The sequence below is a fragment of the Bos indicus genome, chromosome X (assembly GCF_029378745.1).
Source record: "Bos indicus isolate NIAB-ARS_2022 breed Sahiwal x Tharparkar chromosome X, NIAB-ARS_B.indTharparkar_mat_pri_1.0, whole genome shotgun sequence".
Lineage (NCBI taxonomy): Eukaryota > Metazoa > Chordata > Mammalia > Artiodactyla > Bovidae > Bos > Bos indicus.
Window position 1 is genome coordinate 101,641,892 of NC_091789.1, and position 144,179 is coordinate 101,786,070.

The 144,179-nt window shown below is 38.6% G+C and overlaps 1 protein-coding gene and 2 pseudogenes across 1 annotated transcript; 1 reads left to right on the top strand and 2 right to left on the bottom strand.

Moving 5' to 3' along the window:
• The first annotated feature begins 3,848 nt into the window (after positions 1 to 3,848).
• On the top strand, positions 3,849 to 61,278 carry NBDY (negative regulator of P-body association). Its single transcript, XM_070784314.1, has 3 exons — positions 3,849 to 4,205; positions 6,060 to 6,196; positions 61,038 to 61,278. The coding sequence occupies exon 1, from the start codon at positions 3,970 to 3,972 to the stop codon at positions 4,174 to 4,176; it is 207 nt and encodes a 68-aa protein (XP_070640415.1). The 5' UTR covers positions 3,849 to 3,969; the 3' UTR covers positions 4,177 to 4,205; positions 6,060 to 6,196; positions 61,038 to 61,278.
• Positions 61,279 to 112,052: 50,774 nt separating this feature from the next.
• LOC139181553 (ubiquitin-conjugating enzyme E2 D3 pseudogene) lies at positions 112,053 to 112,493 on the bottom strand (annotated as a pseudogene).
• A 24,512-nt stretch (positions 112,494 to 137,005) lies between these two features.
• On the bottom strand, positions 137,006 to 142,264 carry LOC139181554 (dnaJ homolog subfamily C member 10 pseudogene; annotated as a pseudogene).
• Positions 142,265 to 144,179: the final 1,915 nt, after the last annotated feature.

Below are 144,179 nucleotides of genomic sequence, written 5' to 3' on the forward strand. Positions count from 1 at the left end.
GTCAGCAGCTCTAAATTGAGACTGTTTTCACTTCAAGTCAAATCTTTACCATAAAGCAAATCCATGTGGATTTGATACAATTTTTAATTTCAGTCATTTTACTAAAATAGGCACATGTTTCTCTTAATTTACTGAGAGACAACTTAATTTCCACTTTAACTCTTGAAGTCTTTAATCTTTCAAGATAAAAGATTGTGAAAATGGTATGGTTTTTCCAGTAGTCATGTATGGATGTGAGAGTTGGACTATAAAGCAAGCTGAGCACTGAAGAATTGATGCTTTTGAACCCTGGTGGAGAAAACTCTTGAGAGTCCCTTGGACAGCAAGGAGATCAAGCCAGTCAATCCTAAAGGAAATCAGTCCTGAATATTCATTGGAAGGACTGATGCTGAAGCTGAAACTCCAATACTTTGGCCACCTGTTACGAAGAAGTGACTCTTTGGAAAAGACCCTGATGCTGGGAAAGATTGAAGGCAGAAGGAGAAGCGGACAATAGAGGATAAGGTGGTTTGATGGCATCACTGACTCGATGGACATGAGTTTGAGCAAGCTCGGGGAGTTGGGGATGGACAGGGAAGCCTGGCATGCTGCAGTCCATGGGATCACAGAGAGTCAGACACGACTGAGCAAGTCAACTGAACTACTTCATTTATTTTAGGAAATAGTAAAATAGTGATATATATATATATATATATATATATATATATATATGCATAGTGATATATATATGCATATGATATATATATATGCATATGATATATATATATATGCATAGTGATATATATATATATATGCATGCATGCTCAATCACTTCATTCATATTTGAATCTGTGTGACTCCATGGACTGTACTCTGCCAGGTTCCTCTGTCCATCGGACTCTCCAGGCAAGAATACTGGAGAACCTGTCTGCCAATGGAGGAGACCTAGGATACTCCAATTCAATCCCTGGGTCAGAAAGATCCCCTAGAGGAAGGCATGGTTACCTACTCCAGTATTCTTGCCTACAGAATCCCATGGACAGAGGAGCCTGGTAGGGTACAGTCCATGGGGTCACAAAGAGTTGGACATGACTGAAATATACACACACACTCTAGGGTTTGAATTGTACAACTAGGTAGAAGGTTTAACATTCACTGAAGTGAAGACTAGGAAAGGAGCAAGTTTGGAGGATTAGGGATAGACCAACTGTTCTAAAAAAGTATTATCCGACCACCACCCCCCTTCCTTGCCACTCTTCCACCCTGCCCAGGGTATATTTGAGAGTACCTGGAGACATTTTTGGCTATCAAACCAGGAGGCAGTTGGGGCAGGGTTGCGGGACATGCTACTGGCCCGGATTGGCATACTGCTAAACATCCTACAATGCACAGGACAGGGTCTCACCACGAAGAATGATCTGGCCTCAAATGTCAATAGTGCCAAGACCAAGAAACCTTGGGTTGGAATCCTCTCTTCTGAATTTGTCCATTATTTCTCAGCCTTTACAACAGGCTTCTCCTCTTCTGACCCTAATTACTCAATAGTCTGTCTTTAGCAGCCCACTTCTCTTTTCTCTACACTTTCTCTTTGGAATATCACCCATAACTTCAACTACCACATCTATGTTACTGACTCCCACAATTTTGTCTAGTCCCAACCGTTCTTCTAGCTCTACAGCATTGTTTCTTTTACATTTTTTCATTAACTTACTGCTACATCTCTTGTCTTTATAAGTAGCATCTGATAGAAAACCACAGGGTCATTTATTTCCCAAACTGAGTATCTAGTTTGTGCAAAGGGCAACACTAGTACTCAGAGTAAGGTAGTGATGGTAATGAGAGGTAATCATGGTAATTGCTTTAAATGCATTATCCTTGTAAAGCAATTATCCATCATTTAGAAAAAAAAATTAATGCATTATCCCTGATTCAGTTCAGTTCAGTTCAGTCACTCAGTCATGTCCGATTCTTTGCGACTTCAAGAACTGCAGCACGCCAGGCCTCCCTGTCAATCACTGACTCCCAGAGTCCACCCAAACCCATGTCCATCGAGTCGGTGATGCCATCCAACCATCTCATCTTCTGTTGTCCCTTTCTCCTGCCCTCAATCTTTCTCAGCATCAGGGTCTTTTCCAATGAGTCAACGCTTCACATAAGGTGGCCAAAGTATTGGAGTTTCAGCTTCAACATCAGTCCTTCCAATGAACATCCAGTACTGATCTCCTTTAGGATGGACTGGTTGGATCTCCTTGCAGTCCAAGGGACTCTCAAGAGTCTTCTCCAACACCACAGTTCAAAAGCATCAATTCTTCGGTGCTCAGCTTTCTTCACAGTCCAACTCTCACATCCATACATGACTACTGGAAAAACCATAGCCTTGACTAGACGGACCTTTGTTGGCAAAGTAATGTCTCTGCTTTTTAATATGCTATCTAGGTTGGCCATAACTTTCCTTCCAAGGAGTAAGCGTCTTTTAATTTCATGGCTGCAATCACCATCTGCAGTGATTTTGGAGCCCAGAAAAATCCCTGATTATGACAATAGTTTTACAAGGAAAAAATTGTCATCTCCTGGGAAGGAAAGGTGCAAGTGTTTAATTAACTACTTAAATATAAGAGTGTTTGTAAATAGCAGAGTATTTTAAAAGTCAGTTCTATTTTGACATTATGGATTGCATTCTCTCCATTAAAAAACACTGGGAACAGAGCTGGAAAAGTGTGTCCATAGTCACAGGGAGGTGGATATGAATGATGAAGGCCTAAGAAGTTCTGCCTGTCTGTTTAGTTGCATCTGACTCTTTGTGAACCCATGGACTGTAGACCCCAGGCTCCTCTGACCACGGGATTCTCCAGGCAAGAATACTGGAGAGGATAGCCAATCTCTTCTCCTGGAGATCTTCCCAACCCAGGGATCAAACCAGTGTCCCCTGCATTGCAGGCAGATTCTTTATCATATGCGCCACCAGGGAAGCCCTAAGACATTCTGCTGCTGCTGCTGCTAAGTCGCTTCAGTCGTGTCCGACTCTGTGCGACCCCATAGATGGCAGCCCAGCAGGCTCCCCCGTCCCTGGGATTCTCCAGGGAAGAACACTGGAGTGGGTTGCCATTTCCTTCTCCAATTCATGAAAATGAAAAGTGAAAGTGAAGTCCCTCAGTCGTGTCTGACCCTTATTCTAAGCCGCAGTGTACCTGCTTCGGTTACTTACCTACCATATATCACAGAATATAATACACCAGCCATAGTGGAATGAATCATTATTTTCCTTAACTGTAGAGAAGGAAAAAAATGACAATGAAAGTATGACATACTGTCAATTGTCAGAGATTTCGTAGATGTTGACATATTTTAAAAAAGATAAGCCTTCAGAGATTTGTAATTTGTTAAAATATGAAGAAAAAACGTGATCTTAGATTCTATGACATACGGTGAATTTGTTTTCCACATTCAATTTCCATGGTCGGTGCCTGTGTGCTATCTGCACTTCAGCCAAGTAAGACGTTTGTATATCGCTTTCTAAAGGGTCGTAGGTAGTTTTATGACTCTGTTGTGCTTCTACAACTAGAACGTAAAGCTCTTAGCTTTTCAATCACCTCTTTGTTCTCCACACAAACACTCCCGCCCCGACACGCAGCGCCTTTCCACAATCTATGCAGATGCTTCCATTTAAGAGTAAACCTGAATTTGTTCTAATCTTAGAATTGCATAGATAGTATAAGACTATCTACAGATTTAGTTACACTGGGGGCGGGGGAGACATTCTATTAAATAAACGCTTCTTTAAGACCCATCCTCGCAGAAACGTTAAAATAGGGTGGGGTAGGGAGCGAGGGCGGAGGCAGAGAGGGGATATACGTCTCAGGATACAGGAAATACGGAAAAAGCGAAACCCAGAGGAAGCTCTGTGCCTGGAAGGGACCCGCCGCCATCTCAGGTCTCTTGGCCTCGCCAGGGCCCACTGGAGAGAGCTGACACCCAGGTCCTATAATCCTTATGGGGGACCAACCTTGTACCTCCGGGAGATCCACGCTCCCACCTGGAAACACGCGGGAAACGAAGCCTCCAAAAAAGCGCTGCCTCCTAGCTCCACGTTGGGATTATCCTGAAGGAACGGCTAACGGAGGTAACACCACTCTCCCTTCCACACCTCCTCCAGCATCACCGGGCCTGAAGTCGCATCCACCTCCTCCGGAGAAGTAGTACAATATACTTCTTCCACTCTAAACCAGGTCAGATTCTTTCTCATTTGGGACAACCAGGCTCTCTCAAACTTAATTATGCATTTCCGCAGATCTCCTTCTCCCTTTCCCTATTCTTTTCACGATTTCAAAATGTAAAAAAAAAAAAAAAAAATGTAGGCATTAAATAGCTCTTTCACAAAATATGTGGGGGTGAGTTTATAGATATTTAATAACGTTAAGTAATTATTTTTAAATATATATTTTCAGTAGACGTATCTGTTGATTTGCTTTAAAGTCAGTTGGGCCCAGGTGAGGGGTACAAATGTTAATGACTTGATAATTGTTAAAGCTGAGTGATATATACATGGGGATTCATTAAACTATTCTTGCTACTTTGGTGTATATTTGAAGCTTTTCCGTTCAAAAAATGCCTGATTCAAGATCAATAACATCATTGTATTTAAGGCCTAATTCCTATAGCCATAGCTTTGTGCTAACAGAGTATTTTAAAGCGAACCTTCAGAGTTGTATAACAGGAGAATTTAATGATTTAAAAAATATAGTATGGTAAATCAAACCCAAGTACCATAATATTTGCTTGCTCAAGGTATTCAGGAAGCTTGGGGGACGGACCTTGAGCCATCAAAGAGGAAGGGGTAACTTTGGGTGGGCCTTAAAGGATGAGTGACATCTGCCTTGTGGAAGGGGCGGGAATGCTTTACTGGCCTAGCTTTCCCAGAACAAAAGCCCCAAGCAGGTTTGTGCTAGGAAAAGCTTGTCTATAATTCTGAATGTATGAGAAAAACTAGGAGGTGAGATAGTGTTGCAGGGGTTGAATATTTATGGTAAGGAGTATGCAGTTTAATCCAGAAGCAGTGGAAACCATTGAAGATTTTCAAGGAAATGATATATTTTAGGAGTCCAGTTTTTCTATCAGGAAAACAATCAATTTAGATGAGCTTACAGAATGTAAAAACTAAGGTCTGACTCAAAACTCATAGATTCTTGTACTCCAAATAAGACATGGCATACTTTCTTCATTTACGCAATAAACCTTTAAGGAACTGTTGCAATGGACTAAGCATTATGCTGGGAACTGTAGGGGTTAGATAACTAAAGCACATAGGAAAGTGAAGTGAAGCCACCCAGTCGTGTCCGACTCTTTGCGACCCCATGGACTGTAGCCTACCAGTCTCCTCTGTCCAGGGGATTTTCCAGGCAAAAATACTGGAGTGAGTTGCCATTCCCTTCTTCAGGAGATCTCCCCGACCCAGGGGTTGAACCCGGGTCTCCCACACTGTAGGCAGACGCTTTACCATCTGAGCCACCAGGGAAGTCACGTAGGAGGGAAACAGATATTGAATGAATAGGTCAATGATTGATGGGATTACAGTGGCAATTTAAGGAAGTTCTGGACTTGGGGCTTGGTGGTAGTGCATAGTAAAAGAATGAGCTCTTTTGTGCTTGAAAGCTTCACTCTCAGTCATTCCTTACTGCCTGATTTCCCTCAACTTTACCTCTCTGTTCAAAGGGGTAGAGTTGGGGTAAAGGGGAACCATAGGAATAGGAGTGCTTAAACAGAAAACAAAGGCGGTTGTATAGGGCAAAAAATGCAAGAAATATATAATTTCCTCCAGTGATTCAAATCATTGAAATTATAATAACAAACATTTACTGAACATCTTATATGCCAGACACTGTTCTACAAAACTTCCCAGCGCCTATGCTCTTAATTGCTGTGCAATAGATCCCTTCTAATTCTGTCTGTATAACTTTTTCAGGAATACATAACTGAAATAGCTGAAACGGGGGTATGGTAGAACATAAGAACTTGAGGAGGTCATGGGAAAGAGAGGAACAGTAAAAGAAGAAATGATTTAACCTTATTTTATTATTTTTCAGTCTATGAGGGATTGCAGTATGACTCCATTTCCTTGGTGTATTCATAAAATAGTTCACTCAGTGAAGACAATGAAGATTACTGACATTGCCACCCTGCTTTTTCTGATGTCCTGCACCAGGAAGTTGTGATTTTTAAGGTAATCTCTTTACTAAAAACTTATTAAAGAAGGAAGAGGAATAAGAGTTGATTATAACACATTAAAATAGTTAGCCAAACAAAGGGCTAGCACCAATGATAAATTGAAACCATTTTCTGCATTATATGAAACCATATATACCATATAATAATAATGCTATCTATAAGCTGTCTTGTTATATTCACTCCTAATTACCTTATAGTTTCTGGTATCGTGGTGAAATGAATCTTTTAAACCACATTTTCAGATTATTGTTGGTAAATGGGAATGTGATTGATATTGTAACATACTGATTTTATATGCTGTGAACTTTCTGATTTATATTTGTTCTAATATTTGTAGATTCTTTGTATTGTCTGTTAATTAAGTATATTGTAAATGATGGAAATTTCTTCCTTTCCAATATTTATTTTTTAATTAGTCTTACTGTGTTAGCTAGGATCTTTGGTATAATGAAATATAGTAGCAGTGATAGAGGATTCTTTTGCTCCTGAATTTACAAGGGAATTTTCATAAATGTTTCACCATTTTTAGTATTTTCTTTGTCAGGTTATGTAAGTTCCTTTATATTCTTCGTTTGCTAAGAGCTTTTATTATGGATGAGTATGGAGCTTCTCCAAATACTGATCACATGGAGTTTTTTCCTCCATTAACATGACACTGAGACCATGTGATAAATTACAGTATTCAATTTTCTAATATATTTCTTGCTTCTGGTTTCATCAGGCCTTACCACTGAACATTGTCTCTTATTTTAATAATTTTTCCTTTTATTTTCTTTTTGTTTGCTCTTTTTCTAATTTATTTGGACCATTAGCTCAGTAATTTTAAATCTTCTTTCCTAAAATAATTTATAACCATAAGTTTTCTACTATGTACTACTTTAGAAGAATTTCATAGGTTTTTATATGGAGTATTTTTATTATTATTCAATTATTATTTTATAATTGCTCTTAAGATTTATTTTTTGACTCATGAGTTATTCGGGTATTTTAAATTTACAAACATGGATTTTTTTTTAGAAATCATACTGTGAAATCATTAATCCAATTACAGTTAAACATTTTATTTTCTATTTTAAAATATTTAATGTTTTTTATTCTTGTAACAAAAAGCAAAATTATACACTGGCTCCTCATCTCAATAGATTTCAGCAATATAAAACTTTCATTAAATACATAAGAAAACTGTGCTTATGCTGTTCAATGATGGAGTTATTGCTGATATTTATACTTGTGGTTTTAAATCTTTTATTTTGATCTAATTCTACACCTAAAGAAAAATCGTGAGAATATTACAAAGAACTCCCATACACTGTTTATCCAGGTTCACCAATGACCATTTTGCCATGTTGGCTTTATAATTCTCTATTTCTGTTTCTTCCTCTCATTCCCCTTTTCTCTTTCCCTTTACTGTTGTCTACCTCTCCCGCCCCTTAGCCTGTCTTCTACCTCCTCCTCTTCCTGTTTCCTTCTCTCTCTTTGAGCTGTTTAAGAGTAACTTGAAGACTCCAAGTGCTTTTACTTGTAAATACTTCAGTGTATATTTTCTCAGAATAATACCTTTTTCTTATATAACCTCAGTTGCTGCTGCTGCTGCTAAGTCACTTCAGTCGTGTCCGACTCTGTGCGACCCCATAGATGGCAGCCCACCAGGCTCCCCCGTTCCTGGGATTGTCCAGGCAAGAATACTGGAGTGGGTTGCCATTTCCTCCTCCAATGCATGAAAGTGAAAAGAGAAAGTGAAGTCGCTCAGTTGTGTATGACTTGTATCGACCCCATGGACTGCAGCCTATCAGGCTCCTCTGTCCATGGGATTTTCCAGGCAAGAGTACTGGAGTGGGGTGCCATTGCCTTCTCCCACATAACCTCAGTACCTGTTTCAAAATAGAAGTTGGACCTTCTTCCAATTTTTGTTTCATAAGCCTTTATTGTCAAGATTATCCACTCATATTCATTGAAAAAGGGATGACTTTGGGAGAATATATATTTTAAATGGACAATGTAAGCTCTATTACAGTTCTTTTTCTCCTAGCTTTATTGAAATATATTTGACATATAACAGTGTAAGTTTAAAGTGTACAGTACAGTGTGATGATTTGCTAAATGTATATATTACAAAATGATTACCCACAATAATATTAGGTAAGACATCAGTCATATAATTAATATTTTTTTGTGTGATGAGAACTTGTAAGATCTACTGTCCTAGCAACTTTTAAGTATACAATACAGAATTGTTAACTATACTCACTATACTATAGTATTAACTATACTATCACTGTAGTTATGTAACTATATATTGATAGTGTAACTATAGTGTTATAGTATAATGTACATCATGCTGTAGATTAGTGCCTCAGAATTTATTCCTGTTACAACTGAAAGTTTATATCCTTTGACCACCTTTATACATTTCTCCTACCTTCCCTTCCCTGGAAACCACCAATTTACTTTCTGTTTCTATGAGTTCAGTTTTTTTTTAGATTCCATGTATAATTAAGAGCATTCAGTATTTATCTTTTTCTGTCTGACTTAACCTCACTTAGCCTGATATCCTCAAGGTTTATCCACTGTGTCATAAGTCCCTTCTTTTTATAGCTGAGTAGTTCCAGTGTAATGTGTGTGTGTGTATCACATTTTCTTTGTCCATTAATCTGTCAGTGACACTTAGATTGTTTCCACATCTTGCTTATTGTAAAGAATGATGCAGTAAAATTGGGATTGCAAGTATCTTGTGATTGTGATTTCATTTCCTCAGAAGTGGAATTGCTGGATTATATGCTAGTTCTATTTTTAATTCTTTGAAGAACCTCCATACTGCTTTCCATAGTAGATATTTCACTTCACATTCCCATCAAGGAATATGCAAGGGTTCACTTCTCTCTATATCATCACAGGCATTTTTTATCTCCTGTCTTTGTTAATAGCCATTCTAAAAAGTGTGAGGTATTTCATTGTGGCTTTGATTTCCTTTTCCTTGATGATTAATGATGTTTAGTACCTTTTCATGTACCTGTTGGCAATCTGTATGTCTTTGGGAAAATATCTATTTAGGTCTTTTGCACCTTTTTGAATTAGATTATTTGTTTTTCTGATTTTGAGTTGTATGAGTCCCTTATATATTTTGGATATTAATTTTTTATCAGATATGTGTTTTAAAATGTTTTTTCCCCATTCCAAATATTGTTTTTTCATATTGATCATTTCTTTTGCTGTGCAGAAGCTTTTTTGTTTGATGTAGTACCATTTGTTTATTTTTTGCTTTTGTTGCTTATGTTTTGGGTGTAATATCCATAAAAACATTGCAAAGACAAATGTCAAGAAGCTTTTTCCCTGTTTGCTTCTAGGAATTTTAAGTCTTTAATCTATTTTGAATTAATCTTTGCCAGTGGTGTAAGATTGGGCTCCAGTTTTATTCTTTTTCATGTGAATATTCAGTTTTCTCAGCATTATTTATGAAATAGACTATCTTTTCTCCATTAAGTACTCTTGAATCCCTTGTCAAACATTAGTTGACTGTATATACAATGTTTTATTCTGGGCTCTCAATTCTGTTCCAAGGTCTATGTGTCTGTTTTTACGTCAGCACCATGCTCTTTTGATTAGTATAGCTTTGTAGTATATCATAAATTAGTGTTCCAATATTATTATCTAGACCATATTGCACTTTGACCAGTTTGTTCCAATAATGTGTTTTATAGCTATTTTGGGCTTCCCTGGTGGCTCAGATGGTAAAGCATCTGCCTGCAATGCGGGAGACTCGGGTTCGATTCCTGGGTTGGGAAGATCCCCTGGAGAAGGAAATAGCAATTAATTCCAGCAATCTTGCCTGGAAAGTCCCATGGACGGAGGAGCCTGATAGGCTACAGTACATGGGGTCACAAAGAATTGGACACGACTGAGTGATTCCACTTTCCACTTTATAGCTATTTTATTTTCTTGATCAAAGTTTCAATCGAGGATGATGTGCTGCATTTAGTTTCCATGTTTCTTCAGTTTTCTTTAACCTGGAACAGTTCAACCTTTCTTTGTCTCTGATGACAATGACAGTTTAAAGATTTCTGGACAATTGTAGACAGTTGTTTTATAGGTTGTTCCTAAACTTAAATCTGTGTGCCCATTCCTCATTATTGTATTTAGATTATGGAATTTGGCAGGAATGTCAGAGAAGTAATGTATTATTCTCAGGGCAGCATATAAGTGGCACATAATGCTGATTTGACCCCTTAGAAGAAATGTTAACCTCGATTACTTGGTTAAGATGATGTTTACTAGATTAATCCACTCTAAGTTTCCATTTTCTGCTTTATACTTAATAAATTTGCTTGGGGTACTTTGAAACTGTGTAGGTATCCTATTTCTCCTCAAACTAAAATCCGCTGGCTTTAATATCCATTGATAATTCTTGACTGAATCAGTTATTACCCTGTTGCTGCTGCTGCTAAGTCCCTTCAGTCGTGTCCGACTCTGTGCGACCCCATAGATGACAGCCCACCTGGCTCCTCTGTCCCTGGGATTCTCCAGGCAAGAATACTGGAGTGGGTTGCCATTTCCTTCTCTAGTGCATGAAAGTGAAAAGTGAAAGTGAAGTCGCTCAGTCGTGTCCAACTCTTTGTGACCCAATGGACTGCAGCCTACCAGGGTCCTCTGCCCATGGGATTTTCCAAGCAAGAGTATTGGAGTGGGTTGCCATTGCCTTCTCTGAGTTATTACCCTAATGGCTGCAAAATGGTCATTTTCTTTCTTTCTGGCTGCACTGGGTCTTTGTTGCTTTTGAATGAGCTTTCTCTAGTTGCCATGAGCGGTGGCTACTCTTCATTGCAGCGCCTGGGCTTCTCACTGCCATGGCTTCTCTTGTTGCAGAGCATAGGCTCTAGGCTCACGGGCTTCAGTAGTTGTGGCACACAGGCTCAGTAGTTGTAGCTCTTGGGCCCTAGAGCTCATGGGCTTCAGTAGTTGAAGCACATGGGCTCAGTAGTTGAAGCTTGTGGGCTTTAGAGCGTGGGCTCAGTGGTTGTGCTGCACGGGCTTACTTGCTTTGCGGCATGTGGAATCTTCCTGGGCTAGGAATCTAACCTGTGTCCCCTGCATTGGCAGGTGGATTCTTACCCACTGGGGCATCGGGGAGATCCTGAAATGATCATTTTCAAATGTCATCTTCTCACTACATTTATTACTTTGTATTCTGCTTCAAGGAAGAGGTTTTTTCCTCCTCCTTTTATTTATTTATTTGCTTATTTTGGTTTTGACACATAGATTTTTATTTTATTTCATGAGTATGCTATTGCTATCATTATTTATTTTAATGCTCAAATTGTCCCAGTGGCAACCTATTCAAGCTGGATTCTCTGTCCATTTGACATATTCCCATGATTTTTTGATACATTCTTGACTTCAGCCATTTCCTTACTTTTTTAACCTTTATGCTTGTTTTGTATTCCCTGCTTCATTGCTAATTTCTCTATGCATCTCTGGTACATTTTGTGGGAGATGGTATTTGGAAACCAAGATGTGGGTACATGGATATATTTTGAAAAAAACTTTAAACATTTTAAAGATTACTTTCCAGTTACAGTTATTACAAAATATTGGCTATATTTGCCATGTTGTATGATACATCCTTGAGCCAATCTTATACCCAATAATTTGTACCTCCCCCTTCTCCCTATTGGTAACCACTAGTTTGTTCTCTATATTTGTGAGTCTATTCTTTTTTTTTGTTACGTCTGTGTGCTAAGTCACTCAGTCACTCAGTTGTTCCAGCTCTTTGCAAACCTATGGACTGTAGCCCACCAAGTTCCACTGTCCATGGGATTTTCCAGGCAAGAATACTGGAGAGGGTTGCCATGCCCTCCTCCAGAGGATCTTCCTGACCTAGGGATTGAACCTGCTTCTCCTGCATTGGCAGGTGGATTCTTTGCTACTAGTGCCACTTGAGAAGCCCCTTTTTTGTTATATTCACTAGTTTTTTTTTTTTTTATTCTACATATAAGCGATACCATACAGTATTTGTTTTTCTCTGTCTGACTTATTTCACTTAGCATAATACCCTCAATGTCCATTCGTGTTGCAGTAGATGGCAAAATTTTAGTCTTTTTTATGGCCGAGAAGTAGTCCATTGTGGGCTTCCCTGGTGGCTGAGTAAAGAATCTGCCTGCCAATGCAGGAGATATTGGTTTGATCCCTGGCTTGTGAAGATCCCCTGAAGAAGGAAATGGCAACCCACTCCAGTATTCTTGCCTGGGAAATCTGGACAGAGAAGCTTGGTGGGCTACAGTCCATGGGGTTGCAAAAGAGTGGAACAGGACTTAGAGTCTAAACAACAGCAACAATGGTAGTTCTATTTTTAGTTTTTTGAGAAACTTTCAGACTGTTTTCCACAGTGTCTGTGCCAATTTCTGTTCCCACCAACAGTGTACAAGGGTCCCTTTTCTTCACATTTTCTCCAACATTTTTTATTTTTTGTTTCTTTTTGATAATAGCCCTTCTGGCAGGTATGAGGTGATATCTTATTGTGGTTTTGATTTCCATTTCCCTGATGGTTAGCAATGCTGAACATGTTTTCCTGTGCCTGTTGGCCATCTGCATTTCCTCTTTGGAAAAATGTCTGTCTTACTCTTCCTATTTTTTAGTTGGGCTGTTTTTATGATGTTAAATTGTATAAGCTGTTTATATATGTTGGATATTAATCCCTTATTGGTCATATCATTTGCAAATATTTTCTCCTATTCAGTAGCTTGTCTTTTCATTTTATTGATGGTATCCTTGGCTGTTCAAAAACTTTTAAATTTGATTAGGTCCTATTTGTTCATGTTTGCTTTTGTTTCCTTTAAGAGACAGATTAAAAAAAAAAAATGTTGCACAATTTATGTCAGAGTGTTTTGCCTGAGTCTTTCTCTAGGAGTTTTGTAGTATCCAGTCTTATATTTAGGTCTTTAATCCATTTTGAGTTTATTTTTGTATATGGTATTAGAGGATGTTGTGATTTGATTCTTTTACATGTAGCTGTCCAGATTTCCCAGCACCATTTATTGAAGAGACTGTCTTTTCTCCACTGTGTATTCTTGCCTCCTTTGTCATTGATTAATGACTGTGACTGTGTGGGTTTGTTTTGGGGTTTTCTGTCTTGTTCCATTCATCTATACATATGTTTTTGTGTTACACATAGTTTTGATTACTGTAGCTTTGTAATGTAATCTGAAGTCAAGGAGCATGTTCTTCTCTGTTCTTCTTTCTCAGGATCATTTTGGCTATTTGGGACCTTTTGTGTTTCCATACAGATTTTAAGGTTTTTTTGTTCTAGTTTTGTGGAAAATGCCATTGATATTTTGACAGGGAAATGCATTGAATCTGTAGACTGCCTTGGGTAGTATAATCATTTTAATAATACTTATTTTTTCAATCCAAGAGCATAGTATATCTTTCCATCTATTTGTCTTCAGTTTCATCAGTGTCATAGTTTTCAGAGTACAGGTCTTTCACCTCCATAGGTGGGTTTATTCTAGGTATTTTATTCTTTTTGATGCAATAGTGAATGTGATTGTTTCCTTAATTTCTGATAGTTCATTATTAGCGTATAGAAATGCAACAGATTTCTATATATTTATTTTGTATCCTGCAACTTTACTGACAATTGATGAGCTCTAGTAGTTTACTGGTGGCATCTTCAGGATTTTCTACATATAGTATCATGTTATCTGCAAACAGGGATAGCTTTATTTCTTCCTTTAGAGCACATGGATATTTTTTAGCTTAGCATTTTGTTACTCTTTTCCATTTAATTGCACTTAATACAGACAACATGGTTTACATGATACTGATTATTTAGTATATGTTGAGATATGCTTCATGTTTTAAAGAGCAAGATCAATTTGTGATGCACGTGTGCTTGAAAATATTTTGTATATTCCAATTGTTTCATATAGTATTCTGTAAATGTCTGTTAAACTTATTGATTGTATTGTGTGTCTTCTATATCACTATTAATTCTGTTTATTACATCTATCAATTATTGAAACCAATTTAAAATCTTCCACTGTAGTTGTATAAATTCTTGTAGTTTGTATATATTCAAGGATTTATTATTATGTGCATACAAATCTAAAATAGATATACCTTTTTATCATTTTTAGTGACTCACTTGAATTTAAAGTCTATTTTGTCTGATAGACTTCTTTTTGGGTGATATTTCTTTTTTCCATTCTTTTACTTAATTCTTTTTTTTCCCTTTCTTTTATTTTTCAGCAAATGTTCTGCCAAAAAATTGAATACACTGGTTTATTTCTGAATTTACCGTCAGGATTTATAATTAGAATTAAGGATAAGCTTTATAGCTTCAAACATTGTTTTCTTCACAATTTTTAAAAAATTTTATAAAATTCCAACTCTTCAGGAATGCCAAAAGACATCATTCATGTAGATACATCATTTGTTTTTCTACATATGTTTTTCTTTCTCTTTTTGTGTGTGTATATATATATATACACACACACACATACATACACATACACACAATATACACTTTTTTGCTAAACCATTTGGAAGTAACTTGCAGATATCATGACACTTAAGCCTTAAACACATCAAAGAGTATCTCTTAATAACAAGGCATAGCATTCAGAAAAATTCAACTTTGATACAATTATATAGTATACCATTGATGTCAAAGTTCCCCAACTGTCATAACAATGTCCTTTATATCTTTTTATTTGTTTTGATCCAGGATCCAGTCAAAAATCATGCACTGTATTTAGCTGTCACGCCCCTTTAGTCTTTTAAAATCTAGAATAGCACCTTCTCATTCTTTTCTTTCTGGAGAAGGAAATGGCAACCCACTCCAGTATTCTTGCCTGGACAAGCCCATGGACAGAGGAGCTTGGTGGGCTACAGTCCATGGGGTTTCAAAGAGTCAGACACAACTGAACGACTAAGACAGACAATTTTTTTTCTTTATATTTTTCATACCATTGGCAGTTTTGACAAGTCCAGGCAGTTGTCCTGCATTCATCCCACAATATGAATGTGTCTGCTTTACCAAGATTAATTTGAACATTTTTAGTAAGAAGACTACATAGGTGATGCTGTGTCCTTGCTATTGCATCACATCAGGAGACACAAAATGCCATTTGGTCCCATTCATTATTGATGATGCTAAGTTAGTTGATTTTGTTCAAACCACACACCCTACTTTCCTTAAGCAACCATAAACTATCTTCTACACCAGTATTCTATAGATTAGTAAACATAAATACCAATGATTTCTAAAAACATGTGCTTTCTCAAAGAGAATATCTCAGGGTGGCATCAAACTCTGTTTAGTAATTGATAACTCAGTATCTTATTTTATTTGGGAATGACCTAGCTATTCAATAAACTGCCATCGCTTAATTTAGAACAACTCTAAATATCAAATAAATTTTCAAATACCTAGAGATTATATTTGAAAAAAAATTTTATTGGAGTACAGTTGATTTAAAATATTGTATTAGTTATTGGAGTTGGTGATGGACAGGGTGGCCTGGCGTGCTACAGTTCATGGGGTCGCAAAGAGTCGGACATGACTGAGCGACTGAACTGAACTGATTAGTTTATGTATACCAAGGTGAATGAGTTACATATATCCTCTCTTTTATAGATTTTTTTCCATTTAGATCATTACAGAATACCCTGTGCTATACAGTACATGTTTGCTGGTTATTTGTTTTATATATGGAGAAGGCAATGACACCCCACTCCAGTACTCTTGCTTGGAAAATCCCATGGACGGAGAAGTCTGGTAGACTGCAGTCCATGGGGTCGCTAAGAGTCAGACACGACTGAGCGACTTCCCTTTCACTTTTCACTTTCATGCACTGGAGAAGGAAATGGCAATCCACTCCAGTGTTCTTGCCTGGAGAATCTCAGGGATGGGGGAGCCTGGTGGGCTGCCGTCTATGGGGTCGCACAGAGTCGGACACGACTGAAGTGACTTAGTAGTAGTAGTAGTATATCAAATGATTCATAAAGCACAGATATTAATAGAGTTTCCTGAGGAACCTCAAACACCAAGAAACATGAAGAAATCTAACAAATATTTTATCCCTGTTATGAGCCTAAAAATAAAACTGTCCCAGTTTTAAATGGGTATGCATAAAAATTCTAAAATGGTGATGATTAGGGAATACCAGACCACCTTACTTGCCTCCTGAGAAACCTGTATGTGTGTATGTGTTGATCCCAATCTCCCAATTTAACCCTCCCCCCATAGATTACACAAATAAGCAATATCCTATGATATCTTTCTATGTCTGACTTACTCTAGGTTCATCCATGTTGCTACAGATTACATATTTACAAAACAGAAATAGAGTCTCATGTGTAGAAAACACACAGTTTGTTGTGATCCACATAGTCAAAGGCTTTAGCATAGTCAATAAAGAAGAAGCAGATATTTTTCAGGAACTCTCTTGCTTTTTCCATGAGTGAGTATTATTCCATTGTACATATGTACCACATCTTTATCCATTCCACTGTTAATGGACATTTAGGTTGCTTCCACATCTTGGCTATTGTAAATAGTGCTACAGTGAACACTGGATAGCATGTATCATTTTGAATTATGGTTTTCTCTAGATATATGCCTAGAAGTAGGATAACTGGATCATATGATAGTTCTGTTTTTAGTTTTGTAAGGAAATTTCATACTGATATCCATACTGGCAGTACCTATTTACATTCCCACCAACAGTGTAGGAGAGTTCCATTTTTTCCACACCCTTGAAACCGTGCACCTCAGACTGGGACTTGAACCCATGTGCTGGGACTTGAACCTGCCCAACAAATTCTGTTAAGGCAGCCGAATTGAGGAAAAGCATCAGATAAGATCAGCCTCTTACCTAACTACCCAGCACAGACCACACAGTCTCCTACAATGGAGCAACCTTGGTATCTGGATGAACTGAAGTTCAGGGTCTTTTTTTTCTCAGTGCAGAACAAATTCAGCAAGAGGCAAAGTGATAGGCATGAAGTAGGTTTATTAATACAGAAGGTTTGGGAGAGATGCAAGCTGACAGATGAGCATCCTCTGTCCTGAGGATTGTGTGGGCTGCAATTTTATAATCAAAGGAAAGTGGGGAAGAGAAAGACTGCCTTTGAGTAGACCTGAGAATAATATCACTAGCTTCTCTGTTGTAACAGGCAGAAGAGTGTCTGACCCTGTGAGATCAAACAGTTCACTAACTCAGTCATGTCTGAGTCTGTAACTATGTGGACTGCAGCACACCATTCTTCCCTGTCCATCACCAAATCTTGGAGCTTGCTCAAACTCATGTCCATCAAGTTAATGATGCCATCCAACCATCTCATCCTCTGTCATCCCCTTCTCCTGCATTCAGTTTTTCACAACAGCAGGGTCTTTCCTAATGGGTTAGTTCTTCACATCAGGTGGCCAAAGTATTGGAGGTTCAGCTTTAGCATCAGTCCTTGCAATGAATATTCAGGACTGATTTCCTTTAGGACTGACTGGTTGGATCTCCTTGCAGTCGAAGGGACTCCCAAGACTCTTCTCCAAAACCAAAGCATCAATTCTTCAGCGCTTAGCTTTCTTTATGGTCCAAATCTCACATCCATACATGACTACTGGAAGAACCATAGCTTTGACTATACAGACCTTTGTTGGTAAAGTAATGTATCTGTTTTTTACTATGCTGCCTAGGTTTGTCATAGCTTTTCAACCAGGGAGCAAGCGTCTTTAAATTTCATGGATGCAGTCACCATCTGCAGTGATTTTGGAGCACAAGAAAATAAATTTTGTCACTGTTTTCATTGTTTACCCATCTATTTGCCATGAAGTAATGGCACTGGATGGCATTATCTTAGTTTTTTGAATGTTGAATTTTATGCCAGCTTTTTCACTCTCCTCTTTCACCTTCATCAAGAGGCTCTTAAGTTCCTCTTCACTTTCTGCCATAAGGGTAGTGTCATCTGCATATCTGAGGTAATTGCTATTTCTCCTGGTAATCTTGATTCCAGCTTGTGCTTCATCCAGTCTAGCATTTCTTATGATGTACTCTGCATATAAATTAAATCAGCAAGGTGACAATAATTCATAGCCTTGACATATTCCTTTCTCAATTTGGAACCAGTCTGTTGTTCCATATCCAGTTCTAACTGTTGCTTCTTGACCCACATACAGGTTTCTCAGGAGGCAAGTAAGGTGGTCTGGTATTCCCATCTTTTGAAGAATTTTCCACAGTTTGTTGTGATCCACATAGTCAAAGGCTTTAGCATAGTCAATAAAGAAGAAGTAGACGTTTTTCAGAAACTGTTGTTTTTTCGATGATTCAGTGGGTGTTGGCAATTTGATCTCTGGTTTCTCTGCATTTTCCAAATCCAGCTTGAACATCTAGAAGTTCTTGGTTCACATACTGTTAAAGGCTAGCTTGGGGAATTTTGAGCACTACTTTACTAGCATGCATGGTGAGTGGGATTGTGCAGTAGTTTGAACATTCTTTGGCATTGCCTTTCTTTGGGATTTGAATGAAAGCTGACCTTTTCCACTCCTGTGGCCACTGCTGAGTTTTTAATATCTCCTAGTATGTTGAGTGCAGCACTTTAACAGCATCATCTTTTAGGATTTGAAATAGCTCAGCTGGAATTCCATAACCTCCACTAGCTTTGTTCATAGTGATGCTTCCTGAGGCTCACTTGACTTCACAATCCAGGATGTCTGGCTCTAGGTGAGTGATCACGCCATCGTGGTTATCTGGGTCATGACGATCTATTTTGTGTACTTCTTCTGTGTATTCTTGCCACCTCTTCTTAATATCTTCTGCTTCTGTTAGGTCCATATCATTTCTGTTCTTTATTGTACCCATCTTTGCATGAAATGTTCCCTTGGTATCTCTAATTTTCCTGAAGAGAACTCTTGTCTTTCCCATTCTATTCTTTTCCTCTATTTCTTTGCACTGATAACTTAGGAAGACTTTCTTATCTCTTCTTGCTATTCTTTGCAACTCTGCATTCAGATGGATATATCAAACTAGGATTATCTTAATGCTGATTCAAATCAGAAGAAGGAGGTCAACATTTTTCTGTCACCTGATGGACTGGGGCATATTTCATAATTTTATTTATGGTTTTATACACAACAAAGCCTGCTTCATTCCATGACATTCCAATAGCTTTCCTGATCCATCATTAACTTACAGTGGTCTTCCAAAGTTTCCTAGGTTTCCCTCTCTATCTATAATCCCCTACTGGGACCTGTATAACTATCTGGTTCTTGTTACTGAGTCCACACTCATTGTGCTCACTGCACAACAGGCCAGTGAATCCTAGAGATGAGGTGTTGAGGCCAGGATTATGACTTTATTTGGAAAGCCAGCTGACCAAGAAGATGGCAGACTAATGTCTCAAATTAAGCATCTTTTTGGGGTCTGGATGCCAGCTTCATTTATAGAGTCAGAAAGAGAAAGAGAGAGAAAAGCAATGAGGAACTAAAGTCAAAAGGCAGAATAGAGAAGGAGAGGCAGTGAGAAGTGAAGTAAAAAGGGTCTTCAGTCTTGCAAAACATCTCCAAGAGCAGCCTCTGGAAAAAATGTGTTCAGTTCAGTTCACTTGCTCAGTTGTGTCCCACTCTTTGTGACCACATGGCCTGCAACATGCCAGGTTTTCCTGTCCATCACCAACTCCCAGAGCTTGCTCAGACTCCTGTCCATCAAATCGGTGATGCCATCCAACCATCTCATCCTCTGTTATCCCCTTCTCCTGCCTTCAATCTTTCCCAGCATGAGGGTCTTTGTCAATGAGTCAGTTCTTCGTATCAGGTGGTCAAAGTTTTGGAGTTCCAGCTTCAGTATCAGGATGTGTTAACGGTCGGCAGGGTCTGATTATCTCTCTATGAGCTGAACAAAGGCACATTAATTTACATTCAGGCAGTGGTACACTCAATATGCTAGCAAATTTTCAAAATTCACCATTGGCCACAGGACTTGAAAAGGTCAGTTTTAATTCCAATCCTAAAGAAAGACAATGTGAAAGAATGTTCAAACTACCATACAATTGCACTCATTTCATATGGTAGCAAGATGGTGCTCAAAATCCTTCAAACTATTCTTTGATAGTATGTGAACCAAGAAATTCCAGATGTACCAGCTGAATTCAGAAAGAGCAGAGAAACTAGAGATCAAATTGCCACCATCCACTGGATTATAGAAAAAGCAAGGGAATTCCAGAAAAACATCTACTTCATTGACTATGCTAAAGCCTTTGACTGTGTGGATCACAACAAACTGTGGAAAGTTCTTAAAGAAATGGAAATACCAGACCACCTTACCTGTCCCTTGAGAAACCTGTATGTGGATCCAGAAGCAGCAGTTAGAACAAGGCATGGAACAGTGGACTGCTTCAAAATTGAGAAAGAAGTACATTGAGGCTATATATCGTTACCCTGTTCATTTAACTTATATGCAGATTTTGTCATGTGAAATGCTGGGCTGGATTAATCACAAGCTGGAATCAAGTTTGCTGGGAGAAATATCAACATCAGATATGGAGATGATACCACTCTAATGGCAGAAAGTGAAGAGAAACTAAAGAGCCTCTTGAAGGTGAATGAGGAGAGTGAAAATGCTGGCTTGAAACTCAACATTCAAAAAAACAAAGTTCATGGCATCTGATCCCATGACTTCATGGCAAATAGATGAGGGGAAAGTGCACACAGTGAGATTTTATTTTCTTGGGTTCTGAAACCATTGTGGACAGGGACTGCAGCCAAAAAATTAAAAGACACTTAACTTCTTGGAAGAAAAGCTGTGACAAACCTAGACAGCATATTAAAAAGCAGAGATATTACTATGCCATCAAAGGTCCATATAGTCGTAGCTATGCTTTTTCCAGTAATCATGTATGGATGTGAGAGTTGGACCATAAAGAAGGCTGTGTGCTGAAGAATTGATGTGTTCTAATTGTGGTTCTAAAGGAGACTCTTGAGAGTCCCTTGGACTGCAAGGAGATCAAACCAGTCAATCCTAAAGGAAATCAGTCCTGAATATTCATTGGAAGGACTGTTGCTGAACAAGTTCCAGTACTTTGGCCATCTGATGGGAAGAGCCAACTCATTGGAAAAGACCCTGATGTTGGGAAAGATAAAGCACATGAGGAAAAAGGGGCCACAGAGAATGAGATGGTTGGATGGCATCACCCTCTCAGTGGACCTGAATTTGAGCAAACTCTGGGAGATAGTGAAGGACAGGGAAGCCTGCCATGCTGCAGTCCATGGAGTCACAAAGAGTCAAACATGAGTTAGCGACTGAACAACAACAGTTATGTATGATTGTAATAACAAAAGCAAGTCAAAGAAATATTTCCATTATGGAGTCAGAATTGGATTCTTTGCAACAATTCTGCACTTTAAAAGCCCATTCCACAATCTTGTGGAAAAAAGGGGTGACAACCATTTTGCTTCATCAGATGGATCTTTCTGAGAATGTCTGCCATTAGTGCCAATGTTTCACATGTTAAGATTTGTCTTCCTTTTGTTCCTCTTCAGTAAATGTCTACTTTACACTTGTCGACTTTAGAAATACTGATCTTCAAATCCAGGAGGCAGCATTTCAAATTAAAGGTATGTAGTACTTTTCTAAATATAGGAAGATGCAAGAGTCAGGGATCATTAAAATTATTTCCTTTATATGTACCTCAGCTATCTGGGGGCTTCCTTGGTGGCTCAATCTGTAAGGAATCCGCCTGCAATGCAGGAGACCTGGGTTTGATCCCTGGGTTTGGAAGATCCCCTGGAGAAGGGAATGGATACCCACTCTAGTATTCTTGCCTGGAGAATTCCACAGACAGAGGAGCCTAGCAGGCTGCAGTCCATGGGGTCACAAAGAGTTGGCCAGACTGAAGGACTAAGGACAGCACAGCACAACTGCCTGGGGGTCTGTAATCCTGTATTCTCAAAGTTTCCTCAGAGTTCACCATAGGAAGAGGCAGCAGTGTGATGACTGCTAGATGGCAGGTATTCTCCTTCCTCGGGTTTCACTGGCTCATGTTGAAGGGCTGCAATTCCCGATTCAATTCCTCAGGTCTTCCCTTCTTGGTCATGAATTTGACCAATGTTTGGAAGACATTTCATGATCAACTTTTGTCCCACAGCACTGGGAGACTTATCCTAGTTCAGGCAAAATGCTTGATATGCCCCTCCAGGTGTTACGTTTTGGACTAGGCCCCATCAATAATTAAAAATTGGATTTTGTCTAACTATAATCCAGGAGACATTTTCCACTGTTGCTTCTTTCCATACCTAGAATCACACTATTACAGTCATTTTATTTTATATATGTGATTTTCTCAAAATATTTAGCCACACAAATATTTTTGGAGGTCTGATTATACATTGGTTACTACAAGAGACAACAGTCTTATAAATTAGAGAGGACATAAGTAGTGCAGCTAGTAACATTGACAATGACATAGTGCAGCACAAAGCACTATTTGAAAACAAAAAAATTAAACAATGATTTGTATAACTAGTTGTAATCCAGTTGTAGTAATTGAGTGACCAAAGGAGCTATAACTGATTTAATGACCTATTTGCAGTTCCATTGTACTGGCCATGTACATTTATGCTTGGCTTAATCTTTTGAGACAAGCATATGTTACTGGCAGGATCAACCAGGTAGAGAGAAAAAGAATAAATGTTCCAATTCTCACAAAAGGCAAAATCTACCAAATTACTACAAGTCATAATTAAATGAAGAAGAACATTTTTCTTACACCTAGAAAACACAAACCGATAGTCCTTTTAGATAGAAACCATAAAAATTACAACCATATTTACCCATTTACTCATTCTTGTGTAACTTTTTGTTAAGGGCTTTATGAAGTCATCAGGTGTTCTAGTAGAATTCTTCAATTTTCAGTTCAGCATTGTGTGTGGAAAGTTAGACACTTATATTTCTCCAAAAGTCCTTTTTAATTGTTAAGAGGAGGCATTTTTGCAATGGCATTAGAGTGAAACCGTAACTGTCATCAAAAAGACTTAAGAAAGCACATTTAAATCTAATTACAATGCAATTGATAAAGCAACCCAGTTGCTGCTGTGACATATGACAGTTTCAGAAAATAACTAGAATTATGACTGATAATATTCCACCTGGACATATCAGACTCTTAGGAACTCTATATAATCTCTAGAATATTTGTACTATTTATCATATAATGCAACTTAAAATTTATTACTCACTTGACAATACTCTATTAACATACCAAGTGAACCTAATTAGTTTAATATCTCCCTTTGGGGTGCCTCAGGGGCTCTTTGAAGCACCCCAAAGTTAGCTAGAGGTCAAAGGAACTTTATTATATAATTTAATTTGTGAAGCCCTATCAAAGGAACACCAAAAATTTTTTTAAATACATCAGGACCATAGGTCACTGTGAAACTTAGCCAAAGTGACTATACAAAATTTCAAAGGCAAATACATTCTTTAAAAGGTAAACTTAAATATCAAACGCAGTTTAGCATGTTAAGAAAACTTGTCTGTTTTAACAGAGAAAAAAGCCAAATTTACATTTTGCACCTGCTTATTTTAAGTTTCATTTACTCAGTTAAACTTGTTTGAAACTTTGTCAGTCCTGATTGATCATGTACATAACCCTTTTTGGGGTCCATTTTCCATAAACCTCTCATTACTTTATTTGTTTTAACAAATTTTACCTTTTAAGTTGTAGAATATCTGGAGAGATCCTAAAACATGTATTTATAAAAGTTCACTTAAAGCTCATATCTCATTTGTATTTTCTTAAAATTTATCTAAAAAGCTGTTGTTTCATTTACACTTCTTTATCTAAATGTTTGTTTACATTGAATTGGGTCACCACCCAGTTGTGGGTGCCTCACTTAGCTTCCTGATGTATTACAAAGAGCATGTACTGCGGCTCAAGGTCTAGTGGAAACAGACTAGTCTACCATGTTGGACCTGTTTGCTTATAATCAGCCTTGTAATGTCCTAGGGTTATGTCACTCTTTCAAAGGTTGTTCCCTGCCCTCTTCCCTCCTGTTTCATTTCCCCTCTCAGAGATTTTACTCCCATATTCTTATGGAAAGCAGAGAGGGGATGGTCTTATTTTCTGTAACTGCTTCAAGTCTGAGTAGTGGCATGGACTGCTGGTCAGGGAATAAAAGTCTTTGGATACCTGATATAGGGGCCTCAGGGGCAGGACAGCTTCTTGCTTTAATCCATATGGATTAGAATTCTTGAATAGCCATCATTTTGATGTGGAACTATTTTAAGTGCTTCCATAGACTTCCTGTGAATTTCCTTGATAAAAAAGCCCATTTTGTAACAGCATCAGAATGCAGATGTATCTATAAATGACAAAAGACTTAAAAGTCATAGTTAAACATCTGGTTAATTGGTAAAGTAAGTTGGATCACACTTATTCCTTAAGCAAAGTAACCAGAGATCTCAAAGGCAAATACAAAGCACTTAAAGGCAAAGAAACTCATATAATGTGTTATCAAAAATGGCATTCCAAGAATACTTTTTTCTCTGAACAGAAAGAAAAAGCCAAATCCAAGTCTTAGCTTACTCCCAACATGGTTCATTTACTCAACTAAATTCAATCTAGTCTTAGGAAATCCTGATCATGCATAGCTCTTTTCAGTATTTTTTTTTAATTCCTCACACCTTCTTCTACTGACAACACATATCTTGATATCCCTACAGTTTTTTCCCCCCACATTGAGGTACTTTACTTGCTGACAAATTTTTGACAGATATAATACCTTATTTAGCTTATGTTAAGCGTAGGCACAATGAAAGTCTTATGCTTAATATTATAGTTAATTTGATGATGACTCAGGACATGTCTATATCATTAAAATTAGATCAACAAACTTAAACATTGATACCAGCTACCAATTTAATATTAAATATTTACCAGTTCACATGAGCCTGAAAGTCATTTTTAAATTTCTCTTATATTTAGAGTTGATTGGTTTGTCAGTGTTTATTACTTTTATTTAAGCCAATTAAATAGAGCTCTTTTTACAAATCAACTGCAGCAATGTTATCCAAAAACAAAGATATATGTAATGCACATTGAGGCCTCAGTTCTTCAAGGTTTCTGTCCTGAATCAGATATAGCAATGTAAAACCCAGTTTACAGAAGAGGTTGGATTAAAATTGGCTTTCTCACAGGTGGAACAAATCAAGCTCATTTGGCTAGATGGCTAAATATTAATATTTGCATAAAAAGGAATTTCTAATTACCTTGGACGAGACAACTTCTGAATTACTTTACCCTCTCTAAAGAAAGGCATTGCAAGAGAATGTTCAAATTACCATACAATTGCACTTATTTCATATGCTATCAAGATTATGCTCAAAGTCCTTCAAGCTTGGCTTCAGCAGTACATGAACTGAGAACTGCCAGATGTACAAGCTGGATTTAGAAAAGTCAGAGAAACCAGAGATCAAATTGCCAGCAATAACTGGATCATAGAAAAAGGCAAGGGAATTCCAAAAAAGTATCTACTTCTGCTTCATTGACTATGCTAAAACCTTTGTGTGGTTCACAACAAATAGTGGAATATTCTTAAAGAGATGGAAATACCTGACCACATTTCCTGCATCCTGAGAAACCTGTATGCAGGATAAGAAGCAACAGTTGGAACTCAACATGGAACAATGGACTGGTTCTAAATTGGGAAAGGAGTACATCAAGGCTATACATTGTCACCCTGTTTGTTTAACTTATATGCAGAGCACATCATACGAAATGCTGGGCTGGATGGCTCACAAGCTGGAATCAAGATTGCCAGGAGAACTATCAACAGCCTCAGATATGCAGATGATACCACTTTATTGACAGACAATGAAGAGGAATTAAAGAGCCTCTTGATGAAGGTGAAAGAGGAGAGTGAAAAAGCTGGCTTAAAATTCAACATTCAAAAAAAGAAGATCATGGCATCTGGTCCCATCACTTCACAGCAAATAAATGGGGAATAAGTATCAGATTTCATTTTCTTGGGCTCCCAAATCACTGTAGATGGCGACTTAAGCCATGAAATTAAAAGACTCTTGCTCCTTGGAAGAAAAGCTATGACAAACCTGAACAGTATATTAGAAAGAAGAGACATCAATTTGCCGGCAAAGGTCTGTATAGTCGAAGCTATCATTTTACCAATAGTCATGTATGGATGTGAGAGTTGGACCTTAAAGAAGGCTGAGTGCTGAAGAAGACTCTTGAGAGAGTCTCTTGGACAGTAAGGAGATCAAACCAGTCAATCCTAAAGGAAGTCAACCTTGAATATTCATTGGAAAGACTGATACTAAAGCTGAAGCTCCAGTACTTTGGCCACCTGCTGAGAAGAGCCAACTCATTGGACTCTGATGTTGGGAAACATTGAAGGCAGGAGGAGAAGGGTGCCATAGAGGACAAGATGTTTGAATGGCATCACTGACTCAGTGGACATAAGTTTGATCAAACTCAGGGAGATAGTGAAGGACAGGGAAGCCTGACATGCTGCAGTTCATGGGCTTGCAGAGTAGGACAGGACTTAGGGACTGAACAACAATAACTCTAAAATTTACATTAAAAAACAAAAAGCAGAGATAATGGTTTTTGAGAAGACCAGAGAAGGCATTTGCTTCTCAGTGATACAGGCAATTTCTTCCTAGGATGATTTTGTTTCCCCCTTTTAAAAATATTTACATGACTCTTAAGATGAACAGGCAAGATTTTGGAAGTGGTAAAAGGACTTTTTGGAGCCTCCCTTCTGGTGCTATAAAGACTACATTGTAAAACAAGTTTTGTTTTTTTCCCTTTTTATTTTTTTGAAAGAATTGAGTGGCTACCTCAGGAAAGTTTCACCCCTCCTTCTCTCTCATAGGGGAGAAGGCCTCCTGGGATGGCCGAGTGACAACACTCAGGCTTCTGCAAAATTAATCTCGACTGAGAGGGAAAGAGGTGAAGGCAGCAGGGAAGACAGGCTGAGGAATCTGCCTTGTAATCCTACTGGGAACTTGTCTGTCAGGGGAGTGGGCTCAGTGTTTTGCTTGAACCAATATGTATCTGAGTTTCACAGAAGTTGTCTTGTTGGGGACAGATACTCTAATACTGTAGTCCATTTCATGATTCCTTTATCCTGTCACTGGAGTCTGCAAGTGGCAGGCACCCTAATGGCTTTTCTGTGCCTGACTTGTGCCCACATGATATTAATTGGCCTGGTCTTCAGCTTAAGGGAGGGAGAGGAAAGGAGAGCCCTCACCCGCTTAGGTGGCAGCTACTGGGGCACAGTGACCTTTGGGCCTTCAGAACACACCAGAGAGGAACCCTGGCCAGAGTTCCTCAATTGCTTCCATAGCCACTTACCTGTTTGCAGAGGGTTCGAGGAGAAAGAAGCAAGAAGATGTAGAAGAAGCCTTAGAGGAAAGAGTACCAGATGTCTATGTATTACCAAAGTACCAGAATAAACCAAAACCTAGCCAACCAGAAAGTCACATTAGACCTGTGACCTTTGTCCAAATGCTCCGAGTTTTCCCTCTCAGGGGGAGCTCCCTAAACTGGAGCTGATGCTCCCCACTGTCAAAGTTACCTGGGGCTGCTGTAGTGGAACTAGAATCAGATGCCTCAAGTCCAAGGGAGCCCTAGGGCCTCTTCATTTTCAGGGAGTTCCTTTCCTTTGTACTTCTATCTGAGAGACTATAATTGTGAGCCATTCTGGGGCCATTGCTCTTCTGACCTTAGTATATCTAATATATGCCCTAAAGAGCTTTCCTTAGGAATAGATTAAATATTTCCCATTTTTATAAGTTTGATAACGCCAAAACACAAAAGACATGTGCAAATTCCAAGAAAGACAGCACAAACAAATTCCAGCATTGATGCACAGATGAACCGGTTCCAAAATCAGGTGGATAAATTTACCCTATGAAACAAATGAACTAATTCCAATGAGGGTAGGCTTGTCTTACAAGAAGTAATTCCCCAATGAACTGGTTCAATGTAGAGTCCAACAACACTTCCGCTTTCCAACAGGGTACCCCAACCAAATTGGCTTTTCCCATAAAGGAAAAGCCCAAATTGAAGGGGGGAATATGTTCCTGGTGTGTACAGCAGAGCAACTTCACCTCCAAAATTGAGATCACTGACTCATAACACAAAAGGGCAGACAAACAAGCAAATTGACTGAATGGGCCATCAAATTGAGTAGATTTACCCTTGAACAAAATCAAGTCTGTTGACTTGTAGAAGTTTGTTGGTTCCTTGTCTCAACTCCCAAGTGCTGGGGTAGCTGGTGCCGCTTCAGGGAATCTTGAAGAATAGATCCTCAGGACAAATGGTCCTAGAAGCTGCTTAGGGCCTTGTCTAAATATTCCCTGATCGGGGCCAGCTAGCCATGAGCAGTAAGGCTCCTGTGCTGGCTCACCAAATTTGTTTCCGTGTCCAAGCTTACTGTACTTGTTGCATAACAGGGCGATAAATCAAAGAGAGGTATTGAAGCAAGGAATATGACTTTATTCGGAAAGTCTTCTGACCAAAAAGACGGCAGACTAATGTCTCAAAGTAACCATTTTGTTGGTGTCTGGATCCAGGTTCTTTTATAGAGTCAGAGAGAAGCAATGAGGAACTAAAGTTAAAAGGCAGAATAAAGAGGGAGGGGAAGTGAGGAAGTAAAGTAAAAAGGATCTTCAGTCTTATAAAACATCTGCAGGAAGGGTCAGCTTTTGGAAGGGATGTGTTAATCTCTTCTATTCACAAGTGAGCAGGGTCTGATTGTCTTTCTATGAGCTGAACAAAGGCACATTAGTTTATAGTCAGGCAGAGGAACAGGGTCCTTTGAAGCAGGCCATTATGTATGACTGTAATAACAAAAGCAAGTGAAAGAAGCAGTTCCAGCATGGAGTCAGTATTGGCTTCTTTGCAACATTCTATCCCTATCACCCCGGAGAGATTATTTTTAAGTAGATATTCCTAAAGCATAATTACTTCTAAAAAGTTCACCTAAAAGCTCTTACTTCACTTGCATTTAATTCACTTATAAAAATTTCATCATGCCAAGTTATTTTTCTTGCTGTCAGAACAGATACAGAAAGGTCTCATTTGAGCTCTAGTAAACGTAGGTACAACATTTTATTTTTTAATTAGAGGAAAATTGATTTTACAATGTTGTGTTGATTTCTGCCATACAACAACGAAAATCAGCCATAATTACACATATATCTCCTCCCTCTTGAGCCCCACTTCCCCTGCCCATCCCACCCCTCTAGGTCATCACAGAGTGCCAGGCTGAGTTATCTGTTATATAGCAACTTCTAACCATCTCTTTTATATGTGATAGTATATAAAGACATTTATATTAATCAAACTAAAAAGTGCATACTAGATATTAATATAATACTGAATATTTTTTAGATCACATGAACATGAAATTTACTCTCGCTAGTTTCCTTCATATTTATGAGTATTTATATACAAATCAAGGTCACCTATCTAGGTTAAATAATTTTTTACTGGCATTTATGAAAAATACACTGAAGACATTTATTTGTCCTCGACAAGTTCCAAATTACCTACCCTTTTTCAAAATTTGTATTTTAAAAAGATGGCAGAGATAAGGGTTCCTCTAGAAAAACAGGTAGAATATTTTCATTTCAAAAGCATGAGAGGAGAAAAGCAAGTTCTTCCTTGATGATTTTGTCCCTCTTTTGTTCAATACTTACAAGCTTCTGAAGACAAATAAGGAAGGTTTTGGGAATGGTAAAAGAATTGATGGGCTTTGGATTATTTTTGGAGCCACCCATTTGGTCTTCTTTTCCATTCTCAGATCTCTGTTTCCATACCATGGTTTGGACCATTACCATTTTTCTCCTAAATGACAATAATAGTTTTCTAACTGACCTCCAGCCTGTTCCACTACCGCCTGTTGAGCTGTGGCACAGCCTCTAGAATAAATACCTAACCATATTTTTCCCTACTCAAAATCCTTTAATGACTTCCTGTTTTATATAATAAAATATTAGCATGATCTAAGATTCTCTCAAAAGCCTCTTAATTTAGCCTTGCTTGTTGCTTTTAATTCCTACACTCCATCCTGGACTTCTCCAACCCTCTTCTTGTATATTATATTCCACTAGGCTGTCCTTGAACATATTTTGTTATTTCATTCCAATCTTTTGTACATTTGGCTCTCTCCAATACCTTTAGACCCGTGTCTACCTCATGGTCTTTGTTCTTCAAGCTCTGCTCAGTTGTGCTAGTCTCAGGGAAATATTTCCTTATTTCCTGTCCTCTGCATCTAGAGGTGACTAATTCCTCTTTGCTACTTCTCTGCGTGGTATACATATCATACATACACTTGGTAGGTGCACATTGATTTCAATCAAATTCTCAGTGTAGTATCTTGTCATCTGGTTGATTAGGAGTGTAAAAGAAAAATAAAGTACACAACAAGAATCCATAGGTTCGTTGTATTTGTTTTACTTATTAATTGAGATATAACTCACAGTGAAGTACTATATTTTAAGTATGTAGTTCAATGAATATGTGTATATATATACATGCTTGTATAAATATCACCACTTAAAACAAAATATAGAACATTTCCAATAACTCTGAAGGCCCATTTCTGCCTGTTCCAAGTCAATACCCTTGAGAAGTAACCATTATTGTGACTTCTATCACCATTGGTTAGTTTTGCCTGTTTTTGAAATTTGCATAAATGGAATCACAGACTATGTGCTCTTTTGTCTGACAGGTTTTTATGTGAAGCCTTATAAAAACCATAATGGTGCCTATGAGGGCACAATATACTGAAATAGTTCATGAGGGTAATGCTCAAAGAGGGAAACAAATACTTTAACAACTCTTAAATAAGTAGAATCAAAAAGTCTAAGAACATTTGGATGGGTATCCTCACACTGAAATAAAATAATCTGGCACATGGCTTCCCAGGTGGTGCTAGTGGTGAAGAACCCACCTGCCAATGCAGGAAACATAAGAAATGCAGGTTCTATCCCTGGGTCGGGAAGATCCCCTGGAGGAGGGCATGGCAACCCACTCCAGTATGCTTGCCTGGAGAATCCCATAGACAGAGGAGGCTGGTGGGCTATAGTCTGTAGGGTTGCAAAGAACCAGACATGACTGAAGTGACTTATCACAGCACAGCACATATATTGTCTATGATAATGCAAAATTAAATATAAAAAACTTTTGAAGAAACTGTAGAAGAGTTCTTCACATTTTTCTGGGGTAGAGAAGATATTAATTTTAAGTTAACTCAGTTCTATTTTTTTATTTCTATTTTTCCTTTACACAAATGTAAAAAGCTGATAAATCTAAAGATTATAAAATTGGTTTATTGTAAAAGCAATTCAAGAATACCTAGTTAAAATCTTATTCCAATGCCACCCAATACAACCAAGAAGCAGTTAAACACTTTTACATTAGAAACAAGGACAAAAACCAAGAAAGACTACATCAAAGCTGTAATTCAAACTCAGAAAGAGAAAGGCTTAGGTCTCCTTCAGGTCAATACAATGGGTACAATTAGGTCAAAGCACCATTTTCTTTAGACACCACGGTGCTGCTACAACATTGAGGTGTAACTGATTCTATTTAATCAATACTGACTGAGAACTTACTGTGTGTTGGGCACACAGCTCACTAAACCGTGCATCTGCCTTGAAGATCATACAGTCTAGTGCTGGAGAAAAAATCATCTTGTAAGGGAGAAGATAAAGATAGGAAGCACAAAGGAGGGATCATAAGCTCTAAGAGAAGGGTTCTTGGAAGGGATAATGTTTGGATTAAACTTACTTTATAATTGGGGGACACGCAGGTGAAGAAAGTTGACAAATTATTTCATTTTCATCCGTAATGAATTTGAGATACCTGTGGGATATTCAAGTGTGCATGTTCATTAGAATGTCAGCATTATAGGCAAGGAATGCATATTTGGATGTTACCAGCATGTGATGGAAGTTGTCAGCATATATATGGGAGCTGCAGTCATGAGGAATGTGTATTGTGAGAAGAAAGCAAGAATTGAATTCTGAAAAACACCAATGATGAAATGACTGACAGAAGAAGATCCTGCAAAGGAATTGAATAGGCAAAGAAGTAAGGAAGGAAAGCAGGAAATGAAGTGTCTTGAAACCTGAGAGAAGACATTACCCCAAGAAAAAAGAAATAATCAACAATGTCAAAGAGTTTTGTCATTTTGCTTAGTCACTCAGTTGTGTTTGACTCTTTTCAACCCTGTGGACTGTAGCCTGTCAAGCTCCTCTGTCCATGGGGATTCTCCAGGCCAGAATACTGGAATGGGTTGCCATGCCCTCCTCCAGGGAATCTTCCAAACCCAGGGATTGAACCCAGGTCTCCCACATTGCAGGTGTGTTCTTTACCATCTGAGCCACCAGGGAAGCCCAAGAATACTGGAGTGGGTAGCCTGTGCCTTCTCCAGGGAATTTTCCTGACAGGAACTGAACAGATATCTCCTGCATTGCAAGTGGATTCTTTACCATCTGAGCTATCAGGGAAGCCCACTTAAAAGTGTCCATTGATGTTGGGGAAGAAAGGAGACAACAATCACTGAATTTGTCAAAAGATGTTTGTGACTTTATCAAGAGCAGATTCACTGAGGAGACAGAGAAAAGATTGTAATAAGTAGAGGAATTTGTGGAGGGAATGTGAGGAAGTGGTCAAAGAGAGAACTGACAGTGCTTTCAAGAATCTGAGCTATGATACGTAGGAAGAAAGAGAAAAAGTTATAACTGAAGGGGACTATAAGGTAAAGGGTCGTTTTTTTAAGAAGGAAAAGATGAGCATATTTAAATGTTTATGGGAAATATCAAATAGAAAGGGAGCTAGGAGAAAGTGGCTATAATTAATAGTCTGACAGAAGTGAGATCATATGAGATCAAGAGTGGAGATAGGAAAGTATGCTGTAAGAAAGGAGAGAATTGAAGGGAGGAATAGACAGTAATAGTTGGAGACAAATACTCTATTCTCAATAATTAATAACACATGTAAACAGAAGACCAATAAGGAAATGGCAGACTTACACACCACTATAAACAAGTAGACCTAACAGACAAGTATATCACAGTCCTTGCAACAATAGCAGTGTACATATTTCTCTCAAGTGCCAGGAACATTCTCTAGGATCGGCCATGTGTTACTTCACAAATTTAAATCATACAGTGTATCTTCACCCATGACAATGTAATAAAACTAGAAATCAATAACACGGAAACTTATGTAGAGAGAGAGAGAGAAATAGATTGATTATACACCATGATGCAAAGGCAATCCCAAAGAAAAGGGATTCCCAAAGAAAGGCAGTGCCAAAGCATGTTCAAACTACAACACAATTGCACTCATTTCACATGCTAGCAAAGTAATGCTCAAAATTCTCCAAGCTAGGCTTCAATAGCACCTGAACCAAGAACTTCCAGATATTCAAGCTGGATTTAGAAAGGACAGAGGAACCAGAGATCAAATTGCCAATATCTGTAGGATCATAGAGAAAGCAAGAAAATTCCAGAAAAAACATTTACTTCTTCTTCACTGACTACGTTAAAGCCTTTGACTGTGTGGAACACAATAAACTGGAAAATTTTTCAAGAGATGGTCACCTTACCTTCCTCCTGAGAAACTTGTATGCAGGTCAAGAAGCAACAGTTAGAACTGGACATGGAACACCAGACTGGTTCCAAATTGGGAAAGAATTTAACTTATATGCAGAATACATCATAAGAAATGCCAGGCTGGATGAAGCACAAGCTGGAATCAAGATTGCCAGGAGAAATATCAATAACCTCAGATATGCAGATGACACCACCCTTATGGCAGAAAGCAAAGAGGAACTGAAGAGCCTCTTGATGAAAATGAAAGAGGCTAGTGAAAAAGCTGGCTAAAGACTCAACATTTAGAAAACTAATATCATGGCATCCAGTTCCATCACTTCATGGCAAATAGAAGGGGAAAAAATTGAAACAATGACAAGCTTTATTTTCTTCCAAAATCACTGCAGATTGTGACTGCAGCCATGAAATTAAGACACTTGCTCCTTGGAAGAAAATCTATGACCAACCTAGACAGCATATTAAAAGGCAGAGACATTATTTTGCCAACAAAGGTCCATTTAGTCATGTGTGGATGTGAGAGTTGGACCATAAAGAAGGTTGAGCACTGAAGAATTGCTGTTTTTGAACTGTGGTATTGAAGACTCTTGAGAGTCCCTTGGACAGGAAGGAGATCAAACCAGTCAATCATAAAGGAAAGCAATCTTGAATATTCATTAAAAGGACTGATGCTGAAGCTAAAGCTCCAGTACTTTGGACACCTGATGCGAAGAGTTGACTCATTAGAAAAGACCCCGATGCTGGGAAAGATTGAAGGCAGGAGGTGAAGGGGATGACAAAGGATGACCTGTTTGGATGGCATCACCTACTCAATGGACATGAGTTTGAGCAAGCTCTGAGAGATGGTGAAGGACAGGGAAGCCTGGTGTGCTGTAGTCCACAGGCAAACAAAGAGTTGGACATGGCTGAGTGACTGAACAACAATATACTATGATGAGGTGAGATTTACCTCAGAAATAAAGAAGGGTGGTTCATTATAAGAAAATCAATCATTGTAACACATCACACTAACAAAATGAAGAAAGGAAACAATAATCACAATTGATGCAGAAAAAGCATTTGACAAAGTCCAATACTATTTCGCAATTGGAAAAAAAAGTCAGAAAACTAGGAATAGCAAGAACTTCGTCAATGTAATAAAAGGCATCTATGAACCCCAGGTGACTCAGTGGTAAAGAATCTGCCTGACAATGCAGGTGACATGTGTTTGATCCCTGGGTCAAGAAGATTCCTGGAAGAAAATGACAATCCACTTCAGTATTCTTGCCTGGAGAATCTCATGAACAGAGGAGCCTGGGGGCTACAGTCTGTAGGGTTGCAAAGAGTTGGAAATGACTGAGAGACTGAGCATGCACACACATATGAACAACAAACCGCTAACATCATTCTTAATAATAAGTGAGTAAAAACATTACTCTTTAGATCAAGAAGACAAGGATGCTGCCTTTCACCACCGCGGTTCAACATTACACTGGATGTTTTAACCAAAGCAATTGTGAAGAAAAAAGAAATAATAGGAATCCAAATTGGAAAGAAAGAAGTAAGACGGTCTCCATTTGCAGATCACATAATCCTATATAAAATCCCACAGGATTCTCACACCAAAAAAAAAAAAAAAAAAACCCTGCTAGAGCTAATAATTCAGTAAAGTTGCAGGATACAAAATCAGCACACAATGTTCAGCTAAGTTTCTATACACCAGCAATGAACAATCCAAAAGGAAAATCTAGAAAACAGCCCTCTTTACAATAGTATCTCCCCAAAATAAATACATAGAATAGATTTAACCAAGTAGGTCAAAGACCTGTACACTCAAAGCTACAAAATGTTGACGAAAGAAATTAAAGAAGACAAATGGAAAAACATTCCATGTTCATGGATTGGAAGCCTTGATATTGTTAAGATATCCATACTACTGAAAGTGATATACAGATTCAATCCAGTCTCTATCCAAATTTGAATGGCATCTTTTTTTTTTGCAGAAATAGAAAAAATGCATTCTAAAATTTGTATGGACACTTAAAGGAATCCCAAACAGCTTGAACAGTTTTGGAAAAGAACAAAGTCGTAGGACTCACACTTCTTGATTTTAAAACTACAGTAATCAAAACAGTGTAGTACTGGCATAAAGATAGACAAATAGACTTGAGAGTCCAGAAACAAACCTATATGGATCAGATGAACTTCAACAAGGGTGCCAAGACCATTTAGTGGAGTAAGCACAGTCTGTTCAACAAATGATGTTGGAAAAACTGGGTATCCATGTACAGATGAATATAAGAAATTCAACTCAAAATGAAATAATGACCTAACTACAAGAGCTAAAACATAAAATTTTTAGAAGCAAATATAAATCTTCTTTACCTTGGATTTGGTAATGTTTGAATAGGACACTGAAAGCAATAACAATAAAAGAACAAAAATAGATGGATTTATCAAAATTGAGAACTTTTATTCAGCAAAGGTCTATAATAAAGAGAAGACAGCCTACAGAATGGCAGAAAATATTTGCAAATTATATATCTGGTAAGGGCCTATATCCAGAATATGAAAAAAAAAATTGCAACTCAACAACAGAGCAGTGAACAGTACAATTTTAAGAAAAATGGAGAAACTTGAATTAGACATTTCTCTAAAGAAGATATACAAATGGTCAATAAGACTTTAAAACGTGCTGAACATCATTAGTCATAAAGGAAATACAAATCTAGACCATAACTTTACAAACCCACTAGGATGGCTATAATTGGGGGGAAATAAAGGAAATAAGTGTTGGGGAGGACATAGAGAAATTGAAATACTGATAAAATTACTAATAGAAAAGTGAAATGATGCAGGTGCTATGCAAAAAGTTTTCCTGTTTCTCTAAAAGTTAACATAGAATTGCTTCAACCCAGAAATTCCATTCCTAGATATAAACCCAAAAGGGCTGAAATAGATACTGAAACAAATTCTTTCACATTAATGTTCAGAGCAGCACTATTAACAATAGCTAAAAGGTGAAAACAACTCGAAGAAACGAATTGATAAAGAAATTGTGGTATATACAATAAAATCAAATATTATAGTTTGTGGTCAGTTGCTTCAGTCATGTCTGACTCTTTGAGACCCTATGGACTGTAGCCCACCAGGCTCCTCTGTCCATGGGATTTTCTTGCAAAACTGGAGTGGGTTGCCATGTCTTTCTCCAGGGTATCTTCCTGACCCAGGGATCGAACCCACGTCTCCTGCATCTGCAGGTGGATTCTTTACCACTGAGCCACTGGGGAAGACCCAAATATAATATTCAGCCATGAAAAGGAATGGTGTTCTTATACATGCTACAACATGGATGAACCTCAAAAACGTAAGTGAAAGGATGTAGACAGAAAAGGTCACTTACTGTATGATTCACTGATATGAGATGTCCAGAATGGGTAAATTTGTAGATGTGGAATGTAACTAGGGGTGGGTGGTGAGTAGGGAAGTGGCAAACTGCTTAATGGATAGGGAATTTCCTTTTCCTGCTAAAATGTAGGGATGGGGAGGGAAGTGGGAGGGGGGTTCAGGATGGGGAACACATGTACACCCATGGCTGATTCATGTCAATGTGTGGCAAAACCACTACAATATTGTAAAGTAATTAGCCTCCAATTTAAATAAATAAATTAAAAAATAAAAATAAATTTAAAAAAGAAATTAGATACAGGTGGAGGTTACACAACATTGTGAATGTGATAGATGCCACTGTTCACTTCAGAAGTAGTTACTTTCATGATACATGAATTTCACCACAATTGAATAAAGAAGAAATGAAATAGTAACTATTTGGAAAAGAAAACTGTTCAGTAAGACGGATATATAAATCAGAAGTCAAAAAGGGAAAAAAAAGTAACATTTAACAAACTAAATTATGAGAAGACTTACTCTATGAAACACCTAAGAAAAGATAAGCAAGTAGGAAAGAGATAAAGTCATGTCAAAGCCAGTAGGATCCAGGGCTCCTAGATCTGTCTTTCCCATTGTGGGGAGGGCGTCCCCTTAGGCTTCTGAAAGTTACTTAGGATTTTACTTCTCCCAAGAGCAGGCGTGAAGAAAAAAACGGGTTGGAGGCAAAGAAGGGGGAAAGACCTGCAGGACGTCCAGCCTCCTGACCAGTGGTCATTCTGTCCTTTTCTCCCGTCCTTCACGGGGTTGTCTGTGTTGGTCTGATAGTGGTTTTGCCTTGGAAGGGGAGGAGGATCAAGGCCTGATGGGATGATGGAGGCAGGGTCCAGCCCTCGGTTGGCATTTGGGGAGCCATGCTGCCATTAAGTGGAGCTTGTCTCTGTCAAAGCCAGTCATCTGGGCTCAAGTGATGGAGACAGCCATGGATTGGGAAGAAACTGGCCCTGTGGGGGTTGAGGGGGGTGGGGATGGGTGTTGTGTCATCCTGAGGGTGCACATGGGCAACGGGCTCCCGGCTGTCCCTTCATCTGTGCGCTCCATGGGAGACTGGACCGTGGTTCCGCAGTTGTGGAAGGCCCTCAGATACCTCAGGGGCAGCCCGAGATGGCTGTCACTGGGAGTGCCAAGTGTAACTGGCCCCAGTCCCAGAACCTCAAAGCCCCTCAGCTCCCAGTGAGGAAAGAGGCCGCCTGACCCCCAATGTGGTCCCAGGCAGGGCACCCCGGCACTCCCCAGCAGGGACACCACAGGAAAAATTGCAGAATCTCTCTGGGTCCAGCCCAAAATGACAGACAGGGGAAGCTCCGCCCCCTGAGCTGGTCGTTCCCTGTGCTATCGGCAGGGTCCAAGGCTCCTAGAGCTCTTGTCTTTCCCGTGGTGGGGCAGGGGTCACTTTAGGCTTCTGAACTTGGGGTGGGGGTGGGGTGGGGAAGGAGAACCTTCAGCTTGGGCAGAGCTCAGAAGGCCCAGCACAGCCTTGCTGATCCCTGGAGGCCTGGCAGAAGACAGGTGTCTGCTGCATGGACTTTTGAGATACACGTTCCGCTGGGTGGCACTGTGGCTCCAGAAATGGCAGTCGCCCCTTTCCTAGGCCCCAGCAAGCCTTCCTCTCCTTCCTTTAGCTGCCAGACAGAGTATGGGATGGGGGTGGAGATGAGGAAACGCTCAGGTCACCTTTCTCCTCCTCCTCTTCTTGCTTCTCCTGCCACCCCCCTTCCTCCTCACTCCCCCCATCATCACCATCATCATGAGCAGCAGCGGGAGCAATATCCCAATACCCTCATCACCACTGATAGTCCAGCTCACACAGCACCCAGCTCCATTTCAGCTGGGCTCCTCATAACCTTGGCCACTTAGGGATAACCTGCAGGTGTAGCTAGGCTGTTCTTGACTGCCTTCACGTGAACACCAACAACCCTGCAGAGATCCCACCAGTAGGCTTGCAGTTTCTTCTTTGTATCTTCGGGCTCCTCCCAGCCTCTCTCGCTTGTCTGCACTGTGCTCTTCTAGGCAGCAACCCCTGTTCTCCCGAGGATCTGGTGGGACAGAGGCAAGCAGGTCCCAGGGAGGTCCAGAAGTTTTTTACCCCTTCTGTAATAAGGGGGAATCTTTCCAGGAGTCTCGAGGGTCTGGAAGAGGCCACCAGGCTGCCTCCCAGCGTGGTACCTCTGAGCACTCATTCTGTGCCCATGGGTGGGACTTTGGGGGATGGCATGTATCACACAGGTGGAATCTTTGGGAATGCCCCACTTGGCCTCGCCTACATTTGTCCACAGGTTTGCCATCTGGGTCTTTTCTGCCCACGGGCCTTGGTAGCCAGGCTCTTGCAGGCTTCAGTTCTGCACCAGGAACCCGTCCGCATGTCACCTTCAATCTTTCTAGGTGCCCTCCCTCTGCTAGCAGTCCTATTAATTTTTATCCTCTGGGGAGTAGGTGGAGTTTAGGGGGAAGGGAGAGAGGAGGCGGGCTTGGGGATTGAAGGGGTCAGGTGGCAAGAAGGGAGTTTGGTGGCTTGGTTTGCCATGTAGGTCTCTTAGCTTCGAAACCTAACCCCTGACAGTAGCCTAGTATTCACCCTGGAAGCTCACCCCCACCCCAGGGGAATTATGGATCCCCCTTAAACAGACACACACACACACACACACACACACAAGCGGGCATGGCAATCATGACAAGGGAATCAGGGCCTTTATCCAGAGAGTTTTGGGATGTGGGCAAAGAAGGAAAACACACAACCTGAAAGCTGACAGTTTCCTTTCATTTGGGGACCTTCCTGAGGGGTACAGCCACAGGGCCACATCTGCTCTGATAGCTCTGAGGAAAGGTTTCCCCAGAGGTAAGGGAGGAAGGAGCCAGCCTATTTTAGGAGTTTTTGTTGAAAAAAAGAGAGGAAAAAATTAAAACGTGGGGAACACTGAAAGGTTACTGCTAGTCCACTGCCCACCCCCCCCATTCCACCCCTCCCCCCATCCCAGGCCAGCAAAAGCCAGTAAACATACATACATACATATATACACAGAAAACAGCCAGACATCTCATTCTCTGTGTGGAAAGGTTTCAGAGTTTGGGCCCACTGAAATCATTCCTAGATTCACATCTGAACTATCCAGGCCCCGTATCTTGCTCTTCCCCATCCTGAATCCCTCTCAGGGTGACACCTTTCGGGGCAGCTGCAGTGGCTGAGGGCAGGGCCACAGTCTTTGTTCATGGAAAAGGCCAGGGACATTGTTTTGGTCCGCAGGTGCAAGGGAAAGCAAGTGGTCACCATGGCCTGAGTGTTTAAGGATGTCGTGCCCATGCCACCCAGTGCCTCGTGAGAGACCAGTGTGGAAGGTGAACCCGAGTCTCTTTTGTAAGTTCCTCAATGGTTCCTTTCTTTGCTCCTTTAAAGTCTTCCTAGATGTGTAACCCGAACAGGAGGGAGCTCCAAAGGAAAGCAAATCCACGTCCCAGGGATTTCCCACACTCAGTATCTTAAGGACTCTTAGAACTGAGGAGCAAATCCACGTCCCAGGAATTTCCCACACTCGGAAGTATCTTAAGGACTCTTAGAACTGAGTGGCAGTTTCAGACATTCTTCTACTTATGCCAAGCTGTCCCAGAAAGTAGGCCAACATTCGAAATTGGTGAGAGAAACCAAACACATAGCAAACAACCCACTAAAACCAAAGTCACCACCTTCCTATCAGGTAGGACCTGAGGTGGATCTTTCCCAGGCATTAAACATCAGGACTTGTGGAACACTTACTTGGGGAAGATGCAGGGAGGAAGGAAGGAGGGCAGGGATTGGGACCAGCAAGTGGTGGAATCCCTACTCTCTGAATCACTTCACACCTTCCCCTGCCTTTGCCCGGGCTTACTGTCCTGAACTGGGGCACACACCCACACAAAGGTTGCATTCCTGAAAACATGCCTGTGCAGGCCCCACCACACCCCCAACCCCCGTGCTGGCACCCATTCCACCAAGTCTCGGCAGACCCGATGGTTGCCTTTCCTTCCTTGTTCCCTGTCCTTCCTCCTTGCCCCTTTTCTGTTTGTCTTTCCACTTCCCAGTTGGGCACTAGGGCATCACAGAACAGGCCTCTCTCTGGATGGGGTTCAGCCCCTTGCCTGCATGGCTGAGGCTCTGCCCTGGCTGATGACTCTTTGGCTGATGGCTCTTCTCTTAGGAGGCCACGGTTGGTTCCACCAGCCTACTTGGGACACAGTGCACTGGAGACCCCCTTTACACTTCACCTCCACTGTGGTTCTTTCTTGTGCTTTCAGTTTGCTCTCCACTTTCAGCTCCTTCCTTTCAGTTCTTCCCTGTGTCCTGAAGGCAGGGTTGGGCGGGTGTCTGAGAGCATCAACGCTGCCAACACTTTTACTTTTCCTGTGGGAGTGAGGGGAATTCCCTCACAACCATCCTTTAATTGCCATCAGAGATTATTACCTCATCCCTCTCATGTGTGCCCTTCACCTCCCACTTTTAACCTACAGTTCCTGGAGTCCTCCCTAGCTTTGCTGAGCCCCGCATGCACGCCCCGGGCTCTTTAGCCCTGACATGCTCAAGGCATCCAAACTTGGCCGCGCCTCTCCTTTTGCCTTCTGGAGGCCCACCAGGCCTCCTGCCCGGTTGGTTGGTTGGTTTGTCCGTTGGTCAGTCTGGAGCCCTGGAAGGCACTCAGGAGGGACCACTCCTGACAAGGGGCTGCCTGGCAGCGTATCCTTTGGGCTCCAGGCAGCTTGTGTTTCCCTGTCATTCCTTGTGTATGTTGTGTGAGAGACACAATGAAGCGCCCTTGCACAGGGCCCAGGGGCAGACAGTGTTGGAGGTTGGAGCTTGGAGGTGGCATGACCACAGTGGTAGTGAATTACTGCTTCCCACTCTGCCTTTCAGTTTCTTTTAGCTGGCCTAGTGTCCTCAGTGTCCTTGCTCTTCTGCTGTTTGGTTAAGGGGGAGGTACAGGTGTAGGAGAAAGCAGTAAGTAGTGTGGTTCAGTTTCCACTCTTCCCCTGCATCATTGACATCTCCCTTCTCTAGTGGTGGAGATCCCTGCCATCCTCCAGAAAAACCCCAAGAACTAAACATAAATAAAACTGAAGGTGTTCCATGAATTACTTGGCAATGAAACAGCAAGAGAAGCTCAAGGCTTGCAAAAATATCTCTTGACTTTGCATTCCTTACAGCTGTCATGCTTATGGGAGCTCTTAAAGTCCAGAGGTGAGCCAGTAGGAGCCTCCTCAAGTCGTGCCCTGCTCCCTTTAGGTTCCCAAGACCAAGGGCATGAAGGGAACAATACACATTTCACTGTATACTTACAGGCTGTTGCCTCTATATCCAGGAGCCTGGCTAAGCTGGTTTTTAAAATCATTTTCAATTTTTTACTTGTCATTGACCTATTCAGTTTTTCTGTTTTCCTGTTTCAGTCTTGGTAGGGTGTACATTTCTAAGTATTCATTTCTTCTGGATTGTGTATTTCATTTCCATATATTTGCTTCCAGTAATCTTTTATGATTTTATTTATGTGGTTTCCATTGTAACTTCATTTTTTAACTTTCTACTTTTATTTATTTGAACCCTTTTTTTTCTTGAGGAGTCTGACCAGAGGTTTATTATTATTATTATATCTTCAGAGAACCAGCTTTTAGTTTATTTTATCTTTTGTATTATTTTCTTCATATATGCTCTGATATTTATGATTTCTTTCCACTAACTTTGTTTTTTGGTTGTTCTTTTTCTAGTTGCATTAGGTTTAAAGTTAGGATATTTATTGTGGATATTTTTGCATAAATGCTAATTATTTTTCACTATTGTATCAGCTGTTACTTTCCTTTTTGGCAAAATAGCCAACTGATTTTCATAAAAATTACAGAGAACTTCACCTTGAAATTCATTTGGAACACTCTATCATCCATTCCCAGCATTAATTAATATCCTATAAATAATCCCTTCTCCATAAAGCCATTGAAAGAAGTTTACAGTGTTGAAATCCTCATTATCCCTTGCACTTGCTAAGGTAACACTCATTTTACAGTTGATAAAACCTAAGAGCTGAGTCTTGAACTTTGTTTGCAACCTTTATGGAGATAACAACATAGTTATTCCTATGATCTATAATCCTCATACATTACTAAAGTTCATTCCTATTGGAAATAAATTCTTTACCATAATTTTCCAGCTAATGGAAGTGTGTACTCAATAGCTTTTTGCTTTACTTGGGAGCAGAATCAATTTTCTGGACAGTAATGCTTCAGGGTTATACTGAGTGTCCTTATTCCTCACACAACCTGTTGGCTGTTCTGGAAGACATAAAGTTCCATAGAGGCTTTATTTTGTTTTAATATACAGATAATATGCTTCTTTGCTCTCTTTCTCATGCCTCCTCACAGAAAGACAGCATCCACTTGCTAAAGCTTTTAACCTTAAAATGTCATAATGCTGCGAAAGCAAAACTGTAGGTTTCCCAAATCCATGTTTGAGAAAGCTATCTTGAATGCTGCCTCTGAGGCTTGAATTCCTCAGAAAGGGTTTCTGATGTTAGAAAAAGAGTTTCAGCTAGATTTAGATAGACTTTATGTTGCCCTAATTTTTTGAAAACCTCATACAATGCACAAACACCAAGGTTTTCTCTGGTTAGTTGTTGCTGATACTGGATTGCAGTTTCTCTCTTATGGCCAAATGTCCAAATTTTTACTCAGCTGTAACAATTTGGACCCAGTTTTATAGAACTAGATCATGAAGCTTTCAAGGCCTTAAGGTAGAATTTGATGGACCCACCTAAACTTGGGCATCCCAATTATCATATTCTTTTTTTTTTCCTTTCTCTATTTGAAAAGATAGGGGATGCCCTTGGGGTACTCACCTATAAACAGAGGGTTCACCATAGATCCACAGGTTATTATAGCCAGCATCTGGATCCTGTGGCAAAGGTATACCCCATTTGTGTTAGAGTAATTACAGTCACTGCTTTTTTTGGTGAACACCAATGAGAAAATTGTGAATTCTTCTTTAACCTTTTTTGTACCTCTTGCAACAGAAGTGCTCCTGAAATCTAATCCGACTCAACCTTTTCTCAAGTAGCTGCTTCACTTCCTTTGAAGTAATTTTGTTTCCTGCCCTTCACCTAAACGTTTTACATTGTGAGAACATTAACCCAAATATACTTCTCCCCTGCATCACCAACGTGTTCCTTTACAACTGTTTGATTCTTGGATCAGGAAGATCCCCTGGAGAAGGGCACAGCAATCCACTCCAGTATCTTGCCTGGAGAATCCCATGAACAGAGGGTCCTGGCAGGCTACTGTCCATAGGGTCACACAGAGTCAGACATGACTCAAGCAGACTTAGCATGCACGTATGTCTTTTGACGTAAAATAATTATGGATATTATGTACTTATTGCCATTTAACTACATGTTTTTCCAGTTGTTTTTTGTAGTTCTTCCTTTTTCTTTATTTTGTAGTTCATTGATTTTCTTTAGTGGTATGCTTGTATTCCTTTCTCATTTGTTTTTGTGTATGTATCATAGATTTTTGATGTGTGCCTACCATGGGATTCATATATGTTGATCTATTACTATATCTACTTGTTTTAAACAGGTAGTGTTTGAACTTCAAGCAAGTACTAAAGGACCTAAATTTATTAATATTACTACCTTCCACTATACTTTATGTTTTTGATGTTACATTTTACATCTTTATGTTTGTCCCTTTACTGATTATTACAGTTATATTTGATTTTGCATTTTATTTTTACTTTTAATTTTCATACTGGCTGATTTAAGAGGTGGAATCTCAGTCTTTGCTATATATTTGCCTTTAGTAGTGGGATTTTTCATTTTGTCTAGGTACTTCTTGTTAAAGCCTTTTATTTTCTACTTAGATAATACATGTTAACATTCTTGTAAGGTGGGTTTAGTATAGAAGAAGTCTTATTTATTTCTTCTCAGAGAAGTTCTTTATCTCTTTTTCAGTTCTAAATCATAATCTTGCTGGGTAGATAATCCTAGGTTGCAGTTTTTTTTTCATTTTAGCACTTTAAGTATTTCATGCCACTCCTTTCCACCATGTAAAGTTTGTGCAGAAAAATCACCTGATAGCCTTATGAGGGGTTCCCTTGTATATAAATCTATTTTTTTCTCTTGCTACCTTTATAATTTTTCTTCTTTTTTTTCCTTTTTACAAACTTTTATTTTATGTTGAAGCATAGTTGATTAACAATGTTGTGTTTCAGTTGGATAGCAAAGTGATTCAGTTATATATAAACATGCAGTTATTATTTTTCATTTTCCCCCATTTAGGTTATTACAGAATATTCAGCAGCATTCCTTGTGCTATACAGTAGGTGCTTGTTGGTTATCTATTTTATATATAGTAGTGTGTACATGTCAATCCCAAATGCCCAATCTATCCCTGCCCTGCACCCTCTCCCCCTGGTAACTATAATGTTGTTCTCTAAGTCTGTGAGTGTGTTTCTGTTTCATAAATAAGTTCATTTGTATCATTTTTTTAAGATTCTACATGTAAGCAATAATACTAATATATATTTGTCTTTTTCAGGCTGACTTACTTTATTTAGTATGATAATCTCCAGGTCTTGTTTCTTAAAATGGCATTATTTTGTGCTTTTTAATGGCTAAGTAGTATCCCCTTGTATATGTGTATTACATCTTCTTTATCCATACGTCTGCTGGTAGACATTTAGGTTGTTTCCATATCGGGGCTGCAAAGAACATTGTGTGGATGTATCCTTCCGAACCATGTTTTTCTCTGGGTATATGCCTGAGAGTGCAATTGCAATAGTATGTGTTGGCTCTGTTTTTAGTTTTTTGAGGAACTTCCATATTATTCTCTACTGTGGCTGAACCAGTTTATATCCCCTCCAGCAGCAAAAGAAGGTTCCCTTTTGACCACACCCTCTCCAGCATTTATTGATGTAGACTTTTTAATGATGGTCATTCTGATTGTTGTGAGGTGATATGTCATTGTAGTTTTTTTTTTTTTTAATTTATTGATTTTTAATTGGGGCATAATTGCTGTACAATATGGTGTAGTTTACTGCCATACATCAACATGTTTCAGTCATAGGCCTACATATGTCCCCTTCCTCTTGAACCTCCCACTCACCTCCCACCCTATACCACCCATCTAGTTTGTCACAGAGCACCAGGTTTGAGCTCCCTGGGTCATACAGCAAATTACCACTGGCTATCTATTTTACATATAGTAAAGTATATGTTTCAATGCTACTCTTTATTTGTCCTACCCTCTCCTTCCTCCTTTCTGTCCAAAAATCTGTTCTCTAAGTCTGTGTCTCCATTCCTGCCATGGAAATATGTTCGTGAGTACCATATTTCTAGACTCCACATATATGTGTTAATATACAATATTTCTTTTTCACTTTCTGACTTACTTCACTCTGTATAATAAGCTCTATGTCATCCACTTCATTAAAACTGACTGGCCCTGAATGCCAGTGTCTTTGAGTTTCTGTTTAATTCTTTACTTCCTATTATATTTTGCTTTCTTTATCAAGAAGCTTGGTTTTCAATGGCAGTCCCTGAGGGTACCCAGTGTTTTTAACTCTAGAGACAGGGATGAGCATCTGAAATGCCTATGAGATTGTGTATGGATGTGCCACTAATGCTTATGACTGGATGGTAAGAATGTCATTCATTCCTTTTTTTAAGTAACCATGTAATTTATCATTTTTTGCCAAACTTGTATTGCTTTTAACAATAAAGTTTAACAGTAAAAAAAAAAAAAAAAACTGACTCAAATGCATTCTTTTATGACTGCGTAATACTCCATTGTATATGTATGTACCACAGCCTCTTTGTCCATTCATTTGTCAGTAGACATCTAAGTTGCTTCCATGTCCTAGCTATTGTAAATAGTGCTTTGATGAACATTGAGGTACATGTGTCTTTTTCAATTATGGTTTCCTCAGTGTATATTTCCGGTACTGGGACTGTTGGTTCATATGGTAGTTTTATTCTCAGTTTTATTGGTGTAAAGTGATACCTCATTGTAGTTTTGATTTGCATTTCTTTAATAATATCTTTTCATGCATTTATTAGCCCTTTGTATGTCTTCTTTGGATAAATGTCTGCTTATCTGCTTAGGGATTTTGCCTACTTTTTTATTGGGTTGTTTGTTATCCTGGTATTGAGATGCATGAGCTGCTTGTATGTTTTGGAGATTAATCCTTTGTCAGTTCTTTCATTTGCTATTCTCGTATTCTGAGGGTTGTGTTTCTACCTTGTTCATAGTTTCTTTTGCTGTGCAAAAGCTTTTAAGTTTAATTAGGTCCCATTTGTTTATCTTTATTTTTATTTCCATTACTCTAGAAGGTGGGTCATAAAGAATCTTGGCATGATTTATGTCAAGGAATGTATGGCCTATGTTTTCTTCTAAGAGCTTCATAGTTTCTGGCCTTATATTTGTGTATGGTGTAATATTAGGAAGTTCTAGTTTCATTCTTTTACATGTAGCTGTCCAGTTTTCCCAGCACCACTTACTGAAGAGGCTGTCTTTTCTCAATTGTATGATCTTGCCTCCTTTGTCAAAGATAAGGTGCCCATAAGTGCGTGTTTATCTCTGGGTTTTCTATCTTGTTCCATTGGTGTATATTTCTGTTTTTGTGCCAGTACCATACTGTCTTGATGACTTTAGCTTTGTAGTATAGTCTGAAGTCAGGAGAGTTGATTCTTTCAGCTCTGTTTTTCTTTCTCAAGACTGCTGTGGCATTGTTGTTGTTGTTCATTTGCTCAGTCTTGTCTGACTTTTTGTGACCCCATGAACTGCAGGATGCCTTACTTCATTTGGGGTCTTGTGTTTTTCCATACAAATTGTGAAAAAAAAAAATTGTTGTAGTTCTATTTTGGAAGTCCTAGCCATAGCAATCAGAGAAGAAAAAGAATAAGAGGAAGCCAGATTGGAAAAGAAGTAAAACTCTCACTGTGTGCAGATGACATAATACTATACATGCTGCTGCTGTTGCTAAGTCGCTTTAGTCATGTCCGTCTCTGTGCCACCCCATAGGCGGCAGCCCACCAGCCCCCTCCCCCCACCCCCCCATCCCTGGGATTATCCAGGCAAGAATACTAGAGTGGGTTGCCATTTCTTTCTGCAATGCATGAAAACAAAAAGTGAAAGTGAAGTTGCTCAGTCGTGTCCGACTCTTAGCGACCCCATGGACTGCAGGCCACTAGGCTCCTCCATCCATGGGATTTTCCAGGCAAGAGTACTGGAGTGGGGTGCCATTACCTTCTCCACATAGAAAATCCTAAAGATGAAGGAAACCAAAAAATTACTAGATCTAACCAGTGAATGTAGTAAAATCACTAGATACAAAATTAATGCACAGAAATCCCTTGTTTCCTATACACTAACAATGAAAAATCAGAAAGAGAAATTAGGGAAACAATCTAATTCACCATTTCTACAAAAGAATAAAATACCTAGGAATAAACCTACCTAAAGACCTGTATGCAGAAAACTATAAGATACTGATGAAAGAAATAGAAGACAACACTAACAGATGGAAAGATACACCATGTTCTTGGATCAAAAGAATCAATATTGTAAAAATGACTATACTACCCAAAGCAATCTACAGATACAATGCAAACCCTATCAAACTATAAATGGTATTTTTCTCATTGTAGTTTTGGTTTGCATTTCTCTAACTGTTAGTGATGTTAAGCATTTTTTCTGTGCTTCTTGGCCATCTATATGTGTTCTTTGCAGAAATATCTATTTAGGTCATCTGCTCTTTTTTTTTTTAAACTGAGTTGTCTGTGTATCAGATTTATTGAGCCCCATGAGCTCTTTGTAAATTTTAGAGAATAATCCCTGTTAGTTGCTTCATTTGCAAATATTTCTTCCATTCTTTGGTTTTCCTTTTCAGTTTGTTAATGATTTCCCTATCTGCAAAAGTTCCTGAGTTTAATGAGGTCCAAATTGTTTCTTTTCATTTTTCTATTTCTTTTTCTAGGAGGCGGGTTCACCAAGATATTACTGCAGTTTATGTTAAAGAGTGTTTTGCTTGGGTTTGCTTCTAAGAGTTTTATAATATTCCACCCAACCTTTAGGTCTTTATTTCATTTTGAGTTTATTAGGGTGTTAGTGAGTGTTCTAATTTTATTCTTTTACATGTAGCTGTACAGTTTTTCCAGCACTTATTGAAGAGATTGTCTTTTCTGCATTGTATATTCTTAACCTCCTTTGTCATGGATTAATTGGCCATAGATGTGTGATTTTATTTTCAGCTTTCTGTTTGTTCCATTAATCTATTTTTCTGTTTCTATGTCAGTACCAAACTCTTTTGATAGCTGTAGCTTTGTAGTAGAGTCTGAAGTTGGGGAGCCTGATTTCCTCCAGCTCTGATTTTCATTCTTAAGATTACTTTGGCTCTGCAGAGTCTTTCATATCTCCATACAAATTTTGATGTTTTTATTCCAGTTCTGTGAAAAATGCCATTGATAATTTGATAGGGATTATAATGATTCTGTAAATTGTTTTGGGTAGTATAATTATTTTGACAATATTGTTTTTTCTGATTCAGGAGCATGGTATATCTTTTCATTTGCTTGTGTCATCTTTAGTTTCTTTCATTGGGGTCTTATAGTTTTCAGAGTACTGGCCTTTGCCTCATTAGATTGGTTTAATCCTAGACATTTTACTGTTTTTGATGTGATGGTAAATGTGGTTGTTTCTTTTATTTCTCTGTCTGATCTTTCCTTGTTAGTGTATAGAAAAGCAACAGACTTGTCTGTATTAATTTTAAATCCTGCAGCTTTACTCAGTTCACTGGTGAACTCCACTAGTTTTCTGGTGCCAACTTTTGGGATTTTCTATGCATAGTTTAAAGCCTTCAACAAACAGTGACAGTATTACTTCTGATTTTCCAATTTGCAATGCTTTTATTTCTTCTTTTTCTCTGATTCCCTTGGCAGGGACTTCCAAAACTGTTGAATAAAACTGATGTGGGTGGTCATTCTTGTCTTGTTCCTCATCTTGGAGGAAATGCTTTCAGCTTTTCACCATTGAATATAATGCTAGCTGTAGGTTTGTCATATATGGCCTTTATTATGTTGAGGTAGGTTTCCTCTATGTCCACTTTATAGAGAGTTTATCATAACTGGGTGTTGAATTTTGTCAAAAGGTTTTTCTCTATCTATTTGCATGATCATATGGTTTTTGCTTTTCAGTTTATTCATACAGTATATCACACTGGTTGATTTGAAAATATTGAAAAATCTTTGTATCCCTGAGGAAAATTCCACTTCATCATGGTGTCTGATTAAAGTCATATTTTCAATATCAGTACTTGTGATTGGTCTGTTCATATTTTCTAGTTCTTCTTGGTTCCATCTTGGGAGACTGTACCATTCTAAGAATCTGTCCATTTTTTTCCTGGTTGTCCATTTTATTGACTTACAGTTACTTATAGTATCTCTTATGATCCTTTGTATTTCTGTGATGTCCATCGTAGTTTCTCCTTTTTCATTTCTAATGTTACTGATTTGAGGCCTCTCCCTCTTTTCTCAGTAAATCTGGCTATAGGTTTATCAGTTTTGTTTATCTTTTCAGAGTCAGATTGTAGTTTCATTGAAATTTTCTATTGTTTTCTCCATCTCTATTTCTTTGATCTCTTCTCTAATCTTTATGATTTCTTTCCTTTTACTATTTTGGGGTTTTGTTTTTTTTCTCTTCCCCTAGTATCTTTAGGCATAAGGTTAGGTTGTTTATTTGAGATTTTTCTTGTTTCCTAAAGTAAGGTTGTATTTCTATAAACTTCCCTGTTAGAACTGCTTTGCCACATCCCATAGGTTTTGGATCATTGTGCTTTCATTTTCTTTTGTCTCTGTGTATTTTAAAAAATTTCCTTTGATTTCTTCAGTGATCCATTGGTTGTTTAGTTGTATATTGCTTCCCCTCCACGTAATTGTAGTTTTTACAGTTTCTTTTTCCTTGCAGTTGATTTCTAATCTCAATAATTCTGTGATCAGAAAAAGATTCTTGATAAGATTTCAATTTTCCCACTGAGTCTAAAAGACTTTTCTTTACATCTGTGTCTCCTTTGCTGCCCTGTAAGTAGGATCATCGGTACCACCTTTCTAGATTTCATATATATGTGTTAATATATGGTTTTTGTCTTTCTCTTTCTGATGTATTTCACTCTGTATAATAGGCTCTATGTTCATCCACGTCATTAGAATTAACTCAAATGAATTTCATTGTAGAGCTAAGTAATATTCCATTGTATATATGTACCACAGCTTCCTTATCTATTCACCTGCCAATGGACATCTAGGTTGCTTGCATGTCCTAGCTTTTGTAAATAGTGCTGGAATGAACATTGGGGCACATATGTCTTTTTCAATTCTGGTTTCCTCAGGGTATATGCCCAGTAGTGGGATTGCTGGGTCATATGGTAGTTTTATTCCTAATTTTTTAAGGAATCTCCATACTGTTCTCCATAGTGATTTTATCAGTTTATATTGCCACCAACAGTGTAAAAGTGTTCCCTTTTCTCCACACCCTCTCCATCATTTATTATTTGTAGACTTTTTGATTATGGCCATTCTGACCAGTGTGAGATGATTCCTCATTGTGGTTTCGATTTGCAGTTCTCTAATAATGAGTGATGTTGAGCATCCTTTCATGTGTTTATTAGCCATTTGTGTGTATTCTTTGGAGAAATGTCTGTTTAGGTCTTCTGCTCACCTTTTGCTTGGGTTGTTCATTTTTCTGGTATTGAGCTGCATGAGCTGCTTGTATATTTTGGAGATTAATTCTTTGTCAGTTGTTTCATTTGCTATTATTGTCTGCTATTCTGAGGGCTGCCTTTTCACTTTGCTTATAGTTTCCTTCTTTGTGCAAAAGCTCAGTGGTAGAAGGAGAGTGTGGGATGATTTGAGAGAATAGCATTGAAACATAGACATTACAATATGTAAAATATATGACCAGTGTGAGTTTGATGTGTGAAGCAGGGCACCCTAAGCTGGTGCTCTGTGACAACCTGGAAGGATAGGGTTGGAAGGGAGGTGGAGGCGGTTCAGGATGGCAGAGACACATGTATACCTATGGCTAATTCATACTGATATATGGCAAAACCATCACACTATTTTAATTATCATATATAAAATAAATAAATAAATATTTTTAAATGATTTCAACTCTCTTAAATTTACCAATGCTTGATTTGTGTCCCAAGATGTGATCTATCCAGGAGAATGTTCTGTGTACAATTGAGAAGAAAGTGTATCCCTCTGCTTTTAGATGCAATATCCTATAAATATCAATTAAGTACATCTGATCTAATATGTTATTTGAAGCCTGTGTTTTCTTGTTGATCTTCTGTGTGACTGATCTTCCATTGATGAAAGTGGGATGTTAAAGACAAAAGTGCCACTATTATTATGTTACTGTTGACTTCTTATTTAATGACTGTTAGCTTTTACCTCATACATAGGGATTCTATGTTGGGTGCATGCATGCATGCTCAGTTACTTCAGTCATGTCTGATTCTTTGTGATCCTATGGACTGTAGGCTGCCAGGCTCTTCTGTCCATGGGATTCTCCAGGTAAGAATACTGGAGTGGGTTGCCATGCCTTTCTCCAGGGGATCTCTCCCACCCACGTATCAAATCCAGGTCTCCTGCATCTTCTACATTGCAGGTGGATTCTTTATGTTGAGCCACTGGGAAAGTCCATGTTGGGTGCATATATGTTTTCAATTTACAATCTTCTTGAATTGACCCCTTGATTTTTATGTAGTTTCCTTCTTTGTCTCTTACAAGTTTATTTTAAGGTTTATTTTGTCTTATGACAGCATATATATGGGTCTTGTTTTTGTATCTATTCAGACAGTCTGTGTATTTTGATGAACATTTAATCTATTTACATTTAAGGTATTTATTGATAGGTATGTTTCTACCACCTTTTTTAAATATATATGTTTGCATTGCCATTTTGTTAGGTTTGTTAATTTTTTTCAATTTATTTTGTAAGTCTTTTTCTTCCCTTCCTCTTTTGTTCTCTTCTGTTTTGATTTGATGATTAAACTTGGTTTTGTGTTTAGACTGTTAGAGTGTTTGTTTTCTTTTTCGTATTTATATCTAGTGTGGATTTTCAGTTTGGGTTACCAAAAGTATTAATATAGCAGTCGATATATAAACAGGATTGTTTTAAATTATTGGTCTTTAATTTATTTTTTAATTAAGGATAATTGCTTTACAATACTGTGTTGGTTTCTAACATACAACAATGAAAATGAGACTTAACTATATATATATAACTTCTGCAATGCAGAAGATGCAGAAGACCCAGATTTGATCCCTGAGTGGGGGAGATCCCCTGTAGAAAGGCATGGCAACCCACTCCAATATTCTTACCTGGAGAATCCCAGGGATGGGGGAGCCTGGTGGGCTGCTGTCTATGGGGTCGCACAGAGTCAGACACAACTGAAGCTACTTAGCAGCAGCAGCTTCCCATTAACTATCTATTTTACACACGGTATTGCATATGTGTCAATGCTACTTTCTCAATTTGTCCTGTTCTTTCCCTCCCCCATTGTGTCCACAAGTCTGTTTGCTACATCTGTGTCTCGATTCCTTCCATGCAGATAGGTTCATCAGTACTGTTTTCTAGATTCTACATGTATGCTTTACTATATGATATTTGTTTGTTTGTTTTTTTCTTTCTGACTTCCTTCATTCTGTGTAACAGGCTATATGTTCACCCATCTCAGTTCAACTGATTCACATTTATTCCTTTTTATGGCTGAGTGATATTCCACTGTATATATGTACCACAACTTCTTTATCCATTCATCTGTCAATTTACATCTGTGTTACTTTCATGTCTTGGCTATTGTAAATAGTGCTGCAATAAACACTACAGCACATATGTCTGTTTGAATTGTGGTTTTCTCAGGGTATATGTGGAGAAGAAAATGGCAACCCACTCCAGTACTCTTGCCTGGAAAATCCCATGGATGGAGGAGCCTGGTAGGCTGCAGTCCATGGGGTCGTTAAGAGTCAGACACGACTGAGCGACTTCACTTTCACTTTTCACTTTTCATGCATAGGAGAAGGAAATGGCAACCCACTCCAGTGTTCTTGCCTGGAGAATCCCTGGGACAGGGGAGCCTGATGAGCTGCCATCTATGGGGTCGCACAGAGTCAGACACGACTGAAGTGACTTAGCAGCAGCAGCAGCAGCAGGGTATATGCCTGGTAGTGGGATTTCTGAGTCATATGATACTTTTCTAAGGAACTCACATACTTTTTTCCATTGTGGCTGTATCAGTTTATATATATTCTTACCAACATTGCAAGAGTGTTCCCTTTTCTCCACATCCTCTCCAGCATTAATTATTTGTAGATTTTTTTTGATGATATTCTTTCTGTGTGTTTTAATTTTAAATACATTTCCAGTATCCTGCATTTGTACTCTCCTCACAATTGCTTGTTTTTATATCATATTTTTGTGTAGTTCATTTCCTACCTTTATTCTTGTCTTTATCCATCAACTTTTTTATTTGTAATGGTCTTGCTTTTTGTAGTGGACTTTTCTTTTCTACTTACAGAATTTCCTTTAGCATTTGTTGCAAACATAGTCTGGTGTTGCTGAATTCTCTTAACTTTTTCTTGTCTATAAACTTTGAGTTCTCTGTTGCATCTTAATATGAGCCTTGCTAGGTAGAGTATTCTTGGTTTGTAGGTTCTTCCTTTCATCACTTTAAATATGCCATGCCATTCCCTTTGACCTGCAAAGTTCCTACTGGGAAATCAGCTGATTACCTTATGGAGTTCCCTGACATGGTATTTGTTGCTTTTCCTTTGTTGCTTTTAATATCTTCTTTGTTTTTAATTTTTGTCAGTTTGATTAAAATGTAACTCTCTGTTCCTCCTTCAGTTTATCCTGCCTGAGGTTCTCTGTGCTTCTTGTACCTGGGTAACTGTTTCCTTTCCCATGTGGGGAAAGTTTTCAGCTATTATCTCTCCAAGTATTTTTTTCAAGTCATTTCTCTCTCTGTTCTCTTTCTGGGATCCCTATAATGCAAATGTTTATACATTTAATGTTGTCCTAGAGGTCTCTTAGACTGTCGTTATCTTTTTCTCATTCTTTATTCTGTTCCACAGCAGTTGTTTCCACCATTCTATCTTCCAGCTCACTGTTTTTCTGTTATTCTCCCTCAGTTCCTCTGATATTGATTCTTTCTAGTGTATTTTTAATTTAACTATTGTATTGTTCATCTCTTTGTTTGTTTTTTATTTATTTTTATTGAAGGATAATTGCTTTACAGAATTTTCTGTCAAACCTCAACACGAATCAGCCATAGGTATACATATATCCCCTCCCTTTGAAACTCCCTCCCATCTCCCTCCCCATCCCACCCCTCTAGGTTGATAAAGAGCCCCTGTTTGAGTTTCCTGAGCCATACAGGAAATTCCTGTTGGCTATCTGTATTACATATGGTAATGTAAGTTTCCATGTTACTCTTTCCATACATCTCACCCTCTCCTCCCCTCTCCCCATGTCCATAAATCTATTCTCTATGTCTGTTTCTCCACTGTTGCCCTGTAAATAAATTATTCAGTACCATTTTTCTAGATTCCGTATATATGTGTTAGAATACGGTATTTATCTTTCTCTTTCTGACTCACTTCACTATGTATAATAGGTTCCAGGTTCATCCACCTCATGAGAACTGACTCAAATGCATTCCTTTTTATGGCTGAGTAATATTCCATTGTGTATATATACCACAACTTCTTTATCCATCATCTGTTGATGGACATCTAGGTTGTTTCCATGTTCTAGCTATTGTAAATAGTACTGCAGTGAACAGTGGGATACATGTGTCTATTTCAATTTTGTTTTCCTCAGGGTATATGCCTAGGAGTGGAATTGCTGGATCATATGGTGGTTTTATTCCTAGTTTTTTAAGGAATCTCCATGCCATCTTCCATAGTGGTTGTATCAATTTACATTCCAACCAACAGTACAAGAGTGTTCACTTTTCTCCACACCCTTTCCAGCATTTACTGTTTGTAGACTTTTTGATGAGGGCCATTCTAACCGGTGTGAGGTGATATCTAATTGTAGTTTTGATTTGCATTTCTCTAATAATGAGCAATGTTGAACATCTCTTCATGTGTTTGTTAGCCATCTGTATGTCTTCTTTGGAGAGATGTCTGTTTAGGTCTTTTTCCCACTTTTTGATTGGGTTGTTTATTTTTCTGGTATTGAGTTGTATGAGCTGCTTGTATATTTTGGAAATTAACCCTTTGTTAGTTGTTTCATTTGCTATTATTTTCTCCCGTTCTGAGGGTTGTCTTTTCACTTTGCTCATAGTTTCCTTTGTTTGCTTTTAGTCCTTCTGCATCTTTGTTAAACATTTTTTGCATCTTCATAATCTGTACCTCCATTCTTTTCCTGAGATTTTGGATTATCTTCACTATCATTACTCTGGATTATATTTCAGCATATTGCCTATTTCCACTTCATTTTGTTGTTCTTCTGGGGTTTTATCTTGTTCCTTCATTTGGGATATATTCCTCGTTCATCTCTTTTTGTCTAACTTTCTGTGATTGCAGTTTCTTTTCTGCAAGCTGTTGGACTGTTGGATGAGGCTATCTAAGGGCCTTTTGCAGGCTTCTTGGTGAGAGGATCTGGTTCCTTCCTGCTGGTGGTTGGAGCTGGGTCCTGTCTCTCTGGTTGGCAGAGCTCTGCTCAAGAAGGCTTTACCCAGCCTGTAAGCTGATATGTGGGACTCTGTTCCCTCCCTGTTGGTTGTTTGGCCTGGAACATCCCAGCACTGAAGCTTACAGGCTGTTAAGTGAGGCTAAGTCTTGAGTAGAAAATGGTGTTCTGCAGGAAGGCTTGTACCAATGAGTACTTTCCCGAACTGTTGTCTACCAGTGTCTTTGTCCCTGCAGTGAGCCACAGCCACCCCCAGCTCCACAGCAGACCCTCCGATACTAACAGGTAGGTGTGATCTAGTCTCTTATGAGGTCACTGATTTTTGCCCATGTGTCCTGATGCTCACAGGGTCTTGTTTTCCCCCTCCAATAGTGCGGTTTTTCTTTCTTCCTGTCCCGTGGAATTCCTGTGATCACCCTCACTGTCCATCAAAGCCAGATTCTCTGGGGTCTCCTTCTCTTGTTGACCCAACCCCAGGCTGGGAATCCTGATGTGTGGCTCAGGACTTTCACTCTGTCTCATTGCCACTTCTGTGTTGTGTTTGGATACTGGGTACCAATTTTTGGTAGATTCCTGTGTTTTTTTATCGATTGTTCTTTAGCAATTAGTTGTGATTTTCATGTTTTAATGAGAAGGTGTTGCTTATGTCCTTCTACTCTGTCATTTTGTCAGCCATCTGTATAGCCTTTATCAAGGTCACTGCAGCAGTACATATGAGGCTTGTCTTGGGCACTACATGATGAACAGACCACACTGGCTGCCAGAATTTTATAATGTATATAAAGGTTTTAATTGGGTTCACTCCTGTATATAGGTCATCCAGATAGTCCCCAAAACATATTATGCTCACAAGACCATATCCTTGAAGGAGCTTCTAGTGGAGGGATGACACGTGGATGCATATTCCAGGGGTAGAGAGAAAGAAGGGGCCTCCAGCAAGATCTTCCAACAGTTTCATTCACCCCATGACCTATAATTATTTATCTTTGACTTTAGCCATTTTGATTATGACTGTGTCTTGCTGTGGGTCTGTTTGGGTTCAATCTTTGTTTTCCTGTACCTGAATATTTTTCCTTTTCCAGGTTTTGGAAATTTTCTGCTATAATTTTATTAAATGTATTTTTACCCCCTTATCTATCTCTTCTCTTTCTGGAACCCCTATAATGTGAGTGTTTGTATGCTTGATGTTATCCCCAAAATCTCTTAATCAGTTTCCATTTTTAAAAATTTAGTTTTCTTTTTCCTGTTGTGCTGCTGATTTACATTCTATCTTTCAGATAGAATGCATTCTTCTGTATGCATTCTTCTGTATCACCTAGTTTGCTGTTCACTCCTTCTAGTGTGTTTTTTATTTACTTTATTTTTACTTCTTTAAAAAATGATTTTATTTATTTATTTTTGTTTGTGCTAGGTCTTCATTGCTTCATAGGCTTTTCTCTAGTTGTGGTGAGTGGGGGCTACTCTTGTTATGTTGCAGTGGCTTCTCATTTTCATGGCCTCTCTTGTTACAGAGTATGGGCTCTAGGGTGCATGGGCTTCAGTAGTTGCAGCATGTGGGCTCAACAGTTGTGGCTCTGGTTGCTAGAGTACAAGCTCAGTGGTTGTGGCATGCAGGCTCAGTCGTCCTGCAGCATGTGGGATCCTCCCAGACCAGGGATCAAACCCATGTCTTCTTCATTGGCAGGCGGATACTTTACCACTGAGTCACTAGGGAAACCTTATTCTTTACTTCTGCCCTATTTTATATATATATATATATATATTTTTTTTCTGCTTCCTTGTTAAAATTTTCATTGTGCTCATCTATTCTCTTACATAATTTAGTTAGCATTGTTATTACTAATGCTTTGAATTCTTTATCTAATAAATTGTTCATTTCTGTTTTATTGGTTCCTTTTTTTCTTTTTCAAATGAGAAAAATTCCTCTGTCTTCTCAATTTGCTTATTCTTCTCTGTCTCTGTGAAATTAAGTAAAACAATTATCTTGAAGGGATGTCCTTATGTGTGAGTCTATGTGTGCCTAGTGACTTTCGTGATAGAGCTAGATTTGATGTGAGCATAAGTCACATCTTTTCTCAGGGTGTAATAGCATCTATCATCGTGGTAGAAGATGGGGCTGAAGAGTCAGGGGCTAAGGCAGAAAGCAGATGTGAAGAGGGGCTTTCCCTCTGTTCAGTGACTGTCACCACCCTATTGGGGGTTGGGTCAGATCTCAGGTTGCTGGAACAGAAGCCCTGAGGGTTGAGTCTGAAGTACCTCAGTTCCCTTGAAGTGTGTATTCTTCTGCTTTCCAGCACAGTCTCCCTTAGCCCCAGAGAAAAGCAGTGCTGGGGCAAGAGGTAATGGTGTGGGTACTGAACAAGGGTCAGGGCATAGAGTATGGTATGGCAGTCTGGCCACTTTCAGCAATCTGGTCTTCCTGTGATGTGCTGCCTGTGTTATCAACCACAATGGCTGCCCAGTCCCTGCTCAGACACGCTTAGTGTCTGAGTCACTGTGACATCTTATAGCTGAGCTCTTTCTTCATTTCTGACTGCTTTTGCTTTAGTGGGGAGCTTGAGTGTGAGGCAAATGGGGCTACAGTGTTTGCTTGATTCAGGCTGGGGCATACACCAGATTGGTCACAGGGAATGAGTCAACGACCTGTGTGGTTTCAATTCAACCTTTCCTGCTTCCTTTCCCTCCTTCAATGGAGCAAGCAAGCATTCAAGTGCTCATCACAAAGAGAGTCAAGGCTTCCCACAGCACTCTTGAGCCTCCAGTCAGCCAAGGGGGCGCTTCCATTTGTCAGACTCCAGGGGTGGGTCATCTAATATGTTGCTCAAACTACTCACTCTCCAGTGAATGTCTATGCCTGTATAGTCTCCCTTTTCCTCTGAATCTTCTCCCAGAGGCACAAGTCCTAATCTGATCATTTCTTTTCCCTTCCTACCCAATTCTTCATGTATCTTTCTTTCTTACAACCTTGATTGTTCAGGAGTCTTTCTGCTGGTCTTCAGTTAGTTTTCACTGAGCATTTTTTTCCACTTGTAGATGTATTTTTGATATGTTCATGGGGGGAGGGCCACATCCTCCTACTCCACCATCTTGATTTGAGTCCTTAAAACACTTTTATATATAACACAGAATACAAATAACTTGATAGAAAAATGTTCAAGGAACAGACAGTTCTTAGAAGGCAAAATATTAATGACCAATAATGATAATTAATTAACTTCCTTATTAATCATTGAAGTATAATTCAAGATATCATTTTTAGCACATCACATTTGCAACAATCAAAAATCTATGTAATCTGTTTTAGGGAGGATGTGGTGATATATACACTGGTTATGAGAGTGTGTATTTTTATATTAGCAGCATTAAAACTTTAAAGTGTGTACTCTTTGACACATAATTTGCTTATGGAATCTATGGGAAAATTCTTACATATAGACAAATATGCTTTTTTATTATAAAGAAAAATTTCAAAGATAGAAATTCCTTTTGAGAGAGGAATGACTATTCTGTCATGCAGTATAATATTGTGAGCTGTTGAAATATGTAGATAGATCTATTTTGATAAAGAAAAATCATTAATATCTTATTAAGTGGTTAAAGTGAATTAAAACAATTTGCAGAATGAACTAATTTATATTCAAACTGTCTAAATTTTATATTACTGTAAGTACTATCTGTATGAACATTTAAATGCATAGAAAAGGATTTAGAAAGAACTGATACCTGTGATTTCTTTTAGAAATAGAACTGAAGAAAAGTAGAAGTTTGGTGACAAGGATAATTTTGTTTAGGTTGTTTAAATTATATACTGTTCAATTATAAACATGTATTATTTCTGTAAATAAGTACAGATTTTCTGGAGAATAAAATACACCAGGTATAAATAATATGCCTATTATCAGCATCTTATGACTTTGATTTAATGTTTATGAAGAAATACACTAATAATTTTGCTTCCCTTATAATCTGCCTAGAAGGAAATGTGGGGTGTTACCTTCTCAAGAGACATATCTAATCTGTATAATTATTGCATTTCTCAATATAAATGAATAAATTGTCCTCTTTTATATCTTTCAGTCTTATGATATAATCATCAAAATTTCACCTCCTGTATTTGGATGGATTCTGGGACATGACCAGTAGATCTCTAAATTTGAAGACCCCAGCCTGGATTGTGGTGACCTCACCAAAGCAAATAATGCCTGTGAGGTGGTCCTGCAGCAGCCAGTCAATGCTCTCTTTTGGTGACACTCAGTCTTTGCTGTATAACTTTGAATTCTTATAAATCCATTAAGTTTCCAATAAAGTTTTTCTCTCATTTGCTGTTAGTTCTATATGACTATGATCTAGTAAATTGTCAATTTTCAGTAAAGGTTTCATAGTAATTCCAAGCATCAGTAAAATTGGTATCAAAGTATGACCTTCTTCCTAAGAATTACCATTCACTGATTCTTTATAGTGTGAAAATACCAGAAGAATGAGGGGGGAGGATTGAGGGGAAATATGAAAAATAATTAAATTCCCAGCACATTCTCTTTACTATCAACTTTTCTATGGTATCTTATCTATTCTATGGCATTCCTTATTCTTCTACATCTTAACTGCTTTCTTGGTCAAGATGGCTGCTATGCTTTTCATTTGCTATTTTCTAATTTACTTCTAAAACACTCAGTATTAAACAAATAGGTTATCTTAATTAAAAACATTAATAAAAAATTATGATAAAAAATAAAAGGAAAACGGGAAAATTTCAGTCAGCAATTTTAGTATTTTCACATTGTTCATGTATTTTTCATAAATCATAGGAAAAATTAAAGTTAAATTTTGGAGATCTTTATGTACATTAATATAAAAATGATGCAATAATTAAAACAACCTATTATTTATGTAGAAATATGTACACAAGTCAATATAACAGGATATAAACCCCAGAAATGGACACATAGAAGACTTTAAAGGTAGTATGTCAAGTAAGTGAGGAATGGCTGAATCATTCATTAAATTGTATAAAGAATATCTGGCTGATCATATGAGGAAAAAACAGATTAGATCTTCCCCCTCATACCACGAATTTAAATTAAATACATCAAATCACAAAAATATTAGAAAAAACTTTGGTGAATATTTATATTATTGTACAATGAGCATACCCCATGCATAATAATTTAGTTTTTCAAAAGATGGTGTTTAACTATTTATGATGTAATAAATGCTACAAACTATGGAAATATGAGGGTGAGTAAGATAGTAGTCAGTATAACTTGCAGTTTAACAGGAAAGGCAGTTAATTAAACAAATTTATAAAGCAAGTCTGGATCTACATACTGAAGCTGCCTTCAGTGATCTCTCTTCATCTTTCAGTTCAGCATTCCTTTGCTTACTTCATTTTCAGCCTTTTTCTTCATATTGAGAAAGATGGTACCTCAGTACCTTCAGAATTATATTACATTAAGCTCACACACTCAGAAGGAGAAGCAATCTCTTTTCCAAGTTCCCATATTAATAGCTCCAAAAGTACTCAGTTTGACCTTGCTTGGATCACATATGAATTTATGGACAAATCACTATCCACTAGAATGGGTGCTCTGATTGGCCAGTTTAAAGATTATATTCTTACCTCTATGGAGAGGAAGGTAGGGTTCCTGATTGACATTCTCACCAGAGTCATACTGAATCAGGAAATGGCAATTCCCAAAAGGAAGAGACACAAGACAGATTAAAAAGTAGTATATATATATATATATATCCACTAAGCAAGAAAATATTTCCTACTTGACAAATTAAAAAACAATTTAGCTAAACTATAAAGTAGATGGAGTGGTGAGAGATCAGACAGGAGTGATAGGTAGAGGTGATCACAAGGATTTATGTAAATTGTTTTACAGAATTTAGACTTTATACCTATGGGTTTTTTTAATTGCAATAAAATATACATAATATAAAATTTATCATTTATTCATTTAAATTAACTCTTTTAATTAAAAAATGTTTTTGACCATGCCATGTGGCATGTGGGATCTTAGTTCTCCAACCAGGGATTTAATCTGTGCTCCCCACAGTGGAAGCATGGAATCTCAACCACTGGACCACCAAGGAAGTCCCTAACCATTTTTTTAAATTGGAGGATAATTGCTTTACAATAATGTGGTCTTTGCCATACATCAACACGAATCAGCCATTGTACATTTATACATGGTTAATATGCAATTGTAACCACCATCCATTCTCAAGAATTTTTCATTTTCCCAAACTGAAATTCTGTATTCATAAAACAGTAACTCTCCATTCTTCCCTCCCACCAGTTCCTAGAAACCACCATTTTATTTTTTGTTTCTATGAATTAAACTACTCTATGTACCTCATATCAGTGGAATTATACAATATTTGTATATAGCTTATTTCAGTTTGTATAATCTCTTCAAGTTTCATCCATGTTGTAGCAATGTATCAGAATGCCTTCCCTTTTTTAAATTGTGGTAAAATACGCACAACATAAAATTATAATTTCTAACTGTACAGCTTAGTAGTGTTGAATATACTCATATCATACAATCTATCTCAAATCCCTTTTCATCTTGCAAAGTGAAAATTCTATGCACATTACATAATAATTCATTTACCTCTATACCAAGCCACTGGCAGACAACATTTCACTTTCTGTTTCTATGAGACTGACTACTATAGATACCTCATATAAGTATAATAATACAGCATATGTATTTTTGTTATGTGATTGGCTTATTTCATTTAGCATAATATCCTCAATTCATGTTGCACCATGTGACAAGACTTCCTTCTTTTAAAGATTTTTTTTTTTGTAAACACTTTATTTTTTTAGAACAGTTTTAGGCTCACAGAAAAATTAAGTGTAAAGTATAGAGTTCCCATGCATTCCCACCCCAATAGGTGCATAAACTCCCCCATCATCACCCACTACAGTGGTGTATTTGTCACAAATGATGAACCTAAATTGACCCATTGTAATACAAAGTTTACTCTAGGATTCTCTCCTAGTGTTTTACATTAAGTTTTTCATTCTGTGGGTTTGGACAAAGGTATAATAATATGTGTACATCATTATAGTAGTGCACATCGTATTTACACCACACTAAAAATCGCCTGTGCTCCACTGATTCATGCCTCCTCTCCCTACCACCAAATCCAGACAACCACTTGTCTTTTTACTAACTCCATAGATTTGCTTTTTCCTGAGTGTTATGTCCCTGGAATCATACAATATGTACTCCATTCAGTTTGGCCTTTTTCACTTAGTAATATGCATTTAAGTTTCTTTCATGTCTTCATGGCATGATAGCTCATTTATTTTTATTGCTGAATAATATTCAATTGTTTCGATGTACCACAGTTTATAAATCCATTCACTTATTGAAAGACTTCTTGGGTGCTTCCAAGTTCTGGCAATTATGAATAAAGCTCCCATAAACATCCTTGTGCAGATTTTTGTTTGGACATAAGTTTTCAATTCTTTGGTTAAATATCAAGAATGCAATTGCTGAACTGTAGGAAAAGAATTGGATTAGCTTTGTAAGAAATCACAAACTGCTGACCAAAGTGGTGGTACAGTTTTGCATTCCAACAAGGAATGAATTAGTGTTCCTATTGCTCTTCATATCCTAGCCAGCATTAGCTACTTTCAGTGTTCTGTGTTTTGGTCATGCTAATAGGTATGTAGTGGTATCTTACTGTTGCTTAAACTTATATTTCCCTGATGACATATGATGTGGGGCACTTTTTCATATGCTTCTTTGTCATGTGTATATCGTCATTGATGCTATGTTTGATAAAATTTTTGGCTTATTTTTTAATCATGTTTTTTGCTGCCTTATTTGTGAGTTTTAATTATTTGTATTGTTGAGTAACATTCCTTAAGCACATGTGTTTTTTTCTTGTGGAGAGCTCTAAATTTCTTGTATTTAAAGTAACATTGGTTTATAACATTGTGTAAGTTTCAAGTATACAATATTATATTTCAACTTCTTTATACTATAGCCTGATCACCACTAAAAGTTTAGTTTTCATCTATCATCATATAGTTGACCACCTTACCAATTTCATCTTCCCCCAGCCCCCTCCCCCAGTGGTAACTATTAATATGTTCTCTGTATCTATATGTATAATTTTGTTCATTCAGGAGCAGACCAATCAACCTGTGCTCAAGCTGCAGCTCAGCCAATCAGATCATGTGTCTCTGAGGGTGTTGGTGTGGCCATTTTCCCTAAGGTAGGAGATTTACAACACAATAGAGTCGAGTTCCCAATTGAAGGCCTGTTTTAGAAGGACAATCTCTCAGCCTGGGGAAGGGGGGTAGTCTAGGGGCCATGTCCCATGCCTGGCAGTTCCAGTAATTCTCAACTGGAAAAACGCCTGGGAAGGTCAGAATCAAAGCAAGTTTATTAGTCCTCATCCACCTCTGCCATCCCAACCTCCACCTATTGATTCAAGGGCAAATATATTCTTTTCTTATTTTGTTAACTCTTTGGGAATAGGAACTCCTTTAAAACATCCAAGGAAAGCATGGACCTTACCCCTTGAAAAACACCATTCTGCTTTGCATTCACAAGGATGTCTCCTGATCCTTCTCCCCCTTCGAGGCCCAAATGTCACCCAGGTTCTGATTCCCTAATGAAAGGGTTGCAAGTGGCCCCCATCCAAGCACTGCTGCATTTTAAGTTTTATTCACTGTGCAGGCATGATGAAAGAACTTGTAAGAAAAGAGAACCTCAGGGCCTGCCAAAATGCTGGGGAAAGAGTGGAGCAATCAGGGAAGGCAACTGGGTTCTGAACAGTCTTTGTGAGGAAAGGCACATTTAAAAGACTAGTGCTTCAGGATATCTCATTCTTTAATGTGACAAATAGTCGAGCTCTCCCTTTTCAAGGCTTGGGCTCTGCTGAATCCACTCTTTTACAGTCCAGGCTCAAAACCATCTCCAAGAAAAAAAAATGCAAAAAGGCAAAATGGTTGTCTCAGGAGGCCTTACAAATAGCTGAGAAAAGAAGAGAAGTGAAAGTGAAATGTGAAAGTCGCTCAGTCATGTCTGACTCTTTACAAAACCACGGACTGTCCATGGAATTCTCCAGGCCAGAATACTTTAGTAGGTAGCCTTTCCTTTCTCCAAGGGCTCTTCCCATCCCAGGGATCAAACCCATGTCTGCTGCATTGCAGGTGGATTCTTTACCAGGTGAGCCACAAGGGAAGCCCATCTGAATGCAGACAAGATATGTCTTGGTTTACCTAGAGACTTCCTTTGTGTTGAGCTATCCCGAGGCAGTACCATTGTAAATGACTGTGTGGAATATCTTTGGGCACAAACCTGTTGTGCTTTTCAGAATGATTTTTGCTTTCATTTTGTTTTTGTAAAATAAAGTTCCTTACGGGGTCTTATTGGGAAAGACCCAGTGATTATTTTTGAAGTACCTGGTTTACAGGGTACTTTTAACCTAGGCCTGCTTTTAACTTCCTCTATTGTCCTAAGACTTTTATGGGGCTCAGTTCAGTTCAGTTCACTTGCTCAGTCGTGTCCGACTCTTTGCGACCCCATGAATCGCAGCACGCCAGGCCTCCCTGTCCACCACCAACTCCCGGATCTCACTCCGACTCACATCCATTGAGTCAGTGATGCCATCCAGCCATCTCATCCTCTGTCATCCCCTTCTCCTCCTGCCCCCAATCCCTCCCAGCATCAGAGTCTTTTCCAATGAGTCAACTCTTCACATGAGGTGGCCAAAGTACTGGAGTTTCAGCTTTAGCATCATTCCTTCCAAAGAATTCCCAGGGCTGATCTCCTTCAGAATGGACTGCTTGGATCTCCTTGCACTCCAAGGGAATCTCAAGAATCTTCTCCAACACCACAGTTCAAAAGCATCAATTCTTCAGCGCTCAGCTTTCTTCACAGTCCAACTCTCACATCCATACATGACTACTGGAAAAAACATAGCCTTGACTAGACGGTCCTTTGTTGACAAAGTAATGTCTCTGCTTTTCAATATGCTATCTAGGTTGGTCATAACTTTTCTTTCAAGGAGTAAGCGTCTTAATTTCATGGCTGCAATCACCATCTGCAGTGATTTTGGAGCCCCCAAAAATAAAGTCTGACACTGTTTCCACTGTTTCCCCATTTATTTCCCATGAAGTGATGGGACCAGATGCCATGATCTTCGTTTTCTGAATGTTGAGTTTTAAGCCAACTTATTGACTCTCCACTTTCACTTTCATCAAGAGGCTTTTTAGTTCCTCTGCACTTTCTGCCATAAGGGTGGTGTCATCTGCCTATCTGAGGTTATTGATATTTCTCCCGGCAATCTTGATTCCAGCTTGTGCTTCTTCCAGTCCAGCGTTTCTCATGATGTACTCTGCATATAAGTTAAATAAGCAGGGTAACAATATACAGCCTTGATGTACTCCTTTTCCTATTTGGAACTAGTCTGTTCCATGTCCAGTTCTAACTGTTGCTTCCTGACCTGCAAAGAGGTTTCTCAAGAGGCAGGTCAGGTGGTCTGGTATTCCCATCTCTTTCAGAATTTTCCACAGTTTATTTTGATCCACACAGTCAAAGGCTTTGGCATAGTCAATAAAGCAGAAATAGATGTTTTTCTGGAACTCTCCTGCTTTTTCCATGATCCAGCGGATGTTGGCAATTTGATCTCTGGTTCCTCTGCCTTTTCTAAAACCAGCTTGAACATCTGGAAGTTCACAGTTCACGTATTGCTGAAGCCTGGCTTGGAGAATTTTGAGCATTACTTTACTAGCATGTGAGATGTGTGTAATTGTGCGGTAGTTTGAGCATTCTTTGGCATTGCCTTTCTTTGGGATTGGAATGAAAACTGACCTTTTCCAGTCCTGTGGCCACTGCTGAGTTCTCCAAATTTGCTGGCATATTGAGTTCAGCACTTTCACAGCATCATCCTTCAGGATTTGAAATAGCTCATCTGGAATTCCATCACCTCCACTAGCTTTGTTTGTAGTGATGCTCTCTAAGGCCCACTTGACTTCACATTCCAGGATGTCTGGCTCTAGGTGAGTAATCACACCATTGTGATTATCTTGATTGTGAAGATCTTTTTTGTACAGTTCTTCTGTGTATTCTTGCCACCTCTTCTTAATATCTTTTGTTTCTGTTAGGTCCATACCATTTCTGTCCTTTATCGAGCCCATCTTTGCATGAAATGTTCCCTTGGTATGTCTAATTTTCTTGAAGAGATCTCTAGTCTTTCCCATTCTGTTGTTTTCCTCTATTTCTTTGCATTGTAATTTGCATTTTTTGGTCTTAAATCCATTGTCTTGCCTGCTCTTGTGATTGAAATGTAATGAAGGAGTTAAAGCACATTCTTTCACATTTGTCCAATTGTGAAAAAGCTTTATTGATATGGACTCTAATAATAGATGATGTGGCAAACAGAGAAAAGAGAAAATTCCATGTTTGAATTCATTTTCTAGGTGAGAGTGTGGCTTAAGAGGACTCTTACCTTCAGGACACTCATAAAATGGCACCCCTACTCTTGAATGAAGACTACTTTCTCAGCCTGACCTCTAATGCTGTTGATGACCCGCTTTCCAGCTTCATTATTTACTACTCCTGAACCATTTACTATCATTTCCGGCTTCTTATGCTACAGTCCATTTCCCTCAGAATTCCAAGTTTTCTCATTGTTTATATTTTGACAGTGTATTTCCTTGTTGCTTTCTCTTCATTTTCCTGTCTCATTCTGAACCGGTAGATAAAATGTCAGCTTGTTACTTAGATACAGACAAAAGTGTTATTACTAACTGGGTACATGGAAATTAAGGCATTAAGCATACACAAACAAGGACCCTTGGTGAGAACTGCTGCTGCTGCTGCTAAATCACTTCAGTTGTGTCCGACTCTGTGCGACCCCATAGATGGCAGCCCACCAGGCTCCCCCATCCCTGGGATTCTCCAGGCAAGAACACTGGAGTGGGCTGCCATTTCCTTCTCCAGTGCATGAAAGTGAAAAGTGAAGGTGAAGTCACTCAGTCGTGTCCGACTCTTAGTGACCCCATGGACTGTAGCCTACCAGGCTCCTCCGTCCATGGAATTCTCCAGGCAAGAATACTGGAGTGGATTGCCATTTCCTTCTCCATTGGTGAAAACAGAACAACAGAATTCCAGAGCTGTTTGGGCCTTTGGAATTATTTTGTTCAAATCCTTATTGTACTGAATACTAAACCATTCTAGAGAGACAAAAGGATTTAGAGCATTGTACTATCCTTTAAGGAAAAAAAAAAAAAAAAACTGAAAGTTTGTCTCACAGTCATGTCTGACTCTTTGCAATCCTATGGACTGTAGCCTGCCCAGTTCCTCTGTCCATGGAATTCTCCAGGCAGTAGTGACGTAGTGCATTGCCATTTCCTTCTCCATTGGTGAAAACAGAACAATAGAATTCCAGAGCTGTTTGGGCCTTTGCAATTATTTTGTTCAAATCCTTCTTGTACTGAATACTAAACCAGTCTAGAGAGACAAAAGGATTTAGAGCACATTGTACTATCCTTTAAGGAAAAAAAAAAACAAAACAAAACTGCAAGTTTGTCTCACAGTCATGTCTGACTCTTTGCAATCCCATGGACTGTAGCCTGCCCAGTTCCTCTGTCCATGGAATTCTCCAGGCAGTAGTGATGTAGTGCGTTGCCATTTCCTTCTCCAGAGAATCTTCTCAACCCAGGGATTGAACCCAGGTCTCCTGTACTGCAAGCAGATTCTTTATCAACTGAGGCAGGCCTTAAATGAATATTTCTTGATTCCTGGATCTAGGTTCTACTGCTGCTACTTTCCTTCTCCCTCATTTTTTATTTCAAAAGGAAATAAAATATTAGAGATGTATTGTAGCCCTTATTATGTCCTTTACACATTTTTTTCCCTTTGACCCTGAACTGAAGTCAGCGTATGCCCTTTCTTCTAATGTTTCTAATTTTACTACATATGTATCCCAAAAATGTATATAATAGTACTTTTTCTGATACAATAATGATTCCCATCATTAATTCATCCAGGATACCACTTTCATGATTTTTCCATACTCATACTACTTATACTGCATTTTTTTCTTTAGAAGATGCATTTAACTTTCAAATTATTTCCCAGAATAATGTACCATCTAGTGACATATGGACAACTGCTCTGATATCTTTGAGATACCTTATGCCTTAGATCATCTACAATCATCTAAAAGTCTACCATTGGTACTGCAGTTTAGAAACCATTACACTACACTTCACATGGGATAAATGTGTGTTAATACAGTGATGTTTATCTCTGATTAATAGGGTTTTTATATTTCATTGTTTTGACAAGGAAATTTTCTACCTGTAACTTCATCTTTAACATGACACTCTTTTGACCTGCTGACAAAGATTCTCTCCTTGACCAAACTCCACTCAGGCTCTTTTGATCTCTCTTCTCAACTAGACTTTGACTTTTGGGCTTCCATATTTATCTCTGTATTATCACTTTTAGCATGAATCTTGCTAAGTAAGTTTCGCCAGAATTCCCAGTCTCAATATCTAAGTGGGTTCCTCTTCCCACACATCTCCCACATGATATCTGATCACCCTGGCCTGCCTTCAAACAAGAATCCTGTTCGGTCAGTTTAGCCAGAATCCTCTCCTTACCTCTGATGTTTCCTCTTAGTGATTTTACATCCACTGACAACTCCCCTTCCATCATCACCACCACCATGTTCCTTGGCTTAAATTTCACATTTTTCCTTGCTGTATTCAGAGTTAAGTCTGGTCTCCCTCCTCCACTGCAAGACACCATTACAATGATCCCTATAATTACCACAATAGTCCTCCATCGAATGAAGTTTTTCTTACCATCTATAACAAGGGCCATGAATAATTTTTTCTTTAACAGCTATGGTGCCCAAACCCAGATGGGATCAGATTTATCATTGGATCCCCAGATTCTCACTCAGGACTCTAGGTGAGTATGTTTGCAGCCTTTGGCTTCACTTCTGACTGACTGGTCAGGTGTCCATTGGTCAATCTGACTCCTAAACCATTGCTCTGGACAAATATTTGTTGAAGTTGGTAAGGACAGATTTTGATTCTTAACATTCTGAGTAATACTCTAAAAGTTGAGGTAGAAGTCCCAGACAGAGGTTGCATTTAAGTACTAGGATCTCTATAATAAATGGGTTAGAATCCCAGGCTTCTTTGTTTGAAAGATACCTGCTGGGCTAAAAGTCTTTCTTTCTGGCTCTCTTCTTAACTGGAGGATTATTCCCTCATTCACTGGACTTGAAGTTCTTCTGGCTCCTTTTTTAAAAATTAACTTATTTTAATTAGAAGCCATATATTGACATGAATCAGCAATGGGTGTACATGTGTCCCCCCATCCCGAACACCCCTCTCACCTCCCTCCCCACCCCATCCCTCTGGGTTGTCCCGGAGAACCAGTTTTGAGTGCCCTGCTTTCTGTATCAAATTTGTACTGGTCATCTGTTTTACATACGGTAATATACATGTTTTGATGCTATTCTCTCACATCATCCCAACCTTGCCCTCTCCCACATAGTCCAAAAGTTTGTTCTTTACATCACTGTCTCTTTTGCTGTCTTCCATATAGGGTCATCTTTACCATCTTTCTACATTCCACGTATATGCATTAATATACTGCATTGTTGTTTCTTTTTCTGACTTACTTCACTCTATATAATAAGCTCCAGTTTCATCCACCTCATTAGAACTGGTTCAAATGCTTTCATTTTTATAGCTGAGTAATATTCCATTGTGTATACGTACCACAATTTCCTTATCCATTCATCTGCCGATGGACATCTAAGTTGCTTCCATGTCCTAGCTATTGTAAACACTGCTGCAATAAATACTGGAGCACATGTGTCTCTTTCAATTCTGGTTTCCTCAGTGGGATTGCTGGATCGTATGGCAGTTCTATTTCCAGTTTTTTAAGGATTCTCTACACTGTTCTCCATAGTGGCTGTACTAGTTTGCATTCCCACCAACAGTGTAAGAGGGTTCCCTTTTCTCCACACCCTCTCCAGCATTTATTGCTTGTAGACTTTTGGATCGCAGCCATTCTGAGTGGTGTGAAATGGTACCTCATTGTGGTTTTGATTTACATTTCTCTGATAATGAGTAATGTTGAGCATCTGTCCATGTGTTTGTTAGTCATCTGTATATCTTCTTTGGAGAAATGTCTAGTTCTTTGGCCCATTTTTTGATTGGATCATTTATTTTTCTGATACTGAGCTGCAAGAGTTGCTTGTATAGTTTGGAGATTAATTCTTTGTCAGTGTTTCATTTGCTATTATTTTCTCCCATTCTTACAACTGTCTTTTCACCTTGCTTATAGTTTCCTTTGTTGTGCAAAAGCTTTTAAGTTTAATCACGTCCCATTTATTTATTTTTTGTTTTTATTTCCATTACTCTGGGAGGTGAGTCAAAGAGGATCTTGCTGTGATTTATGTCAGAGAGTGTTCTGCTTGTTTTCCTCGAAGAGTTTTATAGATTCTGGTCTTACATTTAGATCTTTAATCCATTTTGAGTTTATTTTTGTTTATGGTGTTATACATTGTTAGTTTCATTGTTTTACCTTTGCCCCCTTGAGTCTGGCTCCTTGTTTTGATTAGGGTTCTTTCCCTGACTCCTGGACTGGAAGGCTTTCCCCTAATCTCCTTTCTTCAATTTCAATTCTCTCCCTCCTTCCTGGGTTGGATTTTATTCCTGACTCTTTGTGAAAACATTCTATTCTCTTGTTGATACTGCTTTGCCAATGGGAACTTCCCAATTAATTGAAACCCCTTTCTTGAGTATCTGCTCACTATATGTTCTGCCAACTCTGTCCACCTCTTTCTTGCTGGCATGATTTTGCTGATGATAATTTGGAAGTTTTTTACCTCCTTGGGAATTTTGAAATCTCCCCCAGATTTCTCTTCTAAGATCTCTCTCTTCCTGTTACATCTGCTCCTCCGCCTTTCTCTTACCACCTTCAATCTCCCCTCCAATTCCATTGAATCCTTTGACATGTTTGCCTTCAAAGTCCTCCCCTCTTCATCTCTCTTATCCATACATCCCTGACAGACTTTTCCCTTCTCACTTCAGCTCCTTACAATCACTTTTGCCCTGTACTCTTCATTGGGTACCATCTAAGCATTCATGTATCCCTGCTGGCAACCATCTGAGGCTTCTGAAAAGAGCAAAAAGGGTTAACTGCAAATAGAACTGGAAGTTTCCTTCACTCATGAGCTTTGGAGATATCTAGGCACCTGGCATGTGTTTATCCTTTCAATCTCTTAAAATTTAGTCCACATCCTCTATATTGTTATCCTCCATGGCAAAAGAAAATGATGAAATCTACTCCACAGTTTTTGATAAAAGTGTAATTTTTTGTTATTTTTCTTAAAGCAATTCAAATAAAAACAAAAGGTTGATATAAACTAGTGGATTTTTGTCACTATATTTTGCTGACTGATCACTAAAATTTCATAATTAAAGCTACAAGGTATCAGCATGGATCAGTGTGTACGTTTTTACATATGTCCGTAATGTATTTGTTATATTTTTCTGTCTCTGGATGGTTCAGTTCAGTTCAGTTCAGTTGTTCAGTCATGTCCGGCTCTTTGTGACCCCGTGAATCGCAGCACGCCAGGCTACCCTGTCCATCACCAACTCCCGGAATTCAGTCAGACTCACGTCCATCGAGTCAGTGATGCCATCAAGCCATCTCATCCTCTGTTGTCCCCTTCTTCTCCTGCCCCTAATCCTTCCCAGCATCAAGGTCTTTTCCAATGAGTCAACTCTTCGCATGAGGTGGCCAAAGTATTGGAGTTTCAGCTTCAGCATCAGTCCTTCCAAAGTACACCCAGGACTGATCTCCTTTAGGATGGACTGGTTGGATCTCCTTGCAGGCCAAGGGACTCTCAAGAGTCTTCTCCAACACCACAGTTCAAAAGCATCAATTCTTCAGCGCTCAGCCTTCTTCACTGTCCAACTCTCACATCCATATGTGACCACTGGAAAAACCATAGGCTTGACTAGATGGACCTTTGTTGACAAAGCAGTATCTCTGCTTTTGAATATGCAGTTTAGGTTGGTCAAAACTTTCCTTCCAAGGAGCAAACGTCTTTTAATTTCATGGCTGCAATCACCATCTGCAGTAATTTTAGAGCCCCCAAAAATAAAGTCTGACACTGTTTCCACTGTTTCCCCGTCTATTTCCCATGAAGTGATGGGACCAGTTGTAGTTTGAAAATAATATCTGTTTCAATTTGTTTACCAATAATAAGAACTTATATAAATTATCTTTTCCTAAAACTCTCAGAAATATAAAAATAATCCCAGTATTTTAAAAATTATTTCACATCTGAGGTAATTTATCACCCATGTATAACCTACTCTATGTGTAAAAGATTAAAATATTATAAATATAACCTAAGAACCAAATGTACAATAAAAATTAATTGCTCAATGTCTATGAAGCACAGAAGAAAAAAATAAGGTGGACAATTCATATGTTTAAATTTTTGAATTCTTTTGTTGTGTAAAACTTTTATTACTCACCTGATTTACCACCAAGAAAAGTAACTAAAGATGATGACAATCTTTAATATCTCATGAAATTTTCATGATCAATTCAGGCATAATTCTTTAAAATAAAGTATAAATATGTAAGTGATATAAAAGTTTATAAATGAAATTTTTAGAAATAATTATGTTTTATAATATCTATACTGTAAAATAGTTCAAATTTATTTTTGTAACTTGAAACTTTAAAAATATGCTAAATTATGAGATCAGGCCTGGGTGTTCATTGGAAGGACTGGTGCTGAAACTCCAATACTTTGGCCACCTCATGCGAAGAGTTTACTCATTGGAAAAGACCCTGATGTTGGGAGGGATTGGACGCAGGAGGAGAAGGGGATGACAGAGGATGAGATGGCTGGATGGCATCACCAACTCGATGGACATGAGTTTGAGTAAACTCCAGGAGTTGGTGATGGACGCGGGGGCCTGGCGTGCTGCGATTCATGGGGTCGCAAAGAGTGGGACACAACTGAGCGACTGAACTGAAATTGGTGTAGCCAGTATGGAAAATAGTATGATTTCCTCAAAAACCTAAAAAGAACTACAATAAGATCCAGTAATTTCACTTATGGGTATATGTTCAAAGAAAACAAAAATATCAATTTGAAAAGATACATGCATAGCATTATTTACAATAGCCAAAATATGGAAACAACCTAGGTATCCATCGACAGATGAATGGATAAAGAAGATGTGGTACATATATACAATAGAATTCTGCTCAGCTATAAAAAGAATGAAATTTTGATATTCGTAACAACATGGATGAACTTGGAAGGTATTATATTTAGTGAAATAAGTCAGAGAAAGGCAAATAGTATATGCTATTTCTCACATGTGGAATCTAAAATATTAAACAAATGGATGAATATAACGAAACAGAAACAAACTCACAGATATACAGAAGAAACTAGTGGTTACCAGTTGGGAGATGGAAGCAGAGACGGGTCAGTTAAGGGTAGTAAAATAATAGGTACAAACTACTATACATAAAATAAAGAAGCTATTGATACAATGATACATTGTTCAGCACAGTAAATTTAGCCGGTATTTTATAATAACTTTAAATGTTGTATAATCTATAAAGATATTTTGTGCACCTGAAGCTAATATACTACCAACCATTTCCATATAAGATAAAATATTGATATATTAATTGTTTCAATGCTATCCTCTCATATCATCTCACCTTCTCCTTCCCACACTGTGTCCAAAATGCCTGTGTTTCCTTTACTGCCCTGCAAGTACCACTGTCAGTATTATCTTCCTAGATTTCATATATATGCATCAATATACAATATTTGTTTTTCTCTTTCTGACTTACTTCCCTCTCTATAAAAACTCTAGTTCATCCTCCTCATTAGAACTGACTCAAATGCATCCCTTTTTATAACGGAGTGATAGTCCATTGTGTATATGTACCACAACTTCCTTATCCATTCATCTGTTGATGGACATCTAAATTGCTTCCATGTCCTAGATATTGTAAATAACACTGCACTGAACATTCGGGTACATGTGTCTTTTTCAATTTTGATCTCCTCAGAATGTATGGCCAGTGGTGGGATTGCTGGGGTGTATGGTATCTTTAACCCTAGTTCTTTTAAGGAATCTCTATAGTATTCTCCATAATGGCTCTATCAGTTTGTATTCCCACCAACAGTTAAGAGGGTTCCCTTTTCTCAACTCTCTCTCCAGCAATTATTGTTTGCACACTTTTTGATGATGGCAGTTCTGACGGGTGTGAGAGGGTACTTCACTGTAGTTTTTATTTGCATTTCCCTAATAATGAGTGATGTTGAGCATCTTTTCATATGTTTACTAGCCATCTGCATGTCTTCTTTGGAGAAATGTCTCTTTAGATCTTCTGCCCACTTTTTTATTGGGTTGTTTGTTTTTCTGGTATTGAGCTGCATCTGCTGCTTGTATATGTTAGTGATTAATCCTTTGTCAGTTGTTTTATTTGCCATTAATTTCTCCCATTCTCACAGGGGTCTTTTCACCTTGTTTATAGCTTCCTTCACTGTGCAAAAGCTTTTAAGTTTAATTAGGTACTATTTATTTATTTTTATCTTTATTTCCATTATTCTAGGAGGTGAATCATAGAGGATCTTGCTGTGGTTTATGTCACAGAGTGTTCTACCTATGTTTTCCTCTAAGAGATTTAGTTTCTGATCTTACATTTAGATCTTTAATGCATTTTGAGTGAGTGTTTGTGTATGGTGTTAGGAAGTGGCATAATTTCATTATTTCACACAGAGGTGACCAGTTTTCCCAGCACCACTCGTTGAAGAGACTGTCCTTTATCCATTGTATATTTTTGGCTCCTTTGTTAAAGTGTCCATGGGTATGTGTATTCATCTCTGCACTTTCTATTTTGTTCCAGTGATCTGTATTTCTGTCTTTGTGCCAGTACCATACTGTCTTGATGACTACAGTTTTGTAGTATAATCTGAAGTCAAGAAGGTTGATTCCTCTAGTTCTATTCTTCTTTGTCAAGGTTGCTTTGACTATTTGAGGTCTTTTGTGTTTCAATTCAAGTTGTCAAATTATTTTTCCTCGTTCTGTGAAAAACACTATTTGTAGTTGGATAGGGATTCCACTGAATCTAGATTGCTTTGGGTAGTATGGTCATTTTCACTATATTGATTCTTCTGGTCTAAGAACATGGTTTATCTCTCCATCTGTTTGTGTCAACTTTGATTTCTTTCACCAGTGTCTTATAGTTTTCTGCATACAGGTCTTTTACCTCTTTAGGTAAATTTACTTTGAAGTATTTTATTCTTTTTGTTCCAGTGGTGAATAGGATTGTTTCTTTAATTTCTGTTTCTGATATTTCATTGTTAGTGTATAGGAATGCAAGAGAGTTCTGTGTATTCATTTTATATCCTGAAAATTTACTGTATTCATTGATTAGCTCTAATAATTTATCTGCAAACAGTGAGAGTTTTCTTTCTTTTCCAATCTAGATTCCTTTTATTTCTTTTCCTTCTCTTATCACTGTGGCTAGGACTTCCAAAACTAGTTTATTCCTAGTTATTTAAGAAATCTTCATACTGTTCTCCATAGTGGATGTATCAATTTATTGTCCCGGTAACAGTGCAGCAGGGTTTCCTCTTCTCCATATCTGTTCCAGCATTTGTTTGTAGATTTTTTGATGATGGCCATTCTGACCATTGTCAGGTGATACCACATTGTAGGTTTGATTTTTTTTTCCCAATAATGAGCAATGTGAACATTTTTTCATGTGTTTATTAGGCATCAGCATGTCTTCTTTGGAGAAATATCTGTTTAGGTCTTCTGACCATTTTTTTACTGGGTTGTTTGTTTTTCTGGTGTTGAACTGTATGTGCTGCTTGCAGATTAATCCTTTGTCAATTGTTTCAATGGCAATAATTTTCTCCCATTCTAAGGGTTGTTTTTTCACCTTTTTTATAGATGTCTTTGCTGTGCAAAAGCTTTGAAGTTTAATTAGGTCTGATCTGTTTGTTTTTCTTCTTATTTTCATTACTTTAGAATGTGGGTCATAGAGAATCTTACTCTGATTTATGTCAAGGAGTGTATGGCCTATGTCTTTCTCTGAGAGCTTTATAGTTTCTGGCCTTACATTGAAGTCTTTAAATCATTTTGAGTTTATTTTTGTATGGTGTTAGGAAGTGTTCTAATTTCATTATTTTACATATAGCTGTGCAGTTTTCCCATCACTACTTATTGAAGAGACTGTCTTGTCTCCATTGTGTAATCTTGCCTCCTTTGTCAAAAATAAGGTGCCCATAGGTGTGTGGGTTTATCTCTGGTTTTTCTACCTTGTTCTATTGGTATATTTTTCTGTTTTTATAAGAGTACCATACTGTCTTGATGACTATAGCTTTCTAGTATAATCTGAAGTTACAAACATTGATTCATCCACCTCCATTTTTTGTTCTCAAGATTGCTGTGGGTATTTGGAATCTTTTGTGTTTCAATGCAAACTGTGAAATTATTTGCTCTAGTTCTGTGAAAATACCATTGGTAGTTTGATAAAGATAACATTTAATCAGTAGATTGCTTTGGGTAGCATAGTTATTTTCACTATGTTGATTCTTCCAATCAAAGAGCATGGTTTATCTCTGCATCTGTTTGTACCATCTTTTATTTCTTCTTTTTTCTTAATTTTATTTTTTAATTTATTGATTTTAATTAGAAGCTAATTACTTTACAGTATTGTAATGATTTTTGCAATACATTGACATGAACCAGCCATTGGTGTACATGTGTTCCCCATCCTGAACTTCCCTCCCACCTCCCTCCCTATCCTACCCCTCAGGGTCATCCCAGTACACCAGCCCTGAGCACCCTGTCTCATGCATCGAATCTGGACTGGCGATCTATTTCACATATGGTAATATACATGTTTCAATGCTATTCTCTCAAATCATCCCACAGTCACCTTCTCCCACAGACTGCAACAATCTGTTCTATTCAGCTGTGTCTCTTTTACTTTCCCACATCAGGGTTATTGTTACCATTTTCCTAAATTCCATATATATGCATTAATATTACTGTATTGGTGTTTTTCTTTCTGACTTACTTCACTCTGTATAATAGGCCCCAGTTTCATCCACCTCATTAGAACTGATTCAAATGCATTCTTTTTAATAGCTGAGTAATATTCCATAGTGTATATATACCACAGCTTTCTTATCCATTTGTCTGCCAATGGACATCTAGGTTGCTTCCATGACCTGGCTATTGTAAACAGTGCTGCAGTGAACATTGGGGTACACGTGTCTCTTTCAATTCTGATTTCCTCGGTGTGTATGCCCAGCAGTGGGATTGCTGGGTCGTGTGGCAGTTCTATTTCCAGGTTTTGAAGGAATCTCTACACTGTTCTCCATAGTGGCTGTACTAGTTTGCATTCCTACCAACAGTGTAAGAGACTTCCCTTTTCTCTGCACCCTCTCCAGCATGTACTGTTTGTAGACTTTTGGATCGCAGCCATTCTGACTGGCGTGAGATGGTACCTCATTGTGGTTTTGAATTGCATTTCTCTGATAATGAGTGATGTTGAGCATCTTTTCATGTGTTTGTTAGCCATCTGTATGTCATCTTTGGAGAACTGTCTGTTTAGTTCTTTGGCCCACTTTTTGATTGGGTCATATATTTTTATGGATATGAGCTACAGGAGCTGTTTGTATATTTTTGAGATTAATTCTTTGTCAGTTGCTTCATTTGCTATTATTTTCTCCCATTCTGAAGGCTGTCTTTTCACCTTGCTTATAGTTTCCTTCGATGTACAAAAGCTTTTAAGTTTAATTAGGTCCCATTTGTTTATTCTTGCTTTTATTTCCATTACTCTGGGAGGTGGGTCATAGAGGATCCTGCTGTGATGTATGTCGGAGAGTGTTTTGCCTATGTTCTCCTCTTGGAGTTTTATAGTTTCTGGTCTTAAATTTAGATCTTTAATCTATTTTGAGTTTATTTTTGTGTATGGTGTTAGAAAGTGTTCTAGTTTCATTCCTTTACAAGTGGTTGTCCAGTTTTCCAAGCACCACTTGTTAAAGAGATTGTCTTTTCTCCATTGTATATTCTTGCCTCCTTTGTCAAATATAAGGTGTCCATAGGTGTGTGGATTTATCTCTTGGATTTCTGTTTTGTTCCATTGGTCTATATTTCCGTCTTTGTGCCAGTACCATACTGTCTTGATGACTGTAAATTTGTAGTTTAGCCTGAAGTCAGACAGGTTGATTCCTCTGGTTCCATTCTTCTTTCTCAAGATTGCTTTGGCTATTCAAGGTTCTTTGTATTTCCATACAAATTGTGAAATTGTTTGTTCTAGCTCTGTGAAGAATACTGTTGGTAGCTTGATAGGGATTGCATTGAATCTATAGATTGCCTTAGGTAGTATAGTCATTTTCACTATATTGATTCTTATGAACATGGTATATTTCTCCATCTATTTGTGCCCTCTTTGATTTCTTTCATCAGTGTTTTATAGTTTTCTATATATAGGTCTTTTGTTTCTCTAGGTAGATATATTCCTAAGTATTTTATTCCTTTTTGTTGCCGTGGTGAATGGAATTGTTTCCTTAATTTCTCTTTCTGTTTTCTCATTGTTGGTATATAGGAAGGCAAGGGATTTCTGCGTGTTAATTTTATATCCTGCAACTTTACTATATTCATTGATTAGCTCTAGTAATTTTCTGGTGGTGTCTCTAGGGTTTTCTGTGTAGAGGATCATGTCATCTGCAAACAGTGAGAGTTTTACTTCTTTTCCAATCTGGATTCCATTTATTTCTTTTTCTGCTCTGATTGCTGTGGCTAAAACTTCCAAAACTATGTTGAATAGTAGTGGTGAGAGTGGGCACCCTTGTCTTGTCCCAGACATTGGGGGAAATGCTTTCAATTTTTCACAATTAAGGATAATGTTTGCTGTGGATTTATCATATATGGCTTTTATTATGTTGAGGTATGTTCCTTCTAATCTGCTTTCTGGAGGGTTTTTATCATAAATGGATGTTGAATTTTGTCAAGGGCTTTTTCTGCATCTATTGAGATAATCGTGTTTTTTAATCTTTTAATTTGTTATGTGGTGTTTCATATTGATTGATTTGTGAATGTTGAAGAATCCTTGCATCCCTGGGATAAAGCCCACTTGGTCATGATGTATGATCTTTTTAATATGTTGTTGGATTCTGTTTGCTAGGATTTTTTTTTAAGGATTTTTGCATCTATGTTCATCAGTGATATTGGCTTGTAGTTTTCTTGTTTTTGTCACATCATTTTCTGGTTTTGGTATTAGTGTGATGGTGGTCTCATGGAATGAATTTGGCAGTTTACCTTCCTCTGCAATATTCTGGAAGAGTTTGAGTAGGATAGGTGTTAACTCTTCTCTAAATTTTTGGTAGAATTCAGCTCTGAAGCCGTCTGATCCTGGATTTTGTTTGTTGGAAGATTTCTGATTACAGTTTCAATTTCCGTGTTTGTGGTGGGTCTGTTAAGATTTTCTGTTTCTTCCAGGTTCAGTTTTGGAATGTTATCCATAATTCCAAGATATTTTATTATTTTTTGATTCAATAGTAAATGGGATTGTTTCCTTAATTTCTCACTTTCTAATGTTTCACTGTTAGTGTGTAGGAATGCAAGTTATTTCTTTGTTTTAATTTTATATTCTGCACCATTAATTTTTTGGTGTCATCTTTAAGGTTTTCTATGTATGCTATCATGTCACTTGCAAATAGTGAGAATTTTACTTCTTCTTTTCCAATCTGGATTCCTTTTTTTTTTTCTTTTCCTTCTCTGCTTTCTGTGGCTAAGACATCCCAAACTATGTTGAATAATAGAGATAAGAATGCGAAGCTTTGTCTTGTTCCTGAATGAAGAGGAGATGCTTTTAGTTTCACCCTTGAGACTAATGTTTGCTGTGTGTTTGTCATATGTGGCCTTTATGATGTTGAAGTATATTCCTTCTATACCTACTTTCTGGAGAGTTTTTTTTTTTTTTTTTTTTAATCATAAATGGCTATTGAATTTTGTCAAAAGCTTTCTCTGCATCTATTGAGATGATCATGTGGCTTTCAGTTTTCAATTTGTTACTATAATTTATCACATTGAATTGGATATATTGAAGAATCCTTGCATCTTTGTTTTTTTTTTTTTCTAATTTTATTTTATTTTTAAACTTTACATAATTGTATTAGTTTTGCCAAATATCAAAATGAATCCGCCACAGGTATACATGTGTTCCCCATCCCGAACCCTCCTCCCTCCTCCCTCCCCATACCATCCCTCTGGGCCATCCCAGTGCACCAGCCCCAAGCATCCAGCATCGTGCATCGAACCTGGACTGGCAACTCGTTTCCTACATGATATTTTACATGTTTCATTGCCATTCTCCCAAATCTTCCCACCCTCTCCCTCTCCCACGAGTCCATAAGACTGTTCTATACATCAGTGTCTCTTTTGCTGTCTCGTATACCGGGTTATTGTTACCATCTTTCTAAATACCATATATATGCGTTAGTATACTGTATTTATGTTTTTCCTTCTGGCTTACTTCACTCTGTATAATAGGCTACAGTTTCATCCACCTCATTAGAAGTGATTCAAATGTATTCTTTTTAATGGCTGAGTAATACTCCATTGTGTATATGTACCACAGCTTTCTTATCCATTCATCTGCTGATGGACATCTAGGTTGCTTCCATGTCTTGGCTATTATAAACAGTGCTGCGATGAACATTGGGGTACACGTGTCTCTTTCCCTTCTGGTTTCCTCAGTGTGTATGCCCAGCAGTGGGATTGCTGGGTCATAAGGCAGTTCTATTTCCAGTTTTTTAAGGAATCTCCACACTGTTCTCCATAGTGGCTGTACTAGTTTGCATTCCCACCAACAGTGTAAGAGGGTTCCCTTTTCTCCACACCCTTTCCAGCATTTATTATTTGTAGACTTTTGGATCGCAGCCATTCTGACTGGTGGGAAATGGTACCTCATAGTGGTTTTGATTTGCATTTCTCTGATAATGAGTGATGTTGAACATCTTTTCATGTGTTTGTTAGCCATCTGTATGTTTTCTTTGGAGAAATGTCTATTTAGTTCTTTGGCCCATTTTTTGATTGGGTCGTTTATTTTTCTGGAGTTGAGCTGTAGGAGTTGCTTGTATATTTTTGAGATTAGTTGTTTGTCGGTTGCTTCATTTGCTATTATTTTCTCCCATTCTGAAGGCTGTCTTTTCACCTTGCTAATAGTTTCCTTTGATGTGCAGAAGCTTTTAAGGTTAATTAGGTCCCATTTGTTTATTTTTGCTTTTATTTCCAATATTCTGGGAGGTGGGTCATAGAGGATCCTGCTGTGATGTATGTCGGAGAGTGTTTTGCCTATGTTCTCCTCTAGGAGTTTTATATAGCCCACTTGATCATAATGTGTGATACATTCAGTGTATTACTGAATTCTGTTTGGTAGAATTTTGTTAAGGATTTTTGCATCTATGTTATTCAGTGATATTGACTTGCAATTTTCTTTTTTTGTGGCATCTTTGGGTTTGGTATCAGAGTGATGGTGGCCTTATAGAACGAATTTGGGAATTTTCCTTCCTCCAAATTTTCTGAAAGAGTTTAAGCATGGTTGGCATTAATTCTTTTCTAAACTTTTGGTAGATTTGCCTGTGAAGTTATCTGGCCCTGGGCTTTTGCTTCTTGGAAGATTTTTTTTATTACAGTTTGGATTTCCATGCCTGTGATTTGTCCATTCATATTTCTATTTCTTCCTGGTTCAGTTTTGGAAGGTTATACTTTAAAGAGTTTGTCCTTTTTTCGAAGTTGTCCATTTTACTGGCATATATTTGCTCATAGTATTCTCCTATGATCCTTTGTGTTTCTGCATTATCTGTTGTAACTTCTCCATTTTCATTTATAATTTTTGTGTCTTCTTCCTTTTTTTTCTTGATGAGTCTGGCTAATCATTTGTCCATTTTGATTATCTTCTCAAAGAATGATCTTTTAGTTTTATTGATCTTTGCTATATTTTCCTTCTTTTTCATTTATTTTTACTCAGATCTTTGTTAATTCTTTCTTTCCACTAGCTTTGGCATTCTTTTCCTCTTTTTCTAGTTCCTAAGTGTAATGCTAGTTGTTTATTTGATGTCTTTCTTGTTTCTTGAGGCAGGCTTGTATTGCTATAAACTTCCCTCTTAGCACTGCTTTTACATCCTATAGGCTTTGAATTGTGTTTTCATTGTCATTTATTTCTAAGCCACATTTTAATTTTCTTTTTGATTTCTTCAGTCATCTATTGATTATTCAGAAGTGTATTGTTTAGCTACTACGTGTTTGTGTGTGTGTGTGTGTGTTTCCCTGTAGTTGGTATCTAATCTTACTGTGTTTTGATTAGGAAAGATGCTTGAAATGATTTCATTTTTTAAAAAAATTACCACAGCTTGATTTTTGGCCCAAGATATGATCTATTCTAGACAATGTTCTATGTGCACTTGTGAAAAATGTGGAATTTACTGTCTTGGGGTGAAATGCCCTATAGATATCAATTAGGTCCAACTGGTCCATTGTATCATTTCAAGCTTGTGTTTCTCCACAAATTTTCTGTCTGGATGATCTGTCCATTGGTGTGTGTGGGGGTGTTAATGTCCCCCACTATTACTGTGTTACTGTCGATTTCCCCTTTAATATTTGTTAACATTTGCCTTATGTATTGAGTTGCTCTTATGTTGCCTGCATATATATTATAATTGTTACATCTTCTTCTTGGATTAAGCATTTGATCATTTTTAAAAATAAATTTACTTATTTTAATTGGAGGCTGATTACGTTACAATATTGTAGTGGTTTTGCCATACATTGACATGAATTCACCACGGGTATACACGTGTTCCCCATCCTGAACCCGCCTCCCACCTCCCTCCCCATCCCATCCCTCTTGGTCATCCCAGTACACCAGCCCTGAGCACCCGGTATCATGCCTCGAACCTGGACTGGCAATCCATTTCACATATGATAATATACATGTTTCAATGCCATTCTCCCAAATCATCCCACCCTTGCCCTCTCCCACAGAATCCAAAAGACTGTTCTATACTTCTGTGTCTCTTTTGCAGTCTCGCATATAGGATTATTGTTACCATCTTTCTAAATTCCATATATATGCATTAGTATACTGTATTGGTGTTTTTCTTTCTGGCTTACTTCACTCTGTATAATAGGCTCCAGTTTCATCCACCTCATTAGAACTGATTCAAATGTATTCTTTTTAATGGCTGAGTAATATTCCATTGTGTATATGTACCACAGCTTTCTTATCCATTCATCTGCTTATGGACTTCTAGGTTGCTTCCATGTCCTGGCTATTGTAAACAGTGGTGCGATGAACACTGGGATACACGTGTCTCTTTCAATTCTGGTTTCCTCAGTGTGTATGCCCAGCAGTGGGATTGCTGGGTCATAAGGCAGTTCTATTTCGTTTTTTAAGGAATCTCCACACTGTTCTCCATAGTAGCTGTACTAGTTTGCATTCCCACCAACAGTGTAAGAGGGTTCCTTTTTCTCCACACCCTCTCCAGCATTTATTGTTTGTAGATTTGGGATAGCAGCCATTCTGACTGGTGTGAAATGGTACCTCATAGTGGTTTTGAATTGCATTTCTCTGATAATGAGTGATGTTGAGCATCTTTTCATGTGTTTGTTAGCCATCTGTATGTCTTCTTTGGAGAAATGTCTGTTTAGTTCTTTGGCCCACTTTTTGATTGGGTCGTTTAGTTTTCTGGAATTGAGCTGAAGGAGTTGCTTGTATATTTTGTGATTAATTTTTTGTCAGTTGCTTTGTTTGCTATTATTTTCTCCCATTCTGAAAGCTGTCTATTAACCTTGCTTATAGTTTCCTTCGTTATGCAAAAGCTTTTAAGTTTTATTAGGTCCCATTTGTTTATTTTTGCTTTTATTTCCAATATTCTGGGAAGTGGGTCATAGAGGATCTTGTTGTGATTTATGTCGGAGAGTGTTTTACCTGTGTTTTCCTCTAGGAGTTTTACAGTTTCTGGTCTTATGTTTAGACCTTTAATCCATTTTGAGTTTATTTTTGTGTATGGTGCAGAAAGCGTTCTAGTTTTATTTTTTTACAAGTGGTTGACCAGTTTTCCCAGAACCACTTGTTAAAGAGATTGTCTTTTTGTCCATTGTATATTCTTGCCTCCTTTGTCAAAGATAACGTGTCCATAGGTGTGTGTATTTATCTCTGGGCTTTCTATTTGGTTCCACTGGTCTATATTTCTGTCATTGTGCAGACAATGGGATTGAATTGAATCTATAGATTACTTTGGGTAGTATACTCAATTTCACTATATTGATTATTCCAATCCTTGAACATGGTATATTAGGTCCAACTGGTCTACTATATCATTTAAAGTTTGTGTTTCCTTGTTAATTTTCTGTTTAGCTCATCTATCCATAGATGTGAGTTGGGTATTAAAGTCTCCCAGTATTATTGTGTCATTGTTAATTTCCCCTTTCATACTTGTTAGCCTTTGCCCTACATATTGCGGTGCTCCTATGTTGGGTACGTATATATTTATGATTGTTATATCTTGTCCTTGGATTGATCCTTTGATCATTATGAAGTGTCCTTCTTTGTCTCTTTTCACAGCCTTTATTTTAAAGTCTATTTTCTTTGATATGCGTATTGCTACTCCTGCTTTCTTTTGGTCTCTATTTGCATGGAATATCTTTTTCCATCCCTTCATTTTCAGTCTGTATGTTTCCCTTGTTTTGAGGTGAGTCTCTTGTAGACAACATATATAGGGGTCTTGTTTTTGTATCCATTCAGCCAGTCTTTGTCTTTTGGCTGGGGCATTCAGCCCATTTAACTTTAATGTAATTATTGACAAGTATGATCCCATTGCCATTTACTTTGTTGTTTTGAGTTTGAGTTTATACGCCCTTTCTGTGTTTCCTCTCTAGAGAAGATCCTTTAGCATTTGTTGAAGAACTGGTTTGGCGGTGCTGAATTCTCTCAGCTTTTGCTTGTCTGTAAAGCTTTTCATTTCTCTTTCATATTTGAATGAGATCCTTCTGGGTACAGTAATCTGGGCTGTAGGTTATTTTCTGTCATCACTCTAAGTATGTCCTGCCATTTCCTTCTGGCCTGAAGAATGTCTATTGAAAGATCAGCTATTATTATGGGAATACCCTTGTGTGTTATTTGTTGTTTTTCCTTATTGCTTTTAATATTCTTTGTGTTTGATCTTTGTTAATTTGATTAATATGTGTCTTGGGGTGTTTCACCTTGGGTGTATCCTGTTTGGGACTCTCTGTGTTTCTTGGACTTAGGTGACTATTTCCTTCCCCATTTTAGGGAAGTTTTCAACTATTATCTGCTCAAGTATTTTCTCTTGGTCTTTCTTTTTGTCTTCTTTTGGGACTCCTATGATTCGAATGTTGTGGTGTTTCAGTGTCCCAGAGGTCTCTGAGGTTGTCCTCATTTCTTTTAATTCTTTTTTCTTTTTTTTTTCTGCTTCATTTTTTCTACCATTCTATCTTCCACCTCACTTATCCTATCTTCTGTCTCCGTTATTCTACTGTTGGCTCCCTCCAGAGTGTTTTTTTTTTTTTTTTTAATCTCATTTATTGTATTATTCATTATATATTGACTCTTTTTTATTTCTTTATTTTACTTTAAATTTATTCATTTTAATTGGAGGCTAATTACTTTACAATATTGTATTGGTTTTGTCATACATCAACATAAATCCACCACGGGTGTACACATGTTCCCCATCCTGAACCCCCCTCCCACCTCCCTCGGATGTATAGAACAGTCTTTTTTATTTTTTTCTAGGTCCTTTTTAAACATTTCTTGAATCTTCTCCATCCTTGTCTCCATGTTATTTATCTGTAACTCCATTTTGTTTTCAAGATTTTGGATCATTTTCACTATCATTTTTTTTTAATTCTTTTTCAGGTAGATTCCCTATCTCTTCCTCTTGTGTTTGTTTTGGTGGGGATATATCCCTTTCCTTTACCTGCTGGGTATTTCTCTGCCTTTTGATCTTGTTTATATTGCTGTGTTTGGGGTGGCCTTTCCATATTCTGGCAGTTTGTGGTTCATCTTTACTGTGGAGGTTCCTTGCTGTGGATGGGGTTGGACGTGTGGCTTGTCAAGGTTTCCTGGTTAGGGAAGCTTGTGTTATTGTTCTGGTGGGTGGGTTGGATTTCTTCTCTCTGGAGTGCAATGAAGTGTCCAGTAATGAATTTTGAGATGTCAATGGGTTTGTTGTGACTTTGGGCAGCCTATATATTGAAGCTCAGGGCTATGTTTCTGTGTTGCTGGACATTATGCATGGTATGTCTTGCTCTGGAACTTGTTTCTTCTTGGGTGGTTCTTGGTTTCAGTGTAAGTATGGAGGCTTTTGGATGCTGCTGCTACTGCTAAGTCACTTCAGTCGTGTCTGACTCTGTGCAACCCCATAGACAGCAGCCCACCAGGCTTCTCCATCCCTGGTATTCTCCAGGCAAGAGCACGGGAGTGGGTTGCCATTTCCTTCTCCAATGCATGAAAGTGAAAAGTGAAAGTGAAGTTGCTCAGTTGTGTCCGACTCTTAGTGATCCCATGGACTGCAGCCTACCAGGCTCCTCTGTCCACCGCATTTTCCAGGCTTTTGGATGAGCTCTTATCAATTAATGCTCCATGGAGTCAGGAGTTCTCTGGTGTTCTCAGGTTTTGGACTTAAGCCTCCTGCCTCTGGTTTTACGTCTTATTCTTACACTAGCCTCAAGACTTCTCCATCTGTACATCACCAATGAAAAAACATCTAGGTTAATGAAGAAAAGTTTCTCCACAGTGAGGGACACCCAGAGAGGTTCACAGTTACATGGAGAAGAGAAGAGGGAGGAGACAGATAGTGGTGACCAAAAAGAGAATAAGGGGAATCAAAAGGGGAGAGAGCAAGCTAGCCAGTAATCAATTCCCTATGTTCTCTCCACAGTCTGGACCCCTCAGAGATGTTCACGGAGTTACACAGAGAAGAGAAGAGGGAGGAAGGAGACAGAGGTGACCAGGAGGATAAAAGGGGGAATCAAAAGGAGAGAGACAGATCCAGCCATTAATCAGTTCTCTAAGTGTTCTCCATAGCCTGGAACACACAAAGAGATTCTCAGAGTTGGGTAGAGAAGAGAAGGGGAGGGAGGAGATAGAGGTGACCTGGTGGAGAAAAAGGAGAGTCAAAAGGGGAAGAGAGCAATCAAGCTAGTAATCACACTCCCAAGTAAAAATGGGTACTGAAGATTGGGTCCTTAAAGGTACAAAATTGATAACAAATATCAAAAAGCAAAGATTAAAAACCTAGAGTAGATGTTAGACTCTTGAAAATACAATATTAAAAAAATCACAAATATTATATATATATATATATACACACACACACACACACATATATATGAAGTTTGCTTTAAAAATAGGGTATTTTTTTGCAAGATAATCACAATGGTGTGATCCCTGACCTAGAGCCAGACATCCTGGAATGTGAAGTCAAGTGGGCCTTAGAAAGCATCACTACGAACAAAGCTAATGGAGGTGATGGAATTCCAGTTGAGCTATTTCAAATCCTGAAAGATGATGCTGTGAAAGTGCTGCACTCAATATGCCAGCAAATTTGGAAAACTCAGCAGTGGCCACAGGACTGGAAAAGGTCAGTTTTCATTCCAATCCCAAAGAAAGGCAATGCCAAAGAATGCTCAAACTACTGCACTATTACACTCATCTCACATGCTAGTAAAGTAATGCTCAAAATTCTCCAAGCCAGGCTTCAGCAATATGTGAACCGTGAACTTCCTGATGTTCAAGCTGGTTTTAGAAAAGGCAGAAGAACCAGAGATCAAATTGCCAACATACGCTGGATCATAGAAAAAGCAAGAGAGTTCCAGAAAAACATCTATTTCTGCTTTATTGACTATGCCAAAGCCTTTAACTGTGTGGATCACAATAAACTGTGGAAAATTCTTCAAGAGATGGGAATACCAGACCACCTGATCTGCCTCTTGAGAAATTTGTAAGCAGGTCAGGAAGCAACAGTTAGAACTGGACATGGAACAACAGACTGGTTCCAAATAGGAAAAGAAGTTTGTCAAGGTTGTATATTGTCACCCTGTTTATTTAACTTCTATGCAGAGTACATCATGAGAAACGCTGGACTGGAAGAAACACAAGCTGGAATCAAGATTGCCGGGAGAAATATCAATAACCTCAGATATGCAGATGACGCCACCCTTATGGAAGAAAGTGAAGAGGAACTCAAAAGCCTCTTGATGAAAGTGAAAGTGGAGAGTGAAAATGTTGGCTTAAAGCTCAACATTCAGAAAACAAAGACCATGGCATCCAGTCCCACCACTTCATGGGAAATAGATGGGGAAACAGTGGAAACAGTGTCAGACTTTATTTTTCTGGGCTCCAAAATCACTGCAGATGGTGATTGCAGCCATGAAATTAAAAGACGCTTACTCCTTGGAAGCAAAGTTATGACCAACCTAGATAGCATATTCAAAAGCAGAGACATTACTTTGCCAACAAAGGTTCATCTAGTTAAGGCTATGGTTTTTCCTGTGGTCATGTATGGATGTGAGAGTTGGAATGAGAAGAAGGCTGAGTGCCAAAGAATTGATGCTTTTGAACTGTGGTGTTGGAGAAGACTCTTGAGAGTCCCTTGGACTGCAAGGAGATGCAACCAGTCCATTCTGAAGGAGATCAGCCCTGGGGTTTCTTTGGAAGGAATGATGCTAAAGCTGAAACTCCAGTACTTTGGCCACCTCATTCGAAGAGTTGACTCATTGGAAAAGACTCTGATGCTGGGAGGGATTGGGAGCAGGAGTAGAGGGGGATGACAGAGGATGAGATGGCTGGATGGCATCACTGACTCGATGGACGTGAGTCTGAGTGAACTCCGGGAGTTGGTGATGGACAGGGAGGCCTGGCGTGCTGTGATTCATGGGATTGCAAAGAGTCGGACATGACTGAGCGACTGATCTGATCTGATTTGATCTCAATAAATTATAAAAATGAATATTAAAGGAATAATAGAGGAGTTAAAAATAAACAAAAATAAATTTAAAAAATGATAATAGTAAAAATATATCTAGGAATTTCTCTGGAGCTCTTGTTGACAGTGTGGGTTCAGTTCAGTTTCATAGTTCCTTGATGTGGCTTATACTTCTCAAGATCTATAGGCCCCTTCCAGTGTAGTTGGTGCTAATTACAGGGTTTTAATCTGTTGCACCTCTCAATTCCAAAGTGGTTCCCTCTGTTTATTTTAGCTTCTTCTGTTTGCTGGTCTCTTCAGTGTCTCATTTCTGCCCTGACACAAGGGGGCGATGGTGGTCATTTATTTAAGCTCACTTTTTCAGTCGTGCTTTGGGGAGGGAGGAACACTGCAAACAAATATCACTGGTGTGTTTGGGGAGTGGTCACAGTGGTTCAGCCGCACTGGGGTTGCCCCTGATCACGGCGTGTGTGCTTTTGTAGTCTACACTCCTCAGGCTCTAGGTTGCTCTGCCAGAAACTGTCTGAGGCAGGCCCTGGGTTGCCTGCACTTCCCAGGTCTAAGCCACTCAGGTTCAGGTTCTTGGGTACTCTACAAAGGTACAGACTCGATTGGGCCTGTGTTTTGTGTCCTTCCCAGGTCCAAGCAGCTCAGGTGACCAGGTGCTTCATGAGCACAGTGACCCCCAGGTGGGCGGTGCATCTGATTGCCTCCCCTGTCCCAGCTGCTCAGTTTTCTGGGTGTACAACCAGCATGCCTTCTCAAGTGTCCCGTGTGTCTCTTCTGGGGAGCTCATCTCTGGCTGCAACCCTCCTGGTGGATGTCAACTGTGCAGAATGCCAGGAAGTCTTGGTTAGCAACAAAGCCTGCTTACAGTTTGGTAGAGGATGCCTCTCTGGGGCCGCAATTGCCCCCTTCCAGCTCTTGCTGCCCCCACCTGCCAGTCTCCAGCAGGAGATGGGCTGGTGTGCAGCCTGCTAGCTCTCCTCTGGTATTCTCTCAGTCCTTTGTTCAGTAGCAGGCCTGGCAATGTCTTAGGTTAGGGCTTTTCATGGGATAGTTCTCTCTCTCTCTCTTTCTCTCTCTCTCTTTCTGGCTATCCCACAGTTTTGGTTGCTATCTCCGGTTAGTTCCCTCAGATTGCCCTCAGGGCATTCAGGCCTGGTCCTTAACCTAAGCAATGCAGCCAGCGCCTCCCTGTTCAGCCCCCACTTGCTGGTTGGGGCTTGAGCTCTGGGAGTTGCTGTTTGGCACGTAATCTATGGGTTCTAATTATTTATTTTTCCTCCTGGTTATGTCACCCTCTGAGATTCCAAGACTCCCCACAGATCCACTGGTGAGAGGGTCTCCTGGTGTTTTGGGAACTTCTCTTTTAAGACTCCCTGCCCATGATGGATCTCCATCCCTAACTCTTTTGTCTCTGTTTTTATCTTTTATATTTTGTCCTACGTCCTTTCGAAGACAATGCGCTGCCTTTCTGGGTGCCTGATGTCCTCTGCCTGCATTCAGAAGTTGTTTTGTGGAATTTGTTCAGTGTTCAAATGTTCTTTCAATGAATTTGTTGGGGAGAAAGTGGTCTCCCATCCTATTCCTCTGCCATCTTAGGACTGCCCCCCTCCTTTGATCATTATGTAGTGTCCTTCTTTATCTCTTGTAATGGTCTTTATTTTAAAATCTGTAATTTCTTCTATGTATATTGCTACTCCGACTTTATTTTGATTTACATTTGCATGGAATATCTTTGTAGAGCCTTGCACTTTCAGTCTGCAAGTGTCTCTCTTTCTGAGGAGAGTCTCTTGTAAACAGCATATATTGGGTCTTATTTCTGTGCATCTATTTAGTCAATCTGTGTATTTTGGTTGGAGAACTTAACCCATTTATGTTTAAGGTAATTATTGATATATATGATCCTATTTAAATTTATTTTATTGATTTGAGTTTGTTTTTGTAGACTATTTCCTTCTCTTGTGTTTCTTTTCTAGACAATTTCCTTTAGTATTTGCTGTAAATATGGTTTGGTGGTACTGAATTCTCTTAATTTTTGCTTATCTTTAAAGTTTTTGATATCTCCTTTGAATTTGAATGAGATACTTGCTGGATAGAATAATCTTGCTTGTAAGTTTTTCCTTTCATCACTTTAAGTATATTTTGCCCCTCCTTTCTGGTCTGCAGATTTTCTGTTCAAAGATCAGCTTTAGCCTTATGGGGATCTCCTTGTATATCATTTGTTGCTTTTCCCTTGCTGCTTTTAATATTTGTTCTTTGTGTTTAATTTTTGTTAGTTTGATTAATATGTGTCTTGGAATGTTTCTCCTGGATATTTCCTGAATGGGACACTCTGGGCTTCTCATATTTGGGTGGCTATTTCCTTTTCTATGTTCGGGAAAATCTTAACTACAAACTCCACAAATACTTTCTCATATCCTTTCTTTTTCTCTTCTTCTTCTGGTACCCCTATACTTGGAATGTTGGTGCACTTAATATTGTCCAAGAGGTCTCTGAGACTGTCATCATTTCTTTGTATTCTCTTTATTTTCCTCTGATCTGCTTCAGTTATTTCCAACTTCCAGCTCACTTATTCATTTTCCTCCCTCAGTTACCCTATTATTAGTTCCTTTGTGGGAATTTTTAATTTCAGTTATTGTGTTGTTCATTGGTATCGTCTATTCTTTACTTCCACATCCTTGTTAAACATTTCATGTATTTTCTTTTTTAATTAAATTATTTTTATTGAAGGATAATTACTTTACAGAATTTTGCTGTTTTCTGTCAAACCTCAACATGAATCAGCCATAGGTATACATACATCCCCCCTTTGAAACTCCCTCCCATATCTCTCCCCATCCCTCCCCCTCTAGGTTGATACAGAGCCTGTGTTTGAGTTTCCTGAGCCATACAGCAAATTCCCGTTGCCTATCTCTTTAACATATGGTAATGTAAGTTTCTATGCTACTCTTACCATACATCTCACCCTCTCCTCCCCTCTCCTCATGTCCATAAGTCTGTTCTCTATGTCTGTTGCCCTGTAAATAAATTCTTCAGTACAGTTTTTCTAGATTCCGTATATATGTTAGAATACAGTACTTATCTTTCACTTTCTGACTCACTTCACTATGTATAATAGGTTCCAGGTTCATCTACCTCATTAGAACTGACTCAAATGCTTTCTTTTTTATGGCTGAGTAATATTCCATTGTGTATATATACCACAACTTCTTTATCCATTCATCTGTCAATGGACATCTAGGTTGTTTCCATGTTCTAGCTATTGTAAATAGCGCTGCAATGAACAATGGGATACATGTGTCTCTTTCAATTTTGGTTTCCTCAGGGTGTATGCCTAGAAGTGGGATTGCTGGGTCATATGGTGGTTTTATTCCTAGTTTTTTAAGGAATCTCCATGCCATCTTCCATAGTGGCTGTATCAGTTTACATTCCCACCAAAAGTGCAAGAGTGTTCCCTTTTCCCCCACACCCTCTCCAGCATTTACTGTTTGTAAACTTTTTGATGAGGGCCATTCTGACCTGGGTGAGGTGATGTCTTATTGTAGTTTTGATTTGCATCTTTCTAATAATGAGTGATATTGAGCATTGTTTCATGTATTTGTTAGCCATCTGTATGTCTTCTTTGGAGAAATGTCTATTTAGGTCTTTTTCCCACTTTTTGATTGGGTTGTTTGTTTTTCTGATATTGAGTTGTGTGAGCTGCTTGTATATTTTGGAAATTAATCCTTTGTTAATTGTTTCATTTGCTATTTTCTCCCATTCTGAGTGTTGCCTTTTCACCTTGCTTATAATTTCCTTTGCTGTGCAAAAACTTTTAAGCTTAATCAGATCCCACTTGTTTATTTTTGTTTTTATTTCCATTACTCTAGAAGGTGGGTCATAGAGGATCTTGCTTTGATTTTTGTCAGAGAGTGTTCTTCCTATGTTTTCCTCTAAGAATTTTATAGTTTCTGGTCTTACATTTAGGTTCTTAATCCATTTTGAGTTTATTTTTATGCATGTTGTTAGGAAGTGTTCTAATTTCATTCTTTTACGTGTAGCTGTCCAGTTTTCCCAACACCATTTATTGAAGAGGATTTCTTTGCCCCATTGTATATCCTTGCCTTCTTTGTCAAAAATAAGGTACCCATAGGTGCATGGGTTTATTTCTGGGCTTTCTATCTTGTTCCATTGGTCTATATTTCTGTTTTTGTGTCAGTACCATACTGTCTTGATGACTGTAGCTTTGTAGTATAACCTGAAATCAGGAAGATTGATTCCTCTAGCTCCATTCTTCTTTCTCAAGACTGCTTTGGCTATTTGGGGTCTCTTGTGTTTCCATATGAATTGTGACATTTTTTATTTTAGTTCTGTGAAAAATGCCATTGGTAATTTGATAGGGATCACATTAAATCTGTAGATTGCATTTGATAGTATAGTCGTTTTCACAATATTGATTTTTCCTACCCAGGAACATGGAATATCTCTCCATTTGTTTATACCATCTTTGATTTCTTTTATGAGTGTCTTATAACTTTCTGTGTACAGTTCTTTCATCTCCTTAGATAAGTTTATTCCTAGATATTAAATTATTTTTGTTGCAATGGTGAATGTGATTGATTCCTTAATTGCTCTTTCTGATTTTTTGTTGTTCATATATAGAAATGCAAGGGTTTTCTGTGTATTGATTTTCTGTCCTGCAACTTTGCTAAATTCACTGATTAGCTCTAATAATTTTCTGATACTATCTTTAGGGTTTTCTGTGTACAGTAACATGTCATCTGCAAACAATGAGAACTTTACTTTTTCTTTTCTGATCTGGATTCCTTTTATTTCTTTTTCTTCTCTGATTGCTGTGGCTAAAACTTCCAGAACTATGTTGAATAACAGTGGTGAAAGTGGACACCTTGTCTTGTTCCTGATCTTAGGGGGAGTGCTTTCAGTTTTTTAGCATTGAAAATAATGTTTGCTGTAGGCTTATCAGATATGGCCTTTACTATGTTGAGGTAGGTTCCTTCTATGCCCATTTTTTGAAGAGTTTTAATTATAAATGGGCTCTGAATTTTGTCAAAGCCTTTTTCTGCATCTATTGAGATGATCATATGGTTTTTATCTTTCATTTTGTTAATATGGTGTATCATGTTGTTTGATTTGTGTATACTGAAGGATCCTTGCATCCCTGGAATAAACCCAACTTGATCATGGTGTATGAGCTTTTTGATGTATTGCTGAATTCTTTGCTAACATTTTGTTGAGAATTTTTGCATCTATGTTCACCAATGATATTGGCCTGTAGTTTTCTTTTTTTGTTGTCCTTGTCTGGTTTTTGTATCAGGTTGTTTGTGGCCTCGTAGCATGAGTTTGGAAGTGTTCCTTCCTCTGCAATTTTTTTGAAAGAGCTTTAGAAGGGAACACATTAGCTCTGCTCTAAACGTTTGATAGAATTCTCCTGTGAAGCCATCTGTTCCTGGGCTTTTGTCTTTGGGGAGATTTTTGATCACAGCTTCTATTTCAGTGCTTGTAATTGGGTTGTTTATAATTTCTATTTCTTCCTGGTTCAGTCTTGGAAGATTGAACTTTTCTAAGAGTCTGTCCATTTCTTCCAAGTTATCTATTTTATTGCCATTTAGTTGTTCATAATAGTCTCTTATAATCTGTGGTATTTCTTCATTATCTGTTGTAACTTCTCCTTTTTCATTTCTAATTTTGTTAATTTGATTCTTCTTTCATTTTTTCTTGATGAGTCTGGCTAAGGGTTTGTCAATTTTCTTTATATTCTCAAAGAACCAGCTTTTAGTTCTCGTAATCTTTACTATTGTTTCTTTCATTTCTTTTTCATTTATTTCTGCTCAGATCTTTACGATTTCTTTCCTTCTACTAATATTGGGTTTGGTTTTTTTTTTTTCCCTTCTTTTTCCAGTTGCTTTAGGTGTAAAATTAGGTTCTCTATTCAATGCTTTTCTTGTTCCTTCAGGTAGGATTGTATTGCTATAAACTTCCCTCTTAGAACTGCTTTTGCTGCATCCCGTAGGTTTTGAGTTGTGTTTTCATTGTCATTTGTTTCTAGAAATTTTTTGATTTCCCTTTTGATTTATTCAGTAACCTGTTCGTTATTTAGAAACGTGTTGCTTAATATTCATGTGTTTGTGTTTCTCATGGTTTTATTCTTGTAATTGATATCTAGTCTCATAGTGTTGTGTTTGGAGAAGATGCTTCTTAAATTTACTGAGGTTTGATTTGTGACCCACGATGTGGTCTATCCTGGAGAATGTTCCACGCACTTGAGAAGAAGGTGTATTCTTCTACATTTGGATGAAATGTTCTGAAGATATCAATGAGATCTATCCCATCTAATGTATCATTTAAGACTTTTGTTTCCTTATTAATTTTCTATTTTGATGATCTGTCCATCAGTGTGAGTGGGGTGTTAAAGCTTCCTACTGTTAATTTGTTACTGTCAATTTCTCCTTTTATGTCTGTTAGTGTTTGTCTTATGTATTGAGTTGCTCCTATGTTTGGGTGCATAGATATTTACAATTGTTATGTCTTCCTCTTGGATTGATTATCTCTTCTAATCTTTATTTTAAGGTCTATTTTGTCTGATATGAGGATTGCTACTCCAGCTTTCATTTGCTTCCCATTTGCATGGAATATATTTTTCTCTCCTCTCACTTTCTGTCTATATGTGTCTTGAGGTCTAAAGTGGGTTTCTTGTAGACAACATATATATGGGTTTTGTTTTTGTATTCATTCAGCCAGCCTGTGTCTTTGGTTGCAGCATTTAATCCATTTACATTTAAAATAATTATTGATATATATGTTCCTATTGCCATTTTCTAATTGTTTGGGGTTGATTTTATAGATCCTTTTTCTTCTCTTGTATTTCTTGACTGTTTAACTTCATGTAACATTTGTTGTAAAGCTAGATTGGTGATACTGAATTCTCTTAATTTTTGCTTGTCTGAAAAGCTTTTTATTTCTCCATCAATTTTGAATGAGATCCTTGCCAGGTACAGTAATCTTGGTTGTAGATTTTTTCCTTTCTGTACTTTAAATATATCCTGCCATTCCCTTCTGGCCTACAGAGTTTCTGTTGAAAGATCAGCTGTTAAGTGTATGGGGTTTTCCTTGTATGTTACTTGTTGCTTCTCCCTTGCTGTTTTAATATTCTTTCTTCCTGTTTAGTCTTTGTTAGTTTGATTAGTATGTGTCTTGGCATGTTTCTCCTTGGGTTTATCCTGTGTGGGACTCTTTGTGCCTCTTGGACTTCATTGGCTATTTGCTTTTCCATGTTGGGGAATTTTTCAACTATAATCTCTTCAAAAATTTTCTTGTACCTCTTCTTTTTCTCTTTTTCTTCTGGGACCCCTATAATGTTGGTGCATTTGATATGGTCGCAGAGGTCTCTGAGACTGTCCTCAGCTCTTTTCATTCTTTTTACTTTATACTGCTGTTCAGAAGTTATTTATAGCTCACTGTCTTCCAGATCACTGATTTTTGTCTTCCGGATCACTGATTCATTCCTCTGCTTCAGATATTGTGCTATTAACTCCTTCTCAGTTCAGTTCAGTTCAGTTGCTCAGTCGTGTCTGACTCGTTGCGACCCATGAATCGCAGCACGCAAGGCCTCCCTGTCCATCACCAACTCCCGGAATTCACCCAGACTCATGTCCATTGAGTCAGTGATGCCATCCAGCCATCTCATCCTCTGTCGTCCTCTTCTCCTCCTACCCCCAATCCCTCCCAGCATCAGAGTATTTTCCAATGAGTCAACTCTTCGCATGAGGTGGCCAAAGTACTGGAGTTTCAGCTTTAGCATCATTCCTTCCAAAGAAATCCCAGAATGGACTTGCTGGATCTCCTTGTAGTCCAAGGGACTCTCAAGAGTCTTCTCCAACACCACAGTTCAAAAGCATCAATTCTTTAGCACTCAGCTTTCTTCACAGTCCAACTCTCACATCCATACATGACCACTGGAAAAACCATAGCCTTGACTAGGCACCTTTGTTGGCAAAGTAATGTCTCTGCTTTTGAATATGCTATCTAGGTTGGTCATAACTTCGCTTCCAAGGAGTAAGCGTCTTTTAATTTCATGGCTGCAATCACCATCTGCAGTGATTTTGGAACCAAAAAAAAAAATAAAGTCTGACACTGTTTCTACTGTTTCCCCATCTATTTGCCATGAAGTGATGGGACTGGATGCCATGATCTTCGTTTTCTGAATGTTGAGCTTTAAGCCAACTTTTTCACTCTCCACTTTCACTTTCATCAAGAGGCTTTTGAGTTCCTCTTCACTTTCTGCCATAAGGGTGGTGTCATCTGCATATCTGAGGTTATTAAAATTTTTCTCGGCAATCTTGATTCCAGCTTGTGTTTCTTCCAGTCCAGCGTTTCTCATGATGTACTCTGCATAGAAGTTAAATAAGCAGAGTGACAATATACAGCCTTGACATACTCCTTTTCCTATTTGGAACCAGTCTGTTGTTCCATGTCCAGTTCTAACTGTTGCTTCCTGACCTGCATACAAATTTCTCAAGAGGCAGGTCAGGTGGTCTGATATTCCCATCTCTTTCAGAATTTTCCACAGTTTTTTGTGATCCACACAGTCAAAGGCTTTGCCATAGTCAATAAAGCAGAAATAGATGTTTTTCTGGAACTCTTTTGCTTTTTTGATGATCCAGTGGATGTTGGCAATTTGATCTTTGGTTCCTCTGCCTTTTCTAAAACCAGCTTGAACATCAGGAAGTTCATGGTTCACATATTGCTGAAGCCTGGCTTGGAGATATTTGAGCATTACTTTACTAGCGTGTGCTATTGCTACTGCTAAGTCACTTCAGTCGTGTCCAACTCTGTGCGATCCCATAGATGGCAGCCCACCAGGCTCCCCCGTCCCAGGCAAGAACACTGGAGTGGGTTGCCATTTCCTTCTCCAATGCAGGAAAGTGAAAAGTGAAAGTGAAGTCGCTCAGTCGTGTCTGACTCTTAGGGACCCCGTGAACTACAGCCTACCAGGCTCCTCTGTCCGTTGGATTTTCCAGGCAAGAGTACTGGAGTGGGGTGCCATTGCCTTCTCTGATGAGTGCAATTGTGTGGTACTAATGTGTTTTAAATTTAAGTAATTGTGTTGTTTGTCTCTGTATGCTTATTTTTTAATTCTTCTAGGTCTTTGTAGATGGATTCTTGGATTTTCTCCATTTTGTTTTCAAGGTTTTTTATTATCTTTATTATCATTATTCTGAATTCTTTTTCAGGTAGTCTTCCTATTTCCTTTTCATTTATTTTGACTTCTATGTTTCTAGTTTTTCCCTTCATTTGTGCAGTATTTCTCTGCCTTTTCATTTTTTTTTAAGTTACCGTTTTTGAGATCTCCTTTTCCCAGGCTTCAAGGGAAGTTGAATTCTTTCACTGAAGAAGGTTGAATTCTTTCTTCCTTTTTGCTTCTGCACTCCTAATTTTGGTCCAGTGGTTTGTGTGAGCTTCATATAGGGTGAAATTTGTGCTGAGTTTTGTTTTTTTGTTTGTGTTTTCCTCTGATGGGCAAGGCTGACTGAGGTGGCACTCCTGTCTGCTGATGATTTGGCTTGTATTTTTGTTTTGTTTGTTGTGTAGATGAGGCATCCTGCACAGGTGGTTGTGTAATGCTGGGTCTTGTATTCAAGTGATTTCCTTTGTGTGAGTTCTCACTATTTAATACTCCCTACTGTTAGATCTCTGGTAGTCTAGCATCTTGGAGTCAGTGCTCCCACTCCAAAGGCTCAGGGTTTGATCTCTGGTCAGGAACGAAGATTCAACAAGTGGTTTGTTGTGGCATTAAGGGAGAGTAAAACAAATATCAAAAAATGAGAAACCAAAGATGAACCCCAGACAAATGGCAGTTACAAAATCAGGCATATAATAAGTTAAATAATGGAATATACACCCATGATCAAAGTGAAAACAGTCCAACAATAATAAAGTATAGTAGATTGATCTGGTGAACAAAGGAAATCAATAATTAGATTTACCAGTTAAGAACAAAACTAACTTAAGCACAAACTGGAAAACAAAACTAAACCAAGGTGCCAAGTGGGGAATAAAGCAGTGAAAACAAAACTAACTAATATGTTGAGAGGAAAGGAAAGAAAGAAAAGAAAGAAAGAATAGATATGCAATGTTAAATAGAGGTAGATGATGAAGGTTTATATACATTAAAGATTAACTACAAGGGGAAAAGAACAGGAGGAAAAGCAAACAAAGGAATAAATGTAGAAAAAATATAATAGGTTTTAAAAATTAAAATTATAGAAAAGAGAAGAAAACAAAGAAAAAAGGGGAAAAGAATGAAAACTCCACAGAACTGCAAAAGCCCAATGTAAAGGCAGAGGTTTATAACAACAATAGGAAATGTGACTGAATATACACATCTACATATACATCCATAAGCAAAATCAAAACAGTCCAACAAATATTAAGTACAATAGATTCACCTGGGGAAGAAAGGAAACCAAAAATGATATCTACCAGAACAAAACTAATTAAACCACAAACTGGAGGACAAAACTAAAGCAAAGTGACAATTGGGGAATAAAGCAATGAAAATAAAACTAACAAATATGTTGAGAGGAAAGGAATGAAAGAAAAGAAAGAAAGAATAGACATGCAGGAGAAGGAAATGGCAACCCACTCCAGTATTCTTGCCTAGAGAACCCCATGGACAAAAAAACCTGGGGGTCTATGATCCATGAGTTCATAACTTAGCGACTAGACCACAACAACCATAACAACAAACACACAATCAGGCAGATTATGATTCAGGGAAATACCTTTCCATGAAAATGTGGCATAAAATGGAGAATGAAGAGACCTAGCAACGTGGAATGTAGAGTTTTGTAAGAAATTAAAATGTGTGTATAGAATAATAGTTGTTAATATTCAAGCAATAAAGTCAGTGGCTACAGGAAAAAAAAATAAAGCAGTGAAAACAAAACTAACTAATATGTTGAGAGGAAAGGAAAGAAAGAAAAGAAAGAATAGACATGCAAAGTTAAATAGAGGTAGATAAATAAGATTTATATACATTAAAGATTAACTGCAAGGGTAAAAGAACAGTCAACAAAGCAAACAAAGGAATAAATGTAGAAAAAATAATAATAGGTTTAAAAATTAAAAGAAAAGAAAAGGAAACTCCACAGAACTGCAAAAGCCCAACGTAGAGGCAGAGGTTTATGACAACAATAAAAAAAAATGTGACTGAGGAAAAAGAAAAAAACTCAAAAGCTTAATTTGATTTCTCAGTGCCAATAAAATCGACAACAACAACAGAGGGAAAAAAATGGTGGGGGGGGGGAAATCCAACATAATCTACAGAACAAGTCAAAAATAAGAATAATAAATATTTTTCTTGAGTCACTGCTGTCAGAGTCCTTTCCTGCACTGGTAATCACAGTCCACCTTACCTCCCTAGGATGCCCTCCAACACTGTACTGATCTCTGGACCTGCTGTGGGGGCTGCTCAGATTCTAATCTGATCCTACTCCTGTGTGTTCTTGCCTCCAGTGTCCACAGCTATCAGAACTAGTGTTTCTTTTGTGGGAGCTCTCAGTGGCCTTTTATATATTCCGTAGCCACAGAGTCTGCCTAGTTGATCTTGTGGATTTAATCTGCAGCTTGTACGGCTGGTGGGAAGGTTTTGGGTCTTTTTCCTTAGTCACACTGCCCCTGGGTTTCACTTGTGGTTTTATTTCCACCCCTACAAGTGGGTCGTCCACTGGGGTTTAGCTCTTGAGGCTGCCCTGGATGGCTTGGGTTTTCCCCTTTGAGGGCCAGGTGTGGAAGTGGTGCAGCTGCTTGGGTTGCTGGGGTTCTGGCAGCACCAGGTACTCAGGGGGTTGATGGCTAGGGCAGCAGGAAATATAGTGCTCTAGAAGGGTATGGCAACCAGTATTGGCCAATAGGCTCCAGTATTCTTGCCTGGAGAACCCCTTCTCTGACAGAAGCCTGGCAGTCCACAGTCTACATGGTCACAAAGAGTCAGACGGACCAAAGCGACCCTGCATGCATAAACACAAGACATTTTGTGTGTGTGTGTGTGTGTGTGTGTGTGTGTGTGTGTGTGGCAGCTCTGCCCCAGTGAGAGTTGAACGTGAAGGTAGTGCATCTGCTTGGCCTGTGGGTACCTTGGTGGCGTCAAGTGTTTGGGGACAAAGACTGCCTCAATGGCACGAGTTATGGCCCTATCAGAGTCTTTTATCGAGCCTCTTGTAGCTGATGATCAGAAGGCCTCTTTGGCCTGTCTTTCTCCATAGCTCTGCCGTTCAGGCACTTAGAGGGATCCCTTGCCTGGGGTCGTTCTCTGTTGTTTAGTGCTTCAGGCACATAAAGGAGCCCCCCTGACTGGGGTCCTACTCTGTAGATTGATGCATCAGGCACTTAAAAGGGCACCCTGGGTGGGGTCGTACTCTAGCTCAGTGCATCAGGCCTTTGATGGGCCAGCCTCTCTATTGTTCAGCTGACCAATGCTGGTGTCTGGAGAGAGAAAGGCTATGGTGATGGCTCCACTCCCTACACGTGACTCAGCAGTATCACCTTACTTCCATGGCTGCCTGGCTTTTCTCCGCATGCATTTCCCACCACGATCCACTCCCTCACATCCTCTTGATCCGTCTTTCCACAGTCAACAGCAGCCCTCGCACTGGGATTGCTCCACAATCTCTAAACTCCAGCACCCAGCCGCTGCCCCTTCCAGGAGACCATGTTCCTGAACAGTGTATGTATGACTGCGACTATGGCAAGAACTGTCTGATTCTCATTACATTTAGGCTGCCACAGATGAGCTGTTTCACTCTCAGCCTTAAATGTTTCTCCTCTGACTCAGACAATTGCCCCACTATGGGGATCGGACTCCTGCTTCAGTTCCCTCACCCACCAAGGGCAAGTACAGTTTTAGTAATACTCGTGTTTCTCCCCCTAGTTCCTTCAACCTACCAAGTTTTTGTGGTTCCATATATTCTTTTCCACTGGTCAGGTATTCCTGTCTTCTCTCAGCTGATGTTCTGTATGCACTTCTGTATCCGAAGGTGTATTCCTGATGTATCCATGGAGAGAGATGTACTCCATGTCCACCTACTCTTCTGCCATCTTGTTCTTCCTCATGTATCTTCTTGATCTGTGTCTCCAGTCTCTTTATCTGTGCTTCCATTTTATTTTCAAGATTTTGAATAGTCTTTACTATGATTACTCCAAATTCTTTTTCAGGTGGACTGCCTGTTTCCTCTTCATTTGTTTCATGTTGTGGGTTTTTACCGTATTCTTTCATCTGCTACATGTTTATTGTCTTTTCATTTTGTTTAACTTAGTGTGTTTTAGGTCTCCCTTCTGTAAGGTGGAGGACCACAGTTCCTCTTAATTGTAGTCTGCCTTCCATGGGTCTGCTGGACCAGTGCATTGTGAACGTTTCTTGGTTTGGGGGACTTGTGCCACTGTTCTCATGGATGGAGCTGGCTCTTGTCTCTCTGAAGGACAGCTGTGTCCAGTAGTGTGTTTGGGGATGTATTTGGGCTTTATATGGCTTTAGGCAACCTGTCTGCTAATGTGCAGTTTTGTATTCCTGTTTTGCTGAAAGATTGGCATGAGACATCAGGCACTGGAGCTTGCTAGCCTTTGGATGGAGCTTGGTCTTAGTGTTGAGATGGAGGCCTTTGGGAGAGGTCTTTCTGATTAATATTCTGTGGGGTTGGGAGTTGTCTGGTGGTCCAAAGTCCTGGACTTGGTTCTCTCATCTCGGGGATTTAGGCCTGATTGCTTACTGTGACAGCAAGACTTCACAGGCCACATAGCACAGAAGACAAAACCCCAAGACTAGTGGTGAAAGCAACAGTCAACAACCAAAGAAACTCACACTCAGATGTCACTTTTCCTTAGCTCTTCATTCTCAAGTTGATGTACTGGAATCTTTATTTCTTTCAGATTGGGCCATTTGGTGCCTAATTCTCCTTCCAGCATGTTACCATGCCTTTCTAATCACCTGCTGAGGTGATTTTCCTATATGATCAGTCTGGTTTCACTTACTCACAGGTACTGCATGCAAGGGCCTGGCATTTGATACTTCATAACCATTTCTTTATCGTTTAAGCTAGCTGCCTGAGAAATCAAGTTTGTATGATTTAGAATGGTTTTCTGTGCTTGATGTAATCTTTATAAGGTCTTTAATTACTTAAGAAAATTGGGTGTTTTTAATATTAAAAGAGCTAAGGATTTTTTGTTTGCCTTATAAGCACATAACCTTCTAAGAGAAGCAGACGATATTAAGACAAGGTGACAAGAATACACAGAACTATACCAAAAAGATCTTCATGACCCAGATAACCATGATAGTGTAATCACTCACCTATAGCCAGACATCCTGGAGTGTGAAGTCAAGTGGGTTTTAGGAAGCATCACTAGGAGCAAAGCTAGCTGAGGTTATGGAATTCCAGCTGAGCTATTTAAAATACTAAAAGGTGATGCTCTTAAAGTGCTGCACTCAATATGTCAGCAAATTTGGAAAACTCAGCAGTGCCCACAGGACTGGAAAAGATCAGTTTTCATTCTAATCCCAAAGAAGGGCAATACCAAAGAATGTTCAAACTACCACACAGTTGTACTCATTTCACATGCTACCAAAGTAATGCTCAAAATTCTCCAAGCTAGGCTTCAAAAATACATGAACTGAGAACTCCCAGATGTTCAAGCTGGATTTAGACAAGGCAGAGGAACCAGAGATCAGATTGCCAACATCTGCTGGATCATAGGAAAAGCAAGAGAGTTCCAGAGAAGCATCTATCTCTGCTTCATTGACTATGCTAAAGCCTTTGACTGTGTGGATTCCAACAAACTGGAAAATTCTAAAAGAGATGGAAAGGGTTCAGGATGGGGAACACATGTATACCTGTGGCAGATCCATTTCGATATTTGGCAAAACTAATACAATATTGTAAAGTTTAAAAAGAAAATAAAATTAGAAAAAATAAAAATAAAACTTATAGCCTAAAAATAAAATAAAATAAAAGAGATGGAAGTACCAGGCCACCTAACCTGCCTCCTGAGAAACATGTATATGGGTCAAGAAGCAGCAGTTAGAACTGGACAACAGACGGTTGCAAAGTTGGGAAAGGAGTACATCAAGGATGTATATTGTCACCCTGCTATTTGACTTATATGCAGAGTACATCATGCAAAATGCCAGGCTGAATGAGGCACAAGCTGGAATCAAGATTGCTGGGAGAAGTATCAACAACCTCATATATGCAGATAACACCACCCTTATGAGAGAAAGTAAAGAGGAGCTAAAGAGTCTCTTGATAAATGAAAGAGGAGATTGAAAAAGCTGTTTAAAACTCAACATTCAAAAAACTAATATCATGGCAACAAGTCTCATCATTTCATGGCAAATAGATGGGGAAAACAATGGAAACAGTGACAGACTTTATTTTCTTGGGTTCCAGAATCATTGCAGATGGTGACTGCAGCCGTGAAATTAAAGACCTTTGCTCCTTGGAAGAAAAGGGTCTTAGACAGTGTTTTAAAAAGCAGAGACATTACTTTGCTTACAAAGATCCATATAGTCAAGGTATGGTTTTTCCAGTAGTCATGTATCATGTAAGAGTTGGACCATAAAAAAGACTGAGTGCTGAAGAACTAATGCTTTTTAACTGGTGTTACAGATGACTGTTGAGTGTCCCTTGGACTGCAAGATCAAACCAGTCAATCCTAAAGTAAATAAACCCTGAATATTCATTGGAAGGACGGATAAGTTGAAGCTCCAATACTTTGGCCACCTGATGCAAAGAGCCAACTCATTAGAAAGACCCTGATGCTGGGCAAGATTGAAGGCAGGAGGAGAAGGGGATGACAGAGGATGAGATGGTTGGATGGCATCCCCGACTCAGTGGACATGAGTTTTGACCAAGTTCTGGGAGAAAATGAAGAACAGGGAAAGCCTGGAGTGCTGCAGTCCATGGGATCACAAAGAGTCAGACACGACTGAGTGACTGAATAACAACAACTTTCTATATTAATGTTTGAAATTTTGTTGTAACTTTTATTAAATTGATAGCCATCTACCTGTGATCCTATTTAGTCAACTGTTCCATCTTTTTGACAATTTTGAAACTTCTCAAAATAAAATTCTGAATTGAGCCTTTTCATAGACAAACTAACTTTGAGGTTTCCCAGAAGCCCCCTGGAAAGTCTTGAAGTATTTTTCTCTCACCTTGTAAAACAGAGGTATATTTAGGTTTATCTGATATGTCAAATTACGTGGCGAGCATTGTCAAAAAGGAAGTAATGATGAACTGTCTTTCATTATATGTGTACAGATATATATTTTTAATGTAGATATTTCAGAATTAACATGAAGTTCATAGAAACATGTTGATATTCTTGTTGTTCAGTTAGTATGTTAACATGTTGTATGCCACAGAAATAACTAAAATTCCTCCACAAATGAACTTACAGCAGGTCTTTAGCCATGGTCATTTTTTTATCTTTCATCATTTTCAGTTACTGCTATATTGCAATTATTCTCTGAAAGTATTTATAATTAGCTGCAAATAAGAATGCTCCATAATGGTGTGCCTTCAATAACTTGAGGACCATACCACTGAACTGTGTAAGAATTTCCAGAACTAATGAAGAAACTCATGAATTCATATATTTTCCAGCCTGAGATCAAGAAAAATAAGAATTAGTTACATTTGACTAAATGAACTGGTATGTATTTTTGGAATTTTTAGAATATGACTTCTTGTTTGATATATTGCTGTTTAAAGCATTAAATATTTTATTTTCCAGATTTAAGGAAACATGTTTTCCTCTTAAGCTATCTATCTGCTGTGGTGTCCTTAGTTACTCAGTTGTGTCCAACTCTTGGTGACCCCATGAACTGTAGCTCATCAGGCTCATCTGTCCCTGGGGATTCTCCAGGAAAGAATACTGGAGTGGGTTGCCATGCCCTCCTCTAGGAGATCTTCACGACCCAGGGATCCAACCCAGGTCTCCTGCACTGCAGGCGGATTCTTTATCATCTGAGCCACCAGGGAAGCCCAAGCATACTGGAATGGGTAGCCTATACCTTCGCCAGGGGATCTTCTCGACGCAGGAATCAAACTGGGGTCTACTGAATTGCAGGTGGATTCTTTACCAGCTAAGTTACCAGGGAAGTCCAAGCTATCTATAACTTAGAGTAATTTGGTAAATTATATCTTTGTAAACAAAATTCAACCTTTTATCATTTCCTCTTAACTGATACCTCAAGAATTTGGAAACTCTTAGAGAATATTCTTATTTTAATGGAAATATAGTTATTTGCATCAATTCAGTTAGAGTCTGTTCTCCTTGTAACAGAACACAATTGCAAACATTAAATTATTAGCAATGCTCTGAATGGAATGTTATATTTTAGAATGATGTACAATAAATCAGATGACCATTGACTTTAAGGCACCAGTGCTTATAAAGCCAGGCTTCCCAGGTGGTTCAGTAGTTAAGAATCCACCTGCCAGTGCATGAGACAGAGGAGAACTGGGTTCAATCTCTGGGTCAGGAAGATCTGCTGGAGTAAGAAAGAGCAACCAGCTACAATACTCTTGCCTGTAAAAATCCCATGGAAAGAAGAGTTTAGAAGGCTACAGTCCATTGGGTCACAAAAGGTCAGACATGAGTGACTGAGCACACAGGCACGCTTATGAAGTCACTCCTTAGAAAAACTGTCTATACCTGGACTATAGGCTTTCTTGCCTTACAAGTGAGTAAGGAATGTCACTTCCTGGCAGGTTTAGGAAGTTCAGGATATTTCAAAGACCTGAAGAAAGACAAATACACTTAAATCTATAGGTATTTCAGGCAAAATCTGGTGATGAGTTTTTGCCTTGTTTTCCTAGTCTCAAGAGGCTTTTAAAAGCCCAATCTGAAATTCCATATGTAAAGTTCCAGCAAGGCAAACTTAAAAAGGGCCCATGTGGGCAATTGCTGTGCCTCAGTTATGTAAAGAGTAAAACCAAGTTTAATGAAACTAACTTATTTTGTAAACAAATTAGTCTTATGAATACTTTGATTATCTTTGATAAAAATGGAGGTGATTGCAGAGGGAACTTTTTTAAAATTGAAAACTATGGTGTACCCATGTGGATTTAATCTTGCACATTTTGCCATTCCTTACCCAATCCTTCTTCTCTCCTGTATCCTGCTACAACTCTCCAAATTAAAGTTTCCACTTTTTCCCCTCTTCTGACTTAAAATCATTCAGGACTGAAACTGTCCTTTGCTTAAAGTCTTGCCAGCTGAAACTGATGACTTCTTATAAAGTTAAATAATTGCCACATCATTTTTTTAATAGGCAGCCTTTGAGCCTACTGCTGTATGGACAACTCAGAAAGTTTACCAGAACACCTGATTTTTCCTCACAGTATTTTTCTCTTCCATGGACTACTTCTTGATGATAAATATCCACTTTTCTATCCTGTGGTTGGAGTTGAAACCAATCTCTGTCCCCCATTGTAAAAACCCATTGTAGTTGTTATTATACCTATCTAAACTGTCCTGAATAAAGTCTGTCTTACCATCTTTAACAAGTGTCACTGAATATTATTTTCTTTAATAGTTATCAGGACACCTTGTTTGGTATTTTAAAACTGACTTTAAATTGCTTTGCTCCTTCTTTTATTGTCTTAACACTTTTATAGGAGCAGTCAGTAATAACCTGCATTTCCTTCTGTTTTAGATTACTTGTCTTATCTGCTTTTGTGATGAGGATACAGTGAAGGGGTTATTATAGAATGCATTCCTTTACATTTGTCCAACTGGATATGCTGAACTTATATAAAATTAATATTTGCTATGCCAATGCATGTGAAAATCCAACCTTATATTCCTTCAGTTTTTTTCTTTGTTTGTTTAAGCAACTTTATTGAAGAAAAATAAATCAATTACTAGCAGACTATTAGTTGATCACTCATCCATTGACAACTCACATCATTTATTCAGTGCTATATTAAACAATGCATTGGAAGATAGATTAACTAAGAGCTCTAAGCCTCCTAACAATTTAAGTGAAAATTACAAAATGTTTGAGATGTTATTTTGGAATAGAAAGGGTGTTTGACTTCTAATTTTTATTCTCTGTAGAACAAGAACAGGTCATTCTTTTATTGACATGCATAAAATACATCACATTTTCTGTTCTGCTGATGCTGTAAATTCAATACCAATTCTCCAGCCACATCAGTTATGAGCATAAAGTGTATCATGTAACCTCAAACCTTTAACAGTGGAAGGCTTAAATGGATGTTGCTAGAATAATTCTGCTTCCTATGACGTGACAGCTCAGCATCCATCTCCCTCCCTCTCAGATGATTCTTCAGGATGTTAGAGCAATTAGGAATGGTTTTAGTCTCACAACCAAGACACTGGCCACATAATACACATGATCCATTAAAAAAAAAAAAAAAAAACTCCTAGAGGAAAACATAGGCAAAACACTCTCCAACATAAATCACAGCAGGATCCTCTATGACCCACCTCCCAGAGTAATGGAAATAAAAGCAAAAATAAACAAATTGGACCGAATTAAAATTAAAATCTTTTGCAGAACGAAGGAAACTATAAGCAAAGTGAATAGACAGCCTTCAGAATGGGAGAAAATAATAGCAAACAAAGCAACTGACAAAAAACTAATCTCAAAAATTAAAAGCAACTCCCGCAGCTCAATTCCAGAAAAATAAATGACCAAATCAAAAAATGGGCCAAAGAACTAAACAGACATTTCTCCAAAGAAGACATACAGATGGCTAACAAACACATGAAAAGATGCTCAACATTACTCATTATCAGAGAAATGCAAATCAAAACCACAATGAGGTACCATCTCACGCCAGTCAGAATGGCTGCCATCCAAAAGTCTACAAACAATAAATGCTGTAGAGGGTATGGAGAAAAGGGAACCCTCTTACACTATTAGTGGGAATGCAAACTAGTACAGCCGCTCTGGAGAACAGTGTGGAGGTTCCTTAAAAAACTGGAAATAGAACTGCCTTATGACCCAGCAATCCCACTGCTGGGCATACACACTGAGGAAACCAGAATTGAAAGAGACACGTGTACCCCGATATTTGTCTCAGCACTGTTTATACTAGCCAGGACAAGGAAGCAACCTAGGTGTCCATCAGCAAACGAATGGATAAGAAAGCTGTGGTACATATACACAGTGGAATATTACTCAGCCATTAAAAAGAATCCATTTGAATCACTTCTAATGAGGTGGATGAAACTGGAGCCTATTATACAGAGTGAAGTAAGCCAGAAAGAAAAAGACCAATACAGTGTATTAACACATATATATGGAATTTAGAAAGATGGTAACAATAACCCGGTGTACGAGACAGCAAAAGAGACAGAGATGAATAGAACAGTCTTTTGGACTCTATGGGAGAAGGAGAGGGTGGGATGATCTGAGAGAATAACATTGAAACATGTATATTATCATATGTGAAATGGATCGCCAGTCCAGGTTCCATGTATGAGACAGGATGCTCGGGGCTGGTGCACTGGGATGACCCAGAGGGATTGGATGTGAGGGAGGTGGGAGGGGAGGTTCAGGATGGGGAACCCATGTAAACCCATGGCTGATTCATATCAATGTATGGCAAAACCCACTACAATATTGTAAAGTAATTAGCCTCCAACTAAAATAAATAATTTTTTTTAAAAGAATCAACACCAAAACATAAAAATAAAAAAAAAATTAAAATTCTGAATCTTGGGCAACTGTTCTCTTGTAACTGCTTTAGTTTCTAAAAGCAGTTGTTGTCCAAAGCTGGAAGAACTTAAGTCTTCTCAGATTAGCATGTGAATGACTGGAGGAGGTAGACAAAAAATAAAATAAAAAAAGATGAGGTCCAAAAGGGGAGCAGCCAGATAAGAAAAAAATAAGTAAATAAAAGGAATAGTAATTTATAAGTTTATTACAGCTATAATGCAGGTTATTCTGACTTTAAGGTAGAATCACATGGCATACTGCTGACTCCATTCCTGAGATATTTTGTTGTACTTATCTCTGTTTTATAGATCTGTGCAATCTCTGGCACTAGGGTGTCATCTGGGTTTGAATCACATAGCAGTGAACAAATGGATAAAAAACTTTAGAAATAGTTAAAGCAGGAGACCATTGTGATTTTAGAATATCAAGACAAATGCTGCCATTAATGTTAATATTTGTATGATAGATTATTGTTGTAAATGCAACCTTAGGTGGTTTGAAAGGGTAGTCTGAAGGAAAATGAATTGTCAAAAATACACCACCTTGAAATGGCTGTCATTAGGTCCCATAATTGTGGCTTGCCAATGAAATGTATCATCTCCAAATCGACCTGCATGTGCTAGAGGGTCACGGGCCAAATCACTAACTTGCTTATTAATCCATTTCAGCGTCCTGGTCTGTGCCATAATCTGGCTCCTCACTCTCTCAGTGGGTGCTCAAAGGTCCTGCAAAAACCCTTGATTATACCAGCAGCTGGGAAGGATTGTCTTTTGATCTCCCATCGGCTCTGCCAGATACAGGCGCTTGGTATTGAGGTGGAACTCGTGAGAATCTCAAGGCTGGTTAACAGGAGCTGTCATGCTGCAATGACTAAAGGGCAATTTTGTGCACTCCTCCTGACAGGGGCCCGTCTCCTTTCTTCACTTTTTTTTTTTAATTTTTAAATTTAAAATTTTTTTTACAGTTTTATTGTGTTTTTATTTTTTACTTTTTTTGCTTTATTTATTTATTTTTACTTTACAATATTGTATTGGTTTTGCCATACATCAATATAAATCTGCCACGGGTATACACATGTCCCCCTTCCTGAACCCGCCTCCCACCTCCTTCCCCATACCATACCTCTGGGTCATCCCAGTGCACCAGCCCCAAGCATCCTGTATCCTGCATCGAACCTGAACTGGTGATTCATTTCTTATATATTACACATGTTTCAAGGCCATTCTCCCAAATCATCCCACTCTCTCTCTCTCCCACAGAGTCCAAAAGACTGTTCTATACATCTGTGTCTCTTTTGCTCTCTCGCATACAGGGTTATCATTACCATCTTCCTAAATTCCATATATATGCGTTAGTATACTGTATTGGTGTTTTTCATTCTGGCTTACTTCACACTGTATAATAGGCTCCAGTTTCATCCACCTCATTAGAAGTGATTCAAATGTATTCTTTTTAATGGCTGACTAATACTCCATTGTGTATATGTACCATAGCTTTCTTATCCATTCGTCTGCTGATGGACATCTAGGTTGCTTCCTTGTCCTGGCTATTGTAAACAGTGGTGCGATGAACACTGGGATACACGTGTCTCTTTCAGTTCTGGTTTCCTCAGTGTGTATGCCCAGCAGTGGGATTGCTGGGTCATAAGGCAGTTCTATTTCCAGTTTTTTAAGGAATCTCCACACTGTTCTCCATAGTGACTGTACTAGTTTGCATTCCCACCAACAGTGTAAGAGGGTTCCCTTTTCTCCACACCCTGTCCATCATTTATTGCTTGTAGACTTTTGGATCGCAGCCATTCTGACTGGCGTGAAATGGTACCTCATTGTGGTTTTGATTTGCATTTCTCTGATAATGAGTAATGTTGAGCATCTTTCCATGTATTTGTTAGCCATCTGTATGTCTTCTTTGGAGAAATGTCTTTTTAGTTCTTTGGCCCATTTTTTGATTTGGTCATTTATTTTTCTGGAATTGAGCTGTAGGAGTTGCTTGTATATTTTTGAGATTAGCTGTTTGTCAGTTGCTTCATTTGCTATTATTTTCTCCCATTCTGAAGGTTGTCTTTTCACCTTGCTTATAGTTTCCTTTGTTGTGCAGAAGCTTTTAATTTTAATTAGGTCCCATTTGTTTATTTTTGCTTTTATTTCCAATATTCTGGGAGGTGGGTCATAGAGGATCCTGCTGTGGTTTATGTCAGAGAGTGTTTTGCCTATGTTCTCTGCTAGGAGTTTTACATTTTCTGGTCTTATGTTTAGATCTTTAATCCATTTTGAGTTTATTTTTGCGTATGGTGTTAGAAAGTGTTCTAGTTTCATTCTTTTACAAGTGGTTGACCAGTTTTCCCAGCACCACTTGTTAAAGAGATTGTCTTTTCTTCATTGTATATTCTTACCTCCTTTGTCAAAGGTGTCCATAGGTGCGTGGATTTATCTCTGGGCTTTCTATTTTGTTCCATTGATCTATATTTCTGTCTTTGTGCCAGTACCATACTGTCTTGATGACTGTGACTCTGTAGTAGAGCCTGAAGTCAGGCAGGTTTATTCCTGCAGTTCCATTTTTCTCTCTCAAGATTGCTTTGGCTATTCGAGGTTTTTTGTATTTCCATACAAATTGTGAAATTATTTGTTCTAGCTCTGTGAAAAATACCATTGGTAGCTTGATAGGGATTGGAGAAGGCAATGGCAACCCACTCCAGTGTTCTTGCCTGGAGAATCCCAGGGACGGGGGAGCCTCGTGGGCTGCCGTCTATGGGGTCGCACAGAGTCAGACACGACTGAAGCGACTTAGCAGCAGCAGCAGCAGCAGCTTGACAGAGATTGCATTGAATCTATAGATTGCTTTGGGTAGTATACTCTTTCACTATATTGATTCTTCCAATCCATGAACATGGCATATTTCTCCATCTATTAGTGTCCTCTTTGATTTCTTTCACCAGTGTTTTATGGTTTTCTATATACAGGTCTTTAGTTTCTTTGGGTAGATATATTCCTAAGTATTTTATTCTTTTCATTGCAATGGTGAATGGAATTGTTTCCTTAATTTCTCTTTCTATTTTCTTTCTTTCTTTTTTTTTTTACTTTACAATATTGTATTGGTTTTGCCATACATCAACATGCATCCACCACGGGTGTACACATAGGAATGCAAGGGATTTCTGTGTGTTGATTTTATATCCTGCAACTTTACTATATTCACTAATTAGCTCTAGTAATTTTCTGGTGGAGTCTTTAGGATTTTCTATGTAGAGGATCATGTCATCTGTAAACAGTGAGAGTTTTACTTCTTCTTTTCTTATTTGGATTCCTTTTATTTCTTTTTCTGCTCTGATTGCTGTGGCCAAAACTTCCAAAACTATGTTGAGTAGTAGTGGTGAAAGTGGGCACCCTTGTTTTGTTCCTGACGTTAGGGGAAATGCTTTCAATTTTTCACCATTGAGGATAATGTTTGCTGTGGGTTTGTCATACATAGCTTTTATTATGTTGAGATATGTTCCTTCTATTCCTGCTTTCTGGAGAGTTTTTATCATAAATTAATGTCAAATTTTGTCAAAGGCTTTCTCTGCGTCTATTGAGATAATCATATGGCTTTTATTTTTTCAATTTGTTAATGTGGTGTATTACATTGATTGATTTGCGGATATTGAAGAATCCTTGCATCCCTGGAATAAAGCCCACTTGGTCATGGTGTATGATATTTTTAATGTGTTGTTGGATTCTGATTGCTAGAATTTTGTTAAGGATTTTTGCATCTATGTTCATCAGTGATATTGGCCTTTAGTTTTCTTTTTTTGTGGCATCTTTGTCTTGAGAGTCCCTTGGACTGCAAGGAGATCCAACCAGTCCATTCTAAAGGAGATCAGCCCTCGGTGTTCTTTGGAAGGAGTGACGCTAAAGCTGAAGCTCCAGTATTTTGGCCAACTCATGTGAAGAGTTGACTCATTGGAAAAGACTCTGATGCTGGGAGGGATTGGGGGCAGGAGGAAAAGGGGACAACAGAGGGTGAGATGGCTGGATGGCATCACCGACCCGATGGACATGAGTTTGAGTGAACTCCCGGAGTTGGTGTTGGCGTGCTGTGATTCATGGGGTCTGAAAGAGTTGCACACGACTGAGTGATTGAACTGAACTGAACTGAACTGAACTGTCAGGTTTTGGTATTAGGGTGATGGTGGCCTCGTAGAATGAGTTTGGAAGTTTACCTTCCTCTGCAATTTTCTGGAAGAGTTTGAGTAGGATAGATGTTAGCTCTTCTCTAAAATTTTGGTAGAATTCAGCTGTGAAGCCATCTGGATCTGGGCTTTTGTTTGCTGGAAGATTTCTGATTACAGTTTCAATTTCCATGCTTGTGATGTGTCTGTTAAGATTTTGTATTCCTTCCTGGTTCTGTTTTGGAAAGTTGTACTTTTCTAAGAATTTGTCCATTTCTTCCTCGTTGTCCATTTTATTGGCATATAATTGCTGATAGTAGTCTCTTATGATCCTTTGTATTTCAGTGTTGTCTGTTGGGATCTCTCCATTTTCATTTCTAATTTTATTGATTTGATTTTTCTCCCTTTGTTTCTTGATGAATCTGACTAATGGTCTGTCAATTTTATTTATCCTTTCAAAGAACCAGCTTTTGGCTTTGTTGACTTTTGCTATGGTCTCATTTGTATCTTTTGCATGTATTTTTGCCCTAATTTTAAAGATTTCTTTCCTTCCTGGGGTTCTTCATTTCTTCTTTTTCTAGTGGCTTTAGGTGTAGAGTTAGGTTATTTATTTGACTTTTTTCTTGTTTCTTGAGGTATGCCTGTATTGCTATGAAATTTCCCCTTAGCACTGCTTTTACAGTGTCACACAGGTTTTGGGTTATTGTGTTTTCATTTTCATTCATTTCTATGAATATTTTGATTTCTTTTTTGATTTATTTTGTGATTTGTTGGTTATTCAGCAGCGTGTTGTTCAGCCTCCATATGTTGGCATTTTTAATAGTTTTTCTCCTGTAATTGAGATCTAGTCTAACTGCATTGTGGTCAGAATAGATGCTTGGAATAATTTCAATTTTTCTGAATTTGCCAAGGCTAGATTTATGGCCCTTGATGTGATCTATCCTGGAGAAGGCTCCGTGTGTGCTTGAGAAAAATGTGAAATTCATTGTTTTGGGGTGAAATGTCCTATAGATATCAATTAGGTCTAACTGGTCTATTGTATCATTTAAAGTTTGTGTTTCCTTGTTAATTTTCTGTTTAGTTGATCTATCCATAGGTGTGAGTGTGGTATTAAAGTCTCCCACTATTATTGTGTTATTGTTAATTTCCCCTTTCATACTTGTTAGCATTTGTCTTACATATTGTGGTGCTCCTATGTTGGGTGCATATATATTTATTTATAATTGTTATACCTTCTTCTTGGATTGATCCTTTGATCATTATGTAGTGTCCTTCTTTGTCTCTTTTCACAGCCTTTGTTTTAAAGTCTATTTTATCTGATATGAGTATTGCTACTCCTGCTTTCTTTTGGTCTCTATTTGCATGGAATATCTTTTTCCAGCTCTTCACTTTCAGTCTATATGTGTCCCCTGTTTTGAGGTGGGTCTCTTGTAGACAACATATATAGGGGTCTTGTTTTTGTATCCATTCAGCCAGTCTTTGTCTTTTGGTTGGGGCATTCAACCCATTTACATTTAAGGTAATTATTGATAAGTATGATCCCGTTGCCATTTACTTTATTATTTTGGGTTTGAGTTTATACACCCTTGTTGTGTTTCCTGTCTAGAGAAGATCCTTTAGCATTTGTTGGAGAGCTAGTTTGGTGGTGCTGAATTCTCTCAGCTTTTGCTTGTCTGTAAAGCTTTTGATTTCTTCTTCATATTTTAATGAGATCCTTGCTGGGTACAGTAATCTGGGCTGTAGCTTATTTTCTTTGATCACTTTAAATATGTCCTGCCATTCCCTCCTGGCCTGAAGAGTTTCTATTGAAAGATAAGCTGTTATCCTTATGGGAATCCACTTGTGTGTTATTTGTTGTTCTTCCCTTGCTGCTTTTAATATTTGTTCTTTGTGTTTGATCTTAGTTAATTTGCTTAATATGTGTCTTGGGGTGTTTCACCTTGAGTTTATCCTGTTTGGGACTCTCTGGGTTTCTTGCCCTTGGGTGATTATTTCCTTCCCTATTTTAGGGAAGTTTTCAACTATTATTTCCTCAAGTATTTTCTCATAGTCTTTCTTTTTGTCTTCTTCTTCTGTGACTCCTATCATTCGAATGTTGGGGCGTTTAACATGGTCCTGGAGGTCTTTGAGGTTGTCCTCATTTCTTTTCATTCGTTTTTCTTTTTTCGTATCTTATTCATTCATTTCTACTATTCTATCTTCTACTTCACTAAACCTATCTTCTGCCTCTGTTATTCTACTATTTGTTCCCTCCAGAGTGTTTTTGATCTCATTTATTGCATTATTCATTATATACTGAGTCTTTTTTATTTCTTCTAGGTCCTTGTTAAACCTTTCTTGCATCTTCTCAATCCTTGTCTCCAGGCTATTCATCTGTGATTGCATTTTGTTTTCAAGATTTTGGATCATTTTCACTATCATTATTCGGAATTCTTTATCACATAGATTCCCTATCTTCCTCTTTTGTTTGGCTTGGTGGGCATTTATCCTGTTCCTTTACCTGCTGGGTATTCCTCTGTCTCTTCATCCTGTTTATATTGCTGTGTTTGGGGTAGCCTTTCTGTATTCTGTCAGTTTGTGGAGTTCTCTTTATTGTGGAGTTTCCTCACTGTGGGTGGTGTTGTGTGGGTGGGTTGTCAAGGTTTCCTGGTTAGGGAAGCTTGCGTCGGTGTTCTGGTGGGTGGAGCTGGATTTCTTCTCTCTGGAGTGCAATGAAGTGTCCGGTAATGAGTTATGAGATGTCAGTGTGTTTGGTGTGACTTTGGGCAGCCTGTATATTGAAGCTCAGGGCTGTGTTCCTGTGTTGCTGGAGAACTTGTGTGGTATGTCTTGCTCTGGAACTTTTTGGCCCTTGGGTGGTGCTTGGTTTCAACGTAGGTATGGAGGCGTTTGATGAGCTCCTGTCAATTAAATGTTCCCTGGAGTCAGGAGTTCTCTGGTGTTCTCAGGATTTGGACTTAAGCCTCCTGCTTCTGGTTTTCAGTCTTATTTTTACAGTAGCCTCAAAACTTCTCCATCTATACAGCACTGTTGATAAAACATCTAGGTTAAAGATGAAAAGTTTCTCCACAGTGAGGGACACCCAGAGAGGTTCACAGAGTTACATGGAGAATAGAAGAGGTAGGAAGTAGTTAGAGGTGACCTGAATGAGATGAGGTGGAACCAAAAGAGGAGAGAGCAAGCTAGCCAGTAATCACTTCTTTATGTGCGCTCCACAGTCTGGACTGCTCAGAGATGTTCACGGAGTTAGAAGAGAAGAGTGAGGAAGGAGACAGAGGTGGCCAGGAGGATAAAAAGTGGGGAATCAAAAGGAGAGAGCCAGATCCAGCCAGTAATCAATTCCCTAAGTGTTCTCCACCGTCTGGAACACACAAAGATATTCACAGATTTGGGTAGAGAAGAGAAGGTGAAGGGAGGAAATAGAGGCAACCTGATGGAGAAAAAGGAGAGTCCAAAGGGGGAGAGAGCAGTCAAGCCAGTAATCTCACTCCCAAGTAAAAATTAGTACTGAAGATTGGGTTCTTAAAGGTACAAAATTGATAACAAATATCAAAAAGCAAAGATTAAAAATCTAGAGAAGAGGTTAGATTTTCAAAAATACAGTGTTAAAGAACAGGAAAAAAAAAAAGTCACAAAAATTATAATATATATATATGAAGTTTGCTTTAAAAAATAGGGTCTCTCTTTTTTTTTTTTTTTTGCAAAGTAATAGTGGGTTATAAAAATGAAAAATAAAGGAGTAATAGAGGACTTAAAATTAAAAAAAAATAAAAATGATAGTAAAAATATATCTAGGACTTTCTCTGGTGTTGTTGTGGGCAGTGCCGGATCAGTTCATTTTCAGCTAGTTCCTTGGTCCAGCTTATATTTCTCAAGATCTATAGGCCCCTTTCTATGTAATCGGTACTAACGACAGGGTTTTGATCTATTGCACTTGTCACTTCCAAGACGGTTCCCTCTGTTTTAGGTTCTTCTGTTTGCTGGTGTCTTCAGTGTCTGATTTCCGCCCTGACACAAGGTGGCAGTGGTGGACACTTTTTTAGCTCACTTGTTCAGTTGTGCTGTGGGGAGGGAGGGACCCTGCAAACAAATAACACTGGCGTTTGCTCCTAGTGTCTGAGCCACACTGGGCCTGCCCCCGCTCACACTGCATGAGCCCTCCCTGCCCACAGTGCTCAAGCTCTAGGTTGCTTTGCTGGGAACTGTCCAAGGCCGGCCCTGGGCTGCATGCACCTCCCAGGTCTAAGCCGCTTAGATTCAGGTACTCAGGTAGTCCTCAGAGGCGCAGACTCGGTTGGGCCTGCATTTTGTGTCCTTCCCAGGTCCGAGCAGCTCAGGTGATGAGGTGTGTGGCGAGCGCGGTCGCTGCAAGCTATTGCCTCCCCCGTCCCTGCTGCTCGGTTTTCTGGGTGTACAACTGGTGCACCTTCTCAGGTGGATGTTGACTGTCCAGAACCCCAAGAAGTCTTAGCAAAGAAGCCTGCTTGCTTCTTGGTAGATAATGTCTCTCTGGGGCTGTGATTGCCTCCCCCCACCTCCCCCCCGGCTCTGGCTGCTTGTCACCGGAGGGAGATGGTCTGCAGCTGACTAGCTCTGTACAGTCCTTTGTTCTGTGAGCAGGCCTGGTGGTGTCTTAAGTTAGGGCTTTTCACGTGGTAGCTTAGCGGGATCACTGTCTGGTTTGCTGGCCCAAGTTAGTTCCCTCAGATTGCCCTAGGGGCATTCAGGCCCGGTCCTTTCTCTAAGCAATGCAGCCCATGCCTCCCTGCCCAGCCCCTGCTTGCTAGTGGTGGGTGCAGGCGTCTGCGCTGCTTCTCCACTGGGGGAGTTACCACTGGGCACTTAATCTGTGGGTTTTAATTATTTATTCATTTTTCCTCCCAGTTATGTTGCCCTCTGACATTCCAGGGCTCGCCACAGACTCGGCAGTGAGTGTGTTTCCTCGTGTTTGGAAACTTCTCTTTTTAAGACTCCCTTCTCAGGACGGAGCTCCGTCCCTACCACTTTTGTCTCTTGTTTTGTCTTTTATATTTTTTCCTACCTCCTTTTGAAGAGAATGGGCTGCTTTTCTGGGTGCCTGATGTGCTCTGCAGGCATTCAGAAGTTGTTTTGTGGAATTTACTCAGCATTTAAATGTTCTTGTGATGAATTTGTTGGGGAGAAATTGGTCTCCCCGTCCTATTCCTCCACCATCTTCCTGCCCTCCCCCTTCAGTTTTATTATAGTAATTGATGAAACTATTAAACTTTTTTCTCAAAATGTAGTCTTTAAAATCATGAGCAAATATCAAATCTGACTTTTGAAATAATATATTTCATAATGCTATCTCTTTTATGCTTCTCTTAATTTTTTTCACCACCACTCCAGCCTTTTCAAACACACACCATATATAGTCTTATTCCTTTAGGAAACATTTACAAACAGGAAGCTGGAAAATAAGACCAAGTAATCTAATCCCACCTACCATCTATTTTCATAAATAAAGTTTTATTGGAACACAGCCACATACCATCATTTACATGTATCTACAGTTTTGCTACAAAGACAACCGAGCAGTTGTGACTGAGGCCATATAGCCTACATAGCTTAAAATATTTACTATTTGCTCATTTTAAAAGCTTTTTCAGACCTATTATAGAATACTGAGATATTGTTAAGTCTTCTTTATCTCTAAGAATATCCTTTGTAAATGATTTTTATATTGCATAATTTTATTGGGCTGCCTGTTTTATTTTAAAAAATTTTATAGTATATCACAATGTAAGAAAAACTGAAGAATTAAACTTTAATAATTATGATAATGCCTACCTAATATTTGTTTTAAGAATTAAACAAATATGAAATATCTAGAGCATAAAGATTAGATTATCATGAATCTAGAGACAAAATCAGTCTTCCACTGGAGAAGGATTTAGATTGTAAATGAGCAAGTCACCTTTGTAGGATCTTTAAGGATTATTCCAACATGGTAGTGAGTACTACACTCAGAAAAGAGTATAAAAATAAAGGATTTATTACATACAGGTTCTAGAAAAGAGAGGTATGGCACATCACAGGATACGAGAGGAGTGCCAAAAGAAAGAACTCAACTAAGCAGACAGGGAGCTTAGAGAGAGTAAATACTGCTGGGCAAGTGCCTTTAAGGGTCGAGGTGGAGTGTACAAGCAAAAGACATGAGAAAATTTCACTGGTGTATTTATATGTCCTGAGATCACAGACAGGGGAGGACAAAAAGGAGAACTTGTGTCTAGAAACAGTTTTGGTGCACCCAAACATCTAGAAGTGCTCACAGCCCAATGCTGAGGAATCAAGATACTGTGAAGTTTTAAAAATGTACAATATGAAATTATACTTTGGAAAAACAATTTCATAGTAAGAAAGAAATAGAGAAGAGGTCTAGGCCTACCTACCTAGAGCTTCCATTTAGATTTACTTGGCAATGTGACTGGGTGCTGAAAGTGGATGGCCTGTATTACAGAATAAAAAATAAATAAATAAAAACTATTCATTCAAGGCACTTATTAAGGACAGAAAGTCAGAGCCATTGAGATAAATATCAGGACCACTGCCAATGGGGTCTTGAGGTGGGGGAGAAAATAAAGCAAGGAAAATTTAGAAGGTATAACTGAGGAGTGAGTTAGGGAGTCTATGGATGGAAGATTACTAAGAGAAAACATCAGGTGTAAGGGGATATTCTGGTTAAACTGACCTAACAGGATTCCTAGTGAAGACAGGTGAGGGTGCTATCATCACCTGAGGGATAGTGGAGGATGAGGAACCCAATTAGATATTAAGGGTGATCAGATATCAAGAATGCAGAAATTCTATCTAGCTAGAATTGCTAATCTTGCTTATTGCAATCTTTCTAACACTGACAATGCAGAGACAAACACAGAAGCCCAAAAGTCAGGGCCTAATTGGGAAGAAAGTCTGAAGAACCTGAGTAGAGTTTGGTGAAGGACTTTTGTCAATCCCTCTTCTTATTCAAAGAAAGAAAAGACATCCTTCTTTGCTCTGAACAATATAATTCCATTTCTTATAAGTTGCCTTTTCTTCACTAAGGGTGAGCTAACCTCAGATATGCAGATGACACCACCCTTATGGCAGAAAGTGAAGAGGAACTAAAAAGCCTCTTGATGAAAGGGAAAGTGGAGAGTGAAAAAGTTGGCTTAAAGCTCAACATTCAGAAAACGAAGATCATGGCATCTGGTCCCATCACTTCATGGGAAATAGATGGTGAAACAGTGAAAACAGTGTCAGACTTTATTTTTCTGGGCTCCAAAATCACTGCAGATGGTGATTGCAGCCATGAAATTAAAAGACACTTACTCCTTGGAAGGAAAGTTACGACCAACCTAGATAGCATATTCAAAAGCAGAAGCATTACTTTGTCAACAAAGGTCCATCTAGTCAAGGCTATGGTTTTTCCAGTGGTCATGTATGGATGTGTGAGTTGGACTATGAAGAAAGCTGAGCGCCGAAGAATTGATGCTTCTGAACTGTGGTGTTGGAGAAGACTCTTGAAAGTCCTTTGGACTGCAAGGAGGTCCAACCAGTCCATCCTAAAGGAGATCAGTCCTGGGTGTTTATTGTAAGGACTGATGTTGAAGCTGAAATTCCAATACTTTGGCCACCTGATGCAAAGAGCTGACTCATTTGAAAAGACCCTGATGGTGGGAAAGATTGAGGGCAGAAGGAGAAGGGGACAACAGAAGATGAGATGATTGGATGGCATCACCAACTCGATGGACATGGTTTGGGAGTTGGTGATGGACAGGGAAGCCTGGTGTGCTGTGGTTCATGGGGTCGCAAAGAGTCGGACACGACTGAACTGAACTGAATCATTTATTGCAACTTGGTAGTAGAGGTGTTTGCTGGATGGTTCAGTTAGGTATTTAGTGAAGGGATAGTCTACGAAAACAAAACCAAAGATTAAAAGTTGAAAACCTAGTTGCTAAGTCCAGAAGGTAAACTATACAGAATATTTCTAGACTTGAGATGAAAGCATGTTTTGATGATAGAGTTAAGAATGACAGTGGTAATCTGATAAGTTTCTTGATTTGCAGTTTGAATTTCTTTGGTGATGGCAGAGATATCACTGTTGTTGTCATGGTTATTTGTTGGAGCAGAGCATGGAAGTATCTAACCAGTTCAAATGAGCTTCTTTAGATGGTTCTCATAAGTGTCTAAGTGGGCATGTTTCAGTTATCAGTGGTGCAAAGTCAAAAAGATGGGAAAAAATATGGAAATGTTAGTTTAGTGAATTCTAGGCCAATGTAGGAATAAACTAGGAGAACTGAGAACCCATAAGGGTGTGATATAGTTTTACACTGAAACAAAATTTCTCTGTACAGTCACCTCACTATTGATTTTTGTTTATAGAATAAGTCGTCTCATTAAATTTAGCCTGATTATTTGCATGAGGCAGAAAGCAAAGAAGAACTAAAGAGCCTCTTCTTGAAAGTGAAAGAGGAGAGTGGAAAAGTTGGCTTAAAGCTCAACATTCAGAAAACTAAGATCATGGCATCTGGTCCCATCACTTCATGGCAAATAGATGGGGAAACAGTGGCTGATTTTATTTTTCTGGGCTCCAAAATCACTGTGGATAGTGATTGCAGCCATGAAATTAAAAGACGCTTGCTCCTTGGGAGGAAAATTATGACCAACCTAGACAGCATATTAAAAAGCAGAGACATTACTTTGCCAACAAAGGTCCGTCTAGTCAAAACTATGTTTTTTTTCAGCTGTAATGTATGGACTTGAGAGGTGGACTATAAGGAAAGCTGAGCACCAAAGAATTGATGCTTTTGAACTGTGGTGTTGGACAAGACTCTTGAGAATCCCTTGGACTGCAAGGAGATCCAACCAGTCCATCCTAAAGGAGATCAGTCCTGAATGTTCATTGGAATGACTGATGCTGAGGCTGAAACTCCAATACTTTGGCCACCAGATGGGTATAACTGATTCATTGGGAAAAAAAAAAAAAAAAACCCTGATACTGGGGAAGATTTAAGGCAGGAGGAGAAGGGGACGATGGAGGATGAGATGGTTGGATGGCATCATCGATTCAATGGCCATGAGTTTGGACAGGTTCTGGGAGTTGGTGATGGACAGGGAAGCCTGGCATACTGCAGTCCATGGGGTTACAAAAATTTGGACATGACTGAGTGACTGATCTGAACTGAATTTGCATAAGTGCAGCTGCTGCTGCTAAGTCACATCAGTCATGTCCAACTCTGTGGGACCCCATAGGCGGCAGCCCACCAGGTTCCCCCGTCCCTGGGATTCTCCAGGCAAGAACACTGGAGTGGATTGCCGTTTCTTTGTCCAATGTATGAAAGTGAAAAGTGAAAGTGAAGTCGCTCAGTCATATCTGACTCTTAGCGACCCCAATGACTGCAGCCCACCAGGCTCCTCTGTCCATGGGATTTTCCAGGCAAGAGTACTGGAGTAGGGTGTCATTGCCTTCTCCAATAAGTGCAGCAAGAATGGTAATTGATAACATAAGCCCTTTTGAGTTTGCTTTACTGGAGCATTTATAAAAAATCTCAAATTAAAGGCTCTTGATGGTAGGAAGCCAAGCCAAGAATATAATACCAGATTTCATCTTCAGTACATATAGATTTGAGTGAATTCTTCTCTCGTCTTCAGTACCTATAGATTTGAGTGAGTTCTTCTCTTTTTGAAGTTTCCCACATACCCTGTGTTTCCTATGTCTTTCAGGAAGCAACATTCCTTATGCACCTATAAGGCTGTGAACACTGTAAGTCAAGAGTCATTGGTTCCATATTATCAGTCTTGGTTCCTTAAAGCTGTCTAGTCATATTTAATTCTATTCATCATTCTCAAATATCACATTTTAGTGAAAGTTTCCAGTACTCTTGCCTGGAAAATCCCGTGGATGGAGGAGCCTGGTAGGCTGCAGACCATGGGATCACTAAGAGTCAGACATGACTGAGCAACTTCACTTTCACTTTTCACTTTCATGCATTGGAGAAGGAAATGGCAACCCACTCCAGTGTTCTTGCCTGGAGAATCCCAGGGACGGGGGAGCCTGGTGGGCTGCCGTCTATGGGGTCGTGCAGAGTCGGACAGGACTGAAGCAACTTAGCAGCAGCAGCAGCATGGTTAAACAGAGAAGCTTGGCTGGCTACAGTCATCAGGGTCACACACAGTCAGACATGACTGAAGTGTATTAGCATGCACTCACGCTATGGTTAAATATCTAATGAGAATTTATTAGACAAGAAAATTTAGTTATTTTTGACATATTAAGATAAAAACTGGTATCATTACTGAAAAAATTATATAAAGGATAATCATGTATTAAAAACTGTATGACGTATTTCTATGGACTTCATACAATTTCTGAAATATGTTTAGTAATAAAGTTTACTATATGAACATAATCTGGGGTAGTTTAGGTTCTCTACTTATTTGAAAATGCTTTCCCATGCAATTAAATATATCAAACAAACCCAATTACTTCTTAATTTACTTTTTTCTCCTTACAAGATGAAACAACAAACCCTCCAAGATTTTTCAGGGGCCTTCTGGGAAATCTTAAAGTCAATTTGAGGAGAAGAAAATTTCTTTTAGCTTTTCCTTTGGAGAGGTTATCAAAAAAGTCAAAAGATTTGAACATCTAATTAAGTTGGTTCACAGATCACTGTGAAACAAAAGTTCCACTCTGTTAAGAAATCTAGAACATGATAAATGTTAGCATAAGGTGGAGGAAATTATTCTGTTAAAATTAAGAATATGTCCTAAGCAGTTCATTTAAAAGGTAAAGAAAAACCTTTTACAATCTCTTATTAAGGAAAGATCAATAATCCAATAAAAGAGTCATTCTAGTATCATGCATTGAACCTGGACTGGCAACTCATTTCATATATGATATTATACATATTTCAATGCCATTCTCCCAAATCATCCCATCCTTGCCCTCTCCCACAGAGTCCAAAAGACTGTTCTATACATCAGTGTCTCTTTTGCTGTCTCATATACAGGGTTATTGTTACCATCTTTCTAAATTCCATATATATGCGTTAGTATACTGTATTGGTGTTTTTCTTTCTGGCTTACTTCACTCTGTATAATAGGCTCCAGTTTCATCCACCTCATTAGAACTGATTCAAATGTATTCTTTTTAATGGCTGAGTAATACTCCATTGTGTATATGTACCACAGCTTTCTTATCCATTCATCTGCTGATGGACATCTAGGTTGCTTCCATGTCCTGGCTATTATAAACAGTGCTGCGATGAACATTGGGATACACATGTCTCTTTCCCTTCTGGTTTCCTCAGTGTGTATGCCCAGCAGTGGGATTGCTGGATCATAAGGCAGTTCTATTTCCAGTTTTTTAAGGAATTTCCACACTGTTCTCCATAGTGGCAGGCTGGTGCACTGGGACGACCCAGAGGGATGGTATGGGGAGGGAGGAGGGAGGAGGGTTCAGGATGGGTAACACATGTAAACCTGTGGCGGATTCATTTCGATATACGGCAAAACCAATACAATATTGTAAAGTTAAAAAATAAAATAAACTTAAAAAAAAAAGAATAAAAAAAATACAAACAAATGGAAAGGAGAAGGGGCCAAGAAAGATTTCTGGGGGAAAAAAAAAAAAAAAAAGAGTCATTCTACTTTTGTATCAGTACACTTTTGATATTAAGGCTCATTTAAAAGCATATAAATCAATGCATTCAAATATTAAAACAGCACACACATAAAATTCCATAACCAAGTTTCCTTTTTCCACAAGCTTTGTACAATTAAAAAAATATCTGTTGTGTTTTCCCCCTATATTTTCCTTTTTCTTATTCTGGAAGAAGAAATCATGCTAGTTAAGAATAAAACTACAAATGTTGTGGAAAACCAAGGTGGCAGAGAAGTAGAAGGACATGGAATTCATCAGGAATACATCTACAGGTGCAACAGCTCTCGCAAAACACCAGCTGAACACTAGCAGAAGACTTTGGTCACCAGTAGGAACTATAATGATTCTTGCATAACTTGGTAGGAAGAAAGAAGAGAAGAGGAGAAGAAGTGTAACAAAACCTGGACTCTGTAGAGGGGCATGCTGAAGGAGAAGGGAGATTCCCATATCAGGGGAAGCCCCCTCATGAAGGTGGAAATCAGTTGATCAGGACAGAAAAAAAAAGCTTTTGAAGTCGTTGGAGGATGGTGAAGTGGCTGATCTGTGGCAGAGGCAACAGAGTGAGAACTATACAGATGGACCATGTTGTGGCCCTATGTGCCCTGGACTGGGGTGTGTGTCTACCAGAGCACACAGGGGTTGGGAGCTGGATTGTGGGAATTAGAGACCACAGCCAGGGCAAAGATTACTTTTGGTTGTGGCAACCTGAAGGGACATGAGGGAGGAAATTCACAATGGGGAATGTCTATGGAGGAAAGCCAGACTGCCATGGAAGCAGGGCCCTACTGCTGAGTAACATGCAGGGAGTGGAGCCACCTGCATTTGTAGCCTTCTTTCCTCATATGCCAGCACCTGCTGCTGAGCAATAGAAAAAGGCTGGCCAGGGCTGGCCCTCATGCGCCTGCCATATGGTGCTAAAAATGCTCCCAGTAGGGCCATATCTCTTGCACCTGTGGCCACTGACTTCCCTGCACACCTAGCACACAAGAGATCTTGCAATTTAAGCAGCCATGCCACCTCTGAACCCTGTCCTCACCAGGGCAGACCCAATTACTCCAGGGCAGCCTCAGAGCAGAGTCTCATGGATGGCCCAAATACAGAGGTGGGGATACAATCACAGCTTAGCCCTAGTGGTGAGGTGATTAAGGAAGAGGATAGAAAGTCCTTCCATCAGCTGCACAAGCTGCATATTAAATCTCTGTAGTCAGTCAGTAGACCCTGCATCTATGGAATATCTGAATGGACAATGAGTAATCCAAAAAATGAAATAGTCTAGTTATGGCAACTGTGGACCTTGAGGGCAAGCACATGTGAGAGTTGGGCCAGACCAGAATCTGGACTGTCCCTACAGGTCCCACAGCAGGTCCAGAGACCAGCCTAGAGGCACTGGAGGGCCTCCTCTGAAGGCAAAGGTGTGACTCATGGAGGGCCTCCTCTGAAGGCGAAGCTGTGACTCATGGTGGGGGCAAAGAAACTGGGAACTGAGACACTAGGAAAACATTATTACTGTTGCTTTTATTAAGCTTTGATTCATTCTGTTGTTGGTTCTGTTTTCTTTCTTTTTGTTGTTTATTATTTTTATTCAGTCTTTTGGGGGTTAAAAAAGTTTTTTTTTTTTTAATATTTCTACTTTTACTTTACCTTTCTGTTGTTCTGTGAAGTATTTCTTTGTTTTTAATTTCTTTATATTTCCATTTTTATTTGCTTTCTTCTTTTCTTTGTTTTTCTCCCTTTTAAAAATAATTTTTGTCTGATTTGTTTTCTTTGCTTTATTCTTCAATTTTTACTTTCCTTTGACTTTGTTTTCTGCTTTTGCTAGTTTTGTTTTCAATGGTATGATATCATTTTCGGCTTCTTTTGTCTGGTTGATTGTTCTCTTGTTTTCCTCCTTTGGTTCTGTTTTGTTTCTTGTGTGTGTATGTGTTTCTGTGGTTTTGTTTTTGTTTGTTTGATTTTGATTTTATTATTTGGGGTTTTGTTTGCATTTTCTTTCTTTTTCCTCTTTAATCCCCTTTATTGCTCTGATGAGAGACTTGTGGGGTCTTGTTACCAAAGTGGAAGTCAGGCCTGAGCCTCTGCGGTGGGAGAATCAAGTTGAGGATGCTGGACTGCTAGGAAATTCCCAGACTCAGAGAATTTAATCAGCAACAGTTTTCACAGAGGCCTCCATCTGAATCCATGACTTGGCTCTACCCAACTGCCTGCAGCCCCAGTGCTGGACACCTCATGCCAAACAATAAGAAAGACAGGGACACACCTCACCCATAAGCAAATAGGCTACATATAGCACAAAGATCACAGACATCCCAAAATGCACCACCTGAGATGGTCCTGCCCATCAGAAGGAAAAGAGCTCCATCCACCACAACACAGGCACCAGTGCCTACTACCATGAAGCCTCCACAAATCACTTGACCAACCTCACCCATTGGGGGTAGGGACAACAAGCAAGAGAAATTTTGACCCTACAGCCTGGGAAAAGGAAACTTCAAACACAGTAAGCTGGACAAAATGAGAAGACAGAGAAATATCTCACAGACAAAGGAGCAAGGTAAAACCCTACAAGACCAAATAAACGAAAAGTAAATAGGCAATCTATGTGAAGAAGAATTCATGGTAATGATAGTAAAGATGATCAAAAATCTCAAAAATAGAAAAAATAAAGAAATGGTTTAAAAGGACCTAGAAAAACTAAAGAACATATAGTGCTGAACAACACAATAATTTAAATAAAAAAGATACTAGTAGGAATCAGTAGCAAAATACTTGAGGCAGAAGAATGGGTAAATGAGGTGGGAAATGGTGGAAATAACTGTTGAGGAGGAGAATAAAAAAGATGAGAAAAATTGAGGATAGACTTAGAGACCTCTGGGACAAAATTATATTCATCAACATTTGAATTATAGGGGTCTAACAAGAAGAAGATAAAGTGTCTGAGAAAATAATTGAAGAGATTATAGCCAAAAACTTCCTTAACATAGGAAAGGAAATAGTAGATCCAGTCCAGGAAGCACAGAGAGTCCCATTCAGAATAAACAGAATAAGAATAAACACAAGGAGAAGATATAAATAAGAAGATACAAATTTGTATCTTATTTTTGGATACAAAAGTAAGACCCATATATATCCTGTCCATAAGAGACCCATTTCAGATCTAGGGACACAAACAGACTGAAAGTGAGGGGATGGAATGAGATATTCCATGTAAATGGAAATCAATAAAAGCCAGTGTAGATATTCTCATATCAGAGAAAATAGACTTTAAAATAAAGTCTATTACAAGAGATAAGAAAGAACATTACCTAATAATCAAGGGATCAATTCAAGAAAACATAACAATTATAAATATTTATGCACCCAACATAAGTGCATATCAATACATAGTCAAAGGCTAACTGCCATAAAAGGGGAAATTGATAGTAACACAGTAATAGTGGGGGACATTAAAACCCCCACTTACACCAATGCAGTGATCATCCAGACAGAAAATTAATAAAGAAACTCAACCTTAAAGCACATTATACCAGATGGACTTAACTGATATTTATAGAACATTCCATCCAAAAGCAGTAAATACATTTTCTTAAGTGCACACTGAACATTCTCCAGGAGAGACCACATCTTGGGTTACAAATCAAAGCTCAATAAGTTTAACAAAATTTAAATCATATCAGGCATTCTTTTCCAAATACAATGCTATGAAATTAGATATCAATTACAGGTAAAATAATGTAAAAAATACAAACACGTGGAGAATAACCAATACAATACTAAATAATCAAGAAATTACTGAAGAAATCAAAGAGGAAATAAAAACTACATAAAAACAAACGACAATGAAAACTCAGCCATGCAAATCCTGTGTGATGCAACAAAAGCAGTTTTAAGAGGGAAGTTTATAGCAATACAGTTTTACCTCAAAAAAAAAAATCCCCAAATCTCAAGTAGTCAACCTAACCTTACAACCTAAAGCAATTAGAAAAACAAGAACAAGCAAAACCCAAAGTCAGTAGAAGGAAAGAAATCATAAAGATCAGAGCATAAATAAATGAAAAAGAAATAAGAAACAGTAGCAAAGATCAATAAAACTAAATGCTGGTTCTTAGAGAAGAGAAACAAAATTGATAAACAATTAGCCAGACTCATCAAAAAACAGGGAGAAGACTCAAATCAATAAAATTAGAAATGAAAAAGGAGAAGTTACAACAACACAGAAATGCAAAGGATTATAAGAGGGTATTACAAACACCTATATGCCAATCCACGAATAAATGGACAAATTCTTAGAAAAGTACATTTCAAGACTAAACCAGGAAGGAAAAGAAATTATGAACAGACAAATCAGATGTACTGAAATTGATACTGGAATTTAAAATTTTCCAGAAAAAAAAAACAAGCTAAGAGCCAGATGGCTTCACAGGTGAATTCTATTAAACAATTAGTAAAGAGCTGTCACCTGTCCTTCTCAAAATCATCAAAAAAAGAGCAAGGAACACTCCCAAGCTCATTCTACAAGGTTCTGATCATGCTAATACCAAAACCAGAAAAAGATATCAGAAAACACACACACACACACACACACACACACAGGCCAATATCACTGATGAACATGGATGCAAAAATTCTTAACAAATACTAGCAAGTAGGATCCAATAAGATATTAAGATAACATACACCATTATCAAGTAGGCTTCATCACAGGGATCCAGGATTCTTTAATACATGCAAATTAATCACTGTAATACACCATATTAACAAATTGAAGGATAAAAGCTATATGATCATCTCAATAGATGCAGGGAATGCTTTAAAAAAATTCAACACCCATTTATGATTTAAAAAAAAAAAAAAAAACCTCTCCAGAAAATGGGCAGAGAGGGGAACATATCACAGTCTAATAAAGGTAATATATGAGAAACCCACAACAAACATTATTCTCAATGGGTGAAAAACTGAAAGCATTTCCTCTAATATCAGGATCAAGACAAGACTGCCCACTTTCACCACTATTATTCAACATAATTTTGGTTGTTATTGCCAAAGCAATCAGAGCAGAAAAAGAAATAAAATAGATCTGTATTGGAAGAAGCACAAGCTGGAGTCAAGATTGCTGGGAGAAATATCAATAACCTCAGATATACAGATGACACCACCTTTATGAAAGAAAGTGAAGAGGAACTAAAAAGCCTCTTGATGAAAGTGAAAGAGGAGAGTGAAAATGTTGGCTTAAAACTCAACATTCAGAAAATGAAGATCATGGAATCCGGTCCCATCACTTCATGGGAAATAGATGGGGAAACAGGGAAAACAGTGTCAGACTTTATTTTTCTGGGCTCCAAAATCACTGCAGATGGTGATTGCAGCCATGAAATTAAAAGACGCTTACTTCTTGGAAGGAAAGTTATGACCAACCTAGATAGCATATTCAAAAGCAGAGACATTACTTAGTGCCAACAAAGGTCCATCTAGTCAAGCCTATGGATTTTCCAGTGGTCATGTATGGATGTGAGAGTTGGACTGTGAAGAAAGCTGAGTGCCAAAGAATTGATGCTTTTGAACTGTGGTGTTGGAGAAGACTCTTGAGAGTCCCTTGGACTGCAAGGAGATCCCACCAGTCCATCCTAAAGATTAGTCCTAGGTATTCATTGGAAGGACTGATGCTAAAGCTGAAATTCCAATACTTTGGCCACCTCATGCGAAGAGTTGACTCATTGGAAAAGACTCTCGTGCTGGGAGGGATTGGGGGCAGGAGGAGAAGGGGACGACAGAGGATGAGATGGCTGGGTGGCATCACTGACTCGATGGACATGAGTTTGAGTGAACTCCAGGAGTTGGTGATGGACAGCGAGGCCTGCCGTGCTGTGATTCATGGGGTCGCAAAGTGTCAGACACGACTGAGCGACTGAACTGAATTGAACTGATATTGGAAAAGAATAAGTAAAACTGTCACTGTTTGCAGATGATGATACTATACATTGAAAATCCTAAAGATGCTACCAGAAAACTACTAGAACTCATGAATGAATTCAGTAAAGTTGTAGGATACAAAATTAATGTACAGCAATCTCTTATTTTCCTATACACTAACAATGAAAGATCAGAAGTTAATGAAACAATTCCTTTTACCTTTGCAACCAAGAGAATAATATACCTAGGAATAAACCTATGAAAAGACAGAAAGAAAGCTGTAAGACTGATGAAAGAAATCAAAGACAACACTAACAACAGATGGAGAGATATATCATCATTTTGAAAATGACTATACTACTTAAAGCAATCCACAGATTCAGTGAAAGCTGTATCAAATTACTAATGACTTTTTTCACAGAACTGGAACAAAAAAATTTATAGTTTGTCATGAAACACTAAACACCCCAAATAGCCAAAGCAATCTTGAGAAAGAAAAATAGAGCTGGAGTAATCAGGCTCCCTGACTTCAGCTTATACTACAAAGCTACAGTAATCAAGATAGTATGGCACTGCCACAAAAAGAGAAACACAGCTCAGTTGAACAGGATAGAAAGTCCAGAAATAAACTCACACACCTATGGTCAAAGCCACCTTTAACTGAGAGGATTAAAGCTTAGGCAGTCTGGGGCCCATTAAGGAGCAGGTGAACATTCTCACTCATGCTTTCCTCAAGCCTTGTGCAACAATGTATCTTACCCAAGAACTTGTCTTTCTTTAGTATCTAATGACCACACAGCACAGAGTGTCTTACTCATGGAAATGCTTTTCTTAGATTCTATGTTAATAATTATAATTGTAACAAATCTTGCCTGAGAGCCTGTTTCTCAGCAATAGTACATCTGGTCCAGAAACACAGTGCCTGGAACATGTTCCTTCTGGCTGGCTAATCTTTTACTGAAGTTATCTCAGGACCTATACCTTGGGAAAGGGTCTAATGGAACTTGTACAGCCTTGAACTGTTCTTATCTATTCTTAACAGTCAGTTGAAAAGGATATAATGCCCTGCTTAAACTAGTGAGGCAGGTACTCACTTACCCCCTTCCAGTGCCTTTTGCTGGAGGCTTTCTCTATCATTTTTAAACTAATAAAACTTTGCTACACAAAGCCCTGAGTGACTGAGACAGTGTCTTTTGGGTCCTGGAGTGAAATTTTCTCCTTCAGAGACCATGAACATTGGCACTGTTCTCCATAAGCTATCCCTATCATCACAAAGAAGGCAAGAACATACAATGGAGAAAAGACAGCCTCTTCAGTAATGGTGCTGCAAAAACTGTACAGCTACATGTAAAATAATGAAATTAGAACACTTCTTAATATCATTCACAAAAAGAAACCCAAAATGGATTAAAGACCTAAATGTAAGGACAGACACTATAAAACTCTTAAGAGGAAAACATAGGCAGAACACTGTTGGACATAGATTGCAGCAAGGTCCTTTTTGACCCACCTCTTGGAGTAATGAAAATGAAAACAAAAATAAACAAATGGGACTAACTAAATATAAAAGTTTTTACACAGCAAAGGCAACCCTAAACCCGACAAAAAGACAAACATCAGAATGGGATAAAATAATTGCAAATGAAACAACTGACAAAGGATTAATTTCTAAAACATTCAAGCAGCTCAACATGAAAACAGCAAACACCCCAATCAAAACATAGGTGGAATACCTAAATAGACATTTCTCAGACCTCCCTCATGGCACAGTGAATAGGAATCTGCCGGCTAATGCAGGGGACATGGGCTCAATTGCTGGTTCATAAAGAGTCCACAAGCTGAGAAGCAGGTAAAGCCAGTGTACCACAACTACTGAGCCTGCACTCAGGCCCACAAGCCACAACAACTGAGCCTGTGAGCTGCAACTACTGAAGCTCATTTTCTTAGAGCCCATGCTCTGGATCAAGAGAAGCCACTGCAATGAGAAGCCCATAGACCACAATGGATACCCAGTGCAACCAATAAATAAATAAATAAGACATTTATCCAAAGAAGATATATAGATGGCCAAGAAACACGTGAAAAGACGCTCAACATCTCTAATTATTAGGATAATGCAAGTCAAAACTACAATGAGGTATCACCTCACACAAATTGGAATTACCACCATCAAAAATCTACAAACTGTAACTACTGGAGAGGGTGTGGAGGTGAGGGAACCCTCTGACACTGTTGGTGGGCATGTAGATTGACATACCCACTATGGAGAACAGTATGGAGCTTCCATAAAAAACTATAATTAAAACTACTATTCCACCCAGAAATCCCACTCCTGGGCACATACTCTGAGAAAACCATAATTCAAAAGGAGTACAACTCCAGTGTTCACTGCAGCACTATTTACAATAGCCAGGACATGGAAACAACTTAAATGTCCATCTACAGATGAATGGATAATGAAGTTGTGGTACATATGTATAAAGAATATTACTCAGCCATAAAAAGAACAAAATTGTGTCATTTATAGTGATGTAGATGAACATAGAGTCTGTGATAAAAGTTAAGTAAGTCAAAAAGAGAAAGGCAAATATCCTATATTAATGCATATTTAATAGATTATAGAAAAATGGTATTGATGAACCTATTTGCTATAATACAGATATAGAGAATGGGGTCGTGGATACAGGGAGGGAAGAGGAGGGTGGGATGAAGTGAGAGAGTGGCAGTGACATATATACACTACCATATGTAAAACAGATAGCTAGTGGGAAGTTGCTGTATAGAACAAGTAGCGTAGCTCAGCTCATTGCTCAGTGATGACCTAGAGGGGTGGAATGGGGTAGTTGTAAGGAGGCTCAAGAGGGAAGGGATATATGTTTACATGCAGCTGATTCACATTTTTTAGCATGAATATATGGGACTTGTTTATTTCCCCACATTTGAGTCTGTTTTTAAATGAAATACATGGTCAAAGAATCATTTTCAGAGAATTTTTAGGAGAACAGGTGACTGAAAACCAAATTCTCTTTTCAAGTCAGCCACAAAATTTTAAATAATAAAGTGCATTTTGTATAACTTACCATAGAGCAGTATCATGTTTGACACAGTCAACCTAAATATTTTTCTGGGGGTCAGCAATCTGTGGCTCATGAGTGGAATATGGCTAATGATCTATTTGTGTACAACCTGGATCTGAGATTGATTTTTACATTTTTAAAGGTTTTCAAACAAAACAAAAACAAAATATGTGACAAATAACTATATATGGTCTACAAAGCCTAAAATATTCATAATCAGGTCCTTTATAGAAAACAGCTGCAAACCCTTCATTTATATCAATGTTGTACAGAATTCAGGCAGTGCAGTTTGAAGTCCAAGATAATGTTCATTTATTCCCATCACCTATATAGTAACATTCTGAAAACGTGTCTTCTGATGTCACCTGTCAATTTCTTTTCAATTTTTCTTCGTTTTTAACATCATTAAATTTCATTAATATTTCTCTTTCCATGATTTTTGTGGCTTTGCAGATTTTCATATATTAAGGTATTAATATCTTTTGCATTTCTGGAATCTATCTGCTCTCCCCAAGTATTTCTCTTTGCCCTTTCATAAGGATACAATTTAACAGTTGGATAAGCTTTGTGGCAGGTTTGAGCATAAGCCTGTCTACTTTTCCAGCTTTCACTTTTTCTTTAATCATCTTAGCCAAGAACTCTAACTCTGGAGAAAAGTTTTCACAAGATTCACACCAAGGAGCATAGAAATCAACCACCCAATGGTTTTCCCCTTTGTAAAACTTTTTCACTGAAAGTCTGAGGTGTTAGATCTGTAGATATTTAGGTTAAAATCCTACACTCCATAGTCCTAGGGAATAAACATCTCTATTCTAACTATTGTAACTATGATATTGATTAGCTTTATTTGATTTTTGAGAAAAAAATTCATTTCAGCTTGTCTCTGAACATTTTCTTGGGCACAAAAGGAATGATACTGTTGGCAGTCTATATTGCCCACATTGATCAGTTCAGTTAATATCTAGGCCATTCTAGCATTAAGATTTCACATGGATAACATCATGGAGACTAGAAATCAATCATCCAGACTTTACATTTTCTATGTTTAACTAGCTCATTGAAAGTGGTCAGTGTCAAGGAAATCACTGAAGAATTTATAAAGTCCTCTATGATCTCCAAGATCTGTTCAGCAAAGTGATGTCCTTCATATTCATGAATTTTAGATTTGTTGAATACCACTGCTGTTGAATAAGCCTGAATGTTACACATGTTACAGTGTCCTTCCTGAACTGTACAATCTAATGTACCAAACTTAAGCTGACCATAAAGATGCTTTGATGCTTTTCATAACTCTGGCAATAAAGCTCTACATGGTGGACACCAAGGGGCAAAAAAATCAGCTAGCCATGGTTCTTTGTCATTGGCAGGAAAATGTTGAGATTCAAGTGTGGTAAGATGAGAATTAACACTTTCTTTGGCAAAGGCAAGCATATCATATAGAATCTTCTTTCCATGATGAATTCCAAATTATTTGATTACTTGTCCTTTAAATATTGCTAGACATGGTTGAATACATTTATTTTTAAGTAGAGGCTTTAGTTTCTTCAACTCAAGATCAATTAAATTTTCATTTTTTCCAAAATGAAAAAATAAAAGCCATTGATGGATGATGAGCCAAATGACCCTCTACTGTGTTTGCTGAAAGTAGTTTAAAATGTGGAAGATTATTTCCAATATTTCCAAATATATTATTTCCAAATATATTTCTTTAGCATCCAATTAAGTAAGAAACAAGACACTGCTTTTCTCATTGTTATTTAAAGTGGCTCTAGAAGGAAAATAAGCAGTAGTACTTGTATATCCAAACTTTTATAAAGATTGTCCTGGGTGGCACAGTCTATCCATTCTACATTAACAAGACCATCCAACACACCACTTAACCTTAGACCTGTTTGTGAAGTCACACAATCTCCTTTGGAACAAAAAGTGATCAGCTAGCTAATACCAGTAGAAAACACAGTTTGTATGAAGCTAACACAATTTCTTGTCCATAATTCTGTCACTGTGCTTCTAACATGCTGCATGGCAAAATTCACTAAACTTTCTTTTTGATCTATGCCTGTGATATTTCACTACAGCCATTCTACATCTAAAATCGAAGAGGCTGGGAAAACTGTTGACTCTTTTCATTCAGCAAAGCATTCTGTCATCACCACAGTTAACAGCTCTAATTAGAAGCAACCCATCTACTTCTTTAGCAAAGTCTTTCCATGTGAGAGGCAAATTATGGCAATGTGAACACCCTGGGGAGTAAAAGTTCACAAGCCACAGATCTTCAGATGCGGGGAGTGAGCTCCACCCGTGGCAAAGGTCATGAGGAAGGAGGCTCAGCATACGCAAAGGCGGGATCGAGCCTCAGGAGTCTCCCTGGAAATTCTCGAGCATCTACCCCCAAAACCAGAGTCTGCCTACTTTCTGCTTTGTACTTTCACCTACACCTCTGACTTTACGGGGGGGGGGAGGGCTGTCCCCCACTGCCTCTCTCTGAAAAAAGAGTTAGCTTACAGCTCCAGTTGATAACTCCTGGGTGTGACAGTGTTTAACCTACAAACTCCTTTGGAAATCCTCTAGCCTGCCTGAATAGGTTTTTCCGGCCACATGTGATTGTTCAGAGCCTCCCAACTGTGAGAGGCAGGAGATGTTCTAAACTGTCTAAACACCGATTCCTTTGAGTAGTTAAAAGATTGATTAGAAATTGTATTGGTGAAGGGTTTTTCACTTATTGGGCCAATGTTTGCTGCTAAGTCTCCATACTCCTTACCTACTGTGTCCTTGGCAGTGTATTGACTGATATAATGGGTGTATAGAAATGTAAGTAGTAGCCTCAATGTTTGTAACCTTGGACCCTTGAGTTAATTCTTTTCTTGATTGAGCCCACCTCACCTTTGCCCTATAGGAATGCAGCTTTGTCCAATGCTTTTTTGGAGGCTGGTGCCTGACTTTGGAATAATCACCTTTAGAGAAAGATAAGTTTCTTAAAATGCTAACAGGCCTCCTGGCCAGAAGATGATGTAATTCACCTGAACTTTTGCATATGATAAGTTTGAAAGCCTGGCTTCGATTAGGACCAGGAACTGCTGTACCTGCATGACTCCACCCCTTCCCCCATTATCCTCTATGCACAACTTAAGGTATAAAAACTACTTTGGAAAATAAAGTGCAGGCCTTGTTCACCAAAACTTGGTCTCCCCATGTTGCTCTCTCTCCCAAATTCTGGCTGAGTCTCCATCTGGAGCGCGGAACCCACCATGCTTACTAATTATGCCTCGGCTTCTAAGATCCGACCGGGGAGGCCTCAGTGTCTCCTCTCCTTCGGGAGAATGGAAGGACACCTGCGGCCTACATAAGTGGTGCAAACTTGTTGTCTTGAAGTTTTATTGGTCTCCTGTATAAACCAAGCTACTCAGCCTTTTTTCTCCACTGAATTTTCCTACTGAGCTATCCTCATTCTATTACTCTTTATATCTTTGATAAAATATTTAAATAAATATGTCGCTGATGCCGTCCCCACTTCGAATACCCTGGATCAGCTGGGGCTGGTCCCTGGCATCCAGAATTAACAGCAGTGTCAAATTCTCTTCTATCCAATGCTATGATTTCAGGATCTTCATCATAAATACTAAAACCATAAGGATAACAATTCTAGCTTTCATAGTAGTCTCCTTTATTATCAGTAAGTCCCCTCTCTATATATTTGTCATACTTTTTCCACAGATCTTCATCTTTGAGTAGTTCATATTCTGTATTTTTAAAAAATCATTATGTACATTTGAGTTACTCAGGTTTTCATCAAGATGTAGTTTAAATACCAGTTTCTTGAAAGCTTGTCTTATTTCTCTACTGCTTCCATTTTAAATACTCCAAGTAAACTGTAAAAACTCCGATCTGTACCCACTAAAATGGCTGTATACACTATTAGAAAACAGCATGAACATTATTGAGTCTCTGAAATAGTCATCTTCATTCAACCATTGTTTTTCTTGTATAAGTTCTGACTTAAATGAACATTAAGATAATGTCACTCATTCCAGTTGATGCTAAATGCAAATTTGAGAACTGCATGCATTAATCCAAAGGTGAAACAGGGAGCACAAATTGTCTCCCAAAATGTTAATCTGTGAGTGTTTTTTGGTTATGTCAACTACCAATTGATGCTTGTCAAGGGCATTTGCCAACTGCCTCTGTGGAGACTGAATCATGTGCTGCTGCAACTGTTGACCTTCAACACACTGTGAAGGGAGTTCAGGCTGGAGAATGAGGCATTTTTTGCTCCATGGAAACTAGAAGAAAGGTCTTTAGACAGATATTTTCAGGAATTGATTTCATGATCTCAATCCTTGCATCTCCTCATGTCTAGAAAAGCATTAAATAGTATCTTGTCCTAAACCCCTTCATGGAGACATCAATTCCTGGTGACTAGCAGAAAACTTTTTGTAAGACAAGTGCTTGATTGCATTGAGCTCCCACTTCACCAAAATCTTATATATATTGATATTCTCTCACTACCTCTTTGTAACAGTTTCTCAGAGCTATCTGAAGTGCCATCTCCCAGGCTGCAGTCCTAATTTTGCCCCAAGTGAAATTTAACTCACAACTCTCATGTTGTGCATCCTTTTTTAGTCAACAGTTATGGTGACTATGAAGTGACCCAGTGTGGATTTCCCTCCTTCACCTGAACGGTTTGAGGAACAGTAGATTTAGTACCAGCGGTGGCTTATACATCCTCAGAGAGTCCAGAGGTTTATTTGATGGTGGACCAGGTTACCTACCCCTTCCCAGTTGAAAGATATGGAGGGGGGCAGTTGAAATATACTGGGGCATTCCCACTCAGTGTTTAGACATTGAGTGGGACTCAGAGGAAATACATTGAGGTTTAACATTGTAGGAGACTGAGTGATCTGTGCTGAGTAGTTAGGTAAGAGGCTGATCTGTTGCTTTTCGTCAATTTGGCTGCCCTTATAGAATTTTTCAGGATAAAAGTGAAGATATCACATGAGAGCTTTATTTCAAAGAAGAGGCAAGATGACCGAGAAATTTATAGGAATGGTGAAGGCCAAGTCCTCATATTGTGCAGTAGTCCCATAGGGAAATTCACTCATTAATTAAAACACCTACTCATCTGGGAGCTCAGATTAGAATTGTCCATTCAGTGATCTGAGCACCTGTGGTGGTCTTAGACTGCCAAAGAGAGTTACTGAGACATGTAAGAGGGCTGAAATGACTCTGGGGGTGACTCCTGGAGGAGTTAAGCTCACAAGCATTGCATTTGCCCACCACACTGAAACTGTCCACCCCAGATTGAGACTTGAATCCATGTGTCAGAATCTAATCAAGCCAAAACCCAGTTTGGGACACAAACCCACGTGGCTGGGAATCAAACTCAACCAAAACCCACAGTCTTCCAACTAACTGAGATCACAGATCTGGTTTCAAGACCTAATGAAGCCCTGGTTCTTGATGTCTTATTACAGAAAGAATTAAGTGAGAGACAAAATGATAGGTTAGAAGTGTATTTATTTAGAGAGAAACACATTCCATAGGCAGTGTGGGCCAATGCAGAGGGAGAGTGTAGCCTTGAAATGTGGCGTGGTTAGCTTTTATGGGCTGGGTAATTTCATAGGCTAATGAAATTACCTCTTTGATGGTCAACCTTGTAACTGTCATGGTGCCTCTGAGTGTGTCATTCAGCTTGTTGATGTGTTATGATGAATGCATGCTCAGTCGCTTCAGTTGTGTCCGACTCTTTGTGATCCTATGGACTGTAGTCTGCCAGGCTCCTCTGTCCATGGGGATTCTCAAAGCAAGAATACTGGAGTAGGTTACCATGCCCTCCTCCAGGGGATCTTCCAAACCTGGGAATCGGACCCAAGTCTACTGCATTGCAGGAAGATTATTTATCCACTGAACCACCTGGGAAGCCCACAATAAGCATATACTGAGGATCAAAGTATAGTTGAAGTTCACCTGTCTGCCATCTTGGACTCATTTGATTCTAATCAGGTTATGTTGTATCCTCAGGCTATTTCATTCTTTCAAAGGTTGTGGCCTGCCCACTTCCTTCCTGTTTCAATGCCATTTCAATAATGAATTTTATCAATGACAAATTCAACTTAAAATGGGAAATAGAGCCTCTCAAACACAGAAATGAGGGGCATCAGAAGGTACCCTCTAACACTCCAGCCAGGGTTATGTATGTACAAAATTGCACTTGCAAATACCTACTTAATTGTGGAAATTATACTAAGGAGATATCAACCTAAAATGGCCAAATTAGGGTTCTTTTGACATTCCCAAATTGATATTTTTGTATGCAGAGTTAGAAAAGGCCAGCAGTAAGATCAAACAGACTGAATGGAATGCTTACTTTGATTGATGTCTAGAAGTTTCTAAAACAAGAAACAATAGAGTAACTTCTTTGCAGGAAACCAAGAAGATATTGATTGAAACTATATCAGAACTAAAAAGTCCACTAGCACTGACTCTGCCTTTCCCTCTGTTGTAGACGGAAGTCAACTGTTTCTTTTTGACTTGCTTTCCATTGCTTTTGTTATTATAATCATAAATAATGGCCTGCATCAGAGAATCCTGTCCTTCTGCCTGACAAGCTTAAGTGCCTTTTTTCATAACCCTATCCACTTGAAGATTGCAGGAAGGAAGAAATTAACACATTCCCTGCCCGAGGCTTGCCAACCTAGGAGATATTTGCAAGATTAATGAACTTCTTTACTTTCATTCTTCACCTCCCCATCTCCATCCATTAAAAAAAACCTGCATCTATACCGCGAAAAGATGGTTATTTTGAGACGTTAGTCTGCCATCTTCTTGCTTGGTTGGTCTTCTGAATAAAACCATATTCATTGCCTCAGCACCTCATCTCTTGGATTCACTGTCCTCTTGTGCAGTGAGTAGAGTGAGTTTCGACTCAGGAACAAATTTGTCTTAGCCAGCTATGATCCTTGCTGCTTGTAGCTAGCTGATTCTGGTCAGGGAATGTTTCAGTAAGATCTTAAACAACTCCTAGAACTATTTTGTCTGAGGATCTTTCCTTCAGGATTCCCAGAAATGGCACCCAGTGCTTGACAGCTGAGACAAGGAACCAACAAAACTTCTGAGTCAATGGACTCAATTTTGTTTGCAGGGTAAGTCTACCCAATTCAATAGCTGTTTTGTTTATTTGTGGTATTGTGTGCACTTTTTGTGCTAGAAGTCAGTGGGAAACAAAAATACTGATACAGAAAGTGATTTTAAAAAAATGTTTGTGGAAAGTTGACGCTGAAAAAGTTAGTTTCATGCAGTCAGTTTTGACTGAGTTTAAAATAAATTTAATCGAGTAAATGAATTTAAAAGTAAGCTGCTGGGGGGGCAGTCCCAAGATGGCAGAGGAATAGGATGGGGAGACCACTTTCTCTCCCACAAACACATCAAAAGATCATCTTCACAGAGAATAACTTCCACAAAACAACCTCTGAATTCTGGTGGAAAACCCCAGATACCCATAAGGACAAACCAATCTCTTTGAAAAGACGTAGGAAAAAAGATACAGATGAAAAGAGAGACAAAGGATTTAGGGATGGAGACC

Coding starts and splice junctions, on each gene's coding strand:
- NBDY (XM_070784314.1), top strand. CDS start 3,970: ATGGGGGACCAACCTTGTACCTCCGGGAGATCCACGCTCCCACCTGGA.